General features: G+C 37.1%; 6 protein-coding genes, 1 long non-coding RNA gene and 1 pseudogene across 9 annotated transcripts in view; 2 read left to right on the top strand and 6 right to left on the bottom strand.

Annotated features, from left to right (window-relative positions):
- LOC126827894 (deoxyribonuclease-1-like) overlaps positions 1-2,304 on the bottom strand; it is a gene marked incomplete at its 5' end in the record, with an annotated part of 5,990 nt that extends 3,686 nt beyond the window's left edge. Inside the window, one exon of the mRNA XM_050557468.1 lies at positions 2,224-2,304. Coding sequence (XP_050413425.1) covers positions 2,224-2,304 — 81 coding nt within the window. The remainder of the gene's footprint in view (positions 1-2,223) is intronic.
- A 14,758-nt stretch (positions 2,305-17,062) lies between these two features.
- Positions 17,063-22,308, top strand: LOC126827639 (uncharacterized). The gene is made up of 3 exons (XR_007682815.2): positions 17,063-17,144; positions 18,349-18,557; positions 22,173-22,308. It is a non-coding gene; the product is annotated as an uncharacterized LOC126827639 (long non-coding RNA).
- An 8,268-nt stretch (positions 22,309-30,576) lies between these two features.
- On the bottom strand, positions 30,577-41,888 carry LOC126827576 (uncharacterized). The gene is made up of 6 exons (XM_050557061.2): positions 41,774-41,888; positions 40,685-40,826; positions 38,201-38,412; positions 34,060-34,204; positions 32,521-32,711; positions 30,577-31,361 (listed from the first exon to the last, which is right to left on the bottom strand). Exons 1-6 carry the CDS (start codon positions 41,823-41,825, stop codon positions 31,141-31,143), a joined length of 963 nt encoding a protein of 320 aa, XP_050413018.1. The 5' UTR covers positions 41,826-41,888; the 3' UTR covers positions 30,577-31,140.
- Positions 41,889-50,127: 8,239 nt separating this feature from the next.
- Positions 50,128-51,335, bottom strand: LOC130013587 (uncharacterized; annotated as a pseudogene).
- A 3,348-nt stretch (positions 51,336-54,683) lies between these two features.
- On the bottom strand, positions 54,684-65,208 carry LOC126827586 (ADP-ribosylation factor 5). Its single transcript, XM_050557071.2, has 6 exons — positions 64,958-65,208; positions 63,529-63,609; positions 62,353-62,462; positions 60,289-60,360; positions 59,803-59,928; positions 54,684-58,051 (listed from the first exon to the last, which is right to left on the bottom strand). Exons 1-6 carry the CDS (start codon positions 65,022-65,024, stop codon positions 57,968-57,970), a joined length of 540 nt encoding a protein of 179 aa, XP_050413028.1. The 5' UTR covers positions 65,025-65,208; the 3' UTR covers positions 54,684-57,967.
- A 303-nt stretch (positions 65,209-65,511) lies between these two features.
- LOC126827538 (dynein regulatory complex subunit 6-like) lies at positions 65,512-112,536 on the top strand. 2 transcript variants are annotated; one of them, XM_056102361.1, is made up of 24 exons: positions 65,512-65,697; positions 67,343-67,446; positions 68,228-68,321; positions 69,841-69,908; positions 71,178-71,298; positions 71,654-71,687; positions 73,991-74,100; positions 77,408-77,419; positions 84,691-84,795; positions 86,269-86,364; positions 87,358-87,383; positions 93,165-93,327; positions 94,389-94,489; positions 94,978-95,107; positions 96,028-96,126; positions 97,918-98,038; positions 99,282-99,444; positions 100,796-100,915; positions 101,449-101,575; positions 102,425-102,562; positions 103,795-103,875; positions 105,583-105,665; positions 106,809-106,889; positions 108,452-112,536. In XM_056102361.1, exons 1-24 carry the CDS (start codon positions 65,620-65,622, stop codon positions 108,531-108,533), a joined length of 2,337 nt encoding a protein of 778 aa, XP_055958336.1. In that variant the 5' UTR covers positions 65,512-65,619; the 3' UTR covers positions 108,534-112,536. The 2 variants fall into 2 exon arrangements, with proteins under 2 accessions (XP_055958336.1, XP_050412952.2); XM_050556995.2 differs by lacking the exon at positions 77,408-77,419.
- Positions 112,537-113,282: 746 nt separating this feature from the next.
- On the bottom strand, positions 113,283-122,615 carry LOC126827530 (zinc finger protein 37). The gene is made up of 6 exons (XM_050556984.1): positions 122,459-122,615; positions 120,398-120,875; positions 118,912-119,403; positions 117,945-118,149; positions 116,602-116,804; positions 113,283-115,270 (listed from the first exon to the last, which is right to left on the bottom strand). Exons 1-6 carry the CDS (start codon positions 122,510-122,512, stop codon positions 114,738-114,740), a joined length of 1,965 nt encoding a protein of 654 aa, XP_050412941.1. The 5' UTR covers positions 122,513-122,615; the 3' UTR covers positions 113,283-114,737.
- Positions 122,616-124,609: 1,994 nt separating this feature from the next.
- Positions 124,610-138,490, bottom strand: LOC126827544 (papilin). Of its 2 annotated transcripts, XM_050557003.2 has the most exons (8): positions 138,038-138,490; positions 133,290-133,334; positions 132,579-132,656; positions 131,608-132,227; positions 130,834-131,023; positions 129,849-129,925; positions 129,005-129,229; positions 124,610-128,318 (listed from the first exon to the last, which is right to left on the bottom strand). In XM_050557003.2, exons 1-8 carry the CDS (start codon positions 138,099-138,101, stop codon positions 128,118-128,120), a joined length of 1,500 nt encoding a protein of 499 aa, XP_050412960.1. In that variant the 5' UTR covers positions 138,102-138,490; the 3' UTR covers positions 124,610-128,117. The 2 variants fall into 2 exon arrangements, with proteins under 2 accessions (XP_050412960.1, XP_050412961.1); XM_050557004.2 differs by lacking the exon at positions 132,579-132,656.
- Positions 138,491-144,179: the final 5,689 nt, after the last annotated feature.

Below are 144,179 nucleotides of genomic sequence, written 5' to 3'. Positions count from 1 at the left end.
TTAGTTTTTTCTGATTTCTTTGGTGTTTTGGTGATATCAGCATTGATTTTGTTTTCGAATGATTGATTACCATCCCATTATTTTCACACCATTTAGCAACCAAATAGAGATCATTTTGGGGATTATTGGCGATGGATAAAATATCTTTGTGTGAACAATGCAGGGTACTGTCATTAGCAAACAAATCCATCTGACTTGATTCAATATTGAGTGGGAGATCTTTTATAAAAATAAGGAAAAGGAGAGGACCCAGGTTCGACCCTTGTGGAACCCTGCATTTGACTGTAGTAATTGAGGAGATAATTGATCCTAAACAGACTTTTTGCTTCCGTGAGTCAAGATATGATTCTATCAAAATTTGTGAATTTTTATCAAATCGATAAAGATGTAGTTTTTCGATAATAAGCTTGTGATCAATGAGATCAAATGCTTTGCTAAAATCAAGATACACTATACCACTCATCGCACCATTATCGATAGCATCAAGCCAATTATCTGTCATTCGGATCAGTGCAGTAGCACATGAATGATTTGATCTAAATCCAGATTGGTACGCATAAAGAACATTGAATGTTTCCAAATAATATTAAATTTGAGTGCTCAAGTGCTTTCGGATATTTTTGAAATTGTGGGGAGAATTGAGATTGGCCTATAATTGTTCGGATCATCTTTAGCTCCCTTATTATGTATAGGAATAATTTTAGCAAGTTTAAGGGCACCGGGAAACATGTTTTGAGAAATACACCCAATGGTTTCGTTACTATTTAAACTCAATAAATGTTTTAATACCTCTGTTGTAGTAATACAGTTAATAGAAAAGTTGTTATTATTATCATTTTCGTAATATGATATCTTTTGTTTGCACTTTTGAGAAAGTGGTGTATAGGGGGCTTAATGTCATCAGTTAAATTAGTGAAGTAAACATTCAACACATTAGCATTAACTGTTGTTTTACCATATTTAATACTATTGGGATAAGGGCAATTATTGGGTTTATTCTGTATATCACGAAAATACCTCCAGATGTTTTTAGATTGCTCTTCATTTTCGATAGAGTCCTTGATAAAGTTTCTTTTGGCATTAGAAATGAGAGTTGTGGTTTTATTTCTCCATATTCTATAGTCGTCATAACTCTTGGAGGCTTTAAAGAAGTCCCTGAACTTTCTGGCTTTATTTATTTCCTCATTAAACCTCTTCGGTTAATAGTATCATTTCACTCTTTTTCGCTTTTGCGGAGCATGGCAGTCTATAACACCTATAAAAAGGTTATACTAAGTATCAAGGGCATCATTTGGGTCATCAATTGACTCGACTAGTTCAAATGGAATTTTAGCGAGATCATTAATAAAATTAGAATCATCAAAGTTTTTGTAATTTCTGTATAGAATTTCCAAGTGGTTGTGTTTTGTGATTTTTCTCTGGCAGTTTCCAATGACAAAAATAATCGGAAAATGGTCACTAATACCATATTGAGGAACTTTAATTTCAACAATATTATCCGGTGTGTTTGTGTATAGATGGTCAATGACAGTAGAAGAATGCTAAAATGGATATGCACGAATGAATAAAATCGCTAAAACTAATGAATAGATACTGCTGTATCACCCATGGCGCCATGGTTGACCATTCTTGGTCTATGCTTTTTGGCAACGAAATAAATTGGGTTTAACGTCCTTCTGTTTTGCCCCGACTGGGCTAATGAAGACGGACATACGCCATACAGTGTGCTATGAGGGAAATTCGGCTCCACGGCCTACTCTTATATCCAATTCCAGCTGCCAAGGGATTTTTTACGTGCACGCCAATGTGTGCACAAGACCTCGGTTTTTCGTCCCACATGAATGACTAGACAGCTGTCCTTGTCAAGCCCTTGGTCCTGCACCATTGACAAGGGGAAGCATTTCGGCAAGGTTGAGGTCCAATAGGTTTTCCACACATCACAGTCGCTTAATTTATTCTTGTTCTTCGGGAACATTTGTCTGCGATATCACTCTTTGTGGAAGCGGACGGAAACCCCCTATATTAGTAGTAGTAATCGGTCCACTACCTTTTCAAAACAATTCCATACATTTTAGATAGTTTTTCATCAAATAGGAGGGTTGTGGTCTGCGAATGTCCTTCAAAGTGGGGCATCATCTAATAATAAATTTCTATCAACTAATTTTGCTTTAAAATCTCTGATGACCGATATTAAAGACCTTTAAAAAAAACCCCAAAACTTACCTTAGCTAGAATATCTGCAATATGTTCTTTACTCATCTTCGATTTACCAAAAGTTCGAACATTGAAGGCACCAATTCTTAGAGACGGGTTAACGGCTGCTGATTGAACTAGGCTAGCGACTATGCCCAAAATCAAGAGGCGTATTAAAACCATTCTGATTTGAATCTACGTTTGTACTGACGTGAAACCTTCTCCAAAATGAAGCTTCGTATCCACTGATCTGAATAAATGTCTGACTATTTATAGTCCCCAATCATCGGATGTTGCAATTTTCTTGTTATCGATATTTTACTTTTAGCTCGAAATAGAATTTATATGTGACTATCTGATTGGCCTACCTTACTTAGAGTGATTGTCATAAAATCGGAGAACGCTAGATCGGCGACGGTCCTGCACATTTTAGCACCTATGACGTCATATGTGGATTGTGTGTTAGGGCAAGGGTTAGGACCTTCAGATTTCGTCAAAGTCTCGAGATGTAAACAGGGGTAGCACTAACCCTAACCCTGGACCAAGCCTAACCATTACCCTAACACTAACGCACAATCCATATATGACGTCATGTGCGCAGGACCGTCTCCGATCTAGCGTTCTCCAATAAAATCATAAACCGGTATCAACAGTGCACCCGTAAGTCACGTGACACAAACATGACCTCTTTTGGTCGATTTTTTATAGCAAGGATATTCCTTGACAATTACAATGTTTTGAGAAGGATTTGAAGCAAATTTATGACAAACTAATTAGTTTGAATACGTTTTTAGGTCAAAAACACCATTAAATCACCCAGTTTGTACGCGGGAACCCATCTTTAACATAATCTTTGAATTAAATCCATCTATGACCAGTTTGTTTGGGATGAGATGGCAATGTTGTTTTGTTTTATTTTTAACATTGTACTGAACTGTTAGTCACGGTCAGAATGATAGAGACGTCTCCATTGTCGATGTCAGAAACATAAAACGCAGTCTACTTCGAATTGTGGACTAGTAGGAGGTGGGTTTCAAAATATATTCATTGCTGTTAGTAGGGTTGATGATACTAGGGTGTCTAATAGGAGGGGGGGGGGGTGGTATCAAGCTACTTTCAGTGTTATGGGTTGATTAATCTAGGGTTAATTAGAAGTATCAAGCTACATTCAGTGTTATTAGTATCCTTTTTGGTGGGTGGGGGGGGGGGGTGCTTTATTTTTTGAAAAATAAAACTAGGTTTTGAAAAAAATATGTACAAAAATACGAAACCACATCAAATTGTTTGGTTTTCATCAGTTCTCTCTGTTGCTGTGTTCTATTGGTTATAAAGAAGTTAATTATTATGTACCCACCAATAGAATAAATCGTACCATATGTTTTCACCAGTTACTTCTGCTGCTATATTCTATTGGTGCTCTCTGTTGCTGTGTTCTATTGGTTATAAAGAAGTTAATTATTATGTATCCACCAATAGAATAAATCGTACCATATGTTTCGCAACACTTAAACATGATAGTTCTGGTATTTCCATCGTTGGAAATAACCAAATTTCCCGAAAACCGATCATTGTTTACAGAGATGGTCTTACCTAATATCATGATAAATTTCACCTAAAGAACCCCGCTCCCAATCACGTTTTTATGATGTCATTTTAAATCCTTAAAGCTACTTTCCCGGAAAAGTGTTTATCGGGTGGTTATTTCCAATAAAATTATTGCAATTTTGATATATATATATATATAGGTAGAAACACCCAATCTTTGTAGAGAAATACTGGATTTTCTGGAAAAAAACACTCATGGAGCGCATACAGGACAAAAATGTAACCGGCAATCCGACAATTAGGGATGTCCGATCGAGTGACGTCAAAGGTTTGCACGCGGAGATGGTCTGATTTCTCAACGTCAGTGAGCGCTTCATGTTATATTGATAAATTTGATGGTGAGCTTAAACATACAACAGTTTCTGAGAGAAAAACCACGTAAAAGTCGTGGGCAGTGGACAATCCGAGAATTTAATTTGCTATTTATGATAAATGGACAGCGATTAAAGACAACATCGTCTTGTATGTGCAATGAAATCTCCTCTGGCTTCACACCCGTAGCTAGGTACCGCGTCAGCCAAATCACGTGACACAAATACAACTTCTTTTAATAGATATTTTATAGCCACGGTATTCCTTCACGAATACAATGTTTTGAGAAGGATTTGAAGCAAATTTTTGATAGATTAATTAGTTTGAATATCTTTTTAGTCCAAATATATCATCAAATCACCCAGTTTGTACGCGGGAATGTAATTAGATCCAATAATAAGCATACTCCCCGCAGTGTTTCGTTTGATTAGAGCTAATCCCACTAAACACCGCTTTAATGGAAGCATATTTCTGTTCAAAATTATGACTGGTCAATAGTCCGATTAACAACCAATAGCTAACTGCGTAACAATTTGATTACGCTTTAAACATAGCTCCACATTGGACCAAATATTTTTACACAACGTTGCGTCATGACTCACGATTTTATTATGCCAAATTAACCATTGCATAGCAGCATATTGCAGAAAAACTAATTGCGTGACAAACGAGACTATCAACATTGATACAATGTAAACAATATTGTATGGAGATGAACAAGACTTTCACCGTTTTTAATACCTTAAATCACTGTCCAAAGTTTTAGGGAAGACCCCATATTAAACGAAGGGCTGTCATGTTGATAGATTCGATTGAACGGGAAGAATACACACACTCTCTCAAAAGCTCAAGTATCAGAAGCCAATCCAGCAATGGCCAGAGAGGGATTTCTCGGGCAATTGCTTCAGGGATATGATAATAAGTGACTACAAAAAACCATATAAATAAATAAGAGATATACAGTACCAGATCAAAGATTTGCATGTTATTGATCACAAATAATAAACAGTGCTTTATAACTGTAGGTCTGGGACTTACAGCGCAGGGGAAGCTTATGCTAGGTCTGGGACTTACAGCGCAGGGGAAGCTTATTCTAAGTTCCCACTGTTGTGCGATGCCGTTGGCTTTAACGGGCCGCCACGCCATCACTGGAGTCTGGAATGGGCTGGTATAGTAGACTTTCTGGGCCGGATGTGCTGGGTGTGGGCCGGAATTTGGAATCCTGCAGTGGGGATGCCGAATTTCATCCGAAAATTTCATCGGATTCACCCGACACTGTCGCCCGCAAATTTACTAATTATTAAGTCACCTGCACCCTGTTTGTGGGGATACACCAGAAACGTCTGTCGATGGTTCGTAACTAAAAAGAAACCCATTCAATTTTAAGGCCTCAGCAAAATTTGATGATAGCTGGTCTGCTGGCTGAATATGAGTGCGAGACATTTCCTGAGGCTGGTGTGAAACATTCCTTGACATTTTTATTAACTCGTTATTTTCAGAGATGAAATTACAGAATTGGGATGTCGGGAATGGTCTCAAAATGCGGGAAATGGCTGTTACAGGGTGAGAGAGTTCAATTTAGACAATTCGGTGACCTATCACTGACCGGTATTTACATTTACTAGCGTTCAGGTGTCGCCAACATAATTGGTGAAATAATCTATCAATGACAGCTGATTCATTGTGTAGTTCTTTATTTTAATATATTAATATCAATAATATATGTATACGCATACTTTAATTAACTGTATACCTCATCTAAGTTTAGTATAAATTAGCTGAGGTTGTTGAGACAAATGAGAGGAGAGCTTGTACGCTCACCAGAGAAGGGTCTCTCTATTTTCTAATATTGTAATACTGTTGCTAGAATAAATTAATGTCCAATCCAGATCGTGTTCTAACTTGAAATTATGTTATATGGCCTCCCATTTCCAAAAATTCAAAAATAAATTGTGTCCCGTACGCCACGCCTATGCATGTCCGCTCCCACTCCGTCAAGGCCACCTGTTATACGGCCTTGACCCAGCGAAAGAACGTTTGATAATTTCACAGGTTGATGGTTGTAAATTACACGCAGGTCGGGGTTTTGGCCTAAATTAATCGATTTATGAGATATATTATTTGACAGAGATTATAATCAGATATGCCACCAGATCGCATATGTGGGGTTCATTTTTCAATATTTTCACGGGGGAGAGCACCCGGACTACCTTTCCGGGCTTTGGGTCAGTAAAACGGGCCGCTCCGACAGGGGAGCCCGGGCTGGGCCGCCCCTGGTTCAGGATCAACACGATTGCTACTACTGAACTCAATATATGATAAGACCTGATAGGTTCACTACAATTACTCCACGATTAAAGGCACGATTCCAATCGTAGCAGGAATCGTGATAGTGGGGACCTATCGAGAGAGAGAGAGAGAGAGAGAGAGAGAGGGGGGGGGGAGACACACACACAAACTAGGTCATTTCGGGACTAACACATGGTTCAATTTTATTTCTATAATTCGCTTGCGCGGAGGGGTCTTTAGCAGCGGGAGTACCCGGAGAAAACCCTCGAGGTTGGACAGGCGACCCTACTCCTTGTCACGTACAACGGGGACATCGAAACCCCGCCAGTTTACTAAATGACAGACCGTATGATTACCGTTTGTAGTGGAAGCTCGCGTCAGGTGTCATGCGGGCGGTTTTTTACTTTATGACGTCAGACAGTGTTTAATCAATCAGCGTTGACGTTTCTAATGGTTTTGCTCCCGGGTTTTGTTGGTGAAAGCCTCTTGCACATACATGTACAGGTACAAGTACTGTATATAATTATGAATAAACATTATAAATCAAATCTTGGTGGTCGCAAGAAATCTAAATAGTCAACCCCTACAAAATTATGATAAGGAGATTGCCAAATGCGCTCCCAGGGTGTTGAGCAAAAAGTTACAGTCTGTGATGTTACAGTCGTTTATGGGCATATAATTGCTAGTCTGGAGGCAGACCACCATTAATTTCCCCATTGACTTCAATGTTAATTCTGACCTCTTTTCCACAGAGGTAGTGCTTTTCACTACAGACAGAGGAACAAACGGTCATGTCTTTGCACTCAAATTTGTATGAGGTTGACCACCAAAATTTTGAGATACACAAACTTGAAGAAGCAAACTAAAAACACGTAACTTGTTGCCGTACATATCACCGTAGCCAACCTGATAACCCCGTTATCCTTCCGCCTCAAAATCATGAATATTTACCAAAACCTGGCAGAAAATGTTAATTCAAACCCTCTTCGTCCATGCTTGACCTTAAAATCAACAAAAATGGGCATGCAAAGGGGGAAAAAAGAGACAGAGAGAGAATTGCTATAACTAGACGAACTACAGGGTGAAATTTACTGGTGGTCTGCATCCGTCTGAATCCTGATTAAAATGTTTGTTACGTCCCTTTATATTTGTAACGTGGCTAATCAGCCAATATGATATATATGATAGACCAATTCTAAACACATTCTAAGTTTAATTTTAACACAGAGATCGTTGCTACGGTTGATCTGTAACAAAGATTTGAAGAATTAGGAAGTGACGCAAAAAAAGAGGAAAACACGAGTTATCCTTACTATTGAAGAAGAGGCCAATGAGAGACACACACATTCTGTTGATGTTGAAACGTTGTTATATGATAATGTGAGGGGATATCTGTTCGAAAAAAAAACACAATCTGATATGAAGATCTGGAAGGTTGCGTCAGTTGGCTTACGAGCGGCTTTTGACCCAATATGACATTGATTAATCAATCAACGTCGACGTTTCTAGTGGTTTACCCACAGTTCCGTGCATCACACGCAAAGAACTCGCCGTAACTGACCGTTTCATTAGCTAATCCCTCACTTCAACCAGAACGCCAATAATATAACAACTATTCCAGATCCTAGTGTAGTAAAGACAAGTAAAACAAAATTTTGGACTATAAAAAAAACGAAACGAATTACGATCTGTTTTTTAATCAGTTTGAAAAAAAATATATTTAAAAGAAATGAAATGAAATGAAATGGGGTTAAATATACTGTTCTGCTCCGATCTGGGCTAATGAAGACGGGCATACGCCATACAGTGTACTATGACAGCCCGGACAGCGGCACTACGGCCTACTCGTACACCGAATTCCAACTGTCAAGGGATCTTTTACTTGCACGCCAATGGTTTTTGTCCCATCCGAAAGACTAGACAGCTGTCCTTGTCAGCCCCTCCGTCCTCCATCATTGACATTGGGAAATCACGCCGGAAAATCTTGACGAACTTTCTCGGCCAATGCAGCGATCGAACACCCGACCTCCAGACTAGCGAGCCAGCGTCTCACCTACTTAGCCACCGTGACCCCCTATTCTCCGCCACGTGGATTACAAATCGTAATTTGGCCTGTGCTCTAAACCAACAGGGGGGTTGGGTTGCTGAATGGTTAGCACGTGGGCGTTGTATCATAAGATCTGTCATTGAATGATCTGGCGTGGTTTCAATTGCCCGGTTGTACATAACAAGGAGTAGAGTCGCCTGTCTAACTTAGTGGGTTTCCCCCGGGTCCTCCGGTTTACTCCTACTGTTGAAGACCCCTACGCGCAAGCGAATTATTAAAATAAAATTGAACCATGTGTTAGTCCCGAAATGAACTAGTTTGTGTCGAGTGGACGTTAAACTCCATTCTCTCTCTCTCTCTCTCTCTCTCTCTCTCTCTCTCTCTCTCTATATATATATATATATATATATATATATATATCTTTATTCAACTGTAATATGGTGAGGCCTGGAGCTGGTACAATTTGAAAAATAAAATGAAGAAATCAATTAAAAAAAATAATCCTAACGATTGCAGCCAAGCCTTTCTTTCAAAAGGACACAAGTTTGTTTTGAGTGCGTTTAATCCCATCTTTTAAAAATTGGTTTGTGTAATCATTATAGTTTTTGTCGAGTTACTTGTCCACCCTTTCTTTCAAAGGAACACAAATTTGTTTGGAGTGCGTTTAACCCCATTTTTTAAAAATTGGTTTGTCGAGTTATTTGTCCCAGACAAGAGGACTGACGAAAAACATATTTGTGTAGAATTTAATAAAAAAAATATATCTCAAATGGCCCACAGCTATAAGCTCATTCAGTATTCTGTCATACACACAGTGACTAAATAAACGTTTTCAATTAGAATAAATAAAGTAGAATAAATTCTTAATGTCTTAACAAAATTCTTAGTGTCTGTTCTCAAGCGGAGCAAACTGTAGACAACACTGTAGTGCTACACTGGTTTGACACTGTATTCCTTTTGTCTCGGTTTGTAAAGGGTAGGCAAACAAAACCATTAATATCACACAATACTCGATAAAAACTTACTAGACCCAACATTAAAGTAGCTAAGTCTCTAACTCAATATCATCAAAAATCTTCGACATTGAAAACACGAATTATTTGTCAATTTAAATCAACAGTGATGTTGTGATCTTACCGGGAAAAAATGGGCTTCCGATATCCAATATTCAAGACAAAATAAACATTTTACCATTGGTACACGAATCGTGTACCATTATGTGTTTCAGCGTCATTTGTAACAAGGGACTTGAAGAATGAGGTTAGACATAGTCCACAAGTCATATCAAACGGTGACCCCATATTCTTATATGGAGAGCATGCGCAATGCATACTATCAGTGTAGACTCGAATAAACAGATGCTAGAGATTTCCATTCGATTGAGACTTCTTGCGTTTTTCGCCGAACATAATTGTTTTGAAATTAGAGTAAAAACGGAAACGACTGAATGTAAATCAGTTAATCTATATATATATTTGTGACTGTCGTTGGTCTGTCTGTCTGTCTGTCTGTCTGTTCGGGGTTGGCGGCTACACTAGGTCTGCCCCGAGTCTGAAATTTGGGGTCTTGGGGTAGCTCGGACCGGGGAGTAACATAGGCCAGGTGGCGTTAGTCTACCACTTCCGGTTTCGGAGTTCTGACCCCCGAGCGAAGCCGGTCTGTTCGGGGTTGGCGGCTACACTAGGTCTGCCCCGAGTCTGAAATTCGGGGTATAGGGGTAGATCGGACCGGGAAGTAACATAGGCTAGGTGGCGTTAGTCTACCACTTCCGGTTTCGGAGTTATGACCCCCGAGCGAAGCCGGTCTGTTCGGGGTTGGCGGCTACATCTGCCCCGAGTCTGAAATTTGGGGTATAGGGGAAGCTCGGACCGGGGAGTAACATAGGCCAGGTGGCGTTAGTCTACCACTTCCGGTTTCGTAGTTATGACCCCCGAGCAAAGCCGGTCTGTTCGGGGTTGGCGGCTACACTAGGTCTGCCCCGAGTCTGAAATTTGGGGTATAGGGGAAGCTCGGACCGGGGAGTAACATAGGCCAGGGGGCGTTAGTCTACAACTTCCGGTTTCGGAGTTATGACCCCCGAGCGAAGCCGGTCTGTTCGGGGTTGGCGGCTACACTAGGTCTGACCCGAGTCTGAAATTTGGGGTATAGGGGTAGCTCGGACCGGAGAGTAACATAGGCCAGGTGACGTTAGTCTACCACTTCCGGTTTCGGAGTTATGACCCCGAGCGAAGCCGGGTATCCTGCTAGTATATTCATATTACATTATTATATGCGTTGCGACCTATTTGTGTCAATTTCTAGGTCCGAAATATTAGCGATTTAGCTCCTTTAAGTATTGAAAGAAAAAGATTTTTAATAAAGAAAAAAAAGAACATACACAATATTTGTAATATTAATAACTAGCAGGATACCCGGCTTCGCTCGGGGATCATAACTCCGAAACTGGAAGTGGTAGACTAACGCCACCTGGCCTATGTTACTCCCCGGTCCGAGCTACCCCTATACCCCAAATTTCAGATTCGGGGCAGACCTAGTGTAGCCGCCAACCCCGAACAGACCGGCTTCGCTCAGGGGGTCATAACTCCGAAACCGGAAGTGGTAGACTAACGCCACCTGGCCTATGTTACTCCCCGGTCCGAGCTACCCCTATACCCCAAATTTCAGACTCGGGACAGACCTAGTGTAGCCGCCAAACCCGAACAGACCGGCTTCGCTCAGGGGTCATAACTCCGAAACCGGAAGTGGTAGACTAACGCCACCTGGCCTATGTTACTTCCCGGTCCGAGCTACCCCTATACCCCAAATTTCAGACTCGGGGCAGACCTAGTGTAGCCGCCAACCCCGAACAGACAGACAGACAGACAGACAAACGACAGTCACAAATATATAGATAGATAGATAGTGTTTCCTAAGAATAATTTTCAGCCTTTTTATAAAATAAAAAAACCAAAGCAGGTGTAAGTGATGCGAGACGAGAACTTGTGTATAATTCATATAAAAAAAACATTCTCAAGAATACAGAACTTTTCAAAAGGTGGATGCAAACAAGTTTATTTCTTGTTATCTTTTCTAGTTGTTTTTGTCCAGAAATCGAACACAACAAAGTCGACTGAAGAGTGCAGTTTGTTTTATGTTACAGTTTGTGACATTCCTATTTCCGTTTCATATATTCGGGTTGAATCCGCGGTGGCTCAGTGAGTAGGACGCTGGCTCACTTATCGGGATTTACCGATGTGGTTTCCCCTTGTCAGTGATTCTGGGCCAAATGCCTGGCGAAGGCAGTGTCTAGTCGTTCGGATGAGACGAAAAACGAGGCCTTGTGCACTCATTGACGTGAACGTAGCAAGTAACCAAACACCGAAGCCATGTGCACACACCGGTGTGTGGGGGTGTGTATGCGTGTGTGTGTGTGTGTGTGTGTCTCTCTCTCTCTCTCTCTCTCTCTCTCTCTCTCTCTCACACACACACACACACAGCATCCGATCAACGAATTTTCTGATAACTGTCTCAGATATTGCGAGTTTAGTCCAGGTCAAAACAGTCACTACACTCAAAGAGATAAATCCAGAAGGTCAACACGCGATAACATATCAGTAACGCCAATTAATAAAGACAACAACTTGCATGCTGCTAACTTTGTTTGGGCACCGGGCTCTGACGAGGCGTTTAAATTCTGTCTAAAACAATTAGACTCGGTAAAACGCTCAAACACTTTTCTCCTCTCAAACTTCGACAGCTCATTAAACGGGATAAATAATGCTACGGAAATGTTTAGTGATATCCTTATAAGTGCAGCCAAGACCAGTCTTAAACTGATAAAACATAAAAAGAAAAGAAATCAAAAGAAGAACGAATGGTTTGATAAGGATTGTAAACGCCATCAGACCGATATGATTAAAGCCAAATGGCAACTTCAAAAATATCCAAATGATAAAAGTTTATTGAAAATATATTCGGACAGACGTAGGGCCTATAAAAAGATAACCAAATTTAAATCTCGAGAAGTAAAAAATAAAATTTTAGATAAAATTAATGCATTAGAAACCAACAACCCAAGGGAATATTGGAAGCTTGTGAATAAAATACTTGAAAATAAAAAGTCTAATGAAGATCCAAATATTTCCTGCAGTGAATGGGAACAGCATTTTTCTCAAATATTAGCGACGGATGAAGACCATAGTTTACCACTCCACAGGGAGATCAGAATAAGAACTGAAACTCTTTTAGAAACTAAAAATATAAACCATGACATAAATAAGCCCATCTATAAATAAATAATTTATTTATATTAAAGACTATTATTAACCGAAAATTATACGAAAAGAAAAATTTGTATCTATGTTTTGTCGATTTCAGTATGGCGAGTCGGACTTCTCTACAAATTAGTTAAACATAATATAAACGGTAATGTATATAATATTATACAATCGATGTATCATAAAACAACTTATAAGATAAAATCTAATGATAAATTATCCGAGGTAATTTCTTCGACGGTTGGTGTCAAGCAGGGTTGTAACATGAGTCCAACCCTGTTTAATATATATGTTAACGATCTACAAAACTACCTTCAAAAATCAGCTAGCACCCCGCTGCTTAATGGTCAACCGTTATCCCATCTTATGTTTGCGGATGATTTAGTTTTATTGTCCTCTAATGAGGCTGATCTACAGAATCAATTAAATAATTTATCCGAGTTCTGTTCCGATTGGCAACTGAAACTTAATCCAAATAAAACAAAAATAATGACGTTTCTTAATTCTAAAATAAGTACAAAGCAAAATTATATATATAAATTTTATTTTGAAGAATTTGAACTCCAAAATACCGAAACGTACAATTATCTTGGATTAACGATTACTAATAATTCTAGCTTTAAAACCTCATTTTGTGACCAAATGAAAAAAGCCCGACGAGCGTGGTATGCGATAAGACAGAAACTATGCTGTACTGAATCCCTGCCCTCTACAGTAATGATAAAACTTTATCATTCTATTGTTAAGCAGATAGCCCTTTATGGGGCAGAGATTTGGGGTTCATACGTTATCAAAAACATAATTAAGATTGACAGATGGGATAAATTTGAAGAAAACAGAAGTACGATCAACATTTGTAAATCCATTCTCAATATGCCTAAGCGTGCTAGTAACATGGGATGTCTAGATGAATGTGGTATCCATCCACTATCTCTGGACATATATCAGCGTATGCTTCTTTACTTCAAAAGATTCTTATCGGATAATAAAAACAAACTCCTAGACACGTCATTTGTAGCGGATTATGAACTTTCTTGTAAAACTGCTGGTTCAAGAAAATCATTTTGTCATAGCATAGGGATTTTAACCAGATATTTTGAACTTGAACAAAATGACCTAAAAAAATAGTGACATAAAATCTGCCACCGAAAAGAAATTTGTCGATCTTTTCCTAATAGTTACTGATCAACAAGAAAATTCGCAATCGATCCATAAACTTCGGACGTATGGAAAAATTAAGCCAGATTTTTATGCGATTAGGCTTAGCACACACCATCTCGAGATAGAGCGTGGTCGGTATAAAAATATTCCGCCACATGCACGTTTATGTAATCAATGTAATAATAATGAAATAGAAGACGAATATCATTTCATATTTTACTGTAATAAATATAACAATCTTAGAAATTCAAAATTTACGCCAATTTTCAAAAGCAATCCGCACATCTCGTGCAATATGATTAATGTTTTAAATCCCCCAAACGAAATTGCCAGTCAGGTTGCTTCATATATATATAAGTGTCTCCAAGAAAGAGCATCAGAGTTACCTGTTAACCAACACCCCAGTTCAATATAATATGTTTATTATACTAATACTTACGGTAGAAATAGTTTGTTTATTTTTCAGGCTAGTTTAGATAATTTTCGTTTTAGCTCTATACTGATTCTCATTATACCGACCATCTTTTAATGCTTATAGACTTGTTATATCACATTGTACATCCATAAAGGATCACCCCAGATGTTATGTTACAATTGTATGATCAACTTTTGTTTAAACTGTGTATGCTGTCCTTGGTGGATGCAAGGATACAATAAAATCTTATCTTATCTTATCAGCAAACGAAGCCCCAGGCGCGTAGTTAGCGAGGGGGGGGGGGCCCAACCAATCTCAATCGGCTTTATGGGGCGCACATACCGATATGGGCACGTTAGTCGTTGGCTTCGTACTGCGTCCATTGGAAATGGCGCTGGCTACAGGCCTTGGCCCGTGACCTTTTTCCCGGAAGACCTTCGACTTTTGAACCGTTTGGGGGTTGGTGAAGTCATGCGTTTGCACTGTATACTTTGATGTCTCTGGGTCAATGTAATGAATCTAGATTTCCATCCTGAGTAACAATTTGACCCAACCAAGAAAGCACGTGGATCTGCGACCCACCTCCATTCGCGCATGATTTTTTCTAACTATTCGCCTTTGTCGTATTGTAGTGTTACGGTATTGGACGATTATCTTTATATATTGATCTGTACAGAACAGAAGCACGTCATTCTCTAAGCAGATCGTCTTAATGTGTGAAAGAAATATTAGAGACGACAATGATGATAAAATGGTTCATAGTAACTGTTATAAGTACAAGTCTCTGTGGTAAGTTTTTAGATTATATCTCACTACATTGACAGTTGGTGGAGGGGGGGGGGGCTTATCAGTACCACAAGTATGTGTGGTAAGTTTCTAGAATATATCACACTACATTGAAAGTTGGTGGAGAGAACGGAGGGGGGGGGGGCGTTATCAGTACCACAAGTATGCGTGGTAAGTTTCTAGATTATATCACACTACATTGACAGGAGGTGGAGAGTACGTGGAAGGGGGGGGGGGGGGCGTTATCTGAACAACAAGCCTGTGTGGTAAGTTTCTAGATTTAAGTATTTCAACCATAGCACCATGCAATTCCCTTTCATTTCAATCGTGACACCATACAATTCCCTTTCAGTCCAATCGTACGTAGTACCATGCAATTCCCTTTCATTTCAATCCTCGCGCCATGCAATTTCTTTTCATTTCAATCATATCACCTCACCATGCCATTCCCTTTCATTCCAATCCTTGCGCCACGCAATTCCCTTTCATTTCAATTATTGCGCCATACAATTCACTTCTGTTGCTATTTTGAAATTGATATTTATTCCAGCTCCCATGTGATTGTGTGGGGTGTGTGTGTGTGTGGGGGGTGTGTGTGTGGGGGGGGGCACGGTGGCTAGTGGGTAGGACGCTAGCCTAGAGGTCGCGTGTTCGATCCCTGCATTGGCCGATAAACAGCTGGTCGTTCTTGCTGTAATAGTTCCAAAATAAATAATTTAAAATTAATTTCACGACGTTATCACTATCGCTTGGGACGGACGAAAGATGTTATCCAAAAAAGCGTGGCATCCACGTAATAGTAATATTTTCCAATTCTAATAGCTCGCCAATAAAATGTACCCATAATTTGAACGTTTCATGCGATTTTGCGGAATGTTCTGTATGACTGGTGTTGATTGGTAGGTTGATCTTGAGTCGACCAACCACAATCTGTGTATTACAGAATGCGTTCTATGAGAATCGTCGCAACAACAAGATAGAGCGGGGTAAATGAACGAAAATTCAAACAGAAGAAAATGTATCTGTAATTTAATTAGTTTGTCATCAGTGTTTGGATATAACTGATTTTAGGTTAAAAACGAAAGTAAAATTGGTAAACAACCCGGCTTATGTTGGATATTTGAATCCAAAACTCTAATCTCATAGAAATAACATGTCTGATTACCCCAGTTTAATATTTTATTTTAACTTATAAATCAAAGAGGTTTGGTACCTTGGAACTAATTTACCTCAAGCTAATACAACACTTTATTTGACCTAAAGAGATTTAGCTCATTCAAGTAGAATTACACATTACTTAATTCAACACTTTATTTGACTGAAAGAGGTTTATCCCCCTTACACGCCATACAGAGTTAATTTAACTCTTTATTTGACTTCAAGAGGTTTAGCCTCCTTAATTATAATTACACACCATACCAAGTAAATTCAACACTTTAATTAAAGAGGTTTAGCCCCCTTAAGTTTATTACACGCCAGGCCAAGTAAACTCAACACTTTAGTTTAGTTACAAGGGTTTAGCCTCCTCTAGTATGATTACACGCCAGACCAAGTAAATTCAACACTTTAGCTTAATTAAAGAGGTTTAGCCTCCTCATGTATTATTATTTAAAATAACATCTACGTTCTTGAACGTTATGATATATACTGATGTCCAAAAGAAAGTATACACACTAAAAGTATGACTAAGTTTTGTTTAGATTAAAAACATTTGATAAAGCATTATTGAGTTTGTCTCTTGCGTCCAAACTCAACATTTCTAAGCAAAATAAAAATGTGAAACAAATTGACATTCTACCCAAATACCGAATACCATGAAAAAACGACTCTGGTTGATGCAGCACAAAATGCACAGTGTACACTTTCTTTTGGACATTAGTATATTTAGGTAATTTAGTAACTACAAATAAACCATATCACATCTGATATATTTTCCAGTTGGTACGTATGTTTATTTTGATGAAAAAGTCAGTTTTAACGCTGCTGTGGTGAAGTGTAAAGATTTTGGAATGGAATTAGCCATGGTACCGACTAAACAGGCCTACCAGGCGTTGTTACAGTTCATCGAACAACTGTCAATGTAAGTAAATTCTAACCCCTACTACATGTATATATCAGTTTTAACTAATGTCGTGCTTCAAGCAGGGTATGACATACTGTATCCAGAATACTACAGTCCTCCATGAGAATGATGCAGATATTTGGCAAGGTCACGTAAATGTCACCTTAGACCTGCCTTATTTTACTATCATTAAAGCAACACTAGGGATCAGATATATGCCTGTTAGAATATTGAACTGAGAGCGAATAGAGTCTATATTGTATAGTATAGGTCTAATATTTAATATAGAACTAATATTGTATATTGAACGAATATTGTATAAAGTGGGAATATAGAAATATATACAACTATGGAGCAAATATAGAATATAGAGCCAATATTGAATATATACTAATGTATGTAGAAAGTATACACACTAAAAATATGACTAAGTTTTATTTTGATTAAAAACATTTGGGTTTGTCTCTTGCGTCCAAACTCTATATTTCTGAGCAAAATAAAAAAAGCGAAACAGATTGACATTGTACCCACGTGCCGCATACGATGGAAAACGACTTTGGTTGATGCAGCACGAAATGCACAGTGCATTGAATATAGAACAAATATAGAAAAGATCTATACTAATATTTGTGACTGTCGTTTGTTTGTTTGTCTGTTTGTTCATGGTAAGCCACTACACTAGGGTTGTCCCAAAAGTTTGGTGTATAGGCGTAGCTCGAACCGGGGAGTAACATGGCTTGGTCCAGGGTTAGATTTAAGAATTTGGGGGAGTGGTTCTAGTATTGAATATAGAGAAGATATTGCACCGGAGAAAAAGTAATTGTATATATGGCCTATAAATTAAAGTGATTTAGTACCTGTTATTGACTGTCCTGTTTGCATATGTATCCATTCATTCTAGAAAGAGAGAGAGAGAGAGAGAAATGGGGTTTAACGTCCACTCGACACAAAGTAGGTCATTTCGGGACTAGCATATGGCTTAATTTTATTTCAATAATTCGCTTGCGCGTAGGGGTCTTTAGCAGTGGGGGGAAACCGGAGCACCCGGAGAAAACCCACGAGGTTGGACAGGCAACCCTACTCCTTGTCACGCACAACCGGGGATTCGAAACCACGTACTTTATGGTACAGCGCGCACGTGCTAACCATACAGCCATCCACCCCCCCCCCATTCATTTTAGAACATTTGATACCACTTGTATTGTGTATTCTATAATTAAAGTGACGAGGAAGGATTGTGGTTTGGACTGGAATATATTTATACCATGAAAAGATATAGGTGGTTAAATGGCGATTTATTGGTGAGGGGAGACTGGTTTAAACTTCAAGCTGAGGATAAAGAGTGTGTTACTATGAAACATGACAACTACAAATGGGCTACACATCAAGCGGATAGAGAACGTCCTGTTATTTGTGAAGATCCTGGCAAAGGTAGATAAATAATAATAATAATAATAATAATGTGGAATTCCTACCAAAAGGCTGCGATAGAGGGGGGGGGGGGATGGTGTGTAACGTCCACTTGACACAAACTAGGTTATTTCGGGACTAACATATGGTTCAATTTTATTTCAATAATTTGTTTGCGCGTAGGGGTCTTTAGCGGTGGGAGGAAACCGGAGGACCCGTAGAAACCCACGAGGTTGGACAGGCGACCCTACTCCTTGTCACGTGCAACCGGGGACTCGAAACCACGCCAGTTGACTCAATGACAGACCTTATGATAGAGCGCGCACGTGTTAACCATTCGCCCCCCCCCCCCCAAAAAAAAAGAAAGGCTGCTCCTTTTGATTACATCCAAAAATGGATAATCGAGACTATATCTTACCGACTTTAGTAATGATGATCGAGGCTAGACCTAAAATGCAATCGTTAATATCTCAGTTTAGAATGGGTCAATTTTCAGCAAATTTCCTTTACACTATTTAGTTTTTAACTATTGCAATGAGAACTGCCAGCTCTTTATCTAATCTCCCTTAACCACAGAATTTAAATTACTATATATTTGTATATTCATATTACATTAATGGGAGCTTTTAGACCCATTTTCGTCTATTTTAAAAGACGCTGGCTCGCTAGCCTGGAGGTCGGATGTTCGATCCTTACATCGGTCGAGAAAGTTCCTCCCGATTTTTTGGCGCGGTCCCCCTTTGTCAGTGATGCAGGACGGAGGGCCTGATAAGGACAGCTGTCTAGTCGTCGTTCGGATGGGACGAAAAACCGAGGTCCCGTTGTACACATTGGCGTGCACTTAAAAATCCCTTGACAGTTGGAATTCGATATAAGAGTAGACCGCAGTGCCGCTGTCCGGGCACAATTTCCCTCATAGCACAATATATGGTGTATTATCCCAGATCGAAGCAGAACAGTAGAACGTTAAACCCCATTTCATTATCGTCCATTTTAAGAGTCATAAGCCCATTAAGCTTAGTTGCCTTTTAACGTTAAGCTTCTTATTAATCTTATATTAAAGAAACCAATATGCTATAGATTGTTTTAAAGTCTATAAGTCATTTCACAATATACCGGAATGAAACAGTAAATAAGTATTTTAATATTTAGAAATTAAGCTAAGTGTAAAAGTTGAATTCCTACAAAAGTAGCATTAATATATAATAGCACCCATTATGCTTACTTAGGTTGATATTTATTCCCTTGAAACTAATAACGATGCGTGGAAGAAAGCTTTTTGACATTAAAGTAGCTAAGTCTCTAACTCAATAACATCCAAAATATTCGACATTGAAAACACGATTTATTTGTCGGTTTAAATCAACATTGATGTTGTGATCTTAACGGGAAAAGATGGCCTTCTGATATCCAATATTTATAGACAAAATAAACATTTTACAATTGGTACACGAAATGTGTACCATAATGCGTTTCAGCGCTATTTGTAATAAGGGACTAGAAAAACGGGGCTAGGCATATTCCACAAGTTATGTCAAACGGTGACGCTATATTCTTATCTGGAGAGCATGCCCAATAAATACTATCGGCGTAGACTGGAATAACCAGACGCTAGAGATTGAAATTCGATTGAGAATACTGGCGTATTTCGCCGAACCTAACTGATTAGAAATTACAGTAAAAACAGAAACGATTGAATGTAAATCAATTTATATACATTCATATTACATTATTATATACGTTGCTACTCATTTGTGTCAATTTCTAGGTCCCAAATATTAGCGACTTAGCTCCTTTAAATTCTAACGCTGTGTTATTTTAGAAATGAACTGAACTATAAAGAAATCATATAATATTAATTCACGAAACATTTTAACTAATTACTTTTCAATGCATTTCTATCCAATTAACCACCAAGCATTCGCGTGAACCTAATTAAAACTTGAAAAGGAATATTTTTAGCCATCCACTGGGATTAATGTTACGGTTGATGGGGGTGGGATACAGGAAGGTGGGGAAGATATCAAATGGATTAGTGGTAAACAAAAACATATAATTTATTAATTGTACATATTAGATCATAACGTATACCCAAGTTAAGTATATTAGACAATAATTTATTAATATTTTCTTTAGTAAATGAACATATTAACACAGGCTACAATTTTATGGTTAGACAATTACTGAGTTTAATACTATGCGACGTCTCGACGAGGATATTCCCGTCTTTATCCAGCAAATGATATACATGTAAATATGTGAATGGTAGTCACATATTAGGGTGTTTCACTTTTCACCTTTTTTTCGCAATTTCTAAGGTTTCTACACGTCTTGAGCTTGACAGATCATTTAGAAAGGTCAGATATGGCTTGCAATATATCTATTTTTTTCCCACCATCTTAAATGAGGTTGTCAGAATCCAAGGTGGCGAAAATCCATCATGGCGCCCAAAATCGGCTATTTTCGTGAGATGGAAAAGCATTTTGTAAAGACTATACAATTTTGCACTCAAAATGTTGTTCAGAATGAGATCTACCTTTGGTTGAAAATGGCGGAAGGTAATGTCTGAAGGTGAAGCTCCGATGGAGTATATTCACTACACTATTTGTCTGGTAGAACTATAACTGAACCGGGAATTGTATACAAAGTTGTTTATGTTTGATTTTAGTAGCCTAGGGTGTCCTCTTTCAGAATCTTTCATCCACATCTGATGAGCCACATGACAGACTCCGGAGCAATTACGTTGACCGATTGTAATGTTCTCAATTTAGTGCCCTTAACCCAGCAATATACTTCCGGATCAAGTTCCGGCCGATTACGATCGTTCAGTCAACCCAACACAATAGCTTGGTGATGGTGGGAATGGACTCTACATCCTTTCTAAGTGATCTGTCGATCTTAAAACCTCCGAAAATCTCGAATATGGTCGCAATTTTCGAAAAGATGGCTTGTGGCAGGCATTTTTGGCAAGAATATTCTGAAAATATTACGGTTTAAGTTTGATCCCGAGTGGACTTCCGTGACGGGTAGAAACCTTAGAAATTACGAAAAAAGTTAAGCACCCTTGTTATTATGTTATAGGGTGTTTCACTTTTCACTTTTTTCGTAATTTCTAAGGTTTCTACCCGTCACGGAAGTCCACTCGGGATCAAACTTACACCGTAATAACATGATAACAAGTTGAGGAGCGCTTGAGTATGGAAGACCAAACAGCTCTTTATTCAAGGTTTTAATTCTTATTAATTTCTTCATTTGTTGTCATATTTCGACATTTGTATACTAAAATTAACATTTGGATACTAAAATAAAATTAATATTTGTATACTAAAATAAAATTAACATTTGTTTACTAAAATTAACATTTGTTGCTTAAAATCAATATTCGTTTTACAAAGCAGACATTTGTCATATCAGATTTGTAAATTGTATACAAATGAAGAAATAAGAATTAAGGACTATGGATTAAGAACTAAGAATTAGGAACACTGAATAAAGAGCTGTTTGTTCTTCCATACTTGACACTCGGTTCCTGGCCCAAAACTTTATTCGGCTTTTTCTATTATCTTTACACACAAATTATACGTTTTCATGTCGGTTATCTTTCTAATCAATGATATTTACCTTTAAATATTTCAGAACCACAATTTATACGTTTTAGTGCCAATGTAAACTACACTGTAGCACAGCAACTTTGTTCAAATCACAGCTACCGGTTCCCAGTAATTCGAGCTGAATCAGATAGACTGGCTCTGATAGATTTGATGACAAATGAGTCCATGTAAGTTATTTTAGTAGTGAGAATCGGACTCGGTTTCAGTTTATTTTATGCATGGGTGTTAGGTGAATAGGCATATTGGCGTGGCACCGATCGGAGCAAGGAGCAAATACACTGTATATTTGGACTATGACCCATACACCGTCATTTGCCTTACCCATGACATTGTTTTATTGTAAAACTTATTTGACAACATTGTTTTTATTACCCCTGTCGATATATAAATATCTAACACATCTTGTATCATTTACATTCATGTTTGCATTATTAATCTATTATAGATCTATTATTAATCTATAATCAATCTATTATCAATCTATTATTGATCAATTATCAATCTATTATCAATCTATTATTGATCTATTATTGATATATTATCAATCCATTATCTATCTATTATCAATCTATTGATCTATTATTGATATATTATCAATATATTATTGATCTATTATCAAACTATTATCAATATATTTTTAATCTAGTATCAATCTATCAATCTAATAATCTATTGATCTATTGTTGATCTATTATCAATCTATTATTGGCATATTGTTGATCTATTATTGATCTATTATCAATATATTATGGATCTATTATCAATATATTATAGATCTATTATCAATCTATTATCAATTTATATATTACTACTTTATTATTAATATAGTATTGATCAATACTTTATCAATGTAGTATTACTGTATTTCTCTAGTATTACTCTATTAATACAACTTTATTACTACTTTTATTTGTTGCCCTTTATACTCTTTATTTTTACTTTATTATTACTTTATTACCACTTTATTATTGCCTGATTACCTCTTTGTTACTATTATTATTATTATTATTATTATTATTATTTTACTATTATTTTACTATTATTTTATCATTATTATTACTTTATTACTTTACTATTACTTTATTATTATTATTATTATTATTATTATTATTATTATTATTATTTTACTATTACTTTACTATTACTTTACTATTACTTTACTATTACTTAATTTTTATTTTAGTATTACTTTATTATTATTATTATTATTATTATTATTATATTATTATCACTTTATTAATTTACGAGTATTTTATTAGTATTTTATTATTACTTTACTATTACTTTACTATTACTTTACTATTACTTTACTATTACTTTACTATTACTTTACTATTACTTTACTATAACTTAATTTTTTATTTTATTATTACTTTATTATTATTATTATTATTATTACTTTATTATTATTATCACTTTATTAATTTACTAGTATTTTATTATTATTTTATTATTACTTTACTATTACTTTACTATTACTTAATTTTTATTTTATTATTACTTTATTATTACTTTATTATTATTATTATTATTATTATTATTATTATTACTTTATTATTATTATCACTTTATTAATTTACTAGTATTTTATTAGTATTTTATTATTACTTTACTGTTACTTTACTATTACTTTATTATTGTATTTTTTTTTTATAAATATGGTAAAATATCAATTTATATTATGAGATCTTGGAGTAAATTGTTTCTGGATACAACGGGTATTATTAGTATTAATCTATAATTAATCTAGTGTTATTCTATTATTAATCTATTTAGTATCAAATTAAAACATCACCAGTTCATGTGACATCACCAATGAAAATGCTCTGTTTCGGGTCCAATATATATTCTATCGGTGTGCAGAATACGTCACAGTGTTTTTAGGATTCGTATCAGAATTTAAAAAAAATAATTCGCTTCTGTTCAGATCTGATTCCGATTTGAGCATGTATGTCACTCCGATCAGAACACTGCAATTTTAGTATAACGACTGATATAGTGAAAATGACTTCCAGGGCGAAATTGATAAATTATTATGTTTCAGAACCAGGGATATATTTTTGGGTATAGAGAAAACGGCAGCTGGTAACTATCAGTGGTTGGATGGCGTAGATGTGGAATACTATGCCTGGCAAAATATAACCAATTGTCCTCTAAACATCAACATTCAACATGATGGTTTCTATTGTGGAGAGGACGTTACTAGGCCATATATCTGTGAAACCAATGTATCAAGTATGTTTCTTCTCAATTAATAACAGTCATTTTATACTCTTCGATATTAGTTATATCTACCCCTTCTTTCTCTTCTTCCCAAACAGGGCCGCCCGTAAACAATAGGGAGGTAAAAATAAATGACAATAAATATGGTTTCTTGTCTTAATTTTCTGTAATAACCGCGTTCAGGAATACTTACAAACGCCCGTCTTCATTAGCTTAGTTTAGGAGCAGAACAGCGGGACGCTAAATCTCATTTCATTTCATTTCACTTACAAACGCCATAGAATATCCTTCGAGGAAAATGTTGCTCAGACAACTGCGCTAGGACTACTCTTATTCGATTTCTAATACCCGGTGAGCTTTAATGTGCTACCAATAGTATAAACGTGGCCTCGGTTTTGCGCCCCGCCCGAAAGACGATTTTCCGTGGTAGACCGTCCGTCCTGCAACCTCTGATCATGGAAATTCCGACAAACTATACCGACCAACACGGTGATCAAACCAGGTCAGTGAGCATGCTCTACATTCACCGATCCGTTTTTTGTTAACATACAAGTCATTTCATGGCCCCATATAGGCCCGTCACTGTACACATGCTTACACTCCCATCTGTGGCTGAACGGATGGTACGTTGGCTCGCTAACCTGGAGGTTGCGTGGCTGAGCGGATGAGACGTTGGCTGGCTAACCTGGATGTTGCGTGTTCGATCCCAGTATTTGCCGAGAAAGTTCATCGAGATTTTCCGGCGTGCCCCCCCCCCCCCACCGTCAGCGGTGCAGTACAGAGGGTCTGGCTGGCAAGGGACAATGTATAGTCGTTCGGATGATACGAGGACCTAAGGTTCCGTGTACACATTTTAGCGTGCACGTAAAAGATCCCTTGACAATTGAAATTCGATATAAAAGTAGATAAAATTTCACTCATAGCACACTATATGGCGTATGCCCATCTCCATTAGCCCAGTTGGAGCAGAACAGTGGGCGTTAACCCACATCTCGTTTCATTCATTTCCACCTGACACTATTGGAAATAAAATGAAGTGGGGTTTAACGTCCTACTGTTCTGCTCCAAACTGGGCTAATGGAGACGGGCATACGCCATACAGTGTGCTATGAGGGAAACTTTTCCCAGACAGCGGCACTACGACCTGTGTTGAAGCCACGGTTAAAAGCTCTTTCAACTTGGCTACTGGTTACTGTGGGTGACCTACGTTCTTATTACCCTTTTTAATGTCTAAAAATTGATTTTGTTTCAGCAAGCTTTCAGATGACGTTGTTCACCCAGATGTCACCAGCTATCGACATTTCCGCTCCACCGATAACAGAAAAGTCTGTATTAATAAAAACACAATGTGCCATGTTGTGTAATCTTAACACACAATGTTATTATTTTACATTTAACTTACAACATTGTAAACTTTATGGTAATATTACATATACTGCTGTACCCACTGGTATTAATATATGGTCAAAGCCAACACTGTAAACTGTCACATACAATGTTATTATTTTACATTTAACTTACATTGTAAACATTATGGTAATATTACATATAATGCTATATCCACTGATATTAATCTGTTATTACTTTAAATTTAACTTACATTGTAAACATTATGGTAATATTACATATAATGCTGTATCCACTGATATTAATCTGTTATTATTTTAAATTTAACTTACATTGTAAACTTTATGGTAATATTACATATACTACTGTATCCACTGGTATTAGTCTACAAAACTTACACCATTAATTTAATATACATTGTTAGTATTATTATAAAAGCTACACAATTATATTACTATCATAAAAAATAAAAAAATACATCATTGTATACATTATGGGAATATAACTTTAATACCCCTTTATGAAATATTGATATCTTGTTTCACTAATACGAGAAAATTGTGTTATAATAAACACAATGTGTTATGTTATGTTATAATAACCACACAGTATAAGGTTATGTTATAATAAACACACAATGTGTTATGTTATGTTATAATAACAACTCAATGTGTTATGTTGTTATAATAACCACACAGTTTGTTATGTTATGTTATGTTATGTTATAATAACCACACAGTTTGTTATGTTATGTTGTTATAATAAACACACAGTTTGTTATGCTATGTTATAATAACCGCACAGTTTGTTACGTTATGTTATAATAAACACACAGTTCGTTATGTTATGTTATGTTATGTTATGTTATGTTATAATAAGCACATAGTTTGTTATGTTATGTTATAATAAACACACAGTTCGTTATGTTATTTTATAATAAACACACACGGTTTTATGTTATAGTAAACACACAATGTGTTATGTTATGATATAATAAACACATAATGTCCGGAAGATGTGTTCATTCCTTGTGGTAAAAAAAATCTTCATGGCCGAAAGGGATGATAATTCTTTATGATAATATAACGTATACCCCTGCATCCGCTTGTATTAGGTAATTGGAAAATTTATGGTCAATTACTATCTAATTGTTACTTTCTGTGGACCAGGTTGATATATTATTTTAAGGTAGGGCGCCCGATACTAATTCGTCACGATTACGTCAGTTATTTTGGTTAGTTTCCCTTGCGTACTCGTAAACTACTTTGACAGTTTATATTTATAGACTTCGAATTCGTATTTCAAGAATGCGAAACAAAAAATAGTCCACTCGTTAACTTTTCGCCTCCCCGAAGTTATTTAAAGGAGACTTTTTTTTATAACGTTCAGAAACCCCTCAACAAAAGATCGCTTGAATTAAAATAGTTATTGTGATCCATATGATGATGGATTTGATTTTTATCATGTTGTCCGATGTATTATTATACGTAACTCGAGTTTACTGAATGATCCCAATCATTAAAATAATTTGTTGATAATATTGTATTCAACCCAATCAATTAGATTTATTTGTAACAAAATTTTTGTAATCCTTTTCTTTCTATTTTCTATGCGTCCACATTTATAATCTGGACTTGTTATGCCGTCGCCCCTGCATGGGTGTATGTGTGCGTGTGTGAGGGGGTTTGTGAGTGCGTGGAGGTGTATATGTGTTGTCCCTACGACCGCAATTCGTAACGGATCGTCTTGAAACATTGCATGTTAATTTCTTATACCCTCAGGATGATCCCTATTGTTTTTATGTATACCCAATCCTCAGGGCCAGCGCCACGCAATTTTTGCTTTGTGTGCCTGTGTGTCGACTACAGGCCGCAATTCTTAATGGAACGTCTTGAAAATTTATCATACTTATTCCTTATACGCTACGGATCATCCCAATTGTTTTTGGTGCATGTCCAACCACCAGGGGCAGAACCACGCCCGTTTTATTCTTTGTGTGTCTGTGTGCTGCATACAGGGGTAAATTCTTAATGGATCATCTTGGATCTTGGCATGTATTCGTTATCCACTAAGGACGGCAACTATTGATTTTGTTGCATGCACAACTCCAAGGGGTGGTGCCACGCTTACTGTTTGGTCATATTTTGTCAGTAAAACAATTTGTTCAAATTCCGCATGACAAAACATTTCAATAACAGAATTGTACCTCTTTATATTGTCCCGTTCAGGTGCAGAGACATGTCCAATGTTTGTGGTTTCGTCTAAGGACTGCAATGCTGAATGGATCTTCTTGGAACCTGGCATATTTATTCCTTATGGACTAGGGACGGCAACTATTGATTATGGTGCATGCCTCAACCCCCCCACCCCCCACCCAGGGGTACAGTCACGCCCAGTTTTTGTGTTGATCTCTAGATGGATTACTGTCGTTGCAGCCATATTTTCATTCTCTTCATTTTACCAAGTACCATGTCAATCAAAGCAGGAATGTGGATGTATCTTGCGTTACTTTTGTTTATAAATGAAATGGGGTTTAACGTCCTTCTGTTCTGCTCCGAACTGGGCTAATGAAGACGGGAATACGCCATACAGTGTGCTATAAGGGAAAATTTTGCAGGGACAGCGGCACTACGGCCTACTCTTATATCGAATTCTAACTGTCATCGGATCTTTTACGTGCACGCCAATGTGTACACAGGACCTCGGTTGTTCGCCTCATCCGAATGACTAGACAGCTGTCCTTGTCAGGCCCTCCATCCTGCATCACTGACAAGGGGGAACCACGCAGGAAAATCTGGATGAACTTTCTCGGCCAATGCAGGGATTGAACACCCGACCTCTAGGCTAGCGAGCCAGCATCTTACCCACTTAGCCAGCGAGATCCCGCTGCGTGCAGAATGACTTTACATGGGTGAAAATACAATAACAACACAAGTTATATATACCATATACAATATTTATATATTAACAAAAATTGGAAATACAATATTGATCAATAGTTTCGTAATAAATCAATTTAACAGAATCATTAAACATACATTGTGCAAGAGCTAAATCTGCCTATTGCAAGTCTTTATTTAGGCCTAAAATGTTTTCTAAATTATTAATTAGATATTAATTAACTTATCCAGGCCATAATCAACTCTCGATGGTATCGGGTTTCTCCGATATTAAATAGATTAGAACAGTTCAGCCACATTTTGATTTAAGCTAAGAGTGGAGGAGCGAGACTTATAGCCCCGAGGAACCAGTACGGTGGCTGAAATTACTGCATACGTCTTGTCAAACCTTCAAATGCTAATATCTTCGCTCGCAATAGAGTAATTTGAATGAAATTTTCAAATTATTAATTTTGCATTATCTAGTTTCGAACTATTATAGCACGAATGGCTAGTTCTTTATCTAAATCTTACATAATGTATCTTTAAGAAGGAGAGTGGGGTTGAAACATATGATATCAATAAACATTTCAATGGTTGGGATCATATAATAAAATGGAGGAAAGTTAAATACATCGGGTAGTAGAATAAAAAACTATATTCCATCTTCTAATATATTATAATTACAGATAAATCTACAACTTAAAGACTCAATACCACTCTTGTTGTAACTGAATAATATGTCCCAATCTTTATTCTGGTCAACAAATTGCACTATTTTACAATATTCCAATTAATTGATGATACAAATTTCATCTTAACACACCCAATTTAATAAATTGGAATAATTCAACTAAATGATTTGAAAAGCCTGACGTAAAGCTTTTCAAATGTGACTTGGATTTAAAAATATTTTTGAACCCTTTGGACAAGTAAAATAGGATTTAATGGATAACTTGCACAACAGGTAGGACACTAACGCATCTAGTACTTAGAATAAGGCTATTTTTTATTTTCTGGAGCTGTCAAGCCAGCAAGAGTGTTATTGTCCCTTTAATTGAGGGTCTGATAGATTGATATATACATCACGTATACAGAAACTAGGATATTTTGTTGCTGTGTTTTCTTATTTTATGGCGGGGGTGTGTGTGGGGATGGATGACCGAATGGTTAGCACGTGCGCGCTGTATCATAAGGTCTGTCATTGAATCAACTGGCGTGGTTTCGATTCCCCAGTTGTACGTGACAAGGAGAAGGGTGGCCTGTCCAACGTCGTAGGTTTTCTCCGGATTCCCCGGTTTCCTCCCACTGCTAAAGACCCTTACGCGCAAGCGAATTATTGAAATAAGGTTGAACCATATGTTAGTCTCAAAATAACCTAGTTTGTGTCGAGTGGACGTTAAACCCCATCTCTCTCTCTCTCTCTCTTATTTTATGTTAAGATAATACGCGCCATTTTGATTTTGAGGCAGCGCTATTTATATTTACAGGGGGGTGGTGACCCATGATATTGCATGAAGAACAATATCCCGTCCGGGCCTCCAAAAAAACAATATTTATATGCCGGTGGGGCCAGTGCCGCCGAGTAATATTGGGCTGTGTGCTGGAGTCTATTTGTAGCATATCTTACCCACGGTACATGTTTCATACTGGTAAGCATTATCATTATGATCATAATGTTGAAAACCGCATTGAAACCGCACGCGAGGGAACGCAAAAAACTAAAGGGCGAGCAAAAACTCAAAACTATGACACAAGGTGCGTCATTGCGTCTATCTCAGTTAGTCCATGCCTATTCACCACACAACAATTATTTAACATTTTTTACTCTTTCAAAATACAGTTATTATTTTGCGTCATTGCGTCTATCTCAGTTAGTAAATGCCTATTCACCACACAACAATATTTAACATTTTTTACTCTTTCAAAATACAGTTATTATAATAACGCATTATTGTTATTGTCCTATCTTTATTATTATTATTATTACGGTCATTAAGAAAGAACGTGTAAAATAATAGCATTGTATATTATAACTGCACGTAAAAGATCCCTCGGCAGTTAGAATTCGATATAAGAGTAGGCCATATTGCCGCTACCCGGGCAAAATGTCCCTCATACTACACTGTATGGCGCATGCCCTTCTTCATTAGCCCAGCTGACAAGGACAGCTGTCTTGTCATTCGGATGAGACGAAAAACCGAGGTCCCATGGACACATTGGTGTGCACGTAAAAGATCCCTTGACAGTTGGAATTCGATATAAGAGTAGGCGGTGTGTCGCTGTCCGGGTAAAATTGCCCTCATAGCACACTGTATTGCGTATGCCCGTCTTCATTAGCCCAGTTCGGAACAAAACTGTGGGACGTTAACCCCCATTTCATTTCATTAGCCCAGTATAGGAGCAGAACAGTAGGACGTTAAACCCCATTTAATTTCATTTCATCATTATTATAACATAACACATTGGGTTGTTTTTTTATTATACCAGAACGTTATTGTAGAGATAGGACTGGAATATCTGGATCAATCAGATATTGATCCGTTAAAACCACACGGAATAAAGACCATTCCCGACCAATATGTAGTCGACATCACCATAAAGTTTACAATGTGGTAACTTAAACGCAAAATAATAACATTGTATGTTATAATAACATAACATGGCGCAGCGTGTTTTTATTATACCAGAACATTCTTGTAGAGGTACAGCTGGAATATCGACAGCTGCAGCCAGATGTTCGAAGAATGGCTTCTGGGAGCTTGCTGAAACGAAAGGTAACAAAAAGTACCAAGGTTTGCTATTAAATAGTATGTCATGGACAGTAACGGGACGTCGAAATTTCAATCTGATCAAAACACAAATCCTATTTCGTTTCGTTTTTTACAGTTCAAAATTTCGTTCTTCTTGTTTTTACTACACTAAGATCTTGAAGAGTTGTTATATAACCCGCGTTCTGGATGATGTGACGGATCAGCAAATGAAACGGTCTGTTACGGCGAGGTGCACGGAACTGTGGGTATACCACTAGAGACATCAATGCTGATTGGTTAATCATATGTCTGACGTCATAAGTCAAAAGCCACTCGTATGACCTCTGACGCGACATTCCACTACAACCGGTCAGATTAGGCCAACGAAAGTATAAAAGAACCGAAACGAAATAAAGATCTGTATTTTAATCAGATTGTCGTAATTTGTGGGGTGTGTTTTGGAATTTGGGCAGCGGGGGTTCGATAGTGGAAACAACGTCAAGTTCGACGTTAGGGTTTGGGGGATTACCCAACCATTTTATAAAGTCAGAAGATCTGGGACAACATTTCTGCTTATTTAGATGCATATATGTATAGGATTACAGCGGGGTGAAGTCAAAATGGCGTCATGATTCACACCTTTCTTTGTTCGACATTATTTCAATGACAGGCCTTATGATACAGCGCGCACGTGCTAACCATTCGGCATCCAACCCTCCTTGGGAAGAAGAAAAAGAAGGGGTAGATATAACTAATATGGAAGAGTACAAAACGACTGTTAGTAATTGAGAATGGGAGCCACGCTGGCTAGGTGGGTAAGACGCTGGCTCGCTAGCCTGGAGGTCTGGTGTTCGATCCCTGCATTGGCCGAGAAAGTTCATCCAGTGGTTTCCCCCTGTCAGTGGTGCAGAACGGAGGGCCTGACAAGGACAGCTGTCTAGTCCTTCGGATGAGACGAAAACCCGATGTCCCGTGTATACACTGGAATGCACATAAAAGATCCCTTGAAAAATGTTATTCGATATAAGAGTAGGCCGTAGTGCCGCTGTCCGGGCAAAATTTCCCTCATAGCACACTGTATGGCGCATGCCTGTCTTCATTCGCCCAGTTTAGGAGCAGAACAGTAGGACGTTAAACCCCATTTCATTTCAGTAATTGAGAAGAAACATACTTGATGTATTGGTTTCACAGATATACGGTCTGGATACGTTCTCTCCACAATAGAAACCATCATGTTGAATGTTGATGTTTAGAGGACAATTTGATATGTTTTTCCAGGCATAGTATTCAACATCCAGGCCATTTATCCATTGAAAGTTACCAGCTGCCATTTTCTCTACCCCCAGAAATATATCCCTATCACTGAAACAGAACAATTTATAGCCCTGGGTCCTGTTTCACGAAATTTTAAACTAAGATAAAATCCAAATTTGAGTAATTTGATTGGACAATAACAGAACGCAGTTTTTATGGGATACAATCACTAGTTTTATTCTAAAAGCACGACGTTTCGACAAGATGAGGATACTTGTCGAAACATCGTGCTTTTAGAATAAAACAAGTGATTGTATCCCATAAAAACTGTGTTCTGTTAATGTGTTTCCGATCGCTAAATGCCACCTAAAGATTATGATTGGACAATATTAGATTGATTTTAGTGCTTAGCCAATCAAAATTGAAGTACATGTATCTACTAAAATTTGGATTTTATCTTTAGTTAAGATTTCGAGAAACAGGGCCCAGGGAATTATAGCGATGAGCGTCGAATCGGAATGACGCACTAGTTGTGAATGGAAACACATCAGAACGGAACCGAAAATTTGTTCTAACGTGTGTGTGTGTGTGTGGGTGGGGGGGGGCGAATGGTTAGCACGTGCGCGCTGTATAAGGCCTGTCATTGAGTCAACTGCTGGCGTGGTTTCTAATCCCCGGTTGTAATCCTCGTCTGTCCAAGCTCGTGGGTTTTCTCTGGGTCCTCCAGTTTCCTCCCACTGCTAAAGACCCCTACGCGCAAGCGAATTATTGAAATAAAATTAAAAACCATATTTTAGTCCCGAAATGACCTAGTTTGTGTCGAGTGGACGTTAAACCCCATTTCTCTCTCTCTGGTCTGTTGGGGGTTTACGGGTATCGGTGACAATGGTATTGTTTAGACAAATAGTAATCATCCTTTTCTCACGTTTAAACTCTTACACTATGATAATAATAACAAGCTTTTATATACAAAATAACAACACAGTTTCAGTTTTAAAATAAAAACACGGTATCATAGTCATGGACTCTGAGTGTGGATAATTTCTCCTTTTAGACAGATGAAAAGAGATAAAGTACTGTCTCTTGTAACGAGAAAGAGAGGGGGGGGGGTGTTTAACGTACAAGCGACACAAACTAGGTCATTTCGGGACATATATATGGTTCAATTTTATTTCAATAATTCGATTGCGCATAGGGGTCTTTAGCAGTGGGAGGAAACCGAAGGGCCGGGAGAAAACCCACGAGGTTGGACAAGCGACTATACTCCTTGGCACGTACAACCGGGGAATCGAAACCATTCGGCCATCTACCCCCCCCCCCCACTCTGTGGTTATAATTAGAATCTGAGTTCTTGGCGCTGTTTGAGTGTATAGTCCTAAAGTATTTTCTAATTGTCCCGATTGGAGCCGAGCAAATATGTCCTTTCAGAATTAGTAACTTTGCAATAGTAACTTACGGGGTCACGTTTTTGATGAAGTCTACCAGAGCCAGCTCATCTCCTTCAGTTGGAACTAAGGGAAATTGGTAGCCATTATCTGAACAAAGTTGTTTCGCCTCTGTGTAGTTTAATACGGGGTTATCAAAGAAAATAAATCTTGGTTCTGAAAAATTACATTAGAAATGAAATGTCCTGCGTTTCTATCTCAAGCAGGGCTAATAAATTAAAAGATTATATTTTTGATTGATGATGGTAAGAAATAGATTCTTAAATTCGGCTAATCTGATGTGTTATAATCTTTATGATCTAATATATTTAACTTCTGTACACTTACCTTATGTCTACTTTATGTTCTAATATACTTACCTTATGTCTACTTTATGATCTAATATACTTACCTTATGTCTACTTTATGATCTAATATACTTACCTTATGGCTACTTTATGTTCTAATATACTTACCTTATGTCTACTTTATGATCTAATATATCTACCTTATGTACACTTTATGATCTAATATACTTACCTTATGTCTACTTTATGATCTAATATACTTACCTTATGTCTACTTTATGATCTAATATACTTACCTTATGGCTACTTTATGTTCTAATATACTTACCTTATGTCTACTTTATGATCTAATATATCTACCTTATGTACACTTTATGATCTAATATACTTACCTTATGTCTACTTTATGTTCTAATATACTTACCTTATGTCTACTTTATGTTCTAATAATAATAATAATAATAATAAAAACTTTATTTAATGAGGCAACATATTTAGTTTGCAAAAAAAAACCTAATCTTCCATAGGTCCCTCCTAAACTACAAAGACATATATACATGTAATATCAGGATAAATTTAAAATCATTAGAAATGCAATAGCATTTTAAAGTGGGAAGTTTGATAAGTCACTCCCAAACTACAAAACATATACATTATACAAGTAGAATATAGGAAGAACACTATAATTACACACAAAATAAAATAGAATGCAGTTGCAAGTTAAAAATAATAAGTATGTCATCAGTTGAATATTATGGTTCCTACAGTGTGCAAAATAGATGAGTTTTCAGTTTAATCTTAAAATTTTCAACATTTTTACACATCTTTATGTCAAAAGGCAGATTGTTCCATAAAAGACATGCAGAATAATGAAAAGTACGTTTCATGGATTCCGTTTTGCATTTTTGAAGAAAAAGAGATTTACTGGTCTGTGAACGGAGCAAGATATCCGTTTTGGAAACAAGAGATTTTTCAATAAAATGGAAATTTAGATAGAGTGGAGTATTAAATGTAATAATTTTGAATGATAAGACAATTTTATTGTAAGGATTTCCTGTGTAAGGGTAAGCCAACCGAGTTTAGTAAATAAAGAGGTGGACGGAGTTTCAATCGGTGCATCAAGAATAGCTCTTGCTGCCCTCTTTTGTAATTTTAAAAGAATGTCTAATCTACTTTTGGTAGCATTTCCCCAAATAATAGAGCAATAATCAAATATTGGTAGTATGTAACTGTTATAAAACAAAATTCTTGTCTCGTAAGGTAAATGATCTTTTATCTTATTTAGGAGAAATATTTTTGATGCAAGTTTTTTAGACATATCTGCTATCTGTGCTTCCCAATTAAGGTCTTGGTCAATTTGAATTCCAAGTAATTTTGCGGTAGTAACCGTCTCAATTTTCTCACCATGGAGAGATAAAGTTAGGTTTTTCTGATTTCTTTTGTGTTTTGTTGAAATCAGCATTGATTTTGTTTTCGAAGGATTGATTACCATCCCATTGTTTTCACACCATTCAGCAACCAAATAGAGATCATTTTGGAGATTTTTGGCGATGGATAAAATATCTTTGTGTGAACAATGCAGGGTACTGTCATCAGCAAACAAATCTATCTGACTTGATTCAATATTGAGTGGGAGATCATTTATAAAAATGAGGAATAGGAGAGGACCCAGGATCGAACCTTGTGGAACCCCGCATTTGACTGTAGTAATTGAGGAGGTAATTGATCCTAAACATACTTTTTGCTTCCGTGAGTCAAGATATGATTCAATCAAAATTTGTGAATTATTATCAAATCGATAAAGATGTAGTTTTTCAATAATAAGCTTATGATCAATGAGATCAAATGCTTTGCTAAAATCAAGATACACTATACCACTCATCGCACCATTATCGATAGCATCAAGCCAATTATCTGTCATTCGGATCAGTGCAGTAGCACATGAATGATTTGATCTACATCCAGATTGGTAAGCATAAAGAACATTGAAGGTTTCCAAATAAGTTTGAATTTGAGTGCTCAAGTGCCTTTCGAATATTTTTGAAATTGTGGGGAGAATTGAGATTGGCCTATAATTGTTCGGATCATCTTTAGCTCCCTTCTTATGTATAGGAATAATTTTAGCCAGTTTAAGGGCACTGGGGAACATGTTTTGAGAAATACAAAGATTAATGATATATGTCAAACTGCTACAAATTGTATACGCAGACAATTTTAAAATTTTGGGTCCAATACCATCACACCCAGTGGCTTTGTTACTATTTAAACTCAATAAATGTTTTAATACCTCTGTGGTAGTAATACAATTAATAGAAAAGTTGTTATTTGGGGGAATCTTATCATTTACGTAATCTGATATCTTTCGTTTGCACTCTTGAGAAAGTGGTGTATAGGGGGGCTTAATGTCATCAGTTAAATTAGTGAAGTAATCATTCATCACATTAGCAATAGCATTTAGATCATTAACTGTTGTTTTTCCATATTTAATACTATTGGGATAAGGGCAATTATTGGGTTTATTTTGTATGTCACTAAAATATCTCCATATGTTTTTAGATTGCTCTTCATTTTCGATAGAGTCCTTGATAAAGTTTTTTTTGGCTTTATTAATGAGATTTTTGGTTTTATTTCTCCATATTCTATAGTCGTCACACCTCTTGGAGGCTTTAAAGAAGTCCCTGAACTTTCGGGCTTTATTTATTTCCTCTTATGTCTACTTTATGTTCTAATATACTTACCTTATGTCTACTTTATGTTCTAATATACTTACCTTATGTCTACTTTATGATCTAATATACTTACCTTATGTCTACTTTATGTTCTAATATACTTACCGTATGTCTACTTTATGTTCTAATATACTTACCTTATGTCTACTTTATGTTCTAATATACTTACCGTATGTCTACTTTATGTTCTAATATACTTACCTTATGTCTACTTTTATGTTCTAATATACTTACCTTATGTCTACTTTATGTTCTAATATACTTACCTTATGTCTACTTTTATGTTCTAATATACTGACCTTATGGCTACTTTATGTTCTAATATATTTAACTTCTGTACACTTACCTTATGTCTACTTTATGTTCTAATATATTTACCTTATGTCTACTTTATATATTTACCTTATGTCTAATTTATGTTCTAATATATTTACCTTGTGTCTACTTTATGTTCTAATATATTTACCTTATGTCTACTTTATGATCTAATATACTTACCTTATGTCTACTTTATGTTCTAATATACTTACCTTATGGCTACTTTATGTTCTAATATATTTAACTTATGTACACTTTATGTTCTAATATACTTACCTTATGGCTACTTTATGTTCTAATATACTTACCGTATGTCTACTTTATGATCTAATATACTTACCTTATGTCTACTTTATGTTCTAATATACTTACCTTATGGCTACTTTATATCTACTTTATGATCTAATATACTTACTTTATGGCTACTATATCTACTTTAGGATCTAATATACTTATCTTATGACTACTTTATGATCTAATATGCTGAAGTCATGTACACGTTAGGATCTAATATAAGTACTTCTTTATATGGCATTTAGTAATTGAACAGTAACACACTAACAGTATTTATGGAATAACAATTACTGGTTTATTAACATGCAACGTTAGTGTGCTAATATAAGTAATTAATGGAGTCGGAAGTACAGGGAAAATGTGTGTTTGTTTTTTTGTCTGGTTTTTTTTTTGGGGGGGGGGGGTGGGGGTGGATGTATATGTGTGTCTCGGTGGGTGGGGATCGGGATATAACAACAACCATATTTATCATTCATATCAATAGTAACCGGTGCCGGTAGTAATCAAATTAGATCTATATTTACCTTGGCCAAGATCTTCACAAATAACAGGACGTGGAATTTCACATCTGCGTGTAGCCCACTGGTAGTTGTTTTCGTTTTTAATAGTAACACAATCTTTGTCCTGTGCTTGAAGCCTTTTCCAGTTTCCCCTCACCAATAAATCGCCGTTTAACCATTGGTATCTGTCTAAAGTAGGATTATATTCCAGTCCAAACCACAATCCTTCCTCGTCACTTTATATAATAACATAATACACAATCAAAATATGTTATTTGTGTTACTGCTCAAATGACAAGAGTTATTAAATGTTCTAGAATGGCAAAGTTTTGGGGCGTTTGGAAAAGCTGGACTTTATGAAACATTTTTTATTTTTTTTCGTGGAACATTAAATAGTTTACCTATTCTCTTGTAGCATGTAAGGGAGGTAAATTCTACAATATTTTATTCTGTGTCGTTTTTACCACAAGAGCGCCACAAGATATTGGACAGATAAAAAAATCTTTTTTTTCTCTTTTTTTCTCATAGCACACTGTATGGCGTATGCCCGTCTTCATTAGCCCAGTATAGGAGCAGAACAGCAGGACGTTAAACCCCATTTCATTTCTTTATTTTTTTACAAAAAGGGCTTCTCAGACCACCTTATCTCTCTGTGTGGTACTACCTTAGACAGTTATTTGACAAGAAATGACCGATTGTCAAGCACCATTGCCGTGATAATAAAGAAAGGAGGGGGGGGGGGTAATATAGGTCTAGCCTGTTCTTCAATCCTTTTCTGAGAATAAAATCTTGTTTATGAAAAAAAATGAAATAGGCTTAACCTGTTCACCAATCCAAAGGAGAGTGATAATATAGGCCTAGCCTGTTCCTCGATCCTTTTCTGAGAATAAAATATTGTTTATGAAAAAACTGAAATAGGCATAGCCTGCTCCCCAATCCAGATTCAGATATTTACTGAATAAAAATATTGTTTATAAAAAATAAAAAAAATACAAAGTTGCGATTGTCAGTCCTTTTATTTAGTGATGTCCATTTTAACGGGTACTCGATGATATGGCGCGGATGATCTAATTCATTTAATATCTCAGCAATTCAATGGCACAGAGAGTTGATTATGGGATTGTCATGTAAAAAGCCATAATGCATCTTTTGGGACGAAAATGGACCAAAAAAAAAAGCTCTCCTTCCTGTAATGTGAGTGTATATAAACTGATTTAAATTCATTTCTTAAATTTTTATTTGAATTTCTAATCAGTTGTGTTCGTCGAAATACGCGAGCATCACTGTTGATTGGAATGGACCAGTAATTCGTGTTTATGATATTGAAGGCTCGGGAGAATAAAATTGAGTTCAAGCTTTACGCCCTTTATGCAGCCATTTCGAATCACGCCAAGCCAAGACCAACCCACTGATCTATTATTTAAAAACATAATCCATGATCGTGCATAACACATTCACCGAACGATATCTTATTTAGCGTAGACCATTCGTTCCTCAAAGTCGAAATAGATTGTGTCCTTGTTTAAAGTTACAATTTCATATTTTCTAAGAAAGTAAAAACATAATTATTTCTATTATCACTATTATACGATCATAGGTTATCTTTCTCACACTTAAAAATCTTCACACCGGAAATAATAACACAATTAGCTCCCAATTACCTCCCTTGTTATCCTATTCCCGACCATGGAATACCTATCTTCAAACGTTTGAATTTAAAGTTGAAAATGATGTTTTTGCCAATTTCTCAACTGGCAATAGTGAATTATAGGATTAATAGGATTATTCTTTAACAAGGTAGGAGTGTTTATAGATACCATCTATTTTAGGGCTTTATTTTAATACATTTTAAAAATATAACTTAAAAATATGAAATTGTAACTTTAAGATACTCAAGTAAAGCGTCAGAATCGTAAAAGTGATTTGGGCATTTATGTTTGTCAAAGATAATGCAGATATCTAGGAGACTCACCATATTTTGTCGCGGACAATCCTGTTCTATAGTGCTGGCTCATTGATAATATGATACATTTTTTTGCAAAAAAAACATAAAAATACAACAACATTCTATGATGACACGTGGTATTAAAGGGACAATAACACTCTTGCTGACTTGACGGCTCCAAAAAATAAAAAAGAATAGCCTTATTCTGAGTACTAGATGTGTTAGTGTCCTACCTGTTGTGTAAATTATCCATTAAATCCTATTTTACTTTTCCAGAGTGTTCAAAAATATTTTTAAATCCAAGTCACATTTGAAAAGCTTTACGTCAGGCTTTTCAAATCATTAAGTTGAATTTTTCCAATTTTTTAAATTAGGTGTGTTTAGATGAAATTTGTATCATCAATTAATTGGAATATTGTAAAATAGTGCAATTTGTTGACCAGAATAAAGATTGGGACATATTATTCAGATACAACAAGAGTGGTATTGAGCCTTTAAACTACACTCTGTCTAGAGCACGATATGCACTAACATTGATATAGCAGGATACTGATTTTACTTACATTGACAGCGTGTTGATGAACGCTAACAATGCGTGGTATGTCTGTTTTGTCGATGCCATAGCTAATTCCATACCGAGATCTTTACACTTCACCACAGCAGCATCAAAACTGACCTTTTCATCGAAATAAACATACGTACCAACTGAAAAAATATATCAGATTTGATTGGCTGAGTTGTCATTACGTTAATAATTTGTGCCTATAATGTGGTTTAACTATCAGTCAAATATAGTATAACGTTGAAGGAATGAAATGGGGTTTAACGTCCTACTGTTCTGCTCCTATACTGGTCTAATGAAAACGGGCATACGCCATACAGTGTGCTATAATGAGGGAACTTTTGCCCGGACAACGGCACTACGGCCTACTCTTATATCGAATTCCAACTGCCATGGGATATTTTACGTGCACGCCAATGTGTACACGGGACCTTGGTTTTTCGTCCCATCCGAACGACTAGACAACTGTCCTCGTCAGGCCCTCCGTCCTGCGTCACCAAGCCGGAAAATCTAGATGAACTTTCTCGGTCAATGCAGGAGTCCAACACCCGACCTCCAGGCTAGGAAGTCAGCGTCTTACCCACTTAGCCACCATGATCAACCATTGGTGACAGACTAATTAAATAACACAAACTTTTCTGTCAGTGTTATGTTTTGATGGTTTATCTTACTTTATCAAGAATTGATTTGCAGGCATGTCGAAATGCAAACTGCCTTTTCGTCCCATCCGAAAGATTAGAGCTGTCCCTTGTCACCACCCAACTGTCCATGTAGTGGGATATAAGAGTGTCGTGTAATTATGACAGTACATGCCATATACACGACCAGACAGCCTTAAACGTAGGGCTACCGATTAGGGAAACCCTTACAATTTTGTCCTGTATGCCCTTCATGGGTGTTGTTCGGGGAATCCAGTATTTTTCTAGTAAGATTAGATGTTTCTACTTTCCATATATACCAAAATTACCATACTTTTATTGGAAAGAACCACACGATAAATACTTTTCTGGAAAAGTATCTTTAAGATTATAAATGCCCCCCGCCCCCTCCACCAACTGTCAATGTAATGAGATATAATCTAGAAACTTACCACACAGACTTGTTGTACTGATAACAGTTACTATGAACCATTTTATCATCATTCTCGTCTCTAATATTTCTTTCACACATTAAGACAACCTGCTTAGAGAATGGCGTGTTTCTGTTCTGTCCAGATCAATATATAACGAAATAATCGTCCAATACCCTAACACTACAACACGACAAATGGCCAATGATAAATAAGTCATTCACGAATAGGAGGGGTTTCTTACAGGGGAGTGCAACTCACCGTTTCTGTCGGAATTGTTTGGGGTGGACATGCCTATATATATAAATAATATACCTTTTTCTTTAGCTAGAAAAATATGCACCATTGTGATAGATGAAGACCTCCGGGTTGTCAGATTAGGTGAGCTAAAAAGATCTTTATTGAAACAGTATTACCCCCTCGAGGTAATAGAAGTTATGATAAATAATACTTTGGCAATTGATATCCAAACACTGAGGGCTACTAAAGCAAAAGACAGTTCGGACAATATCATTACCTTTGTCGCTACTCATAACCCCCAACATCCCAACTTCTTTAAAACAATGTACGAGAGCAGGGCAATTCTGGCATCAAACGACAACCTCAGAATGAAATTTGATAATGTTCAATTCATTAAATCACAAAGACAGCCACCTAATCTGAAACGCCTCCTAACCAAAGCAAAATTCAATTCATCTATCACAAGGACCGGCTTTTATGTATCTTAATGCCCGGATCTTCGATGCAAATGTTGCGACCATATTACGCCAAATATGTGAACCGTTTCCCAAATGACGTAACAGGATGTGACGATCCAGTGCAGGTGGGGTCACTCTCATGGGATATCTATGGTCACTCTTAGTTGGCCTACGCTTGGGCAGTCAGTCTTTATAGGATATCTATGGTCACTCTTAGTTGGCCTACGCTTGGGCAGTCAGGTTTCCTACCACTGCGAATTAGGGGCGGATTGGGTCCGGGAACCGGCCCGGGCTCTCGTGTCGGAGCGGCCCCTTTTACTGACCGCGGAGCCCGGACGGGGGGCCCGGGGGTTGTCTCCCGAGAAAATTTTGAAAAATGAACCCCAAATATGCGATTTGGTGGCATATCTGATTATAATCTCTGTCAAATAATATATCTCATAATACTCCCGCAATTTGAGACCATTCCCGACATGCCAATTCTGTAATTTCATCTCTGAAAATAACAAGTTAAAAAAATGTCAAGGAATGTTTAACATCAGCCTCAGGAAATCGTTTCGCACTCATATTCAGCCAGCAGACCAGCTATCATCAAATTTTGCTGAGGCCTTAATACCATCGGCAGACCTTTCTGGCGTATTCCCACAAACAGGGTGCCGGTGATTTAATAATTAGTAAATTTGCGGGCGACAGTGTCGGGTGAATCCGATGATATTTTCGGATGAAATTCGGAATCCCCATTGCAATATTTCGAATTCCGGCCCACACCCAGCACACCCGGCCCAGAAAGTCTATTATACCAGCCCATTCCAGACTCCAGTGACGGCGTGGCGGCCCGTTAAAGCCACCGGCCACATACAACATGATCATCATCGCTCCATGGCCGGTCCAATATAATCCCGGGACTAAAATATGGTTCAATTTTATTTCAATAATTCGCTTGCGCGTAGGGGTCTTTAGCAGTGGGAGTAAACCGGAGGACCTGGAGAAAACCCACGATGTTGGAGCTATTAATTAAGTAGTTGTTTAATTACCCACATATGGACATTGGCCTTCAGAGATCTGGTAAATTTCCATCACAATAGCACCTTAAAACATAAACAAATTGGCCTTGAAAAAGTTAAATGACCAATTTACGTGTCAACATTATAAACGGTGAGTTAACAATTGGTACGGTTCCTCGCAGTTATTCCTTTCTTTTTCATTTACCTTTTTTTTTAGTTTTACTTATTATTAGTAGTAGTGCAAACATGACATTTTTTTGTAAAACTATTAAGACAAAAAGTCTCTTTCTTATTCATGGACAAAGGGGTTACTGATTAAATGACCAACGTGTTAACATTATAAACAGGGCGTTAACGATAACCTCGGTTCCTCACGGCTGTTCTATTCTTTTTATTAATCTGTTTTTAAGTTTTACTTATTATTAGTAGTAGTACAAGCTTCGTCAATTTTTTTGTAAAAATGGTAAGACAAAAAGTAGCTTTTTTATTCATGGACAAAAGGGTTACTTAGTTAAATCGCTGTAGATTGGAGTGGGTGATTTTTTTTAAAAGCCATTTACACCCTCAATTATGTTTTATACTATAGTACTGTTATTAGTTATCGTTTTTAGACAACAGGCTACTTCAATCTATGTTTTTGTCTGTCGTGTTGTCCGAGATAAATAACTCAAATTCATACTAAAGATTCTCTCTTGATAAAAACTATGGTGATCACACAATAGAGCAGAGAAGAAAGGCGGAGTGTCTGGCTTTTCGGACGACTAGACGTTTTTCCCTACCTCGAGATTTTATTTTTTTCTGCGTGTCCTAAATCAGCCACCGTACGATGAATAGTTAGTGAACTATATTTATTTGGGTTACGTTGCTCCCACATGAAAACAGAGAGAGTAGATAACTTTGCTCTGTTTGTAATTTTGAATCATCAAGAGGGAAGAGAGAGAGAGAGAGAGAGAGAGAGAGAGATGGGTTTAACGTCCACTCGACACATACTAGGTCATTTTATTTCAATAATACGCTTGCGCATTGGAGTCTTTAGCAGTGGGAGGAAACCGGGGGATCCGGTGAAAACCCACGTGGTTGGAAAGGCGACCCTACTCACTGTTACGTACAACACCGGGGAATCGAAACCACGCCAATTGACTACATTGACTCTTGTTAGTAACGTGAAGTTCGGGCAGTACCGGATCTAAGGGGGGAGGGGCAAAGTGGGACAAATGTCCTGGCCCGCAAGATTTAGGGGCCCCCCACAATTCTGGGTCATACTAATATTTTATCCCGGACGGAGCCAACCAGTACCTGGGCTGAGGGGGCGAGGATTGGGGCCCTGGGCAGTAAGGGATATTGTGGGCCCCGGGACTGGTAGGTACCAACAGATTTTCGAGGGCCCAGGAAATCGCTGCCTAAATTGTCTCAGATGCACTGAAATTAATCGTAATTTTAAAAAAAAATTCCTGGAGGAAAACACCCCAGGCACTCAAGGGGGGTACATACTAGTACGATCCGCGGTCAGTACGAACAATTTGAACAAACAACAATGGGACCCCTGCACAGTTGGTATGTCCCGGGCCCCCCACAAGCTTAATCCGGCACTGAGTTCGAGGTGGTGAATATAAAGTTAAAAGGTTAGATAAGTAATATGGGGCAAGGCCCTTTAGACATGTAAAGATTCGAACCGGGAGCCTGTGTAAATTAAAAAGATTAAACATTAGTAATGGCCGATTCACAAACCTTAAAATGAAAATAAAAACGACATGTACAATGGACTTAACAACTGCCCTACAAATTGGACTGTAAGCTAGCATTAGAACTTACAATGATATTGATTTTTATTAAGTAAATTAATTTGCTAACAATCACGAAGCTATAAAATGATTAAATTCTCCTAAAGTAAAAGGTTTTAGCTGTGTATTCGGTGCTTATTGTTCTTTCTGTTTAAGATTATAACGATTAAATAGAGATAATGTGTTTTCAGTCTTTCCTTTATAGAAAATATACATTCTTTTAATAATGAAGAGTTTAAATTTTCCATTCTGGTGAGATTCCCCTGTAAATTCATTTGTTGTGTTTTTATTGGAGATAAGATAAAGAGCTGGCAGTTCTCACTATAATGATTAAAAACTAGATAATGTAACGGCAATTTGCTGAAAATTTTAGTCAAATTAATCCACTTTGAACCGAGAATTAAGCGATTGAAATTTCGGCCAAGCCTCGATCATCATTACTAAAGTCTGTACGATAAAAAACATAGTCTCGATCATACATTTCATGATTAAATTATGAATGGAAGTGGAGCAGCAAATGGCAACACAATCCAGTAAATATCGCAGGCTAGCGATGCCATCGAGAGTTGATTATGGTCTGGATAAGTCAATTAATGTCTAATTAATAATTTAGATAAAATTTCTGTCCTAAAGAAAGACCTGCAATTGGCAGATTTAACTTTTGCATAATGTATGTTTAAAGGAGCTAAACCTCTAACAACTCAATGTTTTCCATAAAATTCGAAATTAAACATACCAATTAAAATTCATTATTGGTCCCTTCCAATAAATATTAATGTTATCACAACGAACAAGGTTTGTTGGTAATATGGGGAGGGGGGGGGCATTTACAAGACAAAATCATACAGATCAGTTTATAATGTTTATCCTTTGAGGGTTCATAAGGTGCTGCAAACTGAAACAGGGGCCTTAAGTCTGAAAATAATATACAAAAATTGTTGAAATTCGACAGCTTTTTTCGTTTTACTAGTTTAAATAATGCATATAAATTTCATACAGATCGGATGATGACTTTTGTCATTCAAGCGTTCACAATGTTCAACAAAGTAAAACATGCAAGGGCCATAACTCTAGAAGCAATTGAAGGAAATTGCTGAAATTCAATAGACTTCTGTGTTTCAATATCAAATGATGCATATATATTTCATACAGATAGGATGATATCCTTTGTCGTTAAAGCATTCGCAAGGTTCTAGTTCTACAAAGTAAAACAAGGGCCATAATTCTATTTCTGATAAACGGAAATTGCTGAAATTCAATAGGCATCTTCGTTTCTCTAATTTAAATAATGCATATCGATTTCATACAGATCGGGTGATAACTTTTGTATTAGAGCGTTCACAAGGTGCAATAAAGTGAAACAAGGGCCATAACTCCAAAAGAGATTAACGGAAATTATTGAAATTAAATAGACTTCTGCATCTCACTAATGTATAACAACATTAACAAGGGCCATAACTCTAGAAGAAATTAATTGAAATTATTGAAATTAAATAGGCTTCTTCATCTCACTAATGCAAAAAACATCAATTTCAAAACAATCAGATGATAAATGTAGTCTGTAGAGTGTTCAGAAGAAAGTGGGCGTGTAAAAGGGGCAATATTTCCCAAGCACTAGTGCGAGTCATGATCGGCAATATGCTACCTGAAATCTCAATGTACACACATTGGAGGAAAATCCTTTATCAATAAACATCTTCGAGAAATTAAATGACTTACGTAATAGTCAAATATTATAAGCGTGTGAAAAAAATTCAAGTATATTATTTACAAAGCTAGGGCATAAACCCTTATTTCTATAAAACAGTGAAAAAAAATACAGTAGTAGGGCGGTCGCTAGGACGCTACAATCACTGATAAGGATAACATGATGCGACTTAATGAGCCACAAATTTATAAATTTTTCATCTGATAAATTAAATTCTAAAACATTTTTCTTTTATGTATTAGAAATACAAATAAAGACGTTTGAAGTACTTGTAGGTAAAAATTATTTCCTATTTAATGTAAATGGGTATTAAAATGAATAAAAGACTCCATTCTGCCCGTACCTATAACGTCTTATGTAAACAATGGACGCTCCATTGAGCTAATGATTGACGCCGCGTGATGGAACGTCATGTGTTGAAGGCAGTCATCTTTTACAGAGATATTAGAAGACTTCCGTAATCCTCTGTGAAACAGATTGGGGCGATCGCTGTTAAATCTAAAGAATTCTTCTTCTTACTGTTGGTGAATTCGGTCCATTAGTAAAGTCCTGCTTATAATCCGCACAGTAATATTTATTTCAGTAAACTTTATTTTAATGGATATTAATCCACCTTCATTACCCGCTTTTATTGTATCTTATTGTCTTTCATATTGTCTTATATATTCTTCTAATCGCCTGCCTCCAGTATTCTTTGTTTTTCATATTTCATACATCTGTAATGGATCGATATTGAAGTCTGGTTCCTGCTTTTAATTTCGAAAATTATGGAAAAAATTGAGCTGGGGGCTTAGCTCCTTGATTGATTTGGCGTTCCCTAGCGTGTCACGCTCTGGGCCACACTGATCAGCTGTGAATATTCGCTAGGCCTCTACAATCAATGATAAGGATGACATCAATGCGACTTAATGTGTCTCAAATATTAACTTTTTTCCACCGACGAATTAAATTCTAAAACATTTTTTTTGATGTATTAGAAAAATAAATAAAGACGTTTGACGTATTTGTAGGTAAAAATTATTTCCTATTTAGTGTAAATGGGTATTAAAATGACTAAAAGGCAGCATTCTGCCCGAAGCAGTAACGTCTTATGTAAACAATGCACGCACCATTCAGCCAATGATTTACGCCGCGTGCTGTGACGGCACGTGTTAAAGGCAGTCATCTTTTACAGAGATATTAGAGGACTCGTAATTCTCTGTAAAACAGATTGGCTCTGGGCTCTGGCTGACCGGTTACCTCTGGCTTCCGGTCATGGTTTCGACTCTGGTGTGAGCATGTAAGGCTTGGAGATAGGGATGCCTTCTCAACCTCCTCACAGGTTACTCGGGTGTACTCCCATCGTAAAGACCTCTGAACATGCGAAAAAATATTAAAAATAAGACTTGTCTGCGATATCACCGAGCACTCTCTTAAATTTTATGTGGAGTAGAAACAAGGACATGTTGAAAGTTCTTCAAGGTTTAGTGGATGTAGTCATCTATCATATGCTGGAATATGAAACGGGTGGACTATCTCCTTACAATACAATGTCTGGCGCGGTTTGGATGGTGAACCCGATCTAATTCGGTTCCATGAGTGAGATCGCATCAATTTTATTTATAAGTGACCAACTGACCATGCCATGGGCATTATTTCTGGACTTCATCCTTTCATGAACAGAAACACTTCCCAGAAGATGGGGTTTAACGTCCACTCGACATAAACATATGGTTTAATTTTATTTCAATAATTCACTTGCGCGTAGGGGTCTTTAGCAATGGGAGGAAACTGGAGAACCCGGAAAAAACCCATGAGGTTGGACAGGTGACCCTACTCCTTGTCACGTACAACCGGGGATTCAAAACCACGCCAGTTGACTCAATGACGGGCCTTATGATACAGCACGCACGTGCTAACCATTCGATGCTGAATAAAAGGAGCGGGGGGACCCCTCGCAAAAATGTGGGCTAACTCCGCCAGAGGCAAAAATCCAAGATGGCCGCGATCGGACTCACGCGAAACCATAATATGGCGTATATTTGCTCATATACAACCTACAAATGTGTTCTTGGTGTCTAAATGTATGTTTTTGGGGTCAAGGAATCTATTTATGATGTCAGAAGTAGGTTTCATTAGGGAATTTATCTAAAAAAATTGAGAGATTGCTGAAATTGAAGTCTGAACTTATGTATTATTTTTATTACTCAAACAGATATATATCATACAGGTCATAGAAACAGTATAATTATTGGTATCAATTTTCATCATCATCGTCATCATCGTCTTCATCATCATCATCGTCATCAGCATCAGCATCGGCATCAGCATCAGCATCATCGTCAAAGTCGCCACCAGAATCACTTTCTCCTAAACCGGTATCTATTTGCAAGTGATGTTGTCTGACTTCACTCAGATACATGGTAGAGCTGGCTGTGTATATCTCACTGGTATGCACATATCATTGTCAAGGGTCCACCCATGGTTGATGGGAGTTGGGGGTGGATCTGCCTTGTGGAAATTCAGCATCATGAAGGTCTGATAATTGACTCTTTTAATCTTGAGGTCATGTGAATTTCTGTCTGGTGGAAGTCTGAGTGTTGATTTTTGCTTTTTCATTTCTGTCCATTTTCGTGCACGCTCATCTCCCAGGGTTTGGCTGCGCTTGCCATTATAAATAAACTTGATGGTGAACATTGCCATTTCATCCAGTACAACTTGTGGTACAGGGGGTGACTTGCCAACTGAGTGTAGTATTGCACGTGCATCCTCTGAAGCAGATACTTTGTCATAAATTGTTGTCTTGCCATGTGCAAAGAAGGCTGCTGTCGTATCACACCCACTGTGAATGTGTAGTGGAATAATGATATCTGCTATCTCTTTGGGACATAGGGTCCGACAGTCAATAATGTCCTGTTTGCGTTTGATTGCTAGATCACCGTCGATCGTGTTTGCAACATATGCGGATAAAACAAGTATGTCTGTGTCCTCTGCATCGATGACAACTAATGTCAGTATTCCTGATCTTCTAATTCTTGAATATACAAAGAATATGACAGTATCTGGCCCAACATTTTGGCCCAACAGAATACACAAACTTTATGTTGGGGTAAACCTTACACAGCATATTAAACTCAGTTTGAAGGAATTTCAGTAGACGTTCTTTGTTTGCATGATTGCGCAAAAATTCCTGAAAGGCTCTGGGTTATGGGAATTTGTCTGCTGCTCTAATGAATACATTTTTTGGTCCTGGTAAGTTACCAGAACGCAGGTTGCGTTCACTGTCCTTGATTGTGAAAGGTAAGTCATATCGGTCATTTATAAGCACAATCTCTGACGCATGTCTGTGTCTCAAGGTAATTACAGTGAACATCTTTGAAGCATAATCTTTCCATGTAAAGCTAGTCTCGTCGGATCCCTGACGATCTTCAAGAGAAGGAGTTGCCAGGTGCCACATCAATCCCATGTCATATGAAACTTGGTCACCAGTTTAGACTTTTGTGTTTTCCTCATCGTGCCATTGATGTTGAATATTGGCAAACATTCATCTGTTACTCGATAATCCATGACATCGACTAAGTGGAATTTCTCATCATGGGCCTCTGCAAGAGCAACAATAGTTGACATCGCCTTGTTTTCCATGGCCTCAGTTTTGGTGATGGTCACGTTGGTTTGACCCGTGACTGGGGGTGGGTTGCTGAAGTTCCGTCTCGAGTTCCTGTGGACTGTGGAGTAGAAGGAGCTTTTGTCACTGAGCATCCGTTCATTGCAGAATTCTTCAAACAGTTTCTCGCCTGCTTTGTGAGCAGACTCGAAGTCTTCTACCAAAGCAGTTGAAGCAAGTACTCCAGATTGCAGAGAGCGCAATTGGGGCTTCTCTAGATTGAATGGGTCACAATCAAATTCGGTAATGCAATTATCAATATCTTGAACAGCCTGTTCATCTTGTTTCAAACGTGTAGCTGTATTTTCACTGTGTTTCTGTTTGGATGTGGTGCTATTAGCGAGATCATGTATCGCAGATCGTACTCGATTCACAGAATTCACATTTCGTGAGTCTGTGAGCAATACCTTCTCATTTTTCAGGATTTTGAGCCAGCCTGCTTTGAGTTTGGACCCTTTGTTCATAGTCATCGCAATCCACAGATCAAGAGGAAGACATGAGTAAGGTTTCCCCGTCATTGACTGAGCAAACAACCCTTCTTTCATATATAGAGCCCTCTCTTCAGGACCATTGTTGAGCTCCAGCCAGTACTCTACCATCCACTTCCCATACTTGTCATTGTCGTAGATCTGCATCCATGGTAACATTAGGCGAATTGATCCCTTAAATTCCTCCCAATTTTGAGTTCTGAGAGCATGAAGGTTCATCATGAGGATTTCTGTCATCTCAATAAATGACATCCAATACATTGCGAAATGACTGCATGAGGTCTTGATCCTTTCAAACTCTTCCTCGACGACTACCATAACTGCTGGATCAGATTCAAGTTGTTCATAGCTTTGTTGTCGTTCTTGGAATGACGTCGAGGGATCTCGCAAAATGTTCAACTGGATTCTGATATCTTCAGAGAAAGTAGCTCCATTTTGAATGCTGTGTTGTATCAGTCTCCTCATCAAAGCTTCGTACATAAGGCGCAAACATCGAAAACTCCGCTTGTAGTGCTTTCCTCGTAAAGCCTGATCAACCGAACCTTCTGCAATCACTCCTGCTGTAACAAGAATGTCAGACAGTCCGGATCCATGGAAGCGCTTGTCCATCGCATAAATGAATGAACAGTGGATGTGGAATGGCCCCATACAAGGCAAGATGATGCTGAATTGGTCAGGATGTTCATACCGGATCTGTACAATGAGGGCAAGGGAAAACTTTTTCATGAGATCGATGATTTCACGGCTTCGAGTTAAACCATGTAGCATCACAGATAGCTTAACCTTGAATGGGGTACGTGTTTTTGTTATGTACGAGGACAGCAGTGACGTCAATGCAATAACAGCAGGATCTTGACGATCCTGATCAGATTTCGTGTACTTGGGATTCTTTAACATGACAATGAAATTGGAAAGAAGCTCATCTGGTGTTTCTTCATCTGCCAATTCATCAATGTGTGGTAGCCATGACATGGTTGGCAATCCAGAAGCCTGAGACTTGATACGTTTTGCTGCAATCTTAAGAAGTTGCTCGTCGCATATGCCCCAGCAGTTAATAGCAGCCTCAGCATATGTACCACCAGCTGATGTGTCATATACAATTATGCTTTGATTCTTCTGGAAGCGCTCATGGAAGCCAAGTCTATCCTTGAACTCTTCTTGCAGCATGGTTTTCAGTGTGCTTGATCTCACCACACTTGAGATCAATCCAAAGTTAGAAACTATACGAAGATAGTCTTGAAGGAGACTCGGCAAGGTGCGAAGCTCATGATCATCAAATATCACAGTTCGAACATGTTTGAAGAAGATTTCCCTGGCCTCCAATAACTGAACATGTTGCAAATGGAGTTTGGGATCATCGTTTCCAGTTTGTGTATTCGAAGATATGTATTTTCTCCAACATGAACGATGGTAACGGATTTCAACTGCAAAAGGGTCCGCAGTTGCGCCAATGAAAGTCACAAGTCGTTCTCTCGTGGCAAGATCATCCAAATACACAGTGTGACATTTGAAAGCATACCAAGCATCCATTTGTTCCATTGTATGCCTTTTACCTCTCCCAGGATGCTTCGGATCGTCCGGTTTCATGCACCAGATACACAAGTTCTTGTCTTGTAATAACCCTGTTTGTGACCGTGATTGCCTCTGTTCGCCAATCGGTCCTGGTGTTAATTTTGTGTCAGTTAGTGCGGGGGTGTTAATCTGCAGTTGTGTTTGTTGTTCTTTTTCGAGTTGTTGCTTGTGTTTTCTGTTCAATGCTTGCTGTAACTTTTTTTTGCTAAAAAGCTGCGTCTTACACAATTTATGGAAGTATATGCCATGTGGTCCATTTTCCCACTTTACCTCAGCATACACAGTGCCATACTTGTCAAGTCCAAGCCACTCTTCAGCATGTTGCTTGAAATTTGTCCATGCCTCGACGTTCGTCTTACTTTTGTCGTCATGGCACTCTTGGTAACACATTGTCCCACTGATAGCTCATCGCTTTTGCGTTTCCTTGATGACGCAGCCATTTTTAGTTATAAAAACTCAATCTGAAAAGACCATGTGGTTATTTGGGTCCACTTATTTCAATTCAAGGGCGAATTTGATTGTTTTTAACATACAATTGTAATAATCTTTTTAGTATTTAATAATATTTTCGCTTTTAAACAAAACCTAATACACGTTATTGAATAAAACTGTTAAAATTTATTTTTCGTAATAAGTGACATTTTAACCATGTGAGCATCATTTTATTCTGTAAACTAAATCGAATACCGGTTTCAGTTCACCTCAGAGTCAGAGTTCTAACTGATTTAGGATTGACAGCTGACACGCTGATGCTGGGGAACACAACACAAAGGTACTTTTAAACACAACAAAAAAAATCAAATTACTATGGGTGGACCCTTGACAATGATATGTGCATACCAGTGAGATATACACAGCCAACTCTACCCAGGTATCTGAGTGAATCAGACAACATCACTTGCAAATAGATGCAGATACTGGTTTTAGAGAAAGTGATTCTGGTGGCGACTTTGACAATGATGGTGATGATGATGAAGACGATGGTGATGATGATGAAGACGATGATGATGATAAAAATTGATACCAATAATTATACTGTTTCTATGACCTGTATGATATATATCTGTTTGAGTAATAAAAATAATACATAAGTTCAGACTTCAATTTCAGCAATCTCTCAATTTGTTTAGATAAATTCCCTAATGAAACCTACTTCTGACATCATAAATAGATTCCTTGTCCCCAAAAACATATATTTAGACACCAAGAACACATTTGCAGGTTGTATATGAGCAAATATACGCCATATTATGGTTTCGCGGGAGCCCGATGGCGGCCATCTTGGATTTTTGCGAGGGGTCCCCCCGCTCATTTTGTTCAGCATCCTCAAATCATCTAAAATCAAACTTCAAACCATGATACTGGGAGATTGGTCACGGATTCTGTGGTAGGGTCCTCTACTACCAATGCTTACCCTAATCCTAACCTATAATCTCGCCAACAATCACGTGTTCTGACCTTATTTACATCTCAACGACCTTGATGAAAATTGAGCAGGCCTTAACAAATAGTTTTAGCCGTGCTACCCACTAAATCCTACAATGAAATATTGGAGTTTCAACAAAAATATTACCATCTGGGATTAAAAAATTTAAAAATATGGGGCGCAAGTTTTCTCCTAGAATTTAGGATATTCTAAATGATCAGGGGGTCACGGTGGCTAAGTGGGTGAGACACTGGCTCACTAGCCTGAAGGTTGGGTGTTCGATCCCTGCATTGGCCGAGAAGGTTCATCCAGATTTTCTGGCGTGGTTCCCCCTTGTCAGTGATGCAGGAAGGAGGGCCTGACAAGGACAGCTGTCTAGTCATTCGGATGGGATGGAAAAACGAGGTCCTGTGTACACATTGGCATGCACATAAAAGATCCCTTGACAGTTGGAATTCGATATAAGAGTAGGCCGTAGTGCCACTGTCCAGACAAAATTTCCCTCATAGCATAGTGTATGGCATATACCCGTCTTCATTAGCCCAGTTTGGAGCAGAACAGTTGGACAGTAAACCCAATTTTATTTCATTTCTAAAAGATCAAGACAAAAGTAAATATATGTGTTTTATTGGATGATATTTGAATATATTATTTTTACAGATTGGTAACAAAATGTGGCTTACATTCTTTACAAGCAATTCATTCTGATATCATGACAATAAATAAAGCAAAGTGATGACTGGTTAATAGATAGTAAATAATAGACTTGTACATCAAGACTTATGGTACTATATGTACAGCAAGAGTTTAAGAGAATATGGTCATGACCTCATTTCACTTTGTATCCAGAGATCTTTTTGATTGCCTGTAGTAGCCTCAATCTTAAATCAATTGTCTGAAGTAGCGCCATATTATATCAATTGTTCCTTGGAAGAATCTTGTTCCAGGCCTGTTGGGTAGGTCACATGAATTACTGTTACAGACGGGTTATACTAGCCCCAACCCAGAATTCCTCCAACATCACAGTTACAGGCAGGTACCCTAGCCCAAACCCTGCATTCCTCAAACATCACAAGAAATTACTGTTACTGGCAGGTAACCCAAACATCACAAGAATTAGTTACAGATAGGTAACCCCCTAGCCCGAACCTAGAATTCCTCAATCCATCTGGAAACAGACAGAAACTATATCTGAGATGCCTGGTTATTCTGTGATGTGACATCATGCCAACATTTCATTCAAATAACTTTAACTGATTTCTATTTCCCAGTGGTGACTTTTAAACATAGTGATTCTTGTCCAAACTCTCGATGCAACTAACTATATCCTATAATATAATTAGCGATTTAATAAAAAAAATAATCAACCAAATAAATACATGAGTGAAACCATTTAAAAATAACATGACTGGTGCAGGTTGATCATCTTCACAATGTCATTTTAAATAAATTACAACATACATTTGAAACCTTGACTTCTTTGGCTGACTCTCCTGTTTTGATATTACCGGAAATGTGCCTTGTTAATCCGACGAAATTGTTCCGCAGTGACATTTCGTATTTCATTAGTGGTTAAAACCAATATAGATGAACTGAAATGGGGTTGATCATCCAATTTTTTTGAATCAACCATGACTGATGAAGATGGAAAATCCACGGGATATGAACTGAAATAAGGTTTCGCCTTCCCACTTTTCTCCACCGCAAAACCATGGCCATGGGAGTAGACCTGATAATTAAAAAGGTCAACGTCTATTCCATAAATTAAAAGGTCAATGTCTATCCCATAATTCAAAATTTCAACGTCTATCCAATAATTCATAATGTCTATCCCATAATTTAAAAGGTCAATGACTATCCAATAATTCCTAAGCCATTCTATCCCATAATTTAAAAGGTCAATGACTATCCAATAATTCCTAAGCCATTCTATCCCATAATTTAAAAGGTCAATGTCTATCCAATAATTCATAGGCCATGTATATCCAATAATTCATAAATCAATGTCTATCCAATAATTCATAGGTCAATGTCTATTCTATAATTTAATAGACCATGTCTATCCTATAATCTAGGTCTGTTTCTAATGTATGTAATTTGTAATACAATGACAAGGTAAAGGTAGCCAATCAACCACGTAAGTATAATAATTATTTTATTAGTGAACCCTCTGCAATATGCAGAATATTTATAATTATGTTTTCAAAGATGGATACTATGAATAAAAATGACAAGAACTGAAGTCCATTTTTTTTTTTTAGGATGACAGAAAATACATGGGTGTAAGTTTTCAGAGTTTAATATAATTATCTCGTTCTAGGTTTAACCCATTAATACCTGGTACATGTTAATATCGAGTACCCAAGTTCCATGAAATAATTACAGAAAGATGATCCACATTATGTTTTGAAACTGCCAAAACAACTGCTCTCTAGACCACTTTGAACTGCTGTCCTTTAAAAACACCTTGCGGTTATTCATGTGACTCGTGCAATTGGAATTGCTGGAGGGGGAAGTAATTGTTGAGCAGCCCCAGTGCCAAAGGGTTAATACCTATCACTGATCCCACATGTTATCTTAAATTAGAGAAATTGTTTTATGCAAATAAATAAAGCAGGATTCCATAATAAACACATTCTGGAAATCAATGTCTATCATGAAAGAGCTCAACTTGATTAACCAGACATGAAAATACATAGCATCCATAGTGAGTATATAGGCCACAGTCGATATCCATGCCTCAATCATGTGTATTCAATAAAAACTGCTTTGACCACAAATAGACATTAACTAATGTTGATATCCAAGCATCAATCAATCCATTCCTTAAAACAACTAGCCAATCAGTGCTTTGTAAATCCCCAAGAAAGTGATCAAGGCGGGACTAATTAAACTGAACAAACCAATAGAACCCTGATTACAGTATTCCTGATTATAAAATTCTAGCAGAGAGGAAATCGACACTGGAGAAATGTATTTATAAGCAACAATCTGATTAAAACACAGATCTATATTTCGTTTCGTTTTGTTTTTTTTATACTTTCAATGGCCTACACTACATGGAGATCAAACCAGTTGTAGTGGAAGGTCGCATCAGGGGTCATACGAGTGGCTTTTGACCTATGACATCAGGCATTTGATTAACCAATCTGCATTGATGTTTCTAGTGGTTTACCTACAGTTCGCTAATCCCTAACATCAACTAGAACGCAGATTATATAACAACTCTTCCAGATCCTAGAGTAGTAAAGACAAGTAAAACGAAATTTTGAAAAACAAAAATGAAATAGGATCTGTGTTTTAATCAGATGGTATAAGCATTAGGGTGATTTTATTCAACAATATGAATTTTTATCTTTTGAGTTTTAAGTCAAACAGTCATTCCATAACAAGACATATAAATACAATAATAATATAGGAATGAAAATAACATAAAAAAATTGTCCCCAGTGACAAATAGTTTTAAACCAGCTAATAAATCATTCTCCCAATAATACGTAACACTTTTAACGCGCAAACTGTGGCTGCTGTATCCAAGGTTACAGTCTCTCTTAGATAAAACAAAATTATGGACTATCTCTAAACCTACTAAAACACCCCTTCATTAAATAATGAACTTACCCAATATTGTTTTATTTACATATAATCAATGGAGAATAGTTCATTATTTGAGGGGAGTTTTTTCTATATATAATATCAATTAGTCACTATTTTGCAGTTTTAACCCACACTAAAAAATCACAGAAAACTAAAAGCTTCTAGAAATAAATAATTTTCTTTACACAAAAAATAATTGAGAAACATTTCCCCCCGGAATATTTGTAGACTTATTATCAGCAGCCACAAGTCGCACAGTAGTTATATACAGCACAGTCTGAAGATAAGAATTACATGATCATTTTTCTAAAGCTTTGGATAACCAGTCTAATCCTTCATATAATCCTGTACCCTGTGTAGCACAAGCACTCTGTATAAACCACTGTAATAAACAAACAAATAATATTTAAATATAGAAGCACATGAGGTTTGGCAGGTGAACCTAATCCCATCCTCTGTTTCCACAGTGGTCTCATTCCGTTCTACTCCACTATACCTTGGGTTAATTCCCCCATGGATAAACCCACGGTATAGATAGATATACTGGAGTGGAAGGAATCAGACAACTGGGGATACCGAGGGTGACCTTATGCCAGTCAAGTACAAATGTCCAGATTGAGACCAGATCACTTGATTTAAAGACAGGCCTTGTGATCTAAATCTCCTGAATTACATGCAGACTACAGTAGAATCTGCATTAAGCAGCCACCCAAGGGAATTTTCACAACTGGCTGCTTAACTGGAGTGGCCTCTTAATAAAATCTTGGTGCTTTTTGTGCTGACATAAATTAAATATTACGCTTGGATGCATTGGAAGCGAACATCAATACTTGCATCGGTAAATTTGACCGTCGCTGAATCTTGCGCTGAACGAAAATTCTTTACTCAAATTTCGGACATAACTTCTGTAAATTTGTCATTTTGTACCAACCTTCGATACTACTGTCTACCATTGTGATACATTCGATAATATTTATCCATTTTTGTGAAGAAAATCAATGAATTAATTTTATTTTATCAAAAAAGCACATGAACCAAAAACAATCACTGATTTTATCACCTATTTACAGGGGGTTTCACTTTGTATGTAATATTATAGGAGGCGCTAAAACGTCTGTTTAACAACAAAGTGGCAATGGAAAAGAAATACTAGATGATCGTGACAAAACTCGGTACTCTTATTTTATTCAATCAGTATCAAATAATGTGTCGTTACGCGTGAAAACAATGATCAGGTTAGTCGTTTAATAAAACAAAAGATTAATTAACAGATAATCCTGGGTTGATTGTTATCTTTACATTTCTTTTTACCTATAACTCACGGGATTAGCGGGGGTGTTACAAAGAACGACAAGATGGTATCATTCAACAATGGCCGTTGAATGGGCGATGTTTTGTTGAATTCATTAGTAAAATATTGACCGCTGGCCGCATTAGCGGAGTGACAGTTGAATAAAGAGATGAAACAACAGAATTTTTACGGGGGGAATTTATCATGACCGCTTACAAGGAGATGTTGCTGAATAGGAGTGGCTGCTCATACAGATTCTACTGTATTCCATCACCCTCAAAAAGACAAGAAGTGAAATGTTTTACAATCAGGGCCAACCGGTTTGATAAAGATGGCATACACTATGCAGTGTGCTATGAGGGATAATCCAACAAATTTTTTGTGCATACACGCCAATTTGAACACTGGTGTACCTTGATTTACCTTCCCATCCGAACTACTAGCAAATACTTTAAATGTTCTTCCCCACAAATACTACAAGTAAAAACTCGAGTAGAACTATTAAACTTTCCCTTTCTATAGTCTCTTCAAAAAATTAAATGGTTTCCCCCACAAACCAGTCAAAAACCATGAGAACATGTTTATTATAAGTGAGATAGAGAGAGAAATGGGGTTTATCAGTCACTCGACAAAAACTAGATCATTTTGGGACTAACATATGGTTAAATTTCATTTTAACAATTCACTTGCACGTAAGACTAAGAGGTCTTGCACCCACGAGGCTGGACAGACGACCCTACTCCTTGTCACATACAAGCGAGGAATTGATACCACGCCGCTTGACTCAAAGACACACGTTATACCATTGGCCACTCAACTCCCTATTATTAAAAGTATAATACCTGTCGATCTCGTAGATTGTGTAATCCTAATTTATCTGTTATTTCTGAAGGAGGCATAGCGTTCGGTAAATCTTGTTTATTGGCAAAAACTATAAGTATAGCCTCTCGTAATTCATCTTCTGATAACTGTTAAAATACAAAATTAGCTAAAACATGAAATTATTCTACGTTAATATGAATGTCCAAAGTTCTTTAATCATTTCTTATAAAACTGAGCACATGCGAGGAATTCAACCACCTACTGTTCTGCACCCACTGGGCTATCGTAGATGGGCATATGTTGCACAGTGTACTAGGAGTAACATTTTGCCCAGGCTGTGGCACTTCTGCCTACTATTCTTTGAATATCAAATGCCAAGGATTATTTTACACTGTGTACATAGGACCACAGGTTTTTGTCTGTTAATTGTCAGGCCCTCCATCCTAAGGAACTTTCTTGGCTGTACATACAAAAGATTATTTATTTCTAAAACAAACAGTGCCTACCATTTTTGTTAATTCATCCCTGGCTTCTTCTACTCTTTCTCTATCATTACTATCAACAACAAAAATCAATCCCTGTAATAAAATAATTGATCAGTACAATTATCAATCAATCAATCGGCCATGACTGTAAGATGATGCTCGATTATCAGTCTGTAACATCCTGAATTGTCAGAATTGGAATGGACAGAATTGCAATGGAGTGACCCTAAATTTGACTGAAATGAACAGCTAATAGCAAAGGGAGGTAACTCTTATTATAACTACATCATTATATTGACCAATTTCATGAAAGGGTAATTCAAATACTTTAATAATAAAAACGAACATTTAAAACTTGTGAGCTAAGTGTACTCCTCAAAGGTACATGTACAAGTAAAACCAGGCCAGGTAAATTCTTAAATTACATTGATTAATTTGATATTACACTTGAAACTTCATACCCATGCAATTCTCATGCGAAAAATAACTATGCAAAAAAAAGTGCAATCTGATTAAAACACAGATCTTATTTCGTTTCGTTTTTCTATAGTTCAAAATTTTGTTTTATTTGTCTTTACTACACTAGGATCTGACGTTTTGGTTGATATGAAGGATCAGCCAATGAAACGGTCTGTTGCAGCAAGTTCTTGGCGTGCTATGCACAGAATTGTGGGTATCCTACTAGAAACATCAATGCTGATTGGTTAATCAATTGTATGACGTTATAGGGTCAAAAGCTGCTGGTACAACCCCTGACACCACCTCCCACTACAACTGGTCAGATCTTCATGTAGTAGGTAGGGGTGATGATTTTCCGTTTCAGAAAATAGCAAATTCCGTTTTAAGTATTTTTAATTCCGTTATTTTCCGTTTCAGAGCTGACCATATTCCGTTTTTTCGAGATAAAATGTTATTTTATGAATAAATGAATAAAACATCTTAAAATGCCTTTTATTACAAAACGGATCATTTTAAACCAATGATAACAAATGTTGAATTGTGAATGACTTGTAATGTTCAATGACTAGTTATTCTTTAAACCTGTTTCCCGAATTAAATAACAGAAAATTACATCTTGTGAGCTCGTTTCATCTTTTTAGCAGACGAAGCCATTTTTCTCAGCTGCTAGGTGTAGTCGCGATTTATCCAGACATCTTCGTAGTTACTACCGTTTCTTCGAGAATAAGGGCTGGATTCACAAGGCTACGGTATATTTCTGATGTCACGTGGTTAATGCGGGGATAAACACGAGTCACGAGCCCGGCAGTAAAATAAGAAGTAAATGAAACGATTTTTACTTTTATGAAGTGACAGAAGTTTTTTTTAAAGACATATATATACATTACAATGTTTAATTCAAGTTAAACTACAGAGTAATTTTATAATGGGATTACATGAAAGACGGGTTTTCGTTTCGATTAAAATTATGATTCCTAAATGATGAAATGAAAGTAGCGAAATACTAAAATAGACAGTAACAAAACCACGCGATATCATTCAATATTTCCGATTTTTATGAATAAAAAGATGAAATACTTGGATAACTGCAAAATTATTTTGAGTTTGTGTTTAGTATCAGCAAATATCGGCTTTTCCGTCTTTTTCCGTGTGAGATTTCAAATTCCGTTTTGAGTGGACAATTCCGCGATTTCCGCGTTTTTTCCGCGATCACGGAAAATCATCAACCCTAAGTAGGGGCCATCAAAAGTATATAAAAAAAAAAAGAACGAAATATAGATCTGTATTTTAATCAGATTGCCAAAAAAAGTATTTGTATGATTACACTAATATATCATATTATTCACAACTTTAATTATCTCCCACATTTTTTGTTATATTAAATGTTATCACTTCAGATTTACAGATGGTCAACTGCTTTACCATTACAACTAAGTCTATGACTGCACACAAAATAATATTCATATGCAAAGGTAATGCATATTCATGTTAACACTTAATATTCATAAAAATTACTGAGAATGGGAATATCCTTATAAGGAGTAGTCCCAATTACCCAGGCCACAGTATTTGGTTTTTTTTAAAATCAAAAGACTTGTTGATCAAGGTTATAAATATTATAATTACCTGTGTATTTTGAAAGTAATGTCTCCATAATGGTCTGATTTTGTCTTGTCCTCCCACATCCCATACAGTAAAACTAATATTCTTATATTCTACAGTTTCTACATTAAAACCTGTTCAGAAAAAAACATAATACATCATTTAGATGGCTCATTTAGGCCTTAACAGTAAGCTTCACTAGGCCTGTATGTACACTGTGTCACACTATAGAGTTAGAGTAGGTTTTATTATAATACATGATGCAGATGTAGCAGGGCGGAAAATGGAGAACTGCCAAGAGTGGATAGGTAGTAAAGGGAGATAATCCCTATCATTTTTGCTGACATAAATTTAAGGAAGGTTAGACTGGGTGCTTTAAGAATACTTGAAACACAAATGTGACCTCATCCTTTGATATTGGCGTACCATGTGCCAAGCGTGCATTATTTATACTAGTTGAAACGTTGGGACCTGCGTGACGTATTTCATTGCAATGCATGTGCGAGTGTCTGTATTTAAAGTTGTTTAATGGTCTCGAGTTTAAGAGACATTGCGTAATATATTGATACCAGAGCCCGGTACTAACGTCCCACGTGTTGTCTCAATATTTTACTAATGTCTCGCTCTCGATCATTATACCACACATAAATACAAGAAAAGCTCTTCAAATGAGAAGTGGAATCAGGTATTCTAGAAAATATGTCTTTTTTGCTAGAGTTCCAAGAATGGAATTGATTGTCACAACAAAAATCTTGCCGATAAGAATAACTAATCTGTACATACATGCAGGTTTTAATTTCAAAACTTATTCAGCCATTGTAATGCTTCAATTTTTAATTTTGAAACAAAATATAAAGTTTAACATCTGTACAGCCCGTAGAGTGAGATATACGATTTAAAGTCCACTTAATACAAACTAGATCATTTCGGGACTGACATATGGTTCAATAATTCGCTTGCGCATAGGATCTTTAGCAGTGGGAGGAAACTGAAGACCCCAGAAAAAAGCACACAAGGTTGAACAGGCAACCCTACTCCTTTTCACATTCAAGCGGGGAAATCGAACCCATGCCACTTAACAAGTGTGAAATCACCAGACCACGCAAACTCTCAACTAGAATGCAACAGGACAAGAAGAACATTCCAGGTTTTTTTTTTTTTAAAAAAGTAAGCCCACTGTCTATTATTAACCAAACTTACCAATAGTAGGAATAGTTGTTACGATTTCTCCTAATTTTAATTTATATAATATAGTTGTTTTACCAGCTGCATCTAGACCAACTGAAATAAAAAATACATAGTTTAATTTTAGTAACAAAAATGGAGTTTAATGGCGCGTTGGTAACAACTAGGCTATATTGCACCAAGAACCCCTGGATATAAGTCACCTATCAATGAAACTCTTCTGACATAAACTGAACTAGTAATCTTTATACTGTATGAATGGCATTTAGTAATTGAACACATTAAGATAAACACAACAGCTCTATGAGTCTATGGATAACAATTACTGTATTTCTATTTAAGCTACGTTTCAACAATGATTCTCTTGTCGTTATCAAACACAATACTGATACAGACAGAAGGAACAAAATATATATATATATACTATGTACAATCTGAACATTCAATGAAACATAGCTTTAATAGAAATACAGTAATTGTTATCCATAGAACTGTTGTTTTTATTCTAGTAATCTATCCGCCAGTTAATAACTCTTATAATCTGAAATGAAATGGGTTTTAACGCCCTACTGTTCTGCACCGACTGGACTAGTACAATGTTCTACGAGGAAAATTTTGCTTCGACAGTGGCACTATGGCCTACTCTTATATTTAATTCCAACTGTCAAGGGTTCTTTTACGTGCACATCAATGTGTACACAAGACTTAGTTTTTTTCATCCTGTCAGAACGACTACATTGTATCTTGCCAGGCCCACTGACTATGGGGAACCACACCACAAAATCCGGATGAACTTCCTCGGTCAATACAGGGATCTAACATAGGACATTTCCAGGTTAGCAAGCCATCTTACTCACTTAACCACTGTGGCTCTGGCTCCTAATTTGATATGATAGCCTGGCTCAAACAGGCTTACAACTTATACTAGTCTTGTTCATCAGTCTTTAATAGTATTTTAATTCTGGAATGCAATGTATCAAGCTTATAACTTATAGCTAACCCAAAAACCTAATTTTGAAACTAGTTATTTATTGGGGAAGCAGTTAATTAATGCAAACAAATGTAATACTTGTTTCCATGTAACCAGCGAAAACGTGTGCAGGTAGGCAGGTAGGCCTACATGGAAAATGTTCTTAAAACTATTTAAAATAAATAAACAACTGGGCATATAGATCTATCTAAATATGACACAAAAATCATAGATCATTTGCATTTGGTGTGGTTCACAAAAATATGACAAAAAAATGGGAGTAGGCCTATGATAACATGTATGATGTGGCATTACTCATAAAACTGAAATGGCTGAATAATATCTTTTACAATTTATAAACATAAAAACAGTAGTTAATTACAAAACCCATTCAATAGATTAATAATAAACCAATATAATTAAAATACGATATGATATAATATGGTTACAAAAATAACTCCTTTTTCTTCTTACCCATCAATATTCGCATTTGTTTCTTGCCGAAAAGTCGGTTAAAAACATTGGAAATTGTCAACCCCATGATGAAATATCTCAGGAAATTTGACAAGGGCAAAGGTGATACGTTTCGACGACCCTGGGTCAACAAATTGAGTTGACAAACTCGACTTTCAATCCAAAAATAAGAAATTTACAAGTTATGCCACGTCAATTTTGTCTTCGCATCCAATTTATGACGTCATAACATGGCCAGCGTTTACTATTTCCCAGAATTCCCCCAATTTGAACAAATTTTGGATTGAGAAATAAAGCGACGAGAAAAAGATATATTATGTAAGATATTTCTATATTAATATGGTTTTAAATATTGTTTTACAATTAATTAATTTTCATAATACTGCTTTAAGTTTTACATTTGACAAATATGCCATCTGGATATATTTTCCTAAAAATTTTAAACGAAATGGTGTGTGTCTTAAATTTTAAATCAACCAAAACTGATACCGGTTGTTCAAACCGGTTGCCAAAGGGGAAATAACTCTAATAGCGGTTGCTAATAAACACAAATATGGCGGAAGATTAGCAAACTTTTATCGTTTAACAAACCCTTTTTGTAATTTTATAGGCAGGATTTTATGTTATGAAATTTATTTCAACTTTCTTTTAAAAATAAAAAGATGGCGGGGGGCTTAAAAGAGTTGGATCCAAATTTGAGGAAGTATTTGAGAGTTAATAAACTGCCAGATGTGTACGAGGTATCAACATTCAATATCAATATTATTATCAATAATCTCAATGTTATTTTTTTTTTTTCCAATTATTTTTGTAAAAGGACACTTGAAATTTTCTAAATGAATTTTACTGCATTTCTATGTTTTTACATTCTATACTGGTTACTGTATACACCAGTCCCTAACTCACAACTAAATATCAAATGACATTACCGTACTGCTGCACCTACGGCTAGCCTGATAACCGTAAACGGTTAGAATTGGATGGTTAAATGGTTCGAATTGAGTGGTACGGTTATTAGGAGATGTCCAGCATTACATAGAGTTGTGTCCCCATTATATTCCTCTTTATAACAAAAGTTGTCCATTGTCCGTTTTCGTTTTGTATTTGATGTTTGAAAATCTTAGAATGTAACTGTCGTCCTACGATGTCAACTGCTAAAAAATAATACTATTAATAGCACTCGTAGTTGTACGGCAAAGTCAACGATCCTTGTTCTGACTTTTGCTATTGTTAATCCAATCCAAATACTTCTCAGCATTTCTAACCGTAGGAGCGCTAATTCAGGCCTACTGTACGTAGGCCTATGTTTCTGGTAACCTACATTGGCTTCATTTGGTTTTATACAGCTCCATGACCATAGTACCATATACATACTACCAGACTATGCTAATGTCCGGTCACATGCTTTGCAAATTGAAGAACTCAAAATACTGATCCTTCAAAACTGAGGTATCCAGACCGGTCGGACCAAAGACCACTCGGACCAATTGATAGACCACTCGGACCAAACTTGAAACCGATTTTCTCTTGCCACGCTGAGTTCCCATATCCATATAGTCCGAGTAGTCTTTTTGTTGGTCCGAGTGGTCTATCAATTGGTCCGAGTGGTCTTTGGTCCCAGTGGTCATGCATCCAAATCTGAGCGCGAGCAATAAGCTATTCTGCAAACCTTGTTGTTCATAACACGTGTTATGTTAAACAACAATTATTTTTATCTTGGGTGGCCTAATATGTAAGCTTATGCTTAAGATCATATACGGTCTCTTATCAAATAAAATTGGTTGTTCTCTGTACTGTAACAAGTACGTAGGTTTACCTGCCTAACCAATGAATTTTCTCAGGTTCTCATTGTTTTCTGCTACTGCTAAAGATGTACCAGATGTTAGTCCAGAAATGAAATGGTTTGAGTTGCATGGATTTTAAACCCCTGATTTTAGACTTTAAGAATTATGTGATATTAGAAATTGAATTTCCGTTAGATCTATATATAAATATTTGTTAGTGGATCTGGGTAGACTAATATTACATTCTTTTCAGGCCTAGGGAGCTGCAGGGGTTCTGTGAGTAAGATGTTGTCTCGCTAACCTGGAGCTCCAGTGTTTTCTGAGAAAGGCCATCAGGCTTTTCGTGCGTGGTTCCCCCATGTCAGAGGTGCGGTCTAGTTAGTCGGAGGTTATGAATAACGCAGATCTTGTGTACACATTGGTGTGAATATAAAAGATCTCTTGACAGTTGGAATTCGATATAAGAGTAGGCTGTAGTGCTGCTGTTCGGGCACATTTTCTATCATAGCACACTGTATGGCTTATGTCCATCATCATTAGCTCAGTCGGAGCAAAACAGTAGGATATTGATTAAACCCTGTTTCATTTCATTTCTTTTCAGGCCTTATTATCAGGATTGGCTGTCATCTGCCCTGCTGATCCACTGGAATTTATTCTAAACAGTTTAAGTCGCCTGGATGACCTTGGACTTGACGCCTTATCATGGTAAGTTGAATTTTTGATAAGATCAGAGGTTGATCATATAGGACAGAAAGGTGGTAAAAAATAAATGACAGTTTTGTTAGTTGGCTTAGTTATTTAAGAGGCACTATGTAAGAGATAAATCTGCCTATTGCAGGTTTTTATTTTGGCTTCAAAAGTTATATAAACTATTATTTTGACATTGATTCACATGACAAGCCTATAATCACCACTCTATTTCATTGAATGGCAAAGATTGAAATGGATTTGAACACCCGTGGCCGTGAGATTTAAAAATTTAATGATGAAATGGATACTCAAGACTTAGTCTCAGTATACAAATGAAATGAAATGGGGTTTAACGTCCTACTGTTCTGCTCCTATACTGGGCTAATGAAGACGGGCATACGCCATACAGTGTGCTATGAGGGAAATTTTGCCCAGGCAGCGGCACTATTGCCTACTCTTATATCGAATTCCAACTGCCAAGGGATCTTTTACGTGCATTCCAATGTTTACACGGGACCTCGGTTTTTCGTCTCATCCGATGGACAAGACAGCTGTCCTTGTCAGGCCCTTCGTCCTGCTCTCAGTATACAAGTTCCATTGCTACAGTAATAAACGATCTAGGCTACATCTTCAGACAGTCATAACTACACCTAGAATAAAGTAATTTGAATGAAATTATCAATATATTCATTTTTCATTATCTATTTTGGAACTATTATAGCAAGAATGTCCAGCTCTTTATCTCAGTCTTGCATAATATATCTTTAATGTAATAACATGAACATTTTTTTTTTAGGGATATGTTTATTCCAACCAACATGAGACCAGTTATAAAAGTTATCTCAGATAGTAATTTGGATTATATTTTTAATTTTGATGAATATCTCATGGTGAGTAGTCTTTTTGTTTTCTCCCATAACTCTTTCTGGATTTATGGCCCCTGATTGTACGAAAAATTGCTTTTGTTTGTAGCTTGTTCTCTGTCCATCTCTTGCAAAATGTTGGTGTATCTTGATGAATTTCTCTTGGTGAGTAGTCTTTTGTTTTCCCCAATAGTTAAAGCGGTAGTAGGCAAGAGCTAAATCTGCCTAATGCTGCAGGTTTTTCTTAACCCTTTGGACCCGCCCGGGCGAAAGACCAGCCCCGATGCCCCTTGGCTGAAGTACCGTGCGGCTGGTCCAGGTACATGCGGCGGCCGATATACAGGCTGCTTGGTATTCTGATCAAGGTTTTCTAGCCGTTTTTTCAGCCGATCGGGTCCCAAGGGTTCATAATATTACAATTTTTGGTCAATTTTTATCATGGGAGAGTAGTATATAGGCCTAATGTCATTCAGAATGTCAGTGTCCAAAGGGTTAAGGCATTGAATGTTAAATAAATTATTAATTAGGCATTTATTAACTTGCCAAGACAATAACCAACTCTCGAAGTCATCAGATGCTCTAGTTTTTCAACGGATTTAAACACGATTGATGGTTAATGATTTAATTAGGAAATGGATAATCAAGACTTTGTTTACTATTGTAGCAACGGTAGCAATGATAGTCGTGATTCCGCTATTCTCCAAACAGCCCTAACATCACTCAGAATGAAGTATCTTGCTTGAAATTTTCAAATTACCCCTTTTCATTATCTAACAGTGCGAGAACTGTTGGCTCTTTATCTAAATTTTACATTATGCATCTTTAATTCTTAGAAATGTCCCTGGAGACAATGGGGGTACTCGATTGAAAGTTCCGGAATTGAATTCTCTCAATCCCAAAAATAGTGACAATCGAGTGAAAAGGTGGATTTCGGGTAGCAACGCATGCGTCGATTGAATAATTAAATATCTCAACCAATGCAGCCGAAACATATTCGTTGTGTTTAATTACGTCACGATTCTACTCACACCACCTCTGTTGTCGGGACTGACAGAATTGTGACAGGACTGAATTCCGCGTTACTCGATTGCAATTCTGTCAATTCGGTACATTCTGGACTGTGATTTGAAAAATACACATTTTTCTATTAGCTTAAGAGCTAAAATTCATACTAAGATTTTAAATTATGTCTGAATCCTTCAAATATTTTAGTTTGAATTTTTGTGTATAAAGGACCCCAATTCATATAGTAGAAGTGACAAACCGACATGGAGCAAAGCAGATAAATAAGAGATTTTTTTCTATCTTGAACAATATCACATTTTATTGAAAGATTTCCATGTGTTAATTTACACATAAAAATATTGAAAACTATACATTTAAAAGTATTTTTTCATATTTTAATGTAAGATTCCTTAAACATACATTATTTCATAACGTGTAATGTGATCGACAGTCGATCCGATTAACTGTCAGACTAGTAAATATGTCTGTATTAATTTAAAGCACTGTTAAATAATGTTTTGAATTATTTTTTTCATTTTAGCCAACACCAGAGATGTACCACACAGCTTATGGCCAGTATAACACCAAATTAAAAAAGATGTCATTTAAGTAAGTTTGTTGATACATGTAGGCCTTATGTCTGAGAAAATGAACGTATTCAAATGTCCATATCTTTGTCAGTTTGGTTATTTCTCCTTTATGTGAGTTACCTTATCAGAAAACATATTGTAATTCTGAATCGAACAAGAACAAAGGATTCATTTAAATTTGGTTCATTTTTTTTTTTCTTATAGTCCCAAAATGATCTAGTAAAACTCCATTTCTCTCTATCTTTCTGTACTTTTTTGTTTTCAGTTCTAAATATTATTCAACTGATTTACTGTTCCCCTTTAGATTCACATTTCATCCAGAAGAGGTTTAAAAAGACCTGTGCTAACTGGCTAGTGATAGGGTTAAAAATCTCTGTTGCTGAATCGTTGGTGGCCAAAACGTCATACAGTCCTCTGAAATGAAAAGAAGGTTTAACATCCTACTTTTCTGCACCGACTGGGCTAGTGAAAAGTACATATGACATGCAGTATGTTGTGAGACTGGTGCCCTGATAGCCTGCTCTTCATTCAATTCCAACCGTCAAAGGTTCTTTTATGTGCATGCCAACATGTTCACAGGAAGAGATTTTTTTTTGTCCCATACAAATGACAAGACACTTTTTCTTGTGAGGCTCTCAGTCCTGAGAAACTATCTCAGCCAACGCTGTGATCGAGCCCTGAATCTCCTCGTTAGGGAGCCATTGACATACTGAGGATTCAACGCCCCCCTTTCTTATTGTACATACAGCGTTTACCGAAAAACATTAATCCAAGAAACCTGATATTTGGACAAAGATCACTAGAAATAAAACTATTTCCTCAAAGTAATCCCCAGAACCTTTTATTGACCCCTGTAAAACTCTCAAAACTTGTTATCTAAATACAATCTGATTAAAACACAGATCTATATTTCGGTTCGTTTTTTTATACTTTCGATGGTTTACACTACATGAAGATCTGACCATTATAGTAGAAGGTCGAATCAGGGGTCATATGAGCAGCTTTTGATTTTGACCCCATGATGCCAGGCATTGATTAATCAATGAGCGCTAACATTTCTCGTGGTTTACCCACAGTTCTGTGCCTCGCACGTCAAGAAGTCGCCATAACAGATGGTTTCATTGGCTAATCCCTCACGCTATCCAGAACGTGGGTTATATAACAACTCTTCCAGATCCTAGTGTAGTAAAGACAAGTAAAACGAAATTTTGAACTATAAAAAACGAAACGAAATAGGATCTGTGTTTTAACCAGATTGGTCTAACTGTTACTTGAATTCTTTTTTCAGCGCTTGGATGCAATATCACTTAAAGGAGATGAAAAAAGTTCAAGATACTGAAAATAAACTTCATCTGGCTGAATATCAGTATTATAGTCAAAAGCTACAAGTACATTTACGTCACTGGAAGGTATGGTCTACCACATTTTGAGACTAATATGGTTCGAAATTTTCAACTGGCAAATGGAGTTTAACATCCACTCGACATAAACTAGGTCATTTCGGGACTAACACATGGTTTAATTTTATTTCAATAATTCGCTTGCGCGTAGGGGTCTTTAGCAGTGGGAGGAAACCGGAGGACCCAGAGAAAACCCCTGATTTTGGACAGACGACCCTACTCCTTGTCATGTACAACCGGGGAATCGCAACCACGCCAGTTGACTCAATGACAGACCTTATGATACAGTGCACATGCGCTAACCATTCGGTCATCCAACCCCGCTGAACTAGATGGTAAATGTTTCTGTTATTTTTATTTACAGGCATGGGTGAGATATAGAAAAGGTCGTCAAGCCAGTGAGTTTTATATAATATCTGTATTTGTATTGATACCGAGTTAATCAATTCAAAGTCTATTAAGTTGCATGGGAGCCATGGTGGCTAAGCCAGTAAGACACTAGCTTGGAGGGTGCAGGTTCGCTCCAAGTGTTGGCTGGGAAAAGTTTATCCGGATTTTCCGACGTGGTTTCCCCTTGTCATTGGTGCAGGACGGAAGGCCTGACAAGGACGGCTGTCTAGTCATTCGGATGGGACAAAAAACTGAGGTCCAGTGTACACATTTGCATGCATGTAAAAGATCCCTTGGCAGTTTCAATTCGATACAAGAGTAGGCTGTAGCACTAATGTCTAGACAAAATTTCCCTCATAGCACACTGTATGGTGTATGCCCGTCTTCATTAAACCCCATTTCATTTCATATCATTCATTTTTTGGACAATATCAAATTTCTATAAAATTGACTCAAATTGATTTAACATTTAATTAAGAAAACAATACCAGAAGACAGAACCAGAGTGGAAATTTAATCAGATTATCAAGAGGCCCATCAAAAGATTTTACCCAAAACTTATAGGTGGCTTACTGACTTATAGCTGGCTTACTGTGGCTTTCAGACTAAAGTTGCTTACTGGCTCACTGACTTATAGCTGGCTTACTGTGGCTTACGGACTAAAGTTGCTTACTGGCTCACTGACTTATAGCTGGCTTACTGTGGCTTATGGACTAGAGTTGCTTACTGGCTGACTGACTTAAAGCTGGCTTACTGTGGCTTACGGACTAAAGTTGCTTACTGGCTCACTGACTTATAGCTGGCTTACTGTGGCTTACGGACTAAAGTTGCTTACTGGCTCACTGACTTATAGCTGGCTTACTGTGGCTTATGGACTAAAGTTGCTTACTGGCTCACTGACTTAAAGCTGGCTTACTGTGGCTTACGGACTAAAGTTGCTTACTGGCTCACTGACTTATAGCTGGCTTACTGTGGTTTACTGACTTATAGCTGGCTTACTGACTTTTTGGTGACTTATAGGTGGCTTACTGACTTATAGGTGGCTTACTGACTTATAGGTGGCTTACTTACTTATTGGTGGCTTACTAACTTATTGGTGGCTTACTGACTTATAGGTGGCTTACTTACTTATTGCGTTGCCAGTCAGTACGTCAGCTATTTGCTCAACCGGAGCTATATGACAAAGTGCTAACATTTTTAAACGAGACAAACTTTTATAATCAATTTTAATTGTATATATTTAATCATGTATATCGTTTTAAATATTTATATATGTAAAAGATTTGTTATATTTATTTTTAATTAATATATTTTCTGTGATATTTGTTTTTATTTACATATATAAATTCATTTATGTGATATTGTTTTAATTTGTCTCAGATTCACCATATGTTTGGCGCAATATAGCCCGGTTGGAGCTGACGTGCCATAAAATCATATTTCATTCATTCATTCATTCATTACTTACTTATTGGTGGCTTACTAACTTATAGGTGGCTTATACTGGCTTACTAAAATCTTCTGCAGAGGATGTTGAATATTGACAAATTTTCATTTTATTTTTGTACATATTGAAATCGAAATAAAAAGAAAATTCAACCATTATTCCTTTTAGAAATTCAAGTTTTACAATATTGTAGTTTACAGGTGATTCACAATCTATCAAATAACGATCAGCGGCGTTCATAAAAAGAGCAGGAGAATCTAGGGTTACCATACGTCCCGGTAGAACCTGGGCCTAATTTCACGAAATTTTAACTAAGATAAAATCCAAATTTTAGTAATTTGATTGGATAATATTAGATTGATTTTAGTGCTTTGCCAATCAAAATTGAAGTATCTACTAAAATTTGGATTTTATCTTTAATTAAGATTTTGAGAGAGAGAGAGAGAGAGAGAGAGAAATGGGGTTTAACGTCCACTAGACACAAACTAGGTCATTTCGGGACTAACACATGTTTCAATTTTATTTCAATAATTCGCTTGCGCTTAGGGGTCTTTAGCAGTGGGAAGAAACCGGAGGACCCGGAGAAAACCCACAAGGTTGGACAGGCGACCCAACTCCTTGTCACGTACAACCGGGGATTTCGAAACCACGCCAGTAGACTCAATGACAGACTTTATTATACAGCACGCACGTGCTAACCATTCAGCCATCCAACCCCCTTAAGATTTCGAGAAACAGGGCCCAGGACTGTCCCGGTAAAACCAGGACCATTGCTTCTCACATAACTAAATGTCCTGGTTTTTAACCAGGTGTTTTTCATTTGAAAATAATAACACAAAACATTTTATTATTATTTTATTCTAGTGGCATTTCAGAAGATTCAACGTGTATTCCACATAGCTGTTGGACGAGTTATATTTGATGCGTGGTATAATCATACACTGGATGCTAAACGTCAACGAGAATATTTTGAGGTTGGTATAAAAGTTTTTAAATTAGGATCAGAAAACGTATTGATATCGTTAATTTATTGTTGTTTTCTTTTATAAAAATTAGTTGTCAATATTTTGTGATATCATCAGCCTATAAACTGTTAATTAAAGAGACATTATGTAAGACTTAGATAAAGAGCTAGCCATTCTTGCTATAATAGTTCAAAAATAGATAATGTAAAATGAATAATTTGAAAATTTCATTCGTATTACTCTATTGCGAGCGAAGATATTAGCCTTTGAAGGTTTGACAAGACATGTGACATAATTGCAACCAAGCTACTGGTTGTTCGAAGCTAAGTCTCGCTCCTCCATTTTTAAATTAAATTAAAATATGACTGAACCGTTCTAATCTATTTAATATCGGAGAAATCTGATGCCATCGAGAGTTGATTATGGCCTGGATAAGTTAATTAATAATTCAGATAACATGTCAGGCCTAAAGAAAGACCGGCAATAGACAGATTTACCTCTTGCAAAATGTATGTTTAAGTTATAGTATAATAAAAAATGTTCATTTCCAGTACACAGTGGTTGGTTTGTTTCCATGGGAACTAGATGAGTTATTTGTGGAAGCCATCTTTTCTTTGTCTATCATTAAAACTTGGTCATGGGGCGCTTTTTGGTTTTTGTTTGGTTAAACTTATTTTTTCAGGAATTTCTGAATAATAATAAATGGGAGTTTCAGAGGTAGATGTGTTTTAGAAAGCAAACAGACAAGTCGTCTTGAAAGCTGAAAACAAAAAGGGCTGACTTTAATTAAAGCCCTCTGATTGCCGTTTACATTTTTCGGACATCAAAATTTTCACGGCTTAATTCATGCTCAAATGTACCCAAATTGATTATTTAAGATTAAATTAAGAAGAGATATTATTAAAATATTGAAACTGTTTTTGGAGCTGTTTCTGTCTCCTTGAACTTTCGGCAGATCTGATAATTTGGTTTAAAGTTATTTTGCTTCCAGGACGATACTTACCTCTGATACTCCACATTATTACATTTAAAATCTATCTGAATATGATGGAATAACTATTTCTGAATATGAAGGAATAACTATTTCTGAATATGAAGGAATATGTATTTCTTTCTTTATCGTGATAACTTTTTTGTTTTCATATCCTGATCATATTTTTTCACTAATTTAGGTTTTTTTTAAGTAGGTTCGAAATTCATCAAACCATATTTGACATAGAACGAATCTAACATTAACAGTTTGTCAGACAATTGAAGAGTCCAGGGGAAGAACGATCTAAGTCACATTTTTGTCTTTTCGCATAAAAGGCAAAACAGACTTTTGGACGAGCAGAACAGAACAACGGGTGGGTTTAATTACAACTTCAAAATGATGTTTAATACGAATCATAATTACCAGTACAACAACTGACTTCAACTTTTCAACCAAATTAAGGTCAAATAAATACGATGGACTTGTATTTGTCTGGGAGGCCATTTCAGAAGGGCCTTGGTTCGATGTGACTCTGATCTTTTTTACCTGAAATTGATTGTTCCACAGAAAGCTTATACAATTTGCTACCAGATGGCGCCATTAACTGAGGTTCGTTGAAAAAGTGACTTAGATCGTTCTTCCCCGGGGCTCTTCAATTAATTTGTCAGTGTGAAATTGTTTCTTGTTTCATTATTTAATCAATCTGATTAAAACACAGATCCTATTTCATTTTGTTTTTATAGTTCAAAATTTCGTTTTACTTGTCTTTACTACATAGATCTGGAAGAGTTGTTATATAACTTCTGTTCTGGTTGATGTGAGGAATTAGCCAATAAAACGGTCTGTTGCACGCTCTGTACGGAACTGTGGGTATCCCACTAGAAACATCAGCACTGATTATTTATTCCATGTTTGACGTCTCAGGGTCAAAAGCCACTCGTACGACCCCTGACACTACCTTCCTCTACAACCCGTCAGATCTTCATGTAGTGCCGGTCATCGAAAGTATAAAAAAAACGAAACGAAATATAGATCTGTATTTTAATCAGAATGTTATTTATTATTCACGAATAAGGAAACATTTCTAAATCTAACGAGTAACTCCCTGTTCCATTATTTTTTGGGAGAGCGATTAAAAGAATTATAAAACATTTATCAAATTCACACTGCCTTAATAACATAATAATTTTGAGATCACGAATAGTGACTCTGTCACCTTATTTACAAATTATATTATTGTACTCTACCTAAACTGTTCGTCTGATGATTTTATGTTATCTTAAATTGTTATTTTATATCTCCTTCTTATCCAGCATACGGCAATATGAATTACTGGGGAGCCACGTAGGGGCGGACTGGAGGCTTGATACCCCTGCCACTGTAGGCTATCTCTCCCCCCCTACTCCAACCCTGTGTGCAAGCAAGATATATTTTAAAAACTGACTGTAATTGGTGCTTTCTAGGATATAACCTGATGTTTCTAGCTTATGGGCAAATTCAGTGTGGGGTAATCTTACTAATTCATAACAATTATGTAATTCAAGGCTAAAAAAGGCCCCCAAACTAAAAAAAAAGAAAAAAGAAGGCCTCAAACAAACTATGAGAACATTGATTTCTTTAGGAGACGGGGGTTGGATGGCCGAATGGTTAACACGTGCACGCTGTATCATACGGTCTGTCATTGAGTCAACTGGCGTGGTTTCGATTTCCCATTGGTATGTGACAAGGAGTAGGGTCATCTGTCCAACCTCGTGGGGATTTTTCAGGGTCCTCCGGTTTCCTCCCACTGCTAAGGACCCCTATGCGACAAGTGAATTAATGAAATAAAATTAAACCATATGTTAGTCCCGAAATGACCAAATTTGTGTTGAGTTGCTCTGTAAGTATAGCACGATTGCTTACTAACCAAGATTCGATCCCGATGTTGCCTGAGAAAATTCCTCAGGATATTCAAGCATAGTTTGCTGGATGGGAAATAAAATGAAATAAATTCAATTTTTCATATATAAAGATCATCTGATTTATAGCTATAGAGAAAAAGCAGTTTGTAAAAATCTGACTGAGATCCATAATTAATTCTATATTTTAGTTTGAACTGATCTATAATCAAAATTTAACCCAAGATTAAAGTAATCTATAATTCTATTTGTAAACATCTGACTGAGATCGAATTAATCCATAATTAATTCTATGTTTTAGTTTGAACAGATATATAATCAAAATTTAACCCTTGATCAACGTAATCTATAAAATTCTTTATTTTAAAAAAACAGATATTATATATTCAACATTTAACCAGAATATTATATTTTGTGTTTGTTTTTTGTTTTTTTTATCTAACAGTTAAATCTAACGGTAATTATAGAGATCTATGCATTCACACACGTATATTATATATGCAATAGAAATATAACTTGAGGCAACACCAATTCGAAATTTTTGTTCTTTGGGAATGCAAAATTAAAAGTTTTCCTCTTATTTCTTAAGGGGTAAAGAATAAAATAATTTAAAAGCAAAAAATACTTGTTTGCTTGTCTAAAAATTTAAGATTTCGAATTTTAAACAGGTTCATGATTCTCACAGAAATAAAAATAAAATTGGTTTGGTCTAAACAATTTGTAGACATAGTTTGTAATTTGCCTATGGTAGATCTAGAAATGGAGATTTTAGTTATCACCAAACATACATGATTATATGGTCAGGGCCCTTTTTCTCGAAATCTTAACTAAAGATAAAATCCAAATTTTAGTAAATACTTCAATTTTGATTGGTTAAGAACTAAAATCAATCTAATATTATCCAATCAAATTTATAAAATTTGGATTTTATCTTAGTTAAAATTTTGTGAAACAGGCCTCAGGTCTATATATTAACACATGAAATCATAAGGTCTGTCATTGAGTCAAGGGGTGTAATTTCGATTCCCAGGTTGTACGTGACAATTAGTATGGTCGACTGTCCAACCTCATGGGTTTTCTCTGGTCCTCTAGTTTCCTCTGCTAAAGACCTCTACACATAAGGGAATTATTGAAATAAAATTGAACCATATGTTAGTCCCGAAATGATGCAGTTTGTGTCGAGTGGACATTAAACCCCATTTCTCTCTCTCTCTCTCCCTCTCTCTCTCTCTCTCAGGCAAGAATACTTGACAGTTCATTAGCTGAATAGGACATTAGCTGAATAGGACATTAGCTGAATAGGATATTAAACCCCCTTTCAATTCATTGACTCTGTATATGACAAAATATATAGTTGAATGCTGACATCTATTAGCCTCATTGCATGTTTGGTAGTACTATACGATGTGTATATTAAGGTGATTTTAGTATATGTGTAGGCTATACATAGATTATCTTTCACAATTCTGTAGAACATTTTATCTTAGATGAACAAACTAGTAAAAGTTTTTCTTAGATACACGAATTAAAGGTTTTAATAGATAAATTAGAATTAACCTGACACATAGTGTTTTATTATTCCTAGTTCTCAATATAACAGAGTAGCTTATATAATTGTCATCTTCACTATCACCTTGATTAACGACTGCAATACCAGGAATAGACAGACTAACACAATAAAATTGATTTTGTTCTCTAACGAACAAGTGACTTTTACTAATGAAAATGTCTGCCTCAAGTTAAACAGATATTAATCGGTAGCTGGATTTACCCAAACCTACCAAAATTTACCAAATCAAACACATCTACCATTGTTTCAACTCATATAATAATAAGTTATAACTATTTTTGATGATATACCATTAAAAATTACAATTTGGCATAAAGAACATATATTATCAAATATCGATATTGTCTTTTAAGTTGAAATAATAGTGGATTTGGGTAAAACGTGCTACCCGATCTTAATTGTCATTTTATATGTGTATTGTTTCGCCGTTTGTTAAAATAGTTAGTAATGAGTAGTAATCAAGTAGACAATACCTCAAGTTTGTGAAGATGCTCTTAGTAGATGTACATTAGATGAGATGGGTCACATTTTGATGAGAAGGGTCACATTTCGATGTGATCGGTCACATTTCAATGAGATGAGTCACATTTCGATGTAATAGGACCCATTTCGATGTGATGGGTCACATTTCGATGTGATGGGTCACATTTCGATGTGATGGGTCACATTAGTTAAAGATGAATTAGAAATTAGACAAAAGCTATGCAGTACATCCCATTTCTTTCAGCCAATCAAATTCCCTTTTAGGTTCCAGGCATGCAGTTTTATATGTTTTTCTCTCTCAATATTCATCCTCTGAAATGTGTTTGAATATTTTGTAATTAGGTAATAAGCTGTCCAAGACACTGTGTACACACACTTTATTTAAAGAGATGTGTTTCATTAGAAAAAATCTTTGAATGGCGATCAAGAAACAGACCTAGCCCATGTTTAAAAAGTCTATCCAGAATTAGTTTGATCACTTAATTATTTTGAGGGGTTTGATGGCCAAATGGTTAGCACATGCCCGCTGTATCATGACGTGAGTAGGGTCACCTGTCAAACCTCGTGGGTTTTGATTTGAGCCGACAGTATCTATAAACTAGTCATAAGAGTATAAAACTTATAGTCGATATTCGTAGAAATTTATTGGATTTGGGGTTTTATTCACAGATCTTTATATATGTTCAAGAAGGCATATATTTGCACCCAGAAATTTTTGCCACTCCAGACGGATGTGTCTGGTGCATACAGACAAAAGAGAATCACTGCCCCAAATATCTTTGATCTAGAAACACAAAACTTTGCACATAGTTTTGTATTGATGTATTTGATACATTAAAACAACAAAAGTTTTATTAAGGGCTATATTTTAGTTAAAATAAGGGAAACAATTTTGAGTAAATTCTTAGCTTAAGTCTGAGAATTCTTTGTGTTTTCGGGGCCATTACAAAGATCTCATATTTCACAAAATAGAGATAATGCACCGTAATTAAAGCATATAAATCTGCCAAGAGATTTCTATAAGTGCATACACATCGCCATTCTATTTATAATTTTTGTGAATCTATATAAAACCATTTCAGGAATTGGAAAGTAGTAAAGATGGCGAAGTTAGTCTCGTATTTTATCCACAGTTTTCTAGTCTTTTATGTTGTCTTAATTCTTGATGTATAAATGCACAAAATATGTTGACTGTCTTGGGTCCTGATCGTCTCCATCTTGTCCTTTCTACCTGTCTGGTACACATTATATTTAATTACCTGCCCTTATTGGTAAAGATGAAGTTATTACTGAATGATTGAGATGATTAAAATTAATCACCATGGTAACAGTTTCATAGCAAGCATCTTTTCGACTAATTAAATAACACCAAACTTTAATTCTTTAGCACAAGGACTGTCAGAAACCACCCGAATCTAGGCTCCCTCTTGGACACCAAACCACCAGAGTCACATGATCAGCTGTATTCACTAGTTCTGAGACTCGGGCGGTTTCAGGCGCTAGTGAAGAGAGCAGTAGTTTCAGACGGTTTTGAAACCACCCAAAGTCTTCCTCTAGTGCCCCAAACTGCCAGAGTCACATGATTAGCTGTAAATTATTTAAGTACAGTACTATTCACAAGTTCAGAGAATCAGGCGGTTTGAGGCACCAAAGAGAGAGAGAGAGCAGTAGTTTCAAGCAGTTTCAAAACCACCCGAAATCAAGGCCTTCTCTAGTGCACCAAACTGCACCACATGATTAGCTCTATTCACTAGTTCTGAGACTTGGGAGGTTTGAGGCGCCAGAGAGAGAGAGCAGTAGTTTCAGGCGGTTTTGAAACCGCCCAAAATCAAATCTTTCTCTAGCGCCTCAATCTGCATGTGAATTATTTAAGTACTGTATACTAGTTCTGTGGTTTGGGATGTTTGAGGTGCTAGAGTGAGCAGGAGTTTCGGGCTGTTTTCGAATATGAGCTACAGAACTCAATGTTTTAAAACTTGGGTAGTCAATTATTGAGCGGTTGCTAAAGGGTTAATGTACAGTAGCTAATGTGTACAAACCAGGGTGGGGGGGGGGCGAATGGTTAGCACGTGCATGCTGTATCATACGGCCTGTCATTGAGTCAACTGGCGTTTTTTCGAATCCCCGGTTGTACGTGACAAGGGGTAGGGTCGCCTGTCCATCCTCGTGGGTTTTCTACGGGTCCTCCGGTTTCCTCCCACTGCTAAAGACCCCTACACGCAAGTGAATTATTAAAATAAAATTAAATCATATGTTAGTCCCGAAATGACCTAGTTTGTGTCGAGTGGACGTTAAACCCCATTTCTCTCTCTCTCTCTCTCACAAACCAAGGGGAAAGGGCAAGATGACACGATAACACCCTTTCAAAGTACAAACACGAAGTCTTGATCTGTATATGTGAAATGTCGTCAAAAAAATAACAAAAGTCAATCTGATAAAAATACAGAACTACATTTCGTTTCACTTTTTTTTATACTTTTGAGGTTTCTACTAGTGTAGTGAGGTAAAGAAAAACAAAATTCTAAAATATAAAAAACGAAACAAAATAGAAACTGTATTTTAATCAGATTTTAACACAAGTGTAAAATATATTGTTATTTAAATGTTGTCAAGAAACTAACACTGTGTAAAATATGTTGTTATTTAAATGGAATGTCATATAAACCACTTTTTATACACTCAAACAGTTATCTATATCACATGATATGTTGATAATAGATAATATACTGGTAAGTTGAGAGTCTATAAATTAAAGAAAAATATATTGAAAATATTGACAAATGTACTATGGAAATTTTAATACAGTAGCTTCCTTATTTGATACAGTGAAACATCTGTTGAATGGGAAAACAGCAAGAGTTATTTAAGCTATTCGATATAAATAATTTTCTTTTAATACGCCCACATTTTCATGTGGACGTATTATGCCGTCGCCCCTGTAAGTTTATAACCCAAAGATCTTGGTTCCTGTCGATATTCGCGCATATCGGACCGTAACTTCCTGAATTATGGCCCCTGATTGTACGAAAAATCGTGTTTTTAGCTTGTGGACCCTATAGAGGTCAAAATTTTTATCCGATTTAAAAAAAACGTATTATTATATCACCGTTACACCATGAGTTCAAATTTCGTGAAAATTGACAGACAAAATGGCCGCCGTTCGTTCTCAAATAGCGTAAAAATATGGTATATCAAGGTTGTGGACCCTATAGAGGTCACAATTTTTATCCGATTTTGTTGAAACTTGAAATGTAAGTTTATAACCCAAAGATCTCGGTTCCTTTCGATATTTGCGCTTATCGGACCGTAACTTCCTGAATTATGGCCCCTGATTGTACGAAAAATCGTGTTTTTAGCTTGTGGACTCTATAGAGGTCATAATTTTTATCCGATTTAAACAAACTTATTATTATATCACCGTTAAACCCTAAGAACGGCTGAGTTCGAATTTCGTGAAAATCGACCCAAAACTAACAGACAAAATGGCCGCCGTTCATTCTCAAATAGCGTAAAAATATGGTATATCAAGGTTGTGGACCCTATAGAGGTCACAATTTTTATCCGATTTTGTTGAAACTTGAAATGTAAGTTTATAACCCAAAGATCTCAGTTTCTTTCGACATACGTGCATATCGGACCATAACTTCCTGAATTATGGCCCGTGATAGTACCAAAAATCGTGTTTTGAGCTTGTGGACCCTATAGAGGTCATAATTTTTATCCGATTTAAAAAAACGTATTATTATATCGCCGTTACACCCTAAGGATGGCTAAGTTCGAATTTCGTGAAAATCGGCCCAAAACTGACAGACAAAATGGCCCCCCCTCGTTCTCAAATAGCTTAAAAATATGGTATATCAAGGTTGTGGACCCTATAGAGGTCACAATTTTTATCCGAAATTGTTGAAACTGGAAATGTAAGTTTATAACCCAAAGATTTCTGTTCCTTTCGACATACGTGCATATCGAATTGTAATTTCCTGAATTATGGCCCTTGATTATAGGAAAAATCACTTTCTTTTTAGCTTGTTCTCTATCCATCTCTCGAAAATGTGGGCGTATTCTGCCTGACAGCCGCTGGTTTATTGAACTGTAATTTTGCTGTGTATTTATTAATAGTAAGTGCAGGAGGACCACACTACACACAAAACAAAAATCTACAAGATATACAATATTTACTAATTATGTTTGCTTAAACTTTGAAATAGAGTATGGAAATTTTAAGAAAATAACTTCAATATTTCATTCGGTGAAACATTTATTTGAATGAGAATTAAAATGTTTTTTGCATGAACTTAAGCTATTAGAAATCGAATAATTTTCTTTTTTTATTAAATCATTATTTTGTTAGATGTATGGTAACTAAAAACAAATTTTGAAACTTATTTTGCTAATTATGCTTGCGATTAGCTGATGTGCTTCCTTATTGCCTGTTATGTAGGTAGGCCTAAATATTATTGCCTGTTATGTAGGTAGGCCTAAATATTATTGCCTGTTATGTAGGTAGGTCTAAATATTATTGCCTATAAAGTAGGTAGGCCCTAATATTATTGCCTGTTATGTAGGTAAATGTTATGCAATTCTATTTATTGTTTTCATGTATTCAGGATTTTTTTGTTTTTTTAACATTTCAATGTAATAAATTTACTTTTAATTTTTTACGATGAAAATTTCAAGAGTGACTTATTTACACAATTAATATCCTTTTGTGTGTATTGTTAATACTGTGGGGAAAGAAAAATTAAATTAAAAATATTTTTAATTGTTAATTCTTAATTTAAATACATAAAGTAATTTACGATTCATATTTAAGCATATTTTTTTTTTGTCATATTCTCGTCAAATGATAATTAAAGTCTTTAAAATAAACTTTTAAAAAAAAAAATCCTACAAGATTAATTTTAAAGATTGGTTTGAAAATGATACGTCTAAACATCATAGAATCATCTTAAGGGATGAGGCTACCCGAAAAATGTTCTTTTAATTTTAAAACTATTGAATTTAAAATGGTACATGTAATTACGAAATGTAATAAATAAGGGAAAACCACAGGCACTTGAAGGGATTAAAATAAAACTTCTTAATAATAATATAATATATAAGAAGTCTTATTTTAATCCCTTCAAGTGTCTGTGGGGAAAACTAACATTAAAAAAAAGTTGTTGCTTGGGTAACATATTTTTTTTTGTTTTTTTTTGGGGGGGGGGTATGAAAAACGTAAGTACACCATATCTCTGATAATAATAAAGATAAATGTCTTATTTTGGACTGCTTATTCTTTAATGATAACCCAAAAGCCAGACAGAGAGTTTTTCTCTATGGATTTTATAGTTTCTTGAAAAATGATGTTTGAAACAATATTTTGTCTTTAGGGAGAATTATTAATAATAATTCAATTTGCTTTCTGTCTGGTTCTGGGATAGATATTTGTTTATATATCCTGCAAATTTGGTGAAGATATCTTAATTAGTTACAGAGATGTTGTGTACCTATGTTTTTCATACTTTTTCCTCCCCCAAAAAATCTGTTACCCAGGCAACAACTTTTTTTATTAAAATTTAAAAGAACATCTTTCGGGTAGCCTCCCTGTTTAAGCGAATATCAGAGGAGCCAACAAGTGATTAATATCTATCTTGTGATTAACGAATGATTGAGATTATGGGTTGTTTTTATAGAGACTAGAACGAGGTGAGAATATGGAGGAAGAGGATATATTTGGCCAAGGTACCGGAGAAGCCAGGGATAGTATATCAATGTTACCACGTAAAGTGGCTGTTAAGGTGAGTTTATGTAAATGATCTGCAACCAACAGAAACATTGTTAGTTAGGCGGAGAATGCTAGACCGGAGACGGTCCTGCACATGTGACGTCTTATGTAGATTGTGCTTTGGGGGGGGGGGGTGTCTTATGTCGACTTTGCAACTAAAAGCAACTGGTGTTTTGGCAACTGGGAGCAACTGAAAGCAACTGAATGCAACTGAAAAAAGTCGACCTGAGCGCCTCTTACAACTCAACGCACATGTTCAACTTCCTGCAACTGGCTGCAACTAGCGGCAACTAGTTGCAGTCGACATGAGCATTCTTGCAACTGGAGTCAACTCGTTTCCATGGAAATAACATCACGTGATAAGAGACATGTGTCATGTGACTTTATAAATAAACAAATTGAAGCGAACGAAGACACCCACTTTTCAAATGTTGATAATGTCGACAATAATATACTAATAGAATTGTAGCAGGACCAACCATGCCTTTGGGTTGCTTCTTCTACGTAATTCGCCATTTTGTTGATCACGTGATATATAAATTAACAGTCACGTGTTCAGTGTGATCGCTATCAGTTCCAGTTGACATAAGCGCTCCAAATTCAGTTGCTCCCAGTTGTCCTCAGTTGCTGATATAATCGACATAAACACTCTTGCAACTGACTGCAACTAGTTGCTTTAGGTTGCAAAGTCGACATAAGCCCCACTTTAGGCTTCGTCCAGGGTTACTGTAAGCCCTAACCCTAACCCATAATCCACATATGACTTCATATGTGCTTAAATGTGCAGGACCGTCTCCAATGTAGCGTTCTCCTAGTTATAAGTGTCAGAAATTGTTTTATGTATTTGGGTTAATTGGAACTTGGACTTCAGAAGATGCCAATATGTTGTAGGCTGTACTCGGTGAACTCACTAGATAACTGTTTTCATACCATGCCTCGTACATGACACCTGTTACACAGTAATTGCATAATACGGGAGCCACAGTGGCTAAGTGGGTAAGACGCTGGCTCGCTAGCCTGGAGGTCGGGTGTTCGATCCCTGCATTGGCCGAGAAAGTTCATCAGGATTTTCCGACGTGGTTTCCCCTTGTCAGTGATGCAGCATGGAGGGCCTGACAAGGACAGCTGTCTAGTCATTCAGATGGGAGGAAAAACCGAGGTCCCGTGTATACATTGGAGTGATGTAAAAGATCCCTTGGCAGTTGAAATTCGATATTGGAGTAGGCCATAGTGCCGCTGCCCGGGTAATATTTCCCGCATAGCATACTGTATGGTGTATACCCGTCTTCATTAGCCCAGTATAGGAGCAGAACAGTAGGACGTTAAACCCCATTTCATTTCATTTCATTTCAGTTTCATAATTCAATTTTCTTACAGATATATAGTTATGTAGACATCCAATCAATTATAGACATTGCAGATATAGTTGTGTATTTTAGCTATGTAGATATTGTGGATATAGCTAACTGTATTTTGTATATTACAGATATTTACCTATGTAGACATTACAGATATTGCTAACTGTGCCTGTGTTTGCAGATCATGGAAAGTTATAACCCAGGCTAGCTTACTGTGGTCGAAAGTAAGTAATACATAATATATACTTTATTTATCCAAGGGTACAATTTTATTTTAATAATTTGTATGCCATAGGGGTCTTTACCTGTGGGAGGATTAAAAAAAAGTATAAGTGATGCTGTAGAGCATAGGTTCCCAACCTTTTTTGGGTGGTGACCCCACCCAAATAAATTAGTAGCTTTTTCCCTAAATTTATATGTTTTATAGTTTATAACATCTTGATTACTCTAATCGTTTTACTCTGTTAATTTCAATAATCTTCTGTTTTTATAAATCATTATATTTGTACATCGTATAAATTTGAGAATCCTGTGACATCACTACTATTGTGTAAATAAAGGCGACACAGGACACAAGTATATGGAATACAAGTTACTTGAAGAGTTTATTTCAGCGACGTTTAGACGAGGGTTCTTCCGTCTTTATCAAGCGTAGTAGAAATGAAGATATATAAAAATGAAATGAAATGAAATCGTGTTTAACGTCCTACTGTTCTGCTCTGAACTGGTCTAATGAAGACAGGGATACAAAATATGGAACAAAGAGAGAGAAATGGGGTTTTACGTCCACTCGACACAAACTAGCTCATTTCGGGACTAACATATGGTTTAATTTTATTTCAATAATTCGCTTGCGCGCAGGGGTCTTTAGCAGTGGAAGGAAACCAGAGGACCCGGAGAAAACCCACGAGGTTGGACAGGCGACCCTACTCCTTGTCACGTACAACCGGGGATTCGAAACCACGCCAGTTGACTCAATGACAGGCCGTATGATACAGCGCGCGCATTGAACAAAGAAAAACACTCCTATACAATCAGAGATAATCGTTTAGAAACCAATAAACCTAAAATCTGTTTGTACTACTGTTGATCGAGCAGGGATTTTTATATTTTCAACTTTCACAATAATTTTATCGTTTCTAAGGGATGATTAACAATCCCACAAATGATGATGAGCAGTTTTAAAGATTATAATATTTGATATTTTTGTGTTTCAGTTGGATTTCTATGAAGTGAAAAGAAGGTATGTCTCTCCATCTAGACACTCGTTGTTATTTATTGATTTTCTCGTTATAATTTGTTATGATTTGATGACATTATTAATTTATAAGTTTATTTTCTGGCCACTTACAGAATTACATTCAGAAAATTTAACTGCTTGTTAACCATGTTCATTTAATCTAGAACTGTCTGTGCGGAAAACCTATTATGAACAAGATAAGCAGTGGACACATTAGCTGAATCATTCGGCTGAATTAATCGATGCCAAATTTTATTCGGCCGAATGGGTGGACACATTAGGCAAATGTTTCGCCCGATTCACCAGATTATTGCATCACCTTTCACTTCACATGATTAAACATGGCATCGTCTATGTCTTCAAACTATCATGTGACTTCTCGATGTGAGTGGATGGTGAGTGGTGATTGGCTAATGAATTCTCCATTTGGGCGAATGCTTCGGCGAAGCGGACACCAGACAAATATATCAAACATGTGGACACACTAGGTGAATTTTGACGCAGATTGATTCGGCCGAACAATTTGGCTAAATCATTCAGCTAGTCATGTGTCCTCCGCTATAGAGATCAGCCACCAAGTTCACAAAACATTCTCAGACTTAAGTTAAGAATTTGCTCAAAATTGTTCACCTTATTTTAACTAAAATATAGCCCTTTAAAACTTTTGTTGTTTTAATATATCAAATGCATCAATAAAAAACTATGTGCAAAGTTTTATATTTCTGGATCAAAGATATTTCTCATAAACAGTGATTGAAAGTTGAGTAAATTCTTAACCTAAATCTGAGAATGCTTTGTGAAACCGTGGCCAGATTTCTTGAAGGATCCTAAATCCTTGTCTGATTTGTTCAACATAAACTTTCAGATAAGCTGAAGTTGAGACATAGCTGCTGTGTGGACGTGTCTTTGCATGGTTTATGTTAGTTAAACCTATGTATCTTTAACTATTGAACGTAATATCTGTCAATTACTCTAGTATGTACATTTAGTATCTATATACTGAATAATTGATACATGAAATACAATTTATATCAATGTGTAAAGCTAACATGTTATATCGCTAACTTCACATGGGTCCTGCAAGCAATTTGAGATACAGGCAGGAAAATCTATATGCAGGAATAGTGACAAGGTCGCATGCAAAGCAGATGATGGTTGCTTTGGCAGTTGTAAGGCCTACAAATAAAGCTGATCACAGGTTGGGCTGTGGTGGGGATCAGGGGGTGTAGCTACGGAAATCTTTTTATTTTCTGGACAATTTTATAGCAGGGGTTCTTATAATTAGATCCAATATGGTAATGTAATCATTAGAGTATCTCTAAATATTATATAATGATCGTTCATTCTGTGAACAAGGTTTTTTTTAGGGAGTCTTCTCCAGTCCTTTATCTTGATGTATTTTAATACAGCTCCAGGAAATGGAAAATAATGATTTTAAAACATAATAATAATAATAATAATAAGAATATGTATAATGCGCATAATTCATCAAAGTTAAAACACAATTAATATTAATATTAATAAACATAGGGATTGTGAATTCTTTATAGTCACGGATAATGAATTCCATGTGTTTTGTACAGTCTATGAGAAGGAACCATGATATATAAGGACTAGAATTCCATACAAAAAATATTTATTATTAATTTAGGTCTGATAAAAGGGACTTAAATTTAAATATACTGAGCGCCATGGAAAACGCATCACTTAGTTTTTCGTATAACAAAATGATCCTGTAAACATATCTTATTTATTTTGCTTCTTATTGTGAACAATATTCAAATGGGAACACTTCAATAATGACACATTTGTACACTTATGGATGTTTAATCTGTAATCAACGGTACAAAGTCAGAGGGGTCAAAACCAAAAGTACGACACAGATGTCAGTAGCGCGTGTGTCCTCCACGGGCTCTTAAGCACGCTGTGCAGCGACGTCGCATGGAATTAACCAATGTTTGAAAGAAGGTCTGGGGCAAATTGTTCCATTCTTGGACAAGAGCAGCTTCTAAAGCAGCAATGGTGTGCATCTGTGGTCTCCGATACAGACGGCGTCAAATCTCATCCCAGACATGTTCTATCGGTGCCATGTCCGGAGACATGGCTGGTCAGTCCAAGACATTGATGTTGTTAGCAGCCAGGTAGTCCATACTAAAACGGGCGGTATGCGGACGTGCATTATCCTGTTGGAAGTGCTGAAGTTGTGGGTGCACTCGAAACATCGGAACAACAATTGGTTGCAAGACATCATCACGGTAGGCTACAGCATTAACGTGACCCCTGCAAATGTGTAGGGCGGTCCAGTGATGAAATGTGAAGCCTCCCCACACCATTACACTTCCCTCACCCCATCGATTCGTTTAGAAGACGCAGCAGTCTGCAAGACATTCCCCAAGACGTCTCCACACACTTTGCCAGTCTACTCTTCTCCATGTCTGGTGTCCTTGAGGCCAAATCAAACGCCGCTGACGGTGATGATCCCTGAGGATAGCTCCAACATAAGGTCGTCGTGCACGGAATCCTACTTCTCTTAGACGACATCTTACGGTGTTGGCACTTACTGGTCCTTGTCTTCCGACGACTGCTGCACCTGTTCGAGTCGCTGGGCGGAATCTGACACGCAGATGAGTGACCCGGATGTAGCGGTCTTGAGTCTGGGTTGTAACGCATTGTGGATCAGGACGTTGACGGTCACGTGTTGATCCAGTAACTCGAATACGTTCCACCAACCTTACAATAGTGGACTAATGACAATTAAAGTGTCTGGCAATAGCACGTGTAGACATACCAGCCCGGGACATTCCCATGGCTTCATTCTGTTGATTTTCAATAAGTCTCGGCATCTCTAGCTCAATTCCTTCACACGTCCAACAACAAATTACGACAGATTGACGTTTCACAGTTCATGTACTGCACATTAAGTTGAAAACATGCTTTTAAATAAGGGCTCACACACAATGCTGCACGTGAATATTGGTTTTTTTTTCATGTGCATCTCGTGCAATTTTTTTGGGTGCACACGGGCCGATATTTTTTGCGTTTGGGAGCATTGTGTGAAACAATAGTTCATAGTATTGCATAATATTATACATACAAAACCTAATAAAATATTTGGGAAAAAAAGTGATGCGTTTTCCATGGTGCTCAGTATAGTTTGATGTCATAAAGCATTCGACAAGGACAACTTTCTATTTTTGAACTATTAGAGCAAGAACAGTCAGCTCTTTACCTAAATCGTACATAATGCATCTTTAACTTGTTTGATATTATAATAAAGCTGTGGAATATCACAACTAGGTTACCTATATACGGTTTATGTTGTTTATTTTGAGTGTATCTGTTTAATTTAATTTTCAGATTAAAATTTGGGTAAATCAGCAAATCTTTCTTTTTCATTTACAAAATCCAAAACAATTACTTTTTATCTGATAGTTGACAACCTCTGATAACCGATAATCTCTGATAACTGACAACCTCTGATAGATGACGATCTCTGATAAATCTCTGATAGTCAATGACCTCTAATAGTTGACAATCTATGATAGTTAGTTGACTACCTCTGATAGATGACCATCTCTTATAGCTGACAACCTCTGAGAAAAGACCACCTCTGATAACTGACAATCTTTTATAACTGACAACCTCTGATGGTTGACAACCTCTGATAGTTGACAATTTCTGATAGTTGACAATCTTGGACTGTTAAATGACAACCTCTACTAGATGAAAACCTCTGATAGTTGACAATCAATCTATGATAATATGACAGTTGACAATCTCTGATCGTTTATAGTTGATAGCCTCAGATTATTGACAACCTCTGGTGATTTTTAACATGGAGTAAATGGAGTAGCCTATATATAAAATAATAATTATTCAATAGTAAAACATATATATTTATGTATATAGCATGCACAGTATTTATTGAACATGTAAATGTAGCATGCACAGTAGGTGCTGTTTGTCCACTCTTCAATAACATTAGATATATAACCTCTTATTATTACATGACATGTCACCTTTATATAATCTATTGCAGGACATGTCACTATAATCTCTTCTATTACATAGCATGTCAACTCCTATAACTTCTCCTATTACATAGCATGTCAACTCCTATAACTTCTTATATTACATAGCATGTCATCTCATATAACCTCTTCTATTACATAGCATGTCACCTCATATAACCTCTTATATTACATAGCATGTCACCTCATATAACCTCTTCTATTACATAGCATGTCAACTCCTATAACTTCTTATATTACATAGCATGTCACCTCATATAACCTCTTCTATTACATAGCATGTCATCTCGTATAAACTCTTCTTTTACATAGCATGTCAACTCATATAACCTCTTCTATTAGATAGCATGTCACCTCATATAACCTCTTCTATTACATAGCATGTCACCTCATATAACCTCTTCTATTACATAGCATGTCAACTCCTATAACTTCTCCTATTACATAGCATGTCAACTCCTATAACTTTTTATATTACATAGCATGTCACCTCATATAACCTCTTCTATTACATAGCATGTCACCTCGTATAACCTCTTCTATTACATAGCATGTCAACTCATATAACCTCTTCTATTACATAGCATGTCATTTCATATAACCTTTTCTATTACATACATGATATTTCATCCTTCTATATGCTGTCCTATTACATTACCCATCTTTATTAGCCCAGTTTAGGAGCAGAACAGTAGGACATTAAACCCCATTTCATTTCATTTACATTACATCTCATTCTTCTAAATTCCCTTTTATGTCATGACATTTTACTCTACGATTACATACATGACATGTCACCCTTCCATAATCTTGTCTTTGACATACATGAAATGTCATCCTTCTGTATTCACTTCTTGGCATGACCATGACACCCTTCTGCCATCTATTACATGACACGTCATACCCTCTGTCTTATTATAACTCATAATCTATATCTCTATAATTGCACATTCTATCCATAGTCCTACTAATGCAATGCACAGGTGAACAGCCTACTGAATGTGAATAACCCTTTTATCTCTTGAAGTTAAAGTGGCTTAGGGGTTATTCAGAATATTGTTTACAAATTCTCTGTCGGTTATCAATATGTTAATGAGAGTAGCTTATGTTATATGTAGATTTGTCTGATTAGTAAATGCATGTTTTGGGAAATTCACATAGCTAATTATTTCTGTCATGATTATTTTATTTATAGACCCAGTAAATGCATGTTCTGGGAAAATCACATAGCTAACGATGGCATGTATTGTAAAATGTCTTAATAACTGCATGTTCACGAAACATTAAAAGCAGGGGTGGCCAACCTATAGCCCAAATGGCACATTGAACCATTCCAAGTGGCACATTGAACCATTCCAAGTGGCACATTACAACTTATGATAATAATATGACTTTCTTAATAGTCCTTAATTTTCCTCTGCCTATTAATAATGAAAGAAGTGATATCATGCAGAGTTTTACTCTGCGTGTGAAATAGCTTTATTTAATGTCCACTCCCACTGAGGTGATATAGCAGACAAGTTTTTCTGTTGACTAACCATTTGATATTTAGGCCTTAGAAATGTAATTTTTGAAGTTGAATGGCACATCTGAAGTTGTACAGATAATATCTGGCATATGGAATGTAAAAAATTGGCCACCCCGGTTACTTGTAGATTATTTATTTTAATAAAATCGCACATTCATCCTTTACCCAAATCAATCATGTTGACGTGTACCAGAATTAATGTAACGGTTTTCATTTTCTATTCAGGGTAACGGATCAAGTAGCGACCAGATTGCTGTATAAAGCCCGACCATATTTATTGCATCTGAATTTACGAGCAGCTAAACACATCTCTCAACCAACGTTTACTAGTGTCAGTGAATGTAGAAATTTACAGGATTTAAATTTATCAGAATGTTCAGCTCTAGATGTAAGAATAAAAACATGTGACCAGCGACAAAATATGAGTCTGAAGTCAGTGTTTTAATATATGAACAAAAGTATTGAAATAAGCTAAAAAAAAGAAAAGAAAAAAAAGTCATTTTAAATCTAAGCTTTTACCATTCATGTTGTATTATTAAATGTGATATTTTTTAGCCTAGGCCTATTTACACACATTTTTGCGACATCCAACTCATTTTGTTGTCATGGGTCACATGTGTTAACAGCTGGTACTGTACTTTCAGGATAGGATTTCTATTGAAAAACTTTTTCATTTATTTGTTGTATCTGCAAGAAGACTCTCAAATGAAATGTCTGAGGTTGACAATCTCTTAGCAATGTGTCTGCTAGTTTTAAAATGACTAAAGTATTGTGTTGTCGAGACGACCCCATTCCATTGAGATAAAAACATATTCCACCCATATGTGAATTGATGTTTAAAATAACCACTGGCATTTGGAAATCTCCCTATCAAGAGAATTTGGGTGGTCTATATTGAACATGTGCGCATGAAATCAAAAAGTCTGTCATTGAGTCAAGTGGTTTGTTTTCGATTCCCCGGTTGTACGTCATAAGGAGTAGGGTTACTGTCCAACCTTGTGGGTTTTCTCCGGGTCCTCAGGTTTACTCCCACTGCTAGTGCATTATGTAAGAGCTAAATCTGCCTATTGTAGGTTTTTATTTTTCCTTCAAATGTTATATTATTTAGACCTTTTTTTCACATGACTAGCCTATAATCAACTCTCTAGACTGTCGGATGGCAAAGATTTAAACTGAATGAAATGCTATCGCCATTTAATGATTTAATTTAGAAATGGTGCAGCTAGGCCGAGTCTCAATTAACAAGTAACATTGCTACAGTACTAAACAATATTTACCACATCTTGTCAAAACTGATAACTTTGTTCAGAATAAAGTAATTTTACTGAAATTTTCAATATGTTCATGTTACATTACCTTTTTTGGAACTATTGCGACAAGAATGCCCAGCTCTTTATCTAAATCTTAGATAATTCATCTTTAAGTTTGGGTGTATTTTTCTATTTCTAGGATGAGATGCTTACTGTATTAGTAAAAGGTTGCCTTATTTTATTATATCTAAATGTATCCCACACTAAACTAACCGACGCTTCCTTGCGATCTATTGCCAAGTAAGTATCAATTCTCTACTTTCACTTTACATACAGAGTTTTTATTGGTGAAGTGTTGTAAGGGTACCAATCAGGACTCTTATTTCAATCAAGTTTACATACAGATTTTTTATTGGTGGAGTGGTGTAAGGCTACCAATCAGGGCTCTTGTTTCAATCAAGTTTACAAGTCTTGTCTGACTGGTCGGAGAACCTGTCAATCATTAAATTAGAATTTTAATTTTTAGTTTTTATGAAATAAAAGATTTTAAATATATTTCAACTGTAGTAAACAAAAACAAAAATGAAAAATGTGACCAATTTTAAAGCAAAAGGGTCTGGTATGGAAGGTCTAACTTATAAGCTCTCTCTCTCTCTCTCTCTCTTTTCTCGTTGGGGTTGGATGGCCGAATGGTTAGCGCGTGCGCGTTGTATCATAAGGTCTGTCATTGAGTCTATTATGTTTGTTTTCAAATTGAATCAATATTTTCCAATATGTATTTTTTCCAGATATTGTTCTAATGTCCAGTATTTAAGTCTGGCTTTTTGTGCCAAATTCTCAGATCGAGGTATGATGTACCTGGCCTCGGGTAAATGTAATAAAAAACTGGAATACCTTGACCTTAGTGGCTGCTTACAGGTAGGTCATGGCCAATTATTTATTATTAATCTAAAAAATTACGAAAGTTTGCATTAATCATTCAGCCCAATTACTGTGACATCTTTGAAAAAAAAGTGATCATTTAGAGTCTGTAGTCAAAGTTTTACTAAAGCTGTAAGAGGTAAATCTGCCTATTGCAGGTCTTTCTTTAGGCCTTAAATGTTTTATGAATTATTTATTAACTTGCCAAGACCATAATCAACTCTCTATGCCATTAGATTTTCAACGGATTTAAACACGATTGAGGGTCAATGATTTAATTTAAAAATGGATAATCAAGACTTTGTTTACTATTTAAGAAGAGTAAGTAGAGATACTGCTATCTGGTCGAAATTCCTTTTGCGAACATTATCCTTAAGGTCATAGCAAACACAAACCATATGTTAGTCTCAAAATGAACACAATATTCTCTCGATGAGACTTTAAACTCCCTTAAACACTATTTCATATCTCAAACAGTTCTGTATTGTTTAAAGATACGTTATGGAAGATTAGATAAAGAGCTGGCAGTTCTCACTATATATAGCTGAATACTAGATAATGTAAAGGGAATATGCTGAAAATTTCAGTCAAATTGCTTCACTCTGAACCAAGATATTAGTGATTGAATTTTAAGCCTAGCCTCGATCATCATTCCTAAAGTCGGTACGATAAAGAAACATAGTCTTGATTATCCATTTTTGGATTTAATCATCAATGAGCGTTGAGCAGCAGATTAAATTCAAATCCAATTAAAATCTGACACATTAGATGGCAGTGAGAGTTAATTAAGGTCTTTTCATGTTAATAAATGTCTAATTAATAGTTTATATAACATTTCAGGCCTAAAGAAAGACCTACAATAGACAGATTTAGCTCTTGCATAACGTATGTTTAATATTGTATTTTTAATATTTCAGTTAACACCTGAAGGATTTAGGAATTTAGCCAATGGCTGTACGAACTTGAAGACAATGCTCTTTAACGAATTTCCTACACTTAATGATGATTGCGTCGTGGTAAGTGTACGCAGGCCGCATAACTCAAATTTTGAATTGGGTTTTAAACGTCCTACTGTTCTGCATCAACTGGGCTAATACAGTGTGCTATGAGGGAAATTTTGTCCAGACAGCAGCACTGCGGCCTACTCATATATCGTCTTCTAACTGTCCAGGGTTCTTTTATGTGCACGCCAATGTGTCCTCAGGGCCTCGTTGTTTTGTCTCATCTGAAAGACTATATGTAGTCTCTTGCTAGGCCCTCCATTCTTCACTGGTGACAAATCCTGATGAAGTTTCTCAGTCAACACCGGGATCATGCATGCAAATTAGTTTAATGTTCACTCGAGATAAACCACGTCATTTCAGGACTAACATAATATGGTTCAATTTTATTTTAATAATTCGCTTGTGCTTAGGGGTCTTTAGCAGTGGGAGGAAACCGGAGGGACCCGGAGAAAACCCACAAGGTTGGAGAGGCAACCCTACTACTTGTCACGTACAACCAGGGAATCGAAACCACGGCAGTTGACTCAATGACAGACCTTATGATACAGCGCTCACGCATTAACCATTTGGTCATCCAACCCCCAGATTAAGGACAGAGTTTGGACCTTCAGATAAGTAATTCTCTAGCAAAAAAACATACTCAACGTTCAGATATACGTAATCTGATTTGAGCTTTTCTAGCCGGTGGAATAATCTTCAAAATTTGGAATTGTGTATTTTATTTTTCAGTCTATTTACATAAGTTATAGAATTACTATATTTGCTATTTTCTAGGCGAGGGGTTGGCTGGCCGAATGGTCAATGTGTGTGCGTTTGATCATAAGGTCTCAGTCTGTCATTGAGTCAACTGGCGTGGTTTCGAATCCCCACTTGTACGTGATAGAGAGTGGGGTCGCCTGTCTTCCTGTTTCCTCCCACTGCTGAAGACCCCTGCTCACAAACGAAATATTGAAATAAAATTGAACCATATATTAGTCCCAAATTGAGGGATCACATGGCTAAGTGGGTAAGACGCTGGCTCACTAGCCTGGAGGTAGGGTGTTCGATTCCTGTATTGGCCGAGAAAGTTCACCCAGATTTTCCGGCGTGGTTTCCCCTTGTCAGTGATGCAGGACGGAGGGCCTGACAAGGACAGCTGTCTAGTCGTTCAGATAGGACGAAAAACCGAGGTCCCATGTACAAATTGGCGTGCACATAAAAGATCCCTTGGCAGTTCGAATTCGATATAAGAGTAGGCCGTAGCGCCGCTGCCTGGGAAAAATTTCCCTCATAGCACACTGTATGGCGTATGCCCTTCTTCATTAGCCCAGTTTAGGAGTAGAACAGTAGGACGTTAAACCCCATTTCATTTTCATATTTCATCAGTCCCAAATTGACCTAGTTAGTGTCAATTAGATGTTAAACACCATTTCTCTCTCTATTTTCTAGGCTCTACGTAAGTTATAAAATTTCTATATTTGCGGGAGCCACAGTGATTAAGTGGGTTGCTTGTTCGATCCCTGAATGGGCCAAGAAAGTTCATCAGGATTTTCCGACGTGGTTTCCCTTTGTTGGTGGTGCAGGACGGAGGGCCTGACAAGGATGGTTGTCCAGTCATTCGGATGATATGAAAAAGTCCTCTGTGTATATTGGCATGCATGTAAAAGATCCCTTGGCAGTTCGAATTCGATATAAGAGTAGGCCGTAGCGCCGCTGCCTGGGCAAAATTTCCCTCATAGCACACTGTATGGTGTATCCCAGTCGAAGCAGAATAGTAGTATGTTAAACCCCATTTTATTTCATACTATATTTGTTATTTTCTAGACTTTAGCTGATAAATGTCCGAAGATCAATGCCGTATCATTCCTGGGATCCCCACTTCTAACAGACGAACCATTTAAAAAAATTGCTAATTATAAAAATTTGACTACTATAAAGATTGATGGTAAGGTTTCCACCTCTTGATAACAGGTTTTTTTTTTCTACTATATAATACTAGGTTCCCACTGTCGTGCGATGTGGGGATGACGGTGGCTCGCTAGCCTGGAGGTTGGGTGTTCATCCAGATTTTCTGGCGTGGTTCCCCTTGTCAGTGATGCAGGACGGAGGGCTTAACAAGGACAGCTGTCTAGTCGTTCGGATGGGACAAAAAACCGAGGTCCAGTGTACAGATTGGCGTGCACGTAAAAGATCCCTTGACAGTTGGAATTCGATATAAGAGTAGGCCGTAGTGCCACTGTCCGTGCAAAATTTCCCTCATAGCAAGTCTTCGGAGCAGAACAGTAGGACGTTAAACCCCTTTTCATTTCATTTGTCGTGCGATGCGTTCCGATAGTATTGTTCCTATTTAGTCCACGATCTGGTATGTGCAGATACGATCAACACGATGGCTACAGCTGACCTCAATATATGATGAGACGATTACAATTGTAGCGCGAATTGTGATAGTCGGAACCTAGCATAAGGAGAGATTGGGGGTCCTAATGGTCTAATGTGTGCGCTGTAGATCATAAGGTCTGTCATTGAGTGAAGTATGTATCATAGTTTCGATTTTCAGCTTGTATGTGATAAGGAGTAGGGTCGCCTGTCCGTCTTCATTAGTTTTTTCTGGGTCCTCCAGTGCAAGTGAATAATTTTACTCTTTAGTAGGGGGTTGGATGGCCGAATGGTTAGCACGTGCGTGCTGTATCATAAGGCCTGTCATTGAGTCAACTTGCGTGGTTTCGAATTCTTGTTTGTACATTACAAGGAGTAGGGTTGCCTGTCCAACCTCGTGGGTTTTCTCCGGGTCCTCTGGTTTCCTCCCACTGCTAAAGACCCCTACGCGCAAGCGAATTATTGAAATAAAATTAAACCATATGTTAGTCCCGAAATGACCTAGTTTCTCTCTCTCTCTTTAGTATATAAATATTTCTCAGTAAGACACTGACTCACTAGCCAGAAGGTCCTTGGTTCGATCCAGGTGTTGGTCAAGGATGATTTAGCCTTGTCAGTGGTGCAGGACAGAGGACCTGCAAGTAACAGTGTGCACGTAAAAGCACCCTTGACAGATGGACTGGGCAAAATTTCTCTCATAGCATATACTGTAAGACTTATGCCTGTTTTCATAAGCCCAGTCGGTGCAAAAAAGTAGCATGTTTAAAAAATTTCATATTAACATATTTAACACTCTTTTGTTTTATTTAAAGGGAACCACCGAATATCTGACGCTAGTACCAAACTCATTGGTAAACTTTGTCCTAATTTAGAACATGTTTATCTTACTGATTGTTCAAGACTAACAGACGCTACACTCAAATCTATCTCAGCGTGTCGAAATCTCATCGTTTTAAACCTAGCAGACTGTGTCAGGTAAAAACCAAGCCTTAGCCATTTAGCTCCTGGTACATGTAAAATGTTGACTACACCAATTCTTTAAAAAAAATTAGAGAGTTTTTTAAATTGAGTTTTCCAACTGAAATTCGAAACTATTCAAACCGGCTATTCCATAGACTGAAATAAAAAGCCTGAGTCACAGAACTATTGTAAGGTCGATTGTTTCAGATCCCCGGTTGTACGTGACAAGGAGTAGGGTTGCCTGTCCAACCTCGTGGGTTTTCTCCGGGTCCTCCGGTTTCCTCCCACTGCTAAAGACCCCCTACGCGCAAGCGAATTATTGAAATGAAAAATTTATAAATAAATAAACCATATGTTAGTCCCGAAATGACCTAGTTTGTGTCGAGTGGACGTTAAACCCAATTTCTCTCTCTATCTCGATTATTTCAGTGATATTTGATAATCGAACTGGAAGTACACAGGACCCAATTCCATCAATTTTGTTAACCCACATTTTTTGGCATGAGATGCACAGAGCTGTGGGTAACCAACTAGAACTATCAACACTGATTGGTTAATCAAATGTCTGATATCATAGGGTCAAAAGCCGCTTGTCCGACCCCTAAAACTGGTCACATCTTTAAGTAGTAGAAACGAAATATAGATCTATTTTAATCAGATTGATGTAAAGGAATCTTTGGCAGTTGGAATTCGACAAAGAGTAGGCAAAATTTTCCTCATAGAACATGGTGTATGTCCGTCTTCATTAGCTGTTTTGGTGCAGAAAAGTTAAACATTCAACCCCATTTCATTTCTTTTCATTTAAGTATCAATGTATTATTCCACACAAAAAATGTGAAAAAAAATTTTAACAATGTGAAAAAGAATTTAACAATGTGAAAATTTTTTTTAACAATGTGAAATTTTTTTTTAACAATGCAAAAATTTTTTTTAACAATGCGAAATTTTTTTTCAACAATGTGAAATCTTTTTTTAACAATGTGAAAATTTTTTTTGACAATGTGAATTTTTTTTTCAACAATGTGAAATTTTTTTTTTAACAATGTGGAAATTGTTTTTAACAATCTTAAAACAATGTGGAAATTGGTTTTAACATTAAAACAATATGAAATTGTTTTTACAATGTGATTTTTTATTTTAAATCTATGTGAAAATTGTTTGTTTTTTTGACAATGTGAATTTTTTTTTCAACAATGTGAAATTTTTTTTTCAACAATGTGAAATTTTTTTTTAACAATGTGGAAATTGTTTTTAACAATCTTAAAACAATGTGGAAATTGGTTTTAACATTAAAACAATATGAAATTGTTTTTACAAAGTGATTTTTTATTTTAAATTTATGTGAAAATTGTTTGTTTATTTGTAGGATTAGTGATACTGGAGTTCGATATATGGCTGAAGGACCGTGTGCTTTCAAACTACGTGAATTAAATTTAACAAACTGTGTACGTGTTGGTGATTTGGCTATGGTTAATATACATAAAAGGTAAATCATTATATATCATCAAGGATAGTTAAAAGGTATTCTGCACACCGAAATCCATCTCCTTCATACCTCGAATAAACACCTTATCCCAAAATTTGTATATTGTTTTGTAGTGCGGTTCTACTCCGTTTCACATCTTGCATACACACAAAGACTAAATAAACCTATTCATTTCCATTAAATGGTAGCACAGTGCATAGCCTTCATGGTGATGAACAGTAGGATATTACACACAATTTAATTCCATTTATTTTCGAGATACCATCTAACTACTAATAACTAACTTTCACTCCTTATGTTAACACTGGATGTTTGGTGGTACTAATAATACAGGTTCCACCATCTGGTGTATGATATTATTACAGGTCCCACCATGTGGTGTATGTTAGTGTATGATATTATTAGAGGTGCCACCATCTGGTGTATTTTAGTGTATGATATTATTACAGGTGCCACTATCTGGTGTATTTTAGTGTATGATATTATTACAGGTGCCACCATCTGGTGTATTTTAGTGTATGATATTATTACAGGTGCCACCATCTAGTGTATTTAAGTGTTTGTTTTTGTGAGAATATAAGTGAAGCTGGTATAGAGTTATTAGGACAGATACACAGTTTAACATCTCTAGATTTATCAGGCTGTAACTGTGGGGATCAGGTAATTTATCTATAATACATACTTTATATATACATCAGGGCCCTTATTCACGAAAACTTAAACTAAGATACAATCGAAATTTTAAGAAATACTGCAATTCGATTGGCTGACCAGTAAAATCAATTTGCATATATCCAATTTGCATATTGGTCAGCCAATCGAATTGCAGTATTTCTTAAAATTTCGATTGTATTTTAGTTTAAGTTTTCGTGAATAAGGGCCCAGGTAATTTATCTATAATACATACTATAATACATACTTATAATACATACTCTACATGTCATATTCCTGAAGCAATTGCCCGAGAAATCCCTCTCTGGCCATTGCTGGATTGGCTTCTGATAATTGAGCTTTTGAAGGAGTTTGTCTATTCTTCCTTTTCAATCAAATCTATCCAAAAGCACAGCAACATGACAGCCCTTCGTTTAATCTGGGGTCTTCCCTAAAACTTTGGACAGTGATTTAAGGTATTAAAAACGGTGAAAGTATTGTTTGTCTCCAAACAGTATTGTTTACATTGTTTTCGATTTGATAGCCCCGTTTGTCACACAATCTTCTGCTATGCACTGGTTAATTGGGCATAATAAAATCATAATTTGGGACAGAAATTTGCTTTCATTACAGCAGTGTTTAGTGGAGTATGCCTACAAGTATACATTCACATTTATAATATTTTAATTTTATGACAGAGGCAGTGGCTCTGCAAAAAAACCAAAAAATTTCCTTTGTATGGCGTATGCCCGTCTTCATTAGCATAGTCAGAGCAGAACAGTAGGATGTTAAACCCCATTTCTATTTATTTCCTGATGTGGTAAAATGACACAATATAACTTGAATGGATTATTGCAGGGATTAGCAGCTTTAGGTAATAATATAAGACTACGAGATGTATGTTTATCAGATTGTGCAGGAATCACAGATCTCGGTTTACAGAAATTTGCACAACAATGTCGTGAAATACAGAGACTAGATATTTCACATTGTGTGGTAAGGTATATTTTCTACTTCGAGGGGCTGTGGTTGTCAGGGGCTTGTGGGGCCTTGGACTGTGGTAGTCAGGGGCTGACGGGGGCCAAGGACTGTCGGATGTGGTACTGGCAACCGACTGGAATTTTTAAAAAATATAGACGTATTTGTTTCAGAATAAATAAAATTCATTTTTACCTCCATTTAAAAATATAATGGCCAAAATAATCTATGAGTGGGATGCGGGGGAAAGTGAATCAAGCTGGTTTCATTTTATCATCAATCATGTTTTCTTCACTGCGAGGGGGGTTCGATGGCTGAATGGTTAGCATGTGCACGCTGTATCATAAGGTCTGTCATTGAGTCAACTGGCATGGTTTCGAATCCCTGGTTGTACATGACAAGGAGTAGGGTCGGTTCACCTGTCCAACCTTGTAGGTTTTCTCCTGGTCCTCCGGTTTCCTCCCACTGCTAAAGACCCCTACGCACAAGCAAATTATTGAAATAAAACTAAACCATATGTCAGTCCCGAAATGACCTAGTTTGTGTTTAGTGGACGTTAAACCCCATTTCTCTGTCTCTCTTTTCTTCACTGCGATGGGAGTCCAAGGAAACCAATTGGTCCAAGGGACCATAGTGACCCGGTCTGCTGCTGCTGGTGGTTGTGGTGGTCGAGCTGTAAGTGACTGAGTACTCAGGCATAGAAGAACCTTCAGAATTATGGATTTTTCATGGCTGATTCTGACTTGTCAAGGGTGGGTGGCACCTACAGGGCTAACAAGAAAAGTGTGTCTAGTTGTTAGGATGGGACGAAAAAATGAGGTGTACACATTGGTGTGCATGTAAAGGAACCCTTGACAGTTGGAATTTGATATGACAGAGAAAAAACTATTCTCCATTACATTGCACACATAGAAATAAAAATGACCGTAAAAATGTCTTAAAATGACAAAAGTATTGAGTTGACAAGACATTAAACCTTATATCATTTCATGGAGCCACAGTGGCTAAGTGGGTTAAGCGCTTGCTTGCTAACCTGGAGGTCGGTGTTCGATCCCTGCATTGGCCAAGAAAGTTCATCAGGATTTTCCGGCGTGGTTTCCCCTTGTCAGTGGTGCAGGACGGAGGGCCTGACAAGGACAGCTGTCTAGTCATTCGGATGAGATAGAAAACCGAGGTCCCGTGTATACATTGGCATAATTTATATAAATTGTACAAGAAATAATAATTTTAATTTACATAAATTATTTCAGCATATAACAGATGGTGCTATTAAGAATCTGGCGTTCTGCTGTCGTATGTTGTCATTCTTAAATATCTCTGGTTGTAAGTTGGTACGTAATATATTTTATTAACTCATTTTCAACTCTGGCAGTTTGCCCTTATACCGACAATAGCAGACACGTGTCTGTCCATAGCGGTGCCCGAAGAGAAAAATCTTTCTCTTCTGCATTCATTGAAATGACGTTGAACAAACAAAAGATGCTAAGCATTGACGCCATTTTGACCTCTCTACTCTAATCCTACACATGTATGCATTTAAATGAGTAGAAATATTGTCTCAGACCTTTTGATGTTATCAAATACTTGGGTAATCCCCCAGATCTTGATGAGTGACTAGGCTTCAGTCCAGGGCTGTCGGTAATTTTTCACAGATGATTAGCAGCACTGCTAATCAAAAAGTCCAATTTTGCCAAATTTGATTAGCAAATTTAAAAATTGATTAGCAGTTTTTTAGTTTCAAATCAACATAAAACACCTAAATAACAAGATTATTTTTATTTTAATTGATAGCAAATGATTAGATTTCATTCTTAAGATTTTTTTAGAATTTTAGCACTTCTACAGCTAGCTGTGAACATTTCTGAATGAATGTAGACTTTTGTTAGGCCTTATGTCTGAAGCCAATTCTTGGCAGTGGCTTCTTATTTCTTCATTAGAAAACAAACTTTTTATCGTGTGTTATTATTTTTGTTCAATCGGAAACATGCGGTATTTTACGAATAATCTCGATTAACTAGACGCACGCGATATAAACAATAATAGTTTACGGGAATTCTTACTTTGATTTCTCACTTTACAATACGTTTACACGTATTTATTTTTTATATTTTATTTACAATACGTGGGGGATACACTGAATTTATTTTTTTTCAAATTGAATTCTGATATAATTACTCGAAATTGACATGTCTCGCAACGTGAGTGGTACTACTTGATTCCCTATTTCCAGTTTAATAGTCCCGATTCATAGAGTTATGTCCCTGTATTATATAGTATTATGAATTGATTCTGGGTAGTTCGAGAAGAAAATGTCACACGGAGAATTCCGTTTTGTTTATAAAATTTATTTGATATTTTATACAGTTGAAAGTGTTGAGAAATGTGGATAAATCTTTGTGTCAATATCCAAAATGACAGGCATATTAATGATTCGCAGTTACTGCGAATCAAAAACGTTAGATTTTAATTTTTGATTAGCAATGGACAAAATATGTATCGCAAATTGCGCTGCGATACTGGTTGTCGGCAGCCCTGCTTCAGTCTGCTAAACCTATAGGTAAATCTAACATTGCTAACCAGTGACCATTCAGTTATTTGAGACTGTACTTTTCTCTTGAATCTACATTGTGTTTTCAAGTTAATGGATAATAATTAATTTTTTTTATACAATTCAATGTCAATATGAACTTAAAAGTAACTTTTTGGGGAGGGGGAGGGGGGGCTGGGCAATGGTGTACATTTAATTAAGTACGCCAGGGCCCCCATGGATGTTAATGGTCGAGTTTGAGACATTAAGTAATATATTAATATTGCACAAGTGCGTGTAGCACGAGTATTGCACAAGACCATTAAAAAACCTAAAGTACAGACACTATCCAGCATGTGCATTTCAATGAAATACGTCAAGTGGGTCCAATGATGCAACTAGTATAAAAAATGTACGCTTGGCACATTGCCTGTACGATTATTTGAAATAATGGTACGCCAACATCAAAGGATGATGTCACATCTGTATTTTAAATGTTTCTATATTTCAGGTAACTGATATGGGTATACAGTATTTATCCGGTGTTTGTTATTACCTATTACAATTAGATATTAGTGGATGTACATTAGTAAGGTAGGTACCATCATCCTGAAGCAACCACTGCATGTTATACAATATCTAGTCTCTATAAGAATAGTCGAAATTCATACAATTCTAGATGTGTTATCTCCCTTTACCACAAACACTTGGGGTATGCTCGACTGTCACTCCGGAACGTCTCAAATTGACATTATTGCAATCTAGTGACACGGAATTCAGAACTGTCACAGTTCTGACAAGGGAGGTTGTGTGAGTAGAACCGTGACGTAATTAAGCACAATGCATCTATTTCAGCTGTCCTGGTTGGTTGAGATAATTTCTTATGCACTCCACGAGCTCGAAATCCCCAATTTCACTCGATCATCACTATTTTTGGGATTGGGATAATTTAATTCCGAACGTTTAATCGAGTATCCCCATAAACAATATTTGAGGAATCTGATAGGTTTAGAACTGATGAAAAATGTAGAGTTTTACTTGAAGGCTTTGATAAGATGTACATACAACAGAACCCAATACACACAAGAATGTCGTAGTTTGTGTGGAGTGGCCAGATGTTAAACCCCATCTCTCTGTCTCATTACACCCACTAGTACAACTGAAATTTACTATATTGGAGATGGATTATTCTGTGGATATATCGAGAATCTCCTACTCGTCTATTTTCATATCAAAAAATATCAACACAAGTTGATAAAGTTAAAAAAAACAAGGCCTTGCTGAGTTTTTTATACTTTATCCACGATTGTTGATATTTTTTTATATCCAAAAAGACGAGTAGGAGATTTTATTTATCACCCAACCCTTTTTTACGCCCACAAATAAGTAAATATAATTCTTTGGTATAGATTTCACTTTTACTGAACCTTATAACATTACGGCGTAGTGATACATCATGTTTTGACTGCAAGTCAACCATTGCAAAGTCCTATATATCAACTCGGTTGTTCCTTTAGGGGAGTATTGTAATTGTTTATGGTAATTGAGAACTTTTCTCCAACAATATTACTGGATCTACAAAGTAGTTCCTTTTTAATTGACCAATAAAATTCATGTTAAGCAATATCTCCTAAGAAAGTAGAATATGAAAGTTATCACACAAGTGATATCTACTGTATAATGTGTTATTGGATGATAAAATATAACAGTGTAGAATATATTTTGGTATATTTTCAGTGATAAAGGAATGAGATATTTAAGAAAAGGTTGTAAAAAGTTAAAGAATCTAACATGTTACTATTGTAAGAATGTCACAAAGTAAGTTAATACCATATTAGGCCTACACATTATATTTGAGAGGTAGCCATGATGGTTTTACATTCTGCACACAGAGAACTAACTACTTCAAGAATAGATCTCTGCCCTGAATGGCCACCATATTTAAAACATTAGTAGGCTCCCTATACTGATTTGTAATGCAGTTCTACTCAGTCCTATCACAGTTCTGTCAGTCCTAACTTGGGTGTTATGAGCAGAATCCCGACGTAATCAAACACAGTCAAAATCTTTCAGCTGTCATGGTTGGTTGAGACATGTTCTTTTGCTGTCGATCATGCATTACAGCCCGGAATCTCTTTTTTAATAATATGCTTGTGCGTAGGCGTCTAAAGCAGTGGAAGGAAACCGGAGAAAACACACAAGATTTGACAGGCAACCTTATTTCTTGACACGTACAATCGGGGTATCTAATATCACTTGACTCATTGACTGACCTTATGTTGTACAGTGTAAGTGTGAAACCATTTGACCAACCAACAAACACACCCCCACTCGTCACATGTTCCAAGGGAAACAAAATTACCATGTCTGTCGGGGGATTGGATGGCCGAATGGTTAGCATGTGCGCGCTGCGCTGTATCATACGGTCTGTCATTGAGTCAACTGGCGTGGTTTCGAATCCCCGGTTGTACGTGACAAGGAGTAGGGTCGCCTGTCCAACCTCGTGGGTTTTCTCTGGGTCCTCCGGTTTCCTCCCACTGCTAAAGACCCCTACGCGGAAGCGAATTAATGAAATAAAATTAAACCATATGTTAGTCCCAAAATGACCTAGTTTGTGTCGAGTGGATGTTAAACCCCATTTCTCTCTCTCTCCCAAGGGAAACATAATTACCATGTCTGTCAATGATCTGTATATAGTTTCGTAAAACTTTTATATCTTTGGTTTTCTTACTATCTGATTGAAATACAGATCTATATTTCGTTACATTTTTTTTATACTTTCGATGGCCTACACTGCATGAAGATCTGACCAGTTGTACTGAAAGGTGGTGTCAGACATTTGATTAACCAATCAGCATTGATGTTTCTAGTGGGCTACCCACAGTTCCGTGCATAAAACGCCAAGAACTCGCTGTAACAGACTGTTTCATTGGCTAATCCCTCACTTCAACCAGAACGCCGGTAATATAACAACTCTTCCAGATCCAAGTGTGGTAAAGACAAGTAAAAAGAAATTTTGAACTATAAAAAACAAAACGAAATAGGATCTGTGTTTTAATCAGATTGTAAAATAGTACTCCGAGGTGTAAATGCGTAAACCGCATCAGTCCAGTTTGTGATACTGTTTCACGGTGGCTAAGTGGGTAAGACGCTGGCTCGCTAGCCTGGAGGTCGGGTGTTCGATCCCTGCATTGGCCGAGAAAGTTCATCCAGATTTTCCGGTGTGGTTCCCCCTTGTCAGTGATGCAGGATGGCGGGGCTGACAAGGACAGCTGTCTAGTCCTTCGGATGAAACGGAAAACCAAGGTCCCGTGTATATATTGGAATGCACGTAAAAGATCCCCTGGTTTTTTTACACCCTGTATTTATCTTTGTTTCAGGTTGGCGGTGTATAAAATGTCTAAATGTGTAGAAAAGGTTAATTACAGTGCTGAAGATTTTCCTGTTAACAATGGTTATTGATAGTTGTTATATGGACAGAGTTAGTGCTAAACGATAAGGCCAGCTCAATTTTACATCATCATAGGTCACAAGATGTAAACAGGGCTAGTGCTAATCCCAACCCTAACCCTAACCTTGGACCCAGCCCCAATGCTTACCCTAACCCTAACCTACAATCTCGCCAACAATCACTTGCCCTAACCTTATTTACATCTCAGCGACCTTGACAGAAATTGAGCTGGCCTTAACAAATAGATTTAGCCATATGGACAGATAAAGAGAGTGTGTCCTTACCTCTTCCTTGTTGTTTGGACTGATGAATAATTGTACATCTTCCTTAAAGATACATTAGGGGAAGATTAGATAAAGAGGTGGCTGTTCTAACTATACTAGTTAAAAAACCAGATAATGTAAATGAATTATGCTGAAAATTTTAGTCAAATTGCTTCACTGTTAGCCGAGAAAACGTTATTTTAAAATATCTGTAGCCTCGATTGTCATTGTTACCACTGTCGCGATAATTAACAACATCTCAATTATCCATTTTTGCGTTTAATCATCACCAGATGTTGAACAGCAGATCAGATTCAAATCCAGTGAAAATCAGACAGATAAGATGCCATCAAGAGTTGATTGTGGTCTTTTTATGTTAATAAATGTCTAATTAATAGTTTATATAACATTTCAGGCCTAAAGAAAGATCTGCAATAAGCAGATTTAGCTCTTGCATAATGCATGTTTAATAGTTTATATAACATTTAAGGGCCCTGTTTTGCGAAATCTTAACTAAAGATAGAATTCAAATTTTAGTAGATACTTCAATTTTGATTGGCTAAGCACTAAAATCAATCTAATATTATCCAATCAAATTACTAAAATTTGGATTTTATCTTAGTTAAAATTTCGTGAAACGGGTCCCAGACTCAAAGAAAGAGTGCAATGGGCAGATTTATGTCTGGCATAATCTATGTTTAAAGTGGCTAACAGCCTCCCTCCCCCTTTTAAAATATGTATATCAATAGAGACAGAGAAATTGGGGTTTAGCATGCTCTCGACAAAAACTATGTCATTTCGGGACTAACATATGGTTCAATTTGATTTCAAGAATTCGCTTGCACGTAGGGGTCTTTAGTTGTGTTGTGGGAGGAAACCAAGTAACTACAGAAATCCCACGAGGTTGGACAGGTGACTCTACTGCTAGTTGCATACAAGCAGGGAATCAAAACCAATTACAGGCCTTATGCTGTAAAGCACACATGCTAAACCATTCGACCATCCACTCCCCCCTTCCTCCTGCATCCATACCTACTCTCTGTAACAGTAGGGAGAGCAGTGTGGCTAGAGATAGAGAGAGAAATGGGGTTTAACGTCCACTCTACATAAACTAGGTCATTTCGGAACTAACATATGGTTCAATTTTATTTCAATCATTCGCTTGCACGTAGGGGTCTTTAGCAGTGGGAGGAAACCGGCGGACCCGGAGAAAACCCACAAGGTTGGACAGGCGACCCTACTCCTTGTCACGTACAACCGGGGAATTGAAACCATGCCAGTTGACTCAATAACAGGCCGTATGATACAGCGCGCACGTGCTAACCATTCTGCCATCCAACCCCTCCGCCCCCCCCCCCCCCCCCCCCCCCCCCGGCTAGGGGGTAAAGTATGTTAAATCCAAATTTTTCCCCTATCATCAGATTGACAATTTAGATCCCAAAAGCACACAATTATTTTCAACAGATCCTTAGCAGTGCAGTGAGGCACAGCCAGAGGGGAGAGCAGATTAAATTATTCAAATTTTTACCCAATCTCTGATCTCTAGATCAACAACTTAGATCTCATATATTGATTATTATATTATATAATAACTTCATACAGTGATAACTTGTCGCCCCAAGCAGTAGAATAATCTAACACAGTGGTTCTCAACATTTTTTTGCCAGCGGCACAACTTGGAACATATGAAAAAATAACGGCACACCTGCCTAAATATATATGAAAAATATTTGAATTTTGCAAAATAAAAACATGGTAAGTCAGACGGCATACGACTGTAGACACAGACTAATCAATCATGCACACGTAAAATGTCTCAAACTAAATAAAGACACCGGAATTTATCAGTAGACACCAGTGAATACTCAATTGGGATCACATGATTTTTCGCATTTTCTTAGTGTGCCATTCAAAATTTCATGGCGCACTGGTTGAGAATCACTGGTCAAACGTGTGGTCAGGGGCTCTTTTTTCAGACAAAATCAAACAGTCATTGACAAGAAACCTGTGGCCATTACTTGATCAAGATCGGGAAGAATTACAAATTAAATTACATAAAGTGACATGACAGATAACACGGGCGAATTTCTGCTCACTAATAATTCCTTCAAAGACCAAAGAGTTGTTATGTGGGGCTGTGAGAGGATATCTGACAATTCAAAAAAGTAATTGAATGTCACTAGATAAGGGAAAACGAAAAAAATAGAAATAGTGCGTACATTCCCTTGTTTTTATTTATTCTATACTTAATAGAAACATGGTAATGCACAGACTTTTTCTATATTTTGAATTGTCAGATATCCTCCCAGTCTCATATAACAACTTTTGGTCTTGGAAGGAATTGCTAGTGAGCAGAAATTTGACCGTGTATCTGTTATCACTCATCACTTCAGTCAGTTATATAGAAGGATAACTCATGTTTTCCTTTCGCCTTTGTCACTTCCCTTTCTTGAAATCTTCATAACTCATCTATCGTAGCAATGATCTCTGTGTTAAAATTATATTTGGAATGTGTTTAACCAGTTCTATCACATATGTGATAATGACTGACACCAATATTGTCCTCTAAGCTACTGTATTCTCAGCATTGTGAGGAATGAATTTATACAGACTTCTTGGGGACTGTGAAACAATATAGGACTGAGTGTTGTCAAAATATATTTTGTTTTTAATCTGAGATTGATCTGCTTGTCCATTTGGCACACCTGGGCAGAATCCAGGACCCTACATCTAACCGGCAGCCACATCACAATTCGTTGCTTGTCCGGCGAACCGACAAATCTGAAATATTTAAGTATTGAGAATTATGCGTTAGCAATTTGCGTTCTGTTGTTATCTCTGTAGCCATCAAATATTAACATTTATTTATGATTTAATAGTTCATACATATACATCAGGACACGGTACGTCATTTACATAAACGTTATTATTTGATGGACATAGAGACAACTCATAATTCTCAATACTTAAATATTTCAGATTTGTCGGTTCGCCAGACAAGCGACGAATTGTATAGGGGTAGCTACATATCACTTACTGTCATACAGCCGGGGCTAGATATAGGGTACTGGAGTCGGACAAGGTTTTCTCAATGCTTCTTGTGTTGTCATATCTCAAGATGGATGAACAGCCCTTCAGAGTTAAAAAGTGGGAGAAGAGAAAGCTCTCCTGGCAAATTTTCCTCTCCTGCCTTTGAAACATGACCAAAAATATTAAAAGTGGCCTTATATTTTGTCTATAAATGATTTTGTAACATAGACCGGAAATCTTCCTTTGTTCTTTTTGTTAAATAAGCAGATTGTTTTCCCTCTAGTAGATTGGGTGGAGCTTAACTGTGCAATGTTATTGCACACTTTTGCTGGTTTACACTAGTTTTAGTAGAAACCACATAGAGAAGTGGGGTGGTTTTTCTGTGCAATAACAACAAGCATGTTGAGCAGGTGTCAATTTTACAAGTCATTTATAGCACGCTTCATTCATTAACAGGTTTAACATCTCGGCCTACAGCCTCGATGTTTAAACCTGTTAACTCATGTAAGCCTTGCTATAAATATAACAGGTCGACAATATGTGCTATTGGACATGCATGGCATAGATTTAAAGTTATCAATAATACAAGGGACATAACTCTATTTAATTACTTGCTTTAATTATATATAATAATAATAGTTATTATAACTAGAGATTGTACAGTGTATATATTATAAATAGTATCTTTGTAAATATTAGAATAAAATATTTATATACTACAGAAAAACTTGTTAACTTTGTGACCGTTCCCATATTTATAATAGACCGGAGGCTCAGCGCGGGGGGGTCCAACAAATGGGCACAAAACCAGACCAAACTTTTCTAGAGTAAAATTTTGCGTAGAATACGATGCAGAGAGGTAATCAGTCCGCCGTTGGGGCGTTTTCGAGATATTCGGGGTCAAATGAGTTCATTTGCACTAAAAGTGAATGCGCAGTCATTCTTGTATTATGAAAAGAAGCTGAAAATGATCGAAAGTAATCACACTTTCAATAAAAATGTAAACTTGCTAAATTCACCTTTGTTCTTTGTGGTCAAAAGGTCACATTTTCCGTTTTAGCACTAGGAAGATGTGAGCCCCCAGACTATAAGATATGTGTCCCAGACATTGTCGGACACAAAATATCACACAAAATTTCATAAGAAAGTCAAAACATAATTATTTCTATGTCTTTTGCTCAATAGGTTATCAACTCACTATTATACGACCATGGGCATTATTTCCCACCATTAAAGAGCATTGACACTGGAAATAACACAATTACCTCCCTTGTTTTCCTATTGCCTCCATGCATAAGCTACCTTCAAACGTCAGAATTTGAAGTTGAAAATGATATTTTTGCCAATTTCTCAACTGGCAATAGTGAATTATAGGATTAATAGGATTATTCTTTAACAAGGTAGGATACCGTCTACTTTAAGGCTTTATTTTAATAAATTTTAAAAATATAACTTAAAAATATGAAATTGTAGCTTTAAATGCAGATCTATATTTCGTTTACCAGATGGAGATGACGAGAGGCGCTAGACTACTTCACTTATGAGGCCCCTCCCAATCCCTGACCTTTCAGACTAGAGGAAGGTGAAGGTGTGTTTAAATACAATTAAGCCGAGGTAGATGATGAATGTTTAAGACTACTCTCTGTGTATCTATTATACAACAATTATATATTGTCTCTTATATGATGGAGGATTGGACGGCCGAATGGTTAGCGCGTGCGCATTGTATCACAAAGTCTGTCACTGAGTCAACTAGCGGGGTTTCGATTCCCTGGTTGTACGTGACAAGGAGTAGGGTCGCCTGTCCAACCTTATGGGTTTTCTCCAGGTCATCAGGTTTTCTCCCACTGCTGAAGACTCCTACGCGCAAGCGAATTATTGTAATAAAATTGAACCATATGTTAGTCCCGAAATGACCTAGTTTTTGTCAAGTGGACGTTAAACTCCATTTCTCTCTCTCTTATATGATGTCAAAGGTAACAATATAATGTTAATGTATAAATTTATAACAAGTTCTGCTCCAACAGGGTTAATGAAGACAGGCATATGCCTTACAGTATGCTATGAGTGAAATTTTGACCCAGACATCGGCAGCTACGGCCTACTTTTATATCAAATTCCATGGGGTTTCAAGTCCACTCGACACAAACTAGATCATTTCGGTATTAACATCTGGTTCAATTTTAGTTCAATAATTCGCTTGCGCGTAGGTCTTTAGCAGTGGGAGGAAACCAGAGGATCAGGAGAAAACCTACGAACTTGGACAGGCAACCCTATTTCTTGTCACGTTCAAGTGGGAAATCGGAACCACACTACTATACGTAATGACAGACTGCCTGATACAACGTGCATGCGTTAACCATTCGGCCCCCACCCTCCACAAGAAAGACCCTGCATGTGCAATAACATAATAAAAATATAAAACAATTTGTTTGCGATACCACTCTTGGTGGAAGCAGATGTTAAAACACCAACAACAGTATTTATTAAGGTTGTATTCTTGATAGTTGAGTCTATATTAAACTTTCAATTTCAACTAGAAATGTTTTATCGAGTTACTTCCCTTAAACTATAACAAATTGGGGGGTACTCGATTGTCAGTCCGAACGACCCGAATTGACAGAATTGCAATCAAGTGATACGGAATTCAGTCCTGTCACAGTTCTGCCAGTCCCGACAGCTGAGGTGGTGTGAGTAGAATCGTGACGTATTTTAAGTAACAAATATATTTCAGCTGTCATGATTGGTTGAGATATTTTTTATGCAGTCGGCACATGTATTGTACTCCGAAATTCTCCTTTTCACTCGATTAACACTATTTTTGGAATTGAGAGAATTAATTCTGGGACGTTCAATCGAGTATCCCCGATTTGAATGTTATATTTTAAAGTGGCACAGTGATTATTTTTTCATACGGTTTAATCATTGAATAAGCTGAGTTGTTGCATTAGCTAACAAATTTATGGCAGAGAAATCTGCTTCCTCTACAATTGTCGACGATAAATGAGTCGGAATTGGGTCTTCGATACCCGTTACCACCGTTGTCGACTGTAACTGAGTCGACGTTGATAGATCCGTCACTGGATTATCCAAATAAGTTATCTGATAAACGTCCGCAAATTGCGACTCTCCGTCTAAAACATTTGATAAATTTGTTGTGACGACCGGTATCTCAAATTCTCGACCATCTTGTGTTACTATAATAGTCTGTTGTTGTTGTTGTGCTTCTGCGGTACTTGTCGTATCAGGCGCTACTCTGTGACTTTTGGAGTGACGATATAATGCTGCCGATTCATAAAAGGATTTGTTACAATCTTTGCAAATGAACGGTCTGATTCCTTTATGAAAGTTTTTATGTTCATTTAGATATTGAAGTCTGGTGAAAGTTTTCGGGCACATGTCACAAATAAACGGTCGGAGGTTTGTGTGCTTCAACATATGACGACCCAAATCACCTGAAACAAAATAAAGATGGCAGCCATTATTAACCGGTCATTGTCGACTATAATCACCACAACGTTATACAATGAAGTGGTCACGGTCCACTTAAGTCGACCACAGCAAGAACATTTTTAATAAGCCGCATTTGAGTAATTAGTTTCGTATTTATTTAATATTGCCAAGCATGCGTTTCAGACAGGAACTTATCTTGTCAAGGCATTGAGAAAAACATGTCTTTGTTCAACATTTTTTGACAAAAAAACGTAATTTCTTAACGATGTCGAAAAGGTTAAAGACCCAAAGTTGTTGAAATGCTTATGAATGATTCTGACTCGGATTGTATCGATGACACCGATTTCTGAAGACGATATTTCTGATGAAAATGATTTAGAAAACAAGAGACAACATACAAATTATAGATCAACTTATCCCTTTCAACTTGTTTATTGGTGTCAAGAGTCTATCCCTTATAATTATCTGGCAGTAGTCTTTTGAAAAAGGCATACAAAATATTTCATTTTAGCCTTTATGTAGCCTGACCACTTGATGTCCTGATGTCAAAATGATGTCGACCTGTTAAGGGTTAAATACCCACAGCAATAAACTAAATTAAAGGTCACCGGAAAAGTTCATAAATTTTTTAAATAATGCAAGTAATAATGTCAACATATCCTTTCCATAAGTATAACAGAACCCGAATGTCATATTACCTGCCACAGGTAAATTTCAACGTCTGTAATTTCCGCCGTTCTTTGTGGGTAGTCACAACTTTCCGTCAATAAACAATCAGTGGCGTCATTTTAGTCCTGCTCATAGAAATATAGGGGGATTGGATAGCTGAATGGTTAGCACGTGCATGCTGTATCATAAAGTTTGTCATTGAGTCAACTGGCGTGGTTTCGATTCCCCGGTTGTACGTGACAAGGAGTAGGGTCGCCTGTCCAACCGCATGTTTTTTCTCCGGGTCCTCCGGTTTCCTCCCACTGCTAAAGACCCCTACGCGCAAGCAAATTATGGAAATAAAATTGAACCATATGTTAGTCCCGAAATGACCTAGTTTGTGTCGAGGGGACGTTAAACTCCATTTCTCTCTCTCTCTCTCTCATAGAAATATAGCATCGAATGTGAGTAGAACAGAAGGACTAAAATAACGTCACAAATTGTTCATCGACGGAAAGATGCAGCTTTAACCAAGTTGATAGTTCTCTGTGTTTAAAATGGTGTTTGGGGGTGTCACAGCTCTTCACATGACTTGGTTCAGATATTCATAGCCGTTCGTTCGTTCCTAGAGTTTTACGTCCACTTTCACCTAAGGTGATATCGTAGACAAGCCTGAATTTCTTACCTTTTGTAAAAAAAGATCTTTGACACGTGTCACAATTGTACGGTCTTTTATCTTGATGACGGCGCTGATGTGTGTACAGTTGCGACTTCTGACGAAATGATTTGCCACAGAGGTCACACAGATGACCTTTATGTCCCGTGTGACGATATATATGGTGCTGTAACGTACTTCTCTGAGTAAATGACTCGCCACAAATAGGACAGCTGAAAAATTAAAAATTTGACACGCAAATTAAATATGTTTTTTTCTTGTGTCATAACATTACAAAATACGAAGATTTCAAAAATCGAATGAAATGAAATGGGGTTTAACGTCCTACTGTTTTGCTCCGACTGGGCTAATGAAGACAGGCATACACCATGCACTGTGCTATAAGGGAAATTTTGCCCAGGCAGCGGCACTATGGCCTACTCTTATATTGAATTCCAACTGCCATGGGATTTTTACGTGCACGCCATGTGTACACAGGACCTCGTTTTTTCGTGCCATCCAAACGACTAGACAGCTGTCTTTGTCGGTCCCTCTGTCCTGCATCACTGACAATGGTATGAAGATTTGATGACACATGGTGAATTAACATACTTTTCTGATTAAATGATTCACCACAAATAGGACAGCTGAAAAAAAAAGTGTGACGAACAGACAGACAGACCCATTTTAATAGTCCCCTGCTTTCTTTGAAAGGCGAGGGACAATAAATAATTGGATAAGATTACACAATATAAAGATTTGATGACAAAATGACACGCAAAATAATAGTAAGTGCAGGGGGACTGCACCACACACAGACAATTACACAAGCCAAACCTATGGACACGACATAACATACAGACAACACAAACAACAAACAACAAACAACAAACGTAGGTTTCTTTCTTGTGTTATAACATTACAAATACAAAGATTTGATTACAAAATGACTTGTAATTTGAAAAGGGTTCTTTCTCATGACCAATTCAACGATCCCACCAAATTAAAAAACAAAACTTTCCCTGGCAACATATATGCACCTACATGTACCATAGTGCTGGCACGATATATCGGGATTGTCCAACGTGCTTCCTCCTTGTCAGTGGTGCAGGACCCAGGGCCTGGCACGGGAGAACGTATAGTCGTTTGGATTAAGACTGAGGTCCTGTGTACACATTGGTGTGCACATAAAAGATCCCTGGGCAGTTTGAATTCGATAGAAGAGTAGCGCCAGTGCCCGGGAAAAATTTCCCTCATAGCACACTGTTGACATATGCCCGTCTTCATTAGCCCAGTCAGAGCAGAAGAGTAGGACGTTAAACCTCATTTCACTTCACGTCAAGATGGGGGTCAAGAATTCTATACAAACTAACCTGTGAGGTTTTTCACCCGAATGTCTCAACATGTGCGCCTTTAAAGTTTTATTTTCTGCGAACCCTTGTGAACATTCTGTACATTTAAATGGTTTGATTCCATTATGTGTGTTTTCATGTCGTATCTTGTTTGCTTTCGTTGTAAAAGTCTTGTCACAGAACTGGCATTTAAAGGGTCGATCACCTGTATGTTGTCGTCTGTGAGCTGAAATTGAATGAGAATTGGGGTTTAATGTCAAATCGACATAAAGTAGGTCAGTTCGGAACTAACAAACCCTTTTTAATTTTGTTTACAATAATTTGCTTGCGCGTAGGGGTCTTTAGCAGTGGGAGGAAACCGGAGGACCCAGAGAAAACCCACAAGGTTGGATAGGTGACCCTACTCCTTGTCACGTACAACCAGGGATTCGAAACCACGCCAGTTGACTCAATGACAGGCCTTAAGATACAGCATGCATGTGCTGCCATCCAAGCCCCCTGAAATAAAGAGAGAAATGGGGTTAACAACAAATCAACATAAAGTAGGTCAGTTCGGGACTAACATGGTTCGATTTATTTCAATAATTTGCTTATGTGTAGGAGGCTTTATTAGCAGTGGGAGGAAACCAGAGGACCCAGAGAAAACCCACAGGGTTGACAGACGTCCCTACTCCTTGTCACGTACAACGTACAAGCGGGGAATCGAAACCACGCCAGTTGACTCAATGATAGACCTTAGGATCTAAAGGGCATGTGTTCTTAGCGTTTAACATCCACTTCCACGGAGTGTGATATCGCATTCACAGAAAAGTTTCACAGGAAACCATTGTACCTTTAGCCAATCGTAAATCACATTTCATTATTACCTATTACAGACGCAGCTCTAGCCAATCGTAATTCAGATTACATTACCAATCGTAATTCAGATTACATTATTACCTATTATAGACACAGCTCTAGCCAATCATAATTCAGATTACATTATTACCTATTATAGACGCAGCTCTAGCCAATCGTAAACCACACACATCACATGTGATACTCCCATCATCAGCAACCTCTGTATTTTTCTTCTTTTTTACATTTTCTTTATTGTTTTTTTTAACTTTATCATCCTTCTTTCCATCAGTTTTCACTCTTTCTTCTTTTGTTCCTTCAGCTTTAAGATTAATGTAGGCATACACTGAGTTTATTTTAGTCGATGTACGATTACGACGAGGGTATTTGCGATTGGCGTCTGTATTTTCCTCGTGTATTTCTGTAGGATTGTTTTCTACATCGTATAAATTAATCTCTGCTTGGAATTCATCGTTGATATTTTTATTCGAACCTTGTGTTGTAGATTCTGTAGGTGTTGCGATGGTGTTATTTGTTAATGTTTGGTTACTATAGGTACTGTTATTTTGATCAATAATTGTTTGTTTCACTCCGGAATAAATGTCAGTCTCTGGCTGCTGTTCTCCATCGGTTCTCAGATTCCCTGTGAAAAATAATATTGAACAATTATATCAAAACACTTTAAACGTAGAATGTAGTGATGTAGTGTAGAATGTAATAAGGTGAGAGAGAGAGAAATGGGGTTCAACATCCACTCAACACAAACTAGGTCATTTCAGAACAGATATATGGTTCAATTTTATTTCAATAATTCGCTTGCGCATAGGGGTCTTTAGCAGTGGGAGGAAACCGGAGGATATGGAGAAAACCCACAAGGTTGGACAGGTACAACCAGGGAATCGAAACCCCGCCAGTTGACTCAATGACAGACTTCATGATATAGCGCACATGTGCTAACCATTCAGCCATCCACCCCCACAAGATAATAATAATATTGTACATTTTTATAGAAACAAAAATGAAATGTGGTTTAATTTACTGAGAAAGAGAGAAATGGGGTTTAACATCCACTCAACGCAAACTAGGTCATTTCAAGACTAACATATGGTTAGAGAAACAAATATATATACACCACAGAAATATTCCATGAAACGTCAGATATTCCTAGCGTGGATAACGTCCAGCATGAAAATTTGGGTGCATCGATAAATGAAACATTCTGTAATGCTTCAAGAAATAACAACACTACTGTTACCGTATAAAAGCCGGCGGGGAAAAGCCGACAAAAGGCTCACGAATTCCTTTCGGGAAGCATGGCAAAACACGGTGGATTCCAAGCGAATCGTAGCGAAAAATAGCTGCGGAATCAAGCATAAGTTCACCGTGAAAGCGTAGCGATTTCCGAACGATTTTTATCGCTGTGATGGCAAATTCCTTTCAGGAAGCATGGCAAAACACGGTGGATTCCAAGCAAATCGTAGCGAAAAATAGCTGCGGAATCAAGTGAAAGTTCACCGTGAAAGCGTAGCGATTTCCGAACGATTTTTATCGCTGTGATTGTGCGATTTCGGTCCCAAAAATTTGGGACGAACTGTACATGTATTACCCAGCTTTATAGAAGTTTTAACAACTCTCACCAGTTTGTGTAACTGGAACAGCTTGTAATCCTTCCGGTGTGAGAAATTTACCGTTTGTATCAACCAATCCTGGCTCTTCTTGTAAAAGGTCAAAGTTCAAATCATTATGTGCAGCAGCTAGATGAGATATATCATTCATGTGAATATTCTGAACTATTCCATCAGGCTGAGATATAGATGATATCTGATTAGAAGTCACAGTTGTCCCCCTTGGCTCACTATTTGTTAGTGACAATAATGACTGTGTAGTCTCCGTAACAATATTGTCTATATCTTTATCAAACGTTGCATGTTGGGAAGGAATTTGATTTGACTGCTCATTAATATCTGTCACGTTACCCGTTGAAGAGTTTTTTTGAGGTATTTTAATTTTGTTAACGACGTTGTGTAGAGTATTCGTGACTTCCTGCCAGTATTTCCACGCTTCCTGTTTAACATCATCTGGTAGATATTGAAACACGGTCAATGTCTCATCCACCTGAAAATATTCAAATCATATGGTGTTTAACGTCCTTGGCTATTTTTCTGCTCCATCGGTAGTAATATATGGTTCAGTTTTATTTAAATAGTTTGTTTACACGTAGTGTTCTTTATTAGCAGTTGGAAGAAACCGGGGGAAACCCACGAGGTTGGACAGACAACCCTACTCCTTGTCACGTACAACCGGGAAATCGAAACCATGCTGCTTGACTCAATGACAGACCTTATGATACAACACACACACATTCCCCACTCTGGCACCCACCCCCCCCTTAGTCTTGATTATCCATTTTTTGATTTAATCATCAATCAGCGTTGAGCAGCAGATCGGATTCCAATCCAGTAAATATCGCAGACTAGAGTTGATTATTGTCTGGATAAGTTAATTAATGTCTAATTTAGATAACATTTCAGGCCTAAGTAAAGAAAGACCTGCAATAAGAAGATTTAGCTCTTGCTGCGTCTTGCATAATGCATGTTTAATTTTACACTATTAGAACTAATTAAACATACCCGGGTGCGACTAATTAATGGACAACACAACTTTCTTTTTTAACCATATTGACAGTTAAAGAATTAGTCATGCAGTGTTTTTAACTGAATTTGAACTTCCATTCCTCTACATGTAGGCTACTTGCGATTTTCCAATTGTCTAAGTCGCGCATTTTGATTGTCTGTTGTTCAGGTCATATATTTAGCCCCACCTTTATTTCGTTTTAGACATCAGATCTCTTCCGTTTTAAAGGGACAATAACACTCTTGCTGGCTTGACAGCTCCAGAAAATAAAAAATAGCCTTATTCTAAGTACTAGATGTGTTAGTGTCTACCTGTTGTGTAAATTATCCATTAAATCCTATTTTACTTGTCCAGAGGGTTCAAAAATATTTTTAAATCCAAGTCACATTTGAAAAGCTTTACATCAGGCTTTTCAAATCATTTAGTTAAGATCAAATTTGTATCATCAATTAATTGGAATATTGTAAAATAGTACAATTGTTGACCAGAATAAAGATTGGGACATATTATTCAGTTACAACAAGAGTGGTATTGAGCCTTTAAAAGAGATGATTTGTACCCATTTGAGGTAGGATTATATGCCTAATAAAATAGTTGGGTATGACAGGAATGTAATGTATGCTACATAACAATAATCAACAAGTTATTACATGTACGCTTTGCCTTGTGAATTCCGATATGTGTCACATCGGCATCTACATGTACCAGAAAGAACTATATGGGGTACCATCTGTTATCTGGAGACACACAGGGTCGAGAGATGATGGTTTTTTTTATCTACTTATCTAGGAGGAAAGCAGCTGAGTAATGCACAATTTACTAGATCTTGACGACAGATCTGGAAAAAAATTTTCTAGGGTTAGGGTTAGGTTTAAAATTTACAAGTCACACGAACAAATTGAAGCTGTAAAAACGGTGGATTGTGGGTAAAACTATTCCGAAGGATTAGGGTAAGAATTGTGGGCATAAACATGGAAAGATAAATAACATGATCAATTCACAATTTTGACGTTTCTGATTCGTGATTCTGCTTGTCCTGATCTTTCGTAAACTGATAAAATTACCTTTGATTGGAATAATTTTACGATTTCTTCTACTGCGTAGACACCCTCCTCCATTGTTTTAAATTATTTTTAAAGACTTTCTTAATTCAAGAAATTACTTATCATAAAGTTATTTTGAAAGATAAACAATACAAAAATTCCTCTTTTACTGAGAGGGTGACCATTTGGCACTTTATTTGCTGAAAATCGATACAGGGGGAGTAATTGCACGCGGGATTATCTCCCTTGGCCTCTCAGACTAATAATCTTATCCCAATAATGCTGAATCCCTGTAGTAATTGCTTGGTCTATAACAATTTTTGTTTCTCAACATTCGGATGATCTTAATGTTTATTACCACAAAGAGTTCAACATATCACAATCATTTGATAAAAATATTGAAATGGGTTGACCATTTCGATTTTTTTTTCTACGATCGGTCAAATCATTCTGCACACGATATCCAACTGTATAGGCCACTTACTCATACTTCGAGAATAAATCTCTTCCCTAAATGGTCGCCATATCCAAAAATTAGTATACTGTTTTGTTCTACTCCGTTTCACATCTGTCATACACACACAGACTGAATAAACTTTTTCAATTTTATTAAATGGAAGCAGTTAAATACATAACAAAATTCTCGAAGTCTACCTTAGACATAGTTCAGCTCTAACTTAGACATTGTTCTCGACTAAAATCGTCGATTTAGGACTTACAATGTCGGTCAACATAGCTTGGTGACTGTTCTCAAACGGGCTAACTGTGGACAGACAGCCCGAGTTTAATATGCGGTCAAAAAGTCAACAGGAATTGCCAGGCAAAATAAAAGGAGTCGGGGGCGGGGGCGGGGGGGGGGGGGTTGCTATATAACGACGAACTACATTGGTAGGGCCAAATAGTGGGTAGAGTAGCCTACCCCGTGTGGGAGGGTTATTTGGTTGAGATGAGGGGTAACATTCAGTTGGCCTTAACAAATAGATCTAGCCGTGCTAACGAGTAGGTAAAGTACCTCGGGTGGACCTTGTGTATTGCGTGGATGGGTTATTGGGTTGAGGTAAGGGGTAACATTGGTCTATTGGCCGTGGAAATTCATCAAGAATTTCCGGCGAGGTTCCCCCATTGTCAGTGGTGTGAGACGAAAAACCGAGGTCCCGTGTACACATTGACGTGCACGTAAAAGTACCCCTGCTAGTTGGAATTCGTAAGGCCGCGGTCCTGGCAAAATTTAACTCGTAGCATACTGTATGTCGTATGCCCGTCTTCATTATCCCAGTCGGTGCAAACCAGTCGGACTTAAAACTCATTACATTTCGTCCGTTTTGGAGGCTCTCATATCCAAACCAACGTGCTGTACTTTCGTATAAACCTGTAACGGTAAATCTCTCGATCTTTGGGGTATAATTCTTCTAAAAGTTTTTCTTTAAACCTTTAACGGGTTATTCTTACAGGGTAGAGTTTTTTTTTCATAAGAAAACAAGATGCCGGTGAAGAAAGAATTCAGAAAACACCCATCGATAGAAAACCCTCGGCCTGCCGACCTCGGTTTTTCTTTTTCTCGGGTTATTGTCTTCAGCCTTTCTTCCCCCCAGCATAACCTCAGTCTCGTGCTTTATTCTACACATAATTACTGGTTGCAACTAAGCCCAGATTCAGTTCAGTCTATCGATCTCGCCCCCTTCTATTTGTCTGAAGTTTTGACTAAACATACACTCGATGATCTCACAACAAAAATATACTTGCTGTTTCTAAAATCAACCTAAAACAATCTGGTGATAAAAGTTTCGGTGCTTTGCTGCTGCACCTCGCCTTTAGAATCAGTTGCTCTCACTGATCCAGATTAGAAGCTGATAGTGCTTACTGTATGTGTTATGCGGGGGGGGGGGGGTCTAGGGCTCACGCTTTATGTCACAAGGATCTAACATTGAGTCAGATGGCGTGGGTTCGACCCCAGGCTGATACGTGGCAAGGAATAGGTTTCTCTGGATCCACCGGTTTCATCCAATTGCTACAGACCCCTACATACACGCGAACTAGTGAAATAAAATCGTACCATATGTTAGTCCTGAAATGATCTAGTTTGTGTTGACTGGTCGTTAAACTCTCTCTCCCTCTCTCTCTCTCTCTCTCTCTCTCTTAAATGTAGGGAATTAATACTTATTATTATTAGAATTTTATTAAGATGATATTACAATATATTATGATATTTATATATAACACACGTTAAAACATTCTATATAAAACATAGATATTTTTATAAATATAATAAGCTTATAGAAAATCTTCAAATAATTTCATTATACGACGTATAGACATGATCAAGGTCAAAGGTATTTTGCGTCCGTTCAGATCGCCATTTTCTTAAATATATGTTTAGATGTTAGTTTAAAACTTTAATATAAAACACAAATTTATATGGAAAACAATCACTGAGTTTATTTCACACAACGTTTCAACAAGTTCATCTTGTTCTCAAGTCCATATAAATTAGTGTATTTATATTATATGTTCAGTTACTAAATGCCGTGCAAGGATTAGATGTTAGTTGAGTGACCATCAAAATAACCCACGCAAAAAAAAACAAAAAAATAAAATGGGGTTTAACGGTCCACTTTTCTGCACCAACCGGGCTTATGAAAACCGGAAAACGGTGTGCTATAAGGAACATTTTGCCTGGTAACAGCGGTGTTTCCGCCTGGTCTTCAATTCGTTGACTGACAACTCTCTCAAGGGCTCTTCAGCGTACCAGCCAATGTGTACACGGGACCCCCATGGTTTTGTGTTGGCCGGGAAACTATATCAACCAAGACGTTCAGCAAGTGTCATACTCATTGAGTCACCGTGTTTCCCGAACGAACATAACATCTAGTAATATTTCATAGCTATTACATAAACATTTTTACAAGCAAAAACCGTATAAATGGCAATCTGATTAAAACACAGGGCCCTGTTTCTTGAAATCTTAACTAAAGATAAAATCCAATTTTAGTGGATACTTCAATTTTGATTGGCTAAGCACTATAATCAATCTTATATTATCCAATCAAATTACTAAAATTAGGATTTTATCTTAGTTAAAATTTCGTGAAACAGGCCCCAGATTTTTATGTCGTTTCGTTTTTTAAGTACTTTCAATGGCTACACTGCATAAAGATCTGACCAGTAGTACTGGAAGGTCGCGTCAGGATTTTTTGACTCTATGACGTCAGACATTGATTAATCAATCTGTGTTGACGTTTCTAGTGGTTTACCTACAGTTCCGTGCATGGCAGCCAAGAAGTCGCCGTAACAGATGGTTTCATTGGCTAATCCCTAACGCCATCCATAACGCCTGTTATATAACAGCTCTTCCAGATCCTAGTGTAGTTCAGGCAAATAAAATAAAAATTTTGAACTATAAAATACGGAGCGAAATAGGATCTGTGTTTTAATCAGATTGTATAAATGGGAACAAATATATAAATGATAGCGCCACTAAGCATTATATAAGATAAATAGTTGATAAAAGCACAAAATATAATGAAGATGAACTCAGTGGGGTGTAGAGAGAGCGATGGCCCCGGACGTTCATTTCAAGGGGAAGTCCAACCGAAGAGTGAAATTATTATATTTTTTTTTTAATTTGAAATCACCACATGCTAACTTTGTGGTAAAAACTACCGTACTTATAACGAATTCCAATTGTCAAGCAACTTTTACGTTCACGCCTTGGCTTTTCGTCCCATCTGAACCACTGACAAGGGGAAACCACGACGGAAAATCCCGATGAACTTTCTCGGCCAACACCGGGATCGAACCCGCGACTCCTATACTTAAGCCTTGTGGGCAAACAATCAAGGAGTTGATCTCAGACATCACCAACTCTCTACACTCCACTGGATGATTTATTTACACAACTTTCTCTAAATGTATCCGCACACTATTCGATAAAACGTGACTAGGATTTTATTCTGTACAACAGTGGTTCTCAACCTTTTTTGCCAGCGGCACACTTTGGAACACATGAAAAAATAGCGCCACACCTGGCTAAATATATATGAAATATATTTGAATTTTGCAAAATAAAAACATGGCAAGTCATAGACGGCATACAACCGTAGTCTTATTGTGCTGTTCAAAATTTTGCGGCACACTTAGGAAGATCTCATGGCACACCTGTGTGCCGCGGCACAGTGGTTGAGAATCACGGCTGTAGAATATAGGTTATAATATCATTCACACGAAATTTATTACCGAAACAAATGCACACCATTACATACATTTTTAATATCTCGCAAATTCAATTTGTAATGTACATAAAAATGCTGTTCCACAGTTAAATTATTTACAAATACATATTTCTGTATCACTAAAATCGACCCTTGTTTTTCCAGTCAACTATAAGTCTTTCATGTAGACGTTGATTCTATGTCTGTTGTTAATGTATCTATTAGTATTACGTCTCTATTAAGCCTGGTGTAAATGTATCTTTTAGGTCTGGTGTAAATGCATCTACTGAATCTGGTGTTAATGTGTGTATTAAGTCTGGTGTAAATGCATCTACCGAGTCTGGTGTAAATGTATCTTTTAGGTCTGGTGTAAATGCATCTACTATTTAGTCTGGTATTAATGTATGAAACGCGTCTGGTGTTAATGTATAAAGATGATTTTAAGTTTGTAGGATTGGCATTAAAGTGCAAATAACGATGATTGTAAGTCCTGTGTTAATTTATCTATAAAAATGATTGTAAGTCTGTAAGTCTTGTGTCAAAGTGTCTATAAAGCCCGTTGTTAATGTATCTAGTAAGTCTCGTGTTAATATATCTATTAAGTCTGATGTTAATGTGTCTATTAAGTCTGTTGTTAATGTATCTATTAAGCCCGTTGTTAATCTATCTAGTAAGTCTCGTGTTAATGTATCTATTAAGTCTGATGTTAATGTATCTATTACGTCTGGTGTTAATGTATCTTTTAAGTCTGGTTTTAATGTATCTTTTAAGTCTGGTGTTAATGTATCTATTAAGTCTGGTGTTAATGTATCTAATAAGTCTGTTGATAATGTATCTGTTAAGTCTGGTGTTGATGTATCTAATAAGTCTGTTGATAATGTATCTAATAAGTCTGTTGATAATGTATCTATTAAGTCTGGTGTTAATGTATCGAATAAGTCTGTTGATAATGTATCTATAAAGATGATTAAAAGTCTGTAGGACTTGTGTTAAAGTTGCTATAAAGATGATGGTACGTGTTAATTTATATATAAAGATGATCACAGGTCTTGTGTTAATTCACCCATAAAATTATTGTCTTGTGTTAAATTATCTATAAAGGTGATTGAATGTTAATTTGTTATGTTAATTTATCAATAAATAGGATTGTAAGTTATGTGTTAATTTATCTATAAAGATCGTTGTAAGTACATGTATGTTGTTAATATCTATGAAGATATTTTTTCCTTAAGAAAATAAATCTTTACTGTATCTTGTAAATCGTATGTATAATTTCCTTTTTTCTATGCTAATTCTGTGATAAATTCGATTCAAAATAACATATAAACCACTGACTTTTATATCTATGTCCACCAGTCAAAAATTTGAAAATAATTTTGCCATTAATTTTCTGAAAAAGATTCTAATTATTTGAGGAAACGGTGCTCTGGTGATGCTTGGACAAAGGATGATTATGGACGTATTATTGAATGTTATAATTTGGTATCTTCCGTTTTAGAATTTCTCCTTTCCGGAACCTGATCAAGGGGGATAATCCATCCTTCCTCTGCTTTTATAGGTGGCGCACCATTCTGATTCAGACTCGTTTCAAATTCTTCTCTAAGTATGTCGCTATCTGTGAGTGGATTATTTACACCAATACATTCTGTAGACTGGGCTAGACGTGCCTTTTCCTATAATGATTACAAAAGAGATAAATACAGGCATAGAAACACTAATAACCGCGTTTGTTAGCGACAAATCGTCGTCGACAAAGGACATAGACAGGCCACAGATAATGATTTCCCCATTGACTTTAATGTTAATTCTCTGCTCTTAAACGGGCTCTAACTTTTTCCCAAATTTTCGTTGGGTAGAACGTTTTCTACCACAGATGGAGCAACATGTGGCAACCTCTTACTTAAAAGGACGTATATTTTCCGCCCCACATTTCAACCTAACCATCCTCTCAACTCTCGTATCCTTCCGCCTCAAAACCATGAATATTCACCAAAACCTGGCATAAAATGTATTTTCCAACCCTTTTCTTCGATTCTACACCAAAAAGTCAATAAAAATCGCCATGCAAAAGGTGGAAAAGGGAAAGGGGGAGAAAGACTATATTCGTGACGGCGGAGGAATATTTGATGAGCTGTGTCCTGTATTATGCAAATAGCCTACGTTATGTCGCCATGTTGGATCCTGCATGTCGATCTTTGATTAAAATGTACAACTTGTCAGATCTTCGTGTAGTGTAGGCCATCGAAAGTATAAAACAACGAAACGAAATATAGATCTGTATTTTAATCAGATTGGAGAGGAAATTACTATTCTGAAACCGCCTCTCTTTGAAATATAAATGATGTCATAAAAGCCTTACCTGGGTGACGTAGGTAGAACAGCGACGCTGACGACACCGGATGTATATTAACCCAATGGTGATTAAAACGAGTCCGAGAGAGGCGACAACAAATATGGCGATAAATAAAAGTTTGTTATGTTCAAACAATCCACCATGTATTATAGTTTTGTCAACATGGCGAGTTAAATCTGTACATGGTTCATCTTTACTTGGATAGGCACAAATAAAATCTAAGCCTCCATTCTGGAAAGAGAAGAGGAAGAGAGTCATCAAAAAGAAAATGAAATACAAAATGTAACAGGGTTGTTTAACATCGGCATACAGAGAGAGAGAGAGAGAGAGAGAGAGGCCTCGGGTACACGTGGTCGTAGAGAGAACGAGAGGGAGAGGGGGGGGGGTAAAGTCCATTCGACACAAACTAGGCCATATTAGGTCTAACCCATGGTTCAATTTTATTTCAATAATTCGCTTGGGTGTAGGGGTCTTTAGCAGTGGGGGGAATCCGAAGGACCCGGAGAATACCCACGAGGTTGGACAGGCGACCTTACTCCTTGTCACGTACAACCGGGGAGTCGAAACCACGCCAGCTGACTCCGTGACAGACCTTATGATACAGCGCGCATGTGATAACCACTCGGCCATCCACCACACCACATACGAGCGACTATACACTGTTTCGTACCAGCAACCATAGCAGACCTACCACCCCGTCCTGCACCACTGACAAAGGGAAACGACGGTAGAAAATCACGGGGTCGAACCCGGGATGTCCTGGTTAGTGGGAAAAAGTTAACTCTCTATTTTCGCTACATATTTTCTCAAACATCAGATAAAAAGGGATCAAAATAATAAAATAGCTAACCTGTGTTACAAATATTTTACCACTCGGTTTCATATTTAACGCTGATAAAATCTCACTTGGTGGAACTATTCTTTTTTCTGGAAAATACAATAAAATAATAGCCCTTTAATAACAAAGATTATAATATGTCGGGTGGAGGTCCTGGCAAGGAACATCACCCAGCCTCCGGAAAGAACGAAAACCCGTGGTCCCGTATGAATAAGGGCGTACATTTAAAAGAACCACTACTGGTAGATGGGATTTGAAGAAGAGGGGACAAAGTTTACGTCAAATCACACCGCATGGGGTTTAACGTCCACTTGACACAAGCTAGGTAATTTCGGGACTAACATATGGTTCAATTAGATTTAAATAATTCGGAGAAAACCCACGAGGTTGGACAGGCGACCCTACTCTTTGTTACGTACAATCCGGGATTCGAAACCACGCCAATTGATTCAGCGCTTATACTAGTCCGTTTAATTATCATGGTCGGTGGAGTAAAGAAAGACAAATTCAAATCTTATTTCATTTCATCCGTTTAGTTGTAATCTGATTCAAATACAGATCTATTTTTCGTTTCGTTGTTTTATACTTTCGGTGGCCTACACTACATAAAGATCTGACCAGTTGTACTGGAAGGTCACGTCGGGGGTCGTACAAGCGGCTTTTGACCCTATGATGTCGGACATTGATTAATCAAACAGCGTTGACGTTTCTAGTGGTTTACCCACAGTTTCGTGCAGCCAATGCCAAGAAGTTGCCGTAACAAATGGTTTCATTGGCTAATCCCGCACGCTATCCAGAACGCAGGTTATATAACAACTCTTCCAGATTCTAATGTAGTACAGACAAATAAAACGAAATTTTGAACTATAAAAACGGAACGAAATAGGATCTGTGTTTTAATCGGATTGGCTTCGTTGTGTACAGTGGAATATATACGTCATTATTTATCACCGTGTTTATTGTAGAGAATAAAAAAAATCAACTACGTATACTATACCTGTTGAATTAACTGAATATTCCACCACAGAAGCTTCTGTTGTAATTGTCCGGTTATCAGGGCCTCCTACAGCGTTAACATTAAATATATAAACCTCATACTTCCCGCCTTTATTTCCCATGGTTGCCGAGAAATCGTCCATTTTTCTTGATAAGTCTGCTATTACGGCATTTTTAAATATTTCTTTTTCCTAGATGGAAAACAGAAACATGGCAAGTCAACATCGATGTAAGGAATGCCGTGATAAACACAAAACAAGCCGTCGAGCGTCGAGGTAATACTCGAATATTTGCTACGACTACCGAGATCGGCACCCACTGTCGCCACACTGGCGTCTTCAGCTTCAGCGCTGACCTCGGCGGCATTCTAACTGGTCTCGGCTTCGGTTAGTCCTCATGGCAGGCCGAAGGGAATTGCAGAGATGTCCGAGTGCAGACTAATTCTGAAATGCTTCCCGTCGCCGTCACCCTCAAAATTTAACAAAAATTTCACGTTTTACCAACTTGAACATTTAATGTTCATGAATAGGAGACATTTTGCACCAGCTCTGCCAGTAGTCTTTAATATCATGCCCTTTAATGAATGGACAATAGCTATGACAACCTACCGACTCGCTCCATGAATACTTATGGACCCGACCTGGCTAGCACTGATAATTGTGCAATACCATGGGCACAGCAAACACTACTGCTGATAGGAGTTAGGACAGAGATTCAGGTGTAAAGCCGAGACAAGTCACCAGGCAACAAAAATACGAAAGTTGTTAGAACTTACTTGTAAACAACCTTTAAAGACAAGAATAACAGAATATGAGGATGGAGCAGATGTACTATTATCTGATTCTTCGGGTTTAGGTTCCAGCGGATACGTTGACTCTGGGGATGATTCGGGTGAAGGCAGTGGAGGTGGGGATGTAGATGTAATACGCGTTGATAAAGATGGACTAGTTCGGCTTGGCTCAATTAGGTTTACGGTAAATGCTGAAGTTGCGTCAGATGCTGATGGATTTGTTGTCTCTAATTCAGATGAAAAACTACCATTGGTTGGTGTCGTTTCGTGTGAATCCAAACCTTTCGTTGTTTTTGCTTCCACAGTTGTTTCCGTATCTTCAGGTACTGTGGACGTCATCAATGCTTCAGTTGAAGTTTCTGCAGCTGATCGCCCATGTGTTGTATCCTCTGTAGTATCCTCTGTAGTCTGTTCATCAACGGGCGGGGTCGTTGAATCTACACTCTCATCGGTCACATCTGGTTCTGTGGAAGTTAAGACGTCCGTGCCATATGATGACGTATCGAGAGTGCGATTAATGTACAAAGAATCAGTTGTTATTTGTAGACTGTCAGTTGTTACGTCATTGGTGGAATAGGACGGAGAATGAAGCTCTACTGGAGACTCTGGAAATGAAAACATTGTAGAAGTGATTGGGTGGTCTAAGTGATGAGAATTTGTTAGTATTGCGACTGGTTGACGGAATATAGAGTCGTGGGCATTGAGCCCAACTATTTTTTGGCAGTGTGTTTCTTACCTTTCTATAAAATATCTTCTGACAGATCTCGGTTTCAGACGAGTTATTTGTCCCTGAATTTGACAATGTCGCTTACAAACATGAACGTAGTGAACTTTAGACATTTAGCCCCAGGTTAATGCTATGTGAAAGAGTTTTTTTCATTCTACAGGTGCTTGATCCAATTTCTGGTGCCGATGATCAAGGAATACCAAAGTTTACATGTAAACGAAAGTCTTACCAGTTGGACAGTTTTTAAGGTCCATTCGACATTCTTTACTATAAGGACATGGACTCATCCCCTCATTACAAACTTCAGCTAATAGAAAGATAGAAAGACAGAAATATAGAATGTGGATACAGAAATATCTGAAAACAAGACGTGCATTTAAAGATGCATTATGTAAGAGCTAAATCTGCCTTTTGTCGGTATTTATTTCTGACTTTAAGTGTTAAAACTATTATCCAGACATTTATGCACAAGCCCATAATCAACTCTCTAGAACTTCGGGTGGCTTAGATATTGAATGGAATAGAACACAGACGTCATCTAATAATTTCACTTTAAAATGGATAATGGAGACTTAGTGCATATTATCGTGGCAATGGTACGTGATAATCGAGACTCTCTTGTCAAAACGTCTAACCTCCATAACTTCCTTATAAGAATAAAGTAATTTGACAGCCAGCTCTTATCTAAATCTGACATAATGCATCTTTAATAAAGAAAGATTTGCAATTAACCCTAAGAACTAGACACTAGACACCCGTTCTTGCCAAGCTCTGCGTTCGTTAGACAAGAGGAACTGTCTAGGCCAAGAGAGACAGTGAGACAGCTTCATAAGAAAAGGAAGTATAAAGAAAGAATAAAAAAAGATGTTTTATCAGCAGCTAATCATGCATTAAAATTATCTATTTTCGACAAAGGGCGAAATTTAAAAAATCAACTTACGGACTTGATATGGCGTAGTTCTCGCCGGTACCGCTGAAATTGAACCTAAAACAAATAATGAAAGTTGCTATAATTCTAATTTGACAAATAATTGTCATATCTGCCGTTCCATAGTAATATGGTCAGTGTGTGTTATAATGTGCTATATTTGTATAATGTTCATTATTGTGCCGTGAATTCCACTCCTTAATAATATGGTCAATTTTTGTGTACTCGTGCTATATTTGTATAACATGGCTGACGCTTGCCATGTTTACATTATTGTGATAGGGTTAATATTATACCGTGAATTCCGCTCCATAATATGGCCAGTGATTGCTATTTATATCTGCGCTTTATTCGTGTGGAATATCTGACTCTCTACATGTTTACATTATCATTCTAACTACAGACAATAAAATATAATTAAAACATACAGACACTGCTTCATTATCATACCAGATAACATTAACCTTTAACCTTTAGATAACACTCAACTTTGACCCCTGATAATATTAGAATGGGTCGGGTTATAGAGAACTGCGAGAATTAGCAGGTACATAATATTATAAAACCACCTGTGCACGCGGAAAAAGAGAATGATATCTTTACAACCTCAGGGAAGGGGTGCTCAGAAACATTTTGAGGGCAGTAATATTTCGAAAATATGGAAATTATCCCATAGCTTATGAGAAATTTGAATAAATTATCATGAATCATTGTTCTGCGAATATGTTTCGTGTTTCGGCCATCTTTAAAATTCAACAGACGGGGGTGACGGCAATATATGAACACCCTTATCTTTTCGAAACTAAATGGTGTGTGTGTTGGGAGGGGGGGGGGGGCGTGGTGGCTCACCGAGTAAAAAGAAAACTTTAAAAATAGATAATGTAAAATGAATATATTGAAAATTTCATTCAAATTACTGTATTCTGAGCGAAGCTATCATTGTATGGAGTTTTAACAAAATGTGGCATGGATTGTTTATTATCGTAACAACGGTACTTGTTGTTCGAGACTTAGCCTCTATTCGCCATTTTTGAATTAAATGGCGACCGTGTTTTAATCCGTTTAAATCTCCACCATCCGATGATCTAGAGAGTTGATGATAGGTATGCCATGTTAATAAATGACTAAATAATATTTTATATAACATTTAAAGTCAAAATAAGGACCTGCATTAGGCCGATTTAGCTCTTACATAATGCTTGGGGTGGGGGGCTGAATGGTTAGCGTGTGCGAGCTGTATCATAAAGTCTGTCATTGAGTCGACTGGCGTGGTTTCGATTCCCCAGTTGTACGTGACAAGGAGTAGGGTCGCCTGTCCAACCTCGTGGGTTTTCTCCAGGTCCTCCGGTTTTCTCCCACTGCTAAAGACCCCTACGGGCAAGCGAATTATTGAAATAAAATTAAACCATATGTTAGTTCCGAAATGACCTAGTTTGTGTCGAGTGGACGTTAAACCCTCTCTCTCTCTCTTTTACATAATGCATCTTTAAAAGTATGCCTTTAATTCAAGTGTAAGTGTAATTGGGCGACGACATGAAAGAATGTTGACAACGTCCTTTAACCAATCGTTGTATAAACTTGAATTTGATGCCTCTTAACTTCAACAACCATCCATTTATCCATTCTTCACTCTTTATTAAGAATTGGAGTTAATTTTATCGCCCGAATTGACCAAATCAAACTAGACGTTTCCCACCCCATTTGTGTAGGCGTTGTCTATTTTCATTCCGGTGGAAGACGTTATTTCAATACGGAAATTTATCTCAATGTGTAAGAATTTCCGATCTCCTTAATGTAGACTCTATAGAGTGTTTATAATATAGTTTTGATAAACTCCAGTTGGGACGAAAATCTGACGCCTCGTGTACACGTGGGTGTGAGCTTAAAAGTTGGTCGTAAAGAGAGAGGGAGAGAGAGAGAGAGAGAGAGAGAGAGAGGCGGGTGTTGACGTCCACTCGACACAAACTGCACAGGGGTCTTTAACAGTGAGAGGAAACCGGGGTTCTCGGGAGAAAACTCACGAGGTTGGGCAGGTGTTGGTCGTACAGTTCCCGGTTGGTGCAAAAAAGTAAACCCCATTTCATTTCATCGTGGACTTAACTTCACAAAATTATTTTAGAGAAACTATCACAGAGACCGAGATTTATGTACCATTTCTTCAAACTTCAGATTTATTTTATTTAAATTAAAACATTATGTAGGACACCAACGTACCATTTTCTGAGAACCGGGTGCGGATCTTTTTAATTCAAACCCTGTATTTCATTTCATTTCATAAACTTAATTTAGCTCGTTATTTTGTTATATTCGAGACGGATATATATTTTGTTTGTTATAAAAATCCAAAACAGATGTCAATCACCGTACAACCCTCCCTTCTGATGATTTATATATATAATTCATAAAACTAATAATTTAATTCATATTTCATCACGAAAATGTTTGGATATTACATATTTTCACGAGTCCGTACGTACATATACCCTATTAAGTCATCGGGGCTACAAATATTTTGAAGACGTAGACTATATGTTCGCACATATTGCTATAACAATTTTTTTAAATTTTATTAGCGAATTCAGCGGTCTAAGAAAGTCAGTGGTGCAGGGCTGATATGAGGGCCAAGCAAGGAACATTGTCTAGTCGTTCGGATGAACCGTAAAATCGAGTTCCCCCTGTACACAACGACATGTACGTCATACCAGACCCTTGACAAGACCAACGACACAAACTAGGTCATTTCGGGACTATCATATGCTTCAATTTTTATTTCAATAATTCGCTTGCGCGTAGGGGTCTTTAGCAGTGGGAGGAAACCGGAGGACCCGGAGAAAACCCGCAAGGTTGGACAGGCGACCCTACTCCTTGTCACGTACAACCGGGGATTCGAAACCACGCCAGTTGACTCAATGACAGGCTTTATGATACAGTGCGCACGTGCTAACCATTCAGCCATCCCCCCCCCCCTCCAACGACACAAACTAGGTCATTTCGGGACTTATGATACAACGTTATTCGGCCATTCAATCCCCTTCCAATATTATAAATTTACTTGTGCCATTTGCAGGCAAACTAGCTTTAATTATTTTAAAAGGAAATAAGTGAGGACAATATCCTGTACTCTGACTATTCGTCGTGTTTTCCCATGCTTGTGAAATAAAAGAAAAACGACGACTCCTTTGATATATAATTCAATTATTAATTTATTATTAATTAATATTTAAAGGATCGGCTCTTTATTTATTTAACTGTTGTATACATTCGTATAGTTATCGTATTAAAATTCATAATTTCTATTCTGTATTAAAATATCTAAAATATGTTTTCTTTTTATTTTAAATTGTTGAATACATTGGTATAATCAACGTATTAAAATTCATAATTTCTATTCTGTAATTAAAATATCTAAAATATGTTTTCATTTTTTATTAAAATTGTAGAATACATTGGTATAATAATCGTATTAAAATTCATAATTTCTATTCTGTAAATAAAATATCTAAAATATGTTTTAATTTTTTTTAAATTGTTGAATACATTGGTATAATAATCGTATTAAAATTCATAATTTCTATTCTGTAATTAAAATATCTAAAATATGTTTTCATTTTTAAATTTGAAAATACAGGACGTTTCAAATTTCCTTAAAGAAATGAAATGAAACGAAATGAAGTGGGGTTTAACGTGCTACTGTTCTGCTCTGAACTGTGCTAACGAAGACGGGCATACGCCATACCATACAGTGCGCTATGAGGGAAAGTTTGCCCGGACAGCGGCAGTACGGCCTACTCTTATATCGAATTCCAACTGTCAAGGGATCTTTTACGTGCACTCCAATGTGTACACGACTAGAAAGCTGTCCTTTTCAGGCCCTTCTTCCAAAAGAGTCGTTCTCGAGTGACTATATGAATTTAAGAAGCTTTGAAGCATAAGATGTATTATATATATTAATCTGATTACAACTTCTAAATGTGGAATGGGAAATATAAATAGACTTATCCGTCCTGTATGATTTAGTCGGAGCAGCCCAGTTCATTCCTTTTCACGGTATAATTCAATTTCAGAATATTTTTTACCATGTCGAATGATTAAAAAATATGAAATTAAATTAAATGGGGTTTAAGGACCTACTGACTGGTTTAATGAAGACGAGCATGCACCATACACATTTGTCCGGACAGTGGGCTACTTTTATTTCGAATTCCAACTGTCAAGGGTTCTTTTACGTGCATTTCAATGTGCACACGGGGTCTTGATTTTTCGTTCAAACTAGACACTGGTCCTTGTCAGGCCATCCGTCCTGCACCACCAACCCCTGTCAAACCCTCCGTCCTGCACCCCCGATCCTTGTCAGCCTATCCGTCCTGCACCACTGATCCTTACCAGGACCCCCCGTCCTGCACCACTGACCTTACCAGGACCCCCCGTCCTGCACCACAAAAAAGCGGCTATAGTCATTTGAATGACACAAAAATCCGAGGACCACCCGCGTACACATTGGTGTACATATAAAAGAACATGGAATTCGACGAACAATAGGCGCTATCCGGGCAAAATGTTCCTCATAGCACATTGCAATATCCCGGATGGCACAGACAAGTAGTTAATCCTCACTTATTTAATTTCCAACTTGTATTGCTCGCGGGGCTTCTTGCCCCAAATAAGTGAACTGAAAATCGAGTTTGGACGCGTGTTTCGGGGGTACAGAGCATTAAGCCACCGCTAGATATTGTATAAAAGTAAAAATATTATAAACCTACCTTTCTGTAGTAAAATAAAACCAACACATAGAAATAATAACCCAAATCCCGTCACATCCGACATTTTATCATAGAGTCTGGCAGTATATATCAGTTTACACTTTTAATTAAAATTAATTAGATGCCTGAAATTTATCCCGTATCATTTGTTAAAACTCGCCAAATATTGTTTCAAATGTTCACAGTTCATATCACCGCCTAAATAATATTTGATTTAGAAAATCATCTGACACCGTCGCGTCACGATTACAAATTATTTAATGGGAGCAGGTCGCGGCGCTTAAATAATAAAATAACTTCCAAATTGTTTTAACTTTAAAATATCCTAACTATATATTTCGTCACGTTTCTTCTGCTAAAAAAGTTTGTCAAAATATTTCCGATAATTCGTCACTTTTCTGCGAATGAGTTTTGGGCGTACGTCCTGGTGAAAAATTCCTGAAATAATCTCTAATCAGTCGGAAAGGGTGAGGTCAGTTGATGGAAACAAAAGCAGTAATTAGTCAAAAGCAGCCACTCGGGACTTCTCGGTTAATTCCGGTAGATAAGAATTCTGTTCGCCCTTGTTGTATATGAGAGCGTGTTATGTAACCGGATCATTAATTTTATTGATCATTTGTAGATTACAAGAGGTACATTGTCTGTTTGTTTGCTATGATATGTTTCATCGTGTGTTCGTTTATCTATTCCTGTAAACACAATGACGTCATGTTTGTATCGTCTGGTCATGGCTGTATGATAATAGTCTTTACACATACAGTTTTTGTTTTTGCGGACAGGCCTGTGGACGTATAGATAAAACGCCAGGACAGTACTACACCATTGCAGTACACCCACAGTAATTACGATTGCCCTATATTAGCATATTCCTGAAACAATGGCCCGAGAAATCCCTTTCTAGCTATTGCTGTGTTGAGACTGAAAACTTGAGTTTTTGACGGGGCGTGTCCATTCTGATCGTCCAATCAAATCTCTCCTGAGTATAATATAGGGAATTTTCATGACTTTTAAAAAAAAAAAAAATCCTAGTGTTTGTTGATGCCGATTTCAAGAAAAATATTACCCTTGGATGTATCGGGAACAAACATCAATACTCGCATAGGTAATGTCTTGAGTGGGATTAGCACACTGATCCGCAGTGAATATGCGCTAGGCCGAGACAATCACTGATAAGGATGACATCGATGCGACTTAATGGACTACAAATATTAACTTTTTCATTTGTATTTGTAGGTAAAAATTATTTCCTATTTTAGTTTAAATGGGTATTAAAATGAGCAAAAGTCGCCATTCTACTCGAATCTGTAACTTCTTATGTAAACAATGCACGCGCCATTGAGCCGATGATTGACGCCGCGTGATATGACGTCATTTGTTGAAGGCAGTCATCTTTTACAGAGATATTAGAAGATTTTCGTAATACTCTGTGAAACAGATTGTGGGATTAGGTCTAATCAAACGAAACACTACGAAGAGTATATATGTTAGTCTCAAATCGACCATGGTGTTGTTTCGTCAAAATGACAAACCCCATTTGTTATCAGCGACCGGGTTCGAATCACGACCAGGGCAAGTATCATAAGTAGTTGGGCAAATGTCCCACTCTCCACTTAATTGCCCCACTTCTTTACACCCACAGTAATTACGATTGCCCTATATTAGCATATTCCTGAAACAATGGCCCGAGAAATCCCTTTCTAGCTATTGCTGTGTTGAGACTGAAAACTTGAGTTTTTGACGGGGCGTGTCCATTCTGATCGTCCAATCAAATCTCTCCTGAGTATAATATAGGGAATTTTCATGACTTTTAAAAAAAAAAAAAATCCTAGTGTTTGTTGATGCCGATTTCAAGAAAAATATTACCCTTGGATGTATCGGGAACAAACATCAATACTCGCATAGGTAATGTCTTGAGTGGGATTAGCACACTGATCCGCAGTGAATATGCGCTAGGCCGAGACAATCACTGATAAGGATGACATCGATGCGACTTAATGGACTACAAATATTAACTTTTTCATTTGTATTTGTAGGTAAAAATTATTTCCTATTTTAGTTTAAATGGGTATTAAAATGAGCAAAAGTCGCCATTCTACTCGAATCTGTAACTTCTTATGTAAACAATGCACGCGCCATTGAGCCGATGATTGACGCCGCGTGATATGACGTCATTTGTTGAAGGCAGTCATCGTTTACAGAGATATTAGAAGATTTTCGTAATACTCTGTGAAACAGATTGTGGGATTAGGTCTAATCAAACGAAACACTACGAAGAGTATATATGTTAGTCTCAAATCGACCATGGTGTTGTTTCGTCAAAATGACAAACCCCATTTGTTATCAGCGACCGGGTTCGAATCACGACCAGGGCAAGTATCATAAGTAGTTGGGCAAATGTCCCACTCTCCACTTAATTGCCCCACTTCTTTGTATAAAAATAAAAGAAGAAAAGCAGTTGGGCTATAGCCAATAAATACCGATGATGTTGGCATGTACAAATCATTCGCATTTGGTTCTATTTAAGCAGTCGGAGCATGGGACGTTAAACCCCATTTCGTTTCTATTTAAGTAAACGTGTAACATCATAATGAATACCAATTAGAATCAGAATAAGCAGTATAAGATTATAGTGTGTCTCGCGTCCGGGGGTGTGGGGTGGAGGTGGGGGGGGGGGGGACCTTTAGATTCCTTTAAAAATTCACTAATCACTAATCAAAATCTAATTTCAAATATTTGCCCTGATTTGATTCGTAATAATAGAAGCAGGGGATTATCTGGGCATCGATCCCGTAGGATGGGGGCCAGTGAAAAATCTCCGGGATTCCGTGGTGCAGGACCGATGGCCTGTGTAGTCGTTCGCCTGGGATGAGTTTCATTCATGTACCCGTCGGTGGACACGTCTGAGAATCCTTGACAGACGAAAACAACTACCCTTATAGCACACTGCATGCATGGGGTAGGCCTATATGCCCCTCTTCATTAACCAGGGTGGTGGGGCGCTCAACCCCATTTCATTTTATTTTGATCTAGAGAATGCGACGGCATCCGTCACTATTTATATCTAAAGGAAACGATAGTTCAGATGGGATTTTAAACGTCAAAGCTAATTTGATCTTAATTTAAGGAAATGGTCGTACCATTCACTTCTTGTGTATAGAAAGGATTGTGGCGAGGAGGTCATTCGTTTGAGAATATTTTACGATCAGAAGAAAGAGAATTTTGAAGTGTGCGATTGGCCTGTGTATGACCGAGTGGTTATTTTATGATATATTATTTTAATTCAAAGTGTTTTAAAGGGTGCAACAGTGTCTCGTATTTCTTGGCCGTAGACAAGACAGAAATAAATGATTTACATTCCACCGTCTAATGAAGCTAATACAGTCACAGTTGCGTACTATTTTTCTCCATCAACTGGGCTAAATGGATTAAAATGATATGGGGTTTAAACATCCTACTGTTCAGCTCCGACTGGGCTTATGAAGACAGGCATACGCCATACAGTGTGGCATGAGGAAAATTTTGCCCGGACAGCGGCGCTATGGTATGGCCTACTCTAAATATCGAATTCCATCTACCAAGGGGTCTTTTACGTGTTGACGGGGCCTCGTTTTTTCGTCCCATCCGAACGACTAGTTAGCTATCCTTGTCAGGCCCAGCGTCCTGCACCTCTGACAAGGGGTAACCACCAGAATATCCAAATAAACTTTCTCGCTCAACAACGGGAGCGAGCCAGCGTCTTACCCACCTAGCCACCGTGGCTGCCCATCAACCTAGCCAATGAAGACGGGGTAAAGGCTAAAAGCTAAGGCCCATGGCAGATTTCGTAGTCACGGGATATAAATAGGGTCTAGGCCACGTGATTGTTGACGAGATTGTGGGTTAGGGTTAGGTTACATGTCTTTTTTTATCACGCATTTTTGGCAGATAAAATATTCCAGTTGGCGAAAACAAAATATGAACTTTTTATTCTATAAAAATTATTATCCATTTTGGCGGAAAAACATCGAAAGCCAGTGTGAGCCCTGGCTCTACACCTTGTCCTATTTACATCTCGTGACCTATGTCGAAATCTACTTTTAGCCCTAACCCGCCGTGCAGTGTTGTATGGGGGAGATTTTGTCCGAATACCGGCGCTTACGTCCACTCTTCGTCGAATTCCACCAGTCACGAGTTATTTTTAAGACACGTCTCTTTATAAACTGGACCGCAACTTTTCTCCCAACCACGCTGAAAAAAAACCCGGGATCGATACTGTGGTTCTATCCATTCAACCGTTTCGAAATCGGGACCGATTAATGAGTCAGTACCACGCCTAGTGAGCCACCGTGGTTCCACCCATTCAATCGTATCTATAAATTTGATATTTATTTTTTCTCCTGAAATAGATGTACGACTGGTAAATTGGAAGTTACTACACGTAAAACGCCTGTATTTGTCTTGTCTTTCAGAAAAGCGGAACAAATCCAAATAAGAACCTTTTCCCAGTGTCTAAATATACAGTCGAAATAAAGTATCCATCAGGCTCCGGTTTCACAAAACATTCCTAGACTTAAGTTAAGAATTTACTCGAAATTGTTCGCCTTATTTTAACTAAAATATATCCCGCTATAAAACTTTTGTTGTTTTCATGTATCAAATACATCAAAAAGAAACTATATATGTGCAAAGTTTTGAGTTTCTGGAATGGATCAAAGATATTTCTCATAAACAGTGCTTGAAAGTTGAGTAAAAAGGTCTGAGAATGCTTTGTGAATCCGGGACCGGATATTATATCCGTTAAAGGGCTCTATGTAAAAGGAGGGTGGAGGTATATCCATAGGCGTAGGATTTATTTTCGGGCAATGAAAAATTCCACGACTTATTTTTTCTATTAACGTTTAGAGAAAAAATATAACTAACTTATTTCTATGAGATCCACACTGCCCGAAAAGTATTTTCTCGTCTTTTTCTTGTCCACTGCATGCCCGAAAATATGCCCGAAGCTCTCTTATGATATGTATGCCCGAAAAAACGGTATTGATTTCGGGCAATTTTCTCCTATGCCCCCCTGAATTACTTTGAGCTCCTACGCCTATGGGTATATCTATTTGATAAGACCAACTTCAAGTTTGGTCGAAGGTCAAGAGATGTAAACAGGACTAGCGCTAATCCCAACCCTAACCCTAACCTTAGACTATAGCCCCAATGCTTACCCTAACCCTAACCTACAATTTCGCCAAAAATCACGTGCGTTAACCTTATTTACATTTAACAAATAGATTTGGGCGGGGGCATAGAAAATCCCCACCCGTCCACGAGGATTGTTGTTGAGGAAGCGGGCGGATAACCCTAGGCCTAACCCTTACCCAGCATTCCGAATAGATGAATAACTTTCCATATTATAAATAAGCTATTTTACCCGAGTAAACAGTGTGCGGAATTTAATGTATGACAGTACAGAGGTAAATATTCCATATTATTATAAAAACATTATGTCAATCAAAAATATGTGACAAGGTCAAATTCGGTTTATAAAAGGTCATTTATAAATTAATTAAATATTATTTTATAGTCGTGTATTGGGTCATTGCGACCATTACATGTTTATAGAAATGTAATGAAATGGGGTAGGCCTATTACGTCCCATTTTTCTGCACCGAGCAGGTTGGCTAACGAAGACGGGCATGCGCCATGCAATTTTCTATAAGGGAAATTTTGCCCGGACAGCGGCGCTACGGGCTACTCTTATTTCAAATTCAAACTGTCGTGGGTTCTTATACGTGTGCACGCCGGTACTACGGATACTCGTCCTAGCGACTGCACGCTGCATCGCTCCTAGTCGAAAGATCTCATGATTTGCCATCTATTTCTCCAGAGTAATTTCGTCAAGGTCGCTGGGATGTAAATAAGGTTACGGTATACGTGATTGTTGACGAGATTGTGGGTTAGGGTTTGGGTAAGGGTTATGTCCAGGGTTAGGGTTACCAATGATCCTGTTTACATCTCGTGGCCTTTGACCAGTTATGAAGGTGGCCTTGAGAAACAGATCTAACCACCGCCTGGCTCAAAGGAATTCTACTACTGAGATGCATTTCTTATACTGTCGATGCCCTCCGCTTTACCCTACTAACAAAGGGATACCACACCGGAAAATCCCGATTAA

This window comes from Patella vulgata, chromosome 7 (genome assembly GCF_932274485.2).
Source record: "Patella vulgata chromosome 7, xgPatVulg1.2, whole genome shotgun sequence".
Classification (NCBI taxonomy): Eukaryota; Metazoa; Mollusca; class Gastropoda; family Patellidae; genus Patella; species Patella vulgata.
The sequence above is the reverse complement of the archived record's forward strand: the minus strand, read 5'-3'. Positions and strand labels throughout refer to the sequence as shown.

Coding starts and splice junctions, on each gene's coding strand:
- LOC126827576 (XM_050557061.2), bottom strand. CDS start 41,825: ATGATGATAAAATGGTTCATAGTAACTGTTATCAGTACAACAAGTCTG. Junction 38,413..40,684: donor TTCATCAACACGCTGTCAAT/GTAAGTAAAATC, acceptor TATTATATAAAG/TGACGAGGAAGGATTGTGGT. Junction 34,205..38,200: donor TTGTGAAGATCTTGGCCAAG/GTAAATATAGAT, acceptor GTAATTTTTCAG/AACCAAGATTTATTTTCTTT.
- LOC126827586 (XM_050557071.2), bottom strand. CDS start 65,024: ATGGGGTTGACAATTTCCAATGTTTTTAACCGACTTTTCGGCAAGAAA. Junction 62,463..63,528: donor AACAACTATTCCTACTATTG/GTAAGTTTGGTT, acceptor TTTTCTGAACAG/GTTTTAATGTAGAAACTGTA. Junction 60,361..62,352: donor ATTACTTTCAAAATACACAG/GTAATTATAATA, acceptor ATTTTATTACAG/GGATTGATTTTTGTTGTTGA.
- LOC126827538 (XM_056102361.1), top strand. CDS start 65,620: ATGGCGGGGGGCTTAAAAGAGTTGGATCCAAATTTGAGGAAGTATTTG. Junction 68,322..69,840: donor ATTTTGATGAATATCTCATG/GTGAGTAGTCTT, acceptor TTTTCATTTTAG/CCAACACCAGAGATGTACCA. Junction 103,876..105,582: donor ATATCTCTGGTTGTAAGTTG/GTACGTAATATA, acceptor TCTATATTTCAG/GTAACTGATATGGGTATACA.
- LOC126827530 (XM_050556984.1), bottom strand. CDS start 122,512: ATGGAGGAGGGTGTCTACGCAGTAGAAGAAATCGTAAAATTATTCCAA. Junction 120,876..122,458: donor TAAAATTATTCCAATCAAAG/GTAATTTTATCA, acceptor GAATATTTTCAG/GTGGATGAGACATTGACCGT. Junction 115,271..116,601: donor AAGATCTTTTTTTACAAAAG/GTAAGAAATTCA, acceptor ATTTTGTTTCAG/GTGATTTGGGTCGTCATATG.
- LOC126827544 (XM_050557003.2), bottom strand. CDS start 138,101: ATGTCGGATGTGACGGGATTTGGGTTATTATTTCTATGTGTTGGTTTT. Junction 133,335..138,037: donor TTTTATTTTACTACAGAAAG/GTAGGTTTATAA, acceptor TATTTGTTTTAG/GTTCAATTTCAGCGGTACCG. Junction 129,926..130,833: donor ATATTCAGTTAATTCAACAG/GTATAGTATACG, acceptor TGTATTTTCCAG/AAAAAAGAATAGTTCCACCA.